Source organism: Acinonyx jubatus, chromosome D4 (assembly GCF_027475565.1).
Source record: "Acinonyx jubatus isolate Ajub_Pintada_27869175 chromosome D4, VMU_Ajub_asm_v1.0, whole genome shotgun sequence".
In the NCBI taxonomy this organism is placed as follows: Eukaryota; Metazoa; Chordata; class Mammalia; order Carnivora; family Felidae; genus Acinonyx; species Acinonyx jubatus.
In genome coordinates, this window is record NC_069391.1 from 68224477 (window position 1) to 68346372 (window position 121896).

Genomic DNA, 121896 nt, shown 5'->3' on the forward strand with positions numbered 1-121896 from the left:
ATTCTTAATTGCCAAAACTTGGAAGCAACCAAGACGTCCTTCAGTAGGTGAGTGGATAAATAAACTGGTACATCCAGACAGCAGAATATTACTCAGGACTAAAAGAAGTGAGCTACCAAGCCATGAAAAGACATGGAGGAATTTTAAATGCATATTCATAAGAGACAGAAGCCAGTCTGAGAAGGCTACACGTTGTATGATTCCAACTATTTGACATTCTAGAAAAGGCAAAACTGTGGAGGCAGTAAAAAGCTCAGTGGTTGCAAGGCATCAGGAGAGGTGGGATGACTAGGCAGAGCACAGAGAATTTTTAGGGCAGTGAAAATACTCTATGATAATAAAATGATGGATACATGTCATTACACATTTATCAAAACCCATAGAATGTACAACACCAAGAGTAAACCTTAATGTAAACCATGGACTTTGGGTGATAATGATGTGTCACTCATCATTGTGTAGGCTCATCAGTGTAATAAATGTACCACTTTGGTAATGGTGGAGACAATGCATGTATGGGGAGTAGGGGACTTATGGGAAACCTCTGTATCTTCCCCTCAGTTTTGCAGTTAATCTATAAATGCTCAAAAAACTAAAGACTTAAAGAAAAGGGAACAAATTCAAAATATATAATTTGCATACATATTTTTCAAGACAAAAAGCAGACTGGGGAAAATATTCATAACATAAATATTGAAAATGTGATTAATATTGTTCATATACAAAGAACTCTTAAACATCAATTTTAAAAAAAGGAAACCCAATAGAAAAATCAGTAATAGAATTAAAAACTCACAACAGGGGGTGTCTGGGTGGCTCAGTCAGTTAAGTGTCTGACTCTTGATCTTGGCTTGGCCATGATCTCACAGTTCATGAGTTTGAGCCCCACATGTGGCTTTTCATTGACAGCACGAAGCCTGCTTGGAATTCTCTCTCTCTCTCTCTCTCTCTCTCTGCCCCTACTCCACTCATGCTCTCACTCTCTAAATAAATAAATAAATAAATAAATAAACAAACAAACAAACTTTTTTTAAAAACTCACAAAAGGAAAAAATGTAAATGGAAAATAAGTACATTATATGAAAAAATACTCAGCCTCATAAGTGATAAGAATGACTTCCCAAGTTAAGTCTTCCCACATCAAATTGACTGCCTAAATGAAATTTAAGGGAATAAGAAGTCATCAAAGATCCCATAGGAGCAGATGGAAACTTGGGGCCACGAGGAAATGTTTAAAGAAATGGTCTCCCAAGAAATGAGGATTTATGAGACGGAGGTAAGAGAAAGCAGCCAGGAGCAGCTTCAGGAGGAAGGTGGCAGAGAGGGCAGGGGCTAACAAGATGAACTATGTTAATGTTTGTTAAGTATGTTACCTATATTCCTGGCTCTACTTTGTTGATTCTACCTTTATTTTCCTCTCTTATTTCACTCCTGGTTTGGGTAGGCCATTTTGTTGCATTTTATTCATCTTGTAAATTGCCTTCCCTGTCTGGAACATTTTTGAGAACAGATAATCAAACGAATGGGTGATTTATTCATCAAGTGGTAAAATGAATGGGTGGTTGAATAAATTGCAACTATTTTCAAGCAGAGAAAAGTCCTTAAAGTGATTTGGTGGGATGGGAATGCCAGACATTCTGAGAGAGAACTATTTTAGCATTTCTGGACAATAATCTAGACTTCACCTTCCCAAGAAAGGGGATGTGTGAGGACTAAGAGTTACGCCAGATGCTTAAGGAGTCGGTATAACAGTCATTCAGAGAACCCAAGCTGATGGAGACACTGCCATTCTGAACACATGGCTTCCAAGGTTGCCCTAGGAGTCACCTAGCTCTAACCAGCCAGTAGGAGAAAAGAGCAAAGACCCTGTGGGAAGCTTACGTGGACTAAATCTGGAAATAGGACATATCAGTTTTGGGTAATGTGACCACACCCAACTACAAGGCAGGCAGGGAAATGTAGTCCAGCTATGTGCCCAGAATGGAAAGGAAAACGTGGATTTGGGCGAGCCCCTAGTATTTCCTGCCACAGATCTAATAGTTGGGTCACACTTGAATAAGGGAACTCAATAAATTCCAAACTCCACACTTTAATTCCCTTCTTAGGAGCCTGGGAACATGTGCCAAACACCTGTTCAAGAGTTACTTTAGTAATAAGTTCCAGATGAGAATTCTACCTCCCAAACTCCATTACCAAAGTCTTTTTCAGGGAACACTCCCATCCCCGTTTAGAGGGAGGAAAGGCAGAGAAAGATTATCCCTGCAGTGCATTTTAAGAGAGTCACTGTGACATCAAGGAGAAATCAGGGAGGGAAGATTGACTGTACTTGTTAAATAGGGTAGATTTTTCTGTGCAGCCTTGTGCGTTTATGGAGAGAATGTCATGCTGATGTCAATTTTTGCTAAACCACTGATCAATCCCTTGCAGAAGCACATTTTAAAAAAATACTATTTCTATTGTTCACTCTGCCTTGCTCTGGTAAGGCTATTTCCACACTGAGTGGGAAAAATAAAAGAACAGCTGCACCACATCTCTTAACCATGAACCCTAGTAAGCACCCATTTTGCTAAAAAGAAGAAATCAATTTTTAGTTTTATAAGACAGAAATAAAGCCCATTTAAAAAGAAATATTAAGAATGCCTATTTAAATGCAAATTGAACTACAGCATTTACATGTGTCAATTAAAGTCCCTTGAAGGATTTCCTTGAAATAGGAGCATTTGCTTATGTGAATTTTTTGTTTTAAAGAAAGAGACAATTAAAAGTTATTCTGAATGTCATGGCAGTTGCTAAAAAAGTAGATCATTGTTAGTTCTGGTAACATTTGAATTAAGGGACTGATTTAGTTTCAACAGGAAAAACATGATGACTCCTTTGCCCATCCAAGAAAGGTAATGCTCATGATTTTGTCCCTGCTTGCCCCCATTAGACAGAACCAAGGTGAGCACTCTTTTGACACCCACAACACAATCTGAGAATAATAAAAAGCTAGCATTTGCTGTGTACCTACTGCCTGTACCAGGCATTTTTTTCCTTCAGATTACATCAGTTGGTCTCTACAATCACCCAGAAAAGGAAGTGAGTAAACATTATTATCCTATTTTACAGAGGAGGAAATTGAGGTTCAGAGAAGTAGCAGCTTAGTCTCAGCCTCACCTTTAGTGAGTTGTAAATCCAGGATTCAACGCCAAATGTGTGTTATGCCAAAGCTGTAGTTTAAACCACTCTTCTAAGCTGACTCACGTTTGTGCAGGTCAGGTAGGCCCTTCCCAGTCAGATGCTTTTACCCTGCCTCCACAAAGGCCAAGACTCCTTGGGCTGCATTTGCAAGTTGTGGGTTTTTTTTTAACGGAGTAACTTTTGGAGCAAGAAAGGAACAGGAGCCACTGATACTGCTAAGAAATAGCTAACACCGTTATCATTTGCCTGACCTGCCCTCTGAGCCTGTCCATCCCCTCTGCCAATCAGGGAAGGTTCCCATGCTATTACACACAGATGGACATGATTGGTCTTACTGGATATACGTGGAATCATGACAGGATTCAAGGGAAATCTGCCAACCAGGATGCACTAATGTCCTCTCCTCCAAAGTTGCCTACAACTGCTCACTGGTCCCGGAAATTCCTTAAACAGATGACCAGGCCTGAAGTTCACAATTAGCAGAATAATGGTAGAAAAGATGTGAGGTAAGGGAAGTAAATCATCCCAAATGTATACAAAAAAAAAAAAAACTGACAATAGCACATCTTTTTGCAGTTAAGACTTTTATGTGAGAAGAGGAAGAAGGTTGGCAAATAACACAGCAGAACGTCTGCTCCCACTGCCCTTTCAAAGACCATAACAGACATGACTAACAGAACCGGAACAATTACTCTCAACACAGCACACTACAAGAATTGATACATGTGTGATTGGACCTGATTTACCCATCCCAGAAATTTAAAAATGTAGGAACTCTTCTATAAAGAAGTGAGTGTCATGAGGCCACTGAGGTTGGCAAAGGCTGTGGAGAGGAGAGGCTGGAATGTATGTGACATCTTCAACCAACTTCCCAAGTTTACCCAGGATTAGTTACCCTAAGACTCATAACACTGCTCACCAAAGGCATCATTGGTAGTTGTCAAAGTACGAATATAGTGGAGGGAGAGTAAGTGTTGTCTCCTGAATTGCTTCTGGAAGAGCCCAGGCTTCTATTACCACTGGAATAGAACCTGTAGGTCAAATGTATTTCATATATTTACCACAAAGACTGCTGTGGTAGTAAATTACCTTCCCTGAGACCTTGTAGGTCAAACTGAAAAGTTGCAAGAGCTCCAGTTCTGAATAAAATGGAATAAGTTCACTCCGTCTCAGCCACAGAATGGACATATAAAACCTGGAGAGAATGCATGAAGCAGCCATTTCAGGACTCTGAAAAGTCAATAGTAGCAGGCAGATTGAGAAAGAAGAGCAGAATTTGAAGGACCACCAGCCCAGTAAGATGGGCGCTAGAGAATAAACAAGGACAACTCTAAGAAAAGCCCTCTAGTTTTGGCTCCAGGAATTAAATAGGGGACTCCTAATACTCAGGGAGTGGAAGAGAAATCCCCTATTTTTCTTTTTATCTTTTTTAATCTCAGCTCTATCATGTCCCAACCCCAGGCAATCCCAGACTGGTGGTGACAGGGGCAGCTGCAGGGCCCACAGGCACCTGCAACTCTGTAGAATGGAAATGTTCCTCTCCCATCAGAGGAGCTATGGACCCAAAAAGATGGATAAACCTTGTTGGGTTTTTCTCTCTGTCCTCCTGCCACTTGGCCCTAGATATGGGCGTGATTATGAGAATTATGTGGCAGACTGTGTGATAACTAAAGCCCCAGATTTTTGACTAGAAAAACAAAAAGGAAGCCAGAGAACTGGAAAGGACAAAGGAGACTGCAGGAAGGAAGGAGCTCAGGAAAATGATCATGTAGAGCTGTTTACAAACTCCTGGACTCACCTCCAAACAACACATGCAGCATATCATAGACTTTGGGATAGACCACTGCCCAGCTCCCAGATTGGCCACTGGATGGTGTATGCATAAAATTGATCCAATTAGCACTTCAAAGCCTTTGAAAACAGAACTGAGATTAAAACCATAACCCACAGAAGACAGAGCAGAACTTACAACCAGAACCCAAGTGTGTCAATAGCCAACCAAAACAAAAACACTCACATTCTCCATAAGATGTAAAGACCTAGAGTCTCACAATATAACATTCTAATCTTCCAAAATGCAATCCAAAATTACTTGACATACAAAGAATCAGGAAAGTCTCAACTCACATAAGAAAACATAATGGGGTACCTGGGTGGCTCAGTAGGTTAAGCATCTGACTTCGGCTCAGGTCATGATCTCGTGGTTTGTGGGTTTGAGCCCTGAGTCGGGCTCTGTGCTGAAAGCTCAGAACCTGGAGCCTGCTTCAGATTCTGTGTCTCTCTCTCTCTCTCTCCCCTCCCCTGCTTGAACTCTCTCTCTCTCTCTCTCTGTCTCTCTCTCTCTCTCTCAAAGATAAATAAACATTAAAAAAAATTTTTTAAAGGAAGACATAATCAACAAACAGCAATCTTAAGATGACACAGATATTGGAATTATCTGAGAAAGACTTAAAAGTAGCTATTACAAAAGTGTTTGATGAACTCCTGGGACCTCATCAAAATAAAAAGCTTCTGCACAGTGAAGGAAACAATCAGCAAAACTAAAAGGCAACCCACAGAATGGGAGAAGATTTTTTTTTTAATTTTTTTTTCAACATTTACTTATTTTTGGGACAGAGAGAGACAGAGCATGAACGGGGGAGGGGCAGAGAGAGAGGGAGACACAGAATTGGAAACAGGCTCCAGGCTCCGAGCCATCAGCCCAGAGCCCGACGCGGGGCTCGAACTCACGGACCGCGAGATCGTGACCTGGCTGAAGTCGGACGCTCAACCGACTGCGCCACCCAGGCGCCCCTGGGAGAAGATTTTTGTAAATGACATATCAGATAAAGGGTTAGTATCCAAAATCTATAAAGAACTTCTCAAACTCAACACTCAAAAAACAAATAATCCAGTGAAAAAATGGGCAAAAGACATGAATAGACACTTCTCCAAGGAAGACATCCAGATGGCCAACCGACACATGAAAAAATGCTCAACATCACTCATCATCAGGAAAATACAAATCAAAACCACAATGAGATACCACCTTACACCTGTCAGAATGGCTAACATTAACAACTCAGGCAACAACAGATGTTGGCGAGGATGCAGAGAAAGAGGATCTCCTTTGCATTGTTGGTGGGAATGCAAGCTGGTGCAGCCACTCTGGAAAACAGTATGGAGGTTCCTCAAAAAACTAAAAATAGAACTACCCTACGACCCAGCAATTGCACGACTAAGCATTTATCTACAGGGATACAGGTGTGCTGTTTTGAAGGGACACATGCACCCCCATGTTTATAGCAGCACTATCAACAATAGCCAAAGTATGGAAAGAGCCCAAATGTCCATCGATGGATGAATGGCTAAAGAAGATGTGGTATATATATACAATGGAGTATTACTCGGCAATCAAAAATAATGAGATCTTGCCATTTGCAACTACGTGGATAGAACTAGAGGGTATTATGCTAAGTGAAAGTAGTCAGTCAGGGAAAGACAAAAATCACATGACTTCACTCATGTGAGGACTTTAAGAGACAAAAGAGATGAACATAAGGGAAGGGAAACAAAAATGATATAAAAACAGGGAAGGGGACAAAACAGAAGAGACTCATAAATATGGAGAACAAACTGAGGGTTACTGGAGAGGTTGTAGGAGGGGGGATGGGCTAAATGGGGAAGGGGCATTAAGGAATCTACTCCTGAAATCATTGTTGCACTATATGCTAACTAATTTGGATGTAAATTTTAAAAAATAAAAAATTAAATTAAAAAAAAAAGAAAAAAGTGCTTGAAGAAATAACGGCAAATATTCTTTAAATGGAAAGATTAGGGGTGCCTGAGTGGTGCAGTGGTTAAGTGCTTGACTCTTGATTTCAGCTCAGGTCATGATCTCATGGTTCATGAGTCTGAGTCCCGTATCTGCCTCTGCATTTACAGTGAGGAGCCTGCTTGGGATTCTCTCTCTCTCCATCTGCCTCTCTCTGTCTCTGTCTCTCTCTATCTCTCTCTCTCTCAAAATAAATAAATAAACTTAAAAAAAAAGATGGAAAGAAAGTTCCAGCAAAGAAATTGAAAATATAAGAGAACCAAATAGAAATTTTAGAACTAAAAAATACAAAAACTAAAATTGAGAACACACTGAATGATCTAAATAGCAAAATGAAAATGACAGAACAAAGAGTTGGTAAACTTGAAAGTAGATCAGTAGAAATTATCCAACCTGCACAATAGAAAAAAATATTAAAAGTATAGTGAATAGAGCCTCCAGGACCTGTGGGACAATACCAAAACTTCTAACATTTATGTCATAAGAATCTCAAAAAGAAAAAACATGCAGAACTGGAAAAAAAAACATTTTTTAAATGTTTATTTATTTACTTGGGGGTGGAAGGGGCAGAGAGAGGGAGAGAGACCCCCAAGCAGGCTCTGCATCGTCAGCACAGAGCCCAACACAGGGCTTGGTCTCACAAACCATGAGATCATGACCAGAGCCCAAATCAACAGTTGGATAAGCTTAGCCGACTGAGCCACCCAAGTGCCCAAAAAAAACATTTTAAAAAATAGTAGCTAGGGGCACCTGCGTGGCTCAGTCAGTTGAGCATCTGACTCTTGGTTTCAACTCAGGTCATGATCTCACAGTTTGTGGGTTCAAGCCCCTTGTCAGGCTCTGCACTGACAGTTGGGAGCCTGCTTGGGATTCTATCTCTCCCTCTTTCTGCCTCTCTCTCTCTTTCTCTCAAAATAAATAAATAAACTTAAAAACATATAGTGGCTAACAACCTCCCAAATTTGGCAAACAACATATAATTTGTTTTTAAAAAGACACCTCATTACACTGTTTCAAAGGGACACATGCACCCCAATGTTTCTAGCAACACTATCAACAACAGCCAAAGTATGTTTATCGATGGGTGAATGGATAAAGAAGATGTGGTATATATATACACAATGGAGTATTACTCGGAAGGGGACAAAACATAAGAGATTCATAAATATGGAGAACAAACTGAGGGTTACTGGAGAGGTTGTAGGAGGGGGGATGGGCTAAATGGGTAAGGGGCACTAAGGAATCTACTCCTGAAATCATTGTTGCACTATATGCTAAGTAATTTGGATGTAAATTTAAAAAATAAAGTTAAACAAAAATAAAAATAAATAAAAAATAAATAAAAAGTACCTCAGATAAGAAAAATTATGAGAATTCGTTGTCAACAGACCTACTCTAAAAGAATTGCTAAAAGAAGTTCCCAGACAAAGGGAAATGATACCAGAAAAAAATTTTACATAATAAGAATGAAGAAAGAGCAAAGCAAATATAGATAATTCTTCTCTTGAGTTCTTTAAAATATGTATCACAGCCAGGGGCACCTGGGGGCTCAGTCAGTTAAGCATCCAGCTTCGGCTCAGGTCATGATCTTACAGTTCATGAGTTCAAGCCCTGTATCAGGCTCTCAGCTGTCAGCACAGAACCTGCTTCGGATTCTCTGTCTCCCTCTCTCTCTGCCCCTCCTCCACTCGTTTTCTGTCTCTCTCTCTCTCTCTCTCTCTCAAAAGTAAATTAAAACATTTTTAAAAAGATAAAAAAAATATGTATGACAGCCAAAATCAAAAACTATAATAATGTCTGATGTGGCAGGTTATGTACATGTTTTATTATTCTGAGATCAATTACATAAAATACATAGTGAGAAACACAATGTGTAAATTAAAAAGAATACCAAAATATGTTCGATTAACCCAAAAGAAAAAGGGAAGGGGAAACGGAGAAATAAAATCAGAGGGAAAACACAGAACACAAATAATAAAATGGCAGGCCCAAATCCAAATGTATCAATAATTACAATAAGCACAAATGTTCTAAGTATACCAATTAAAAGACAGAGATTTCTAGAAGGATATAAATGGATTTAGAAATAATCAAAACATGAGAGTACATGCTGTATACAACAAATTCACCTCAAATAAAATGATATAGACAGGATAAAGTAAAAGGATAGAAAGACTGTACCATGCAAACACTAATCAAAAGAAAGCTAGCATAGCTATATTAATAAAAAAGTAAACTTCAGAACAAAGAAAATTACCAGGGATAAAGAGAGACATTACACAATGATAAAAAGATCAATTCACCAAGAACACATAACAGTAATAAATATATATGTACCGAATAGTACTTCATGAAACAAAAACGAACGAATTGAAAGGAGAAATAGACAAATCCAAAATTATAGTTGGAGACTTCAATACTACTCTCTCAGTAATCAATAGAACTAGTAGACAGAAAATCAGCAAGGATATAAAAGAAGTGAGCAACAACATCAAACAACTAAATCTAACTGACATTTATAGAACACTCCATCCTAAACAGATTATAATTCCATGCACATACTTATTGAACATTTATCAAGATAGAGCATATCCTGGGTCATAAAACAAACCTTAATAAATTTCAAAGAATTGAATTATACAAAATATGTTCTCTGATCATAATGGAATTATGCCAGAAATCAATAACAAAGATAACAGTAAAATCTACAAACACTTGGAAATGAAACAATATGCTTCTAAATAATCCATAGGTGGAAGAGGAAGCCTCAAAGGAAATTTAAAAATATTTTCAACTGAATGAAAAGACATCAAACACTGTGAGATGAAGCCAAAGCAGTACTTAGAAATTTAAAGGGTTCCATACTCAAATTAGAAAAGAAGTCTCTAATTAGTAATCTAAGCTTCCCCCTGGAGAAAAATAAATCCAATGTAAGCACAGGGAAGGAAATAATAAATATAAGGGCAGTAATCAATGAAATAAAAAACAAAAACAATAAGGGAAATCAATGAAACAAAGGTGGTTCTTTTAAAAGATCAATAAAATTGATAAATCTCTAATAATATCAACAAAGAAAAAAGAATTTACAAATTACCAATATCAGGAATGAGAAAGGGGATATTACTACAAACTGGAGAAATCAGAAGTGTAATAAGAGACTACAAACAACTCTACACACATATATTCAATAATTTAGATGAAATGAGCACTTCTGCAAAAACCATAAACTACCAAAATCCATTCAAGTTAAAATAGATAACCTGAAAAATCCTATAACTATTAAAAGAAATTGAATTTGTAGTTAAAAACCTTCTGAAAAATAAATCTCCAAGCTCGGAGTATTTCACTGATGAATTCTACCAAACAATTAAAGAGGAAATAACAGAAATTCCACACAATTTTTTGCAGAAAAGAGGAGGGAATACTTCTCAGCTCATTTATGAGGTCAGTATTGCCCTGATATCAAAGCCAGACAAAAACATTACAAGAAAAGAAAACAATATTCCGTAATAAGTATTTTTTGAGAACTATAACACATTACAAAATAAAATCCAGCAATATATAAAAAGAATAATATACTACAACTAGTTCAGTATACAAAAATAAGGGTAATCATGATAACAGTCTAAAGTAAAAGAAAACACACACACACACACACACACACACACACACACACGAACCTATCAATCTATGTACAAAAAAATCACTTGATAAAATTCAGTACTCATTCATAACAAAAACTCTCCACAAACTGAAATAGAACTTCCTTAACCTGATGAAAGTTACTATTATGAGCTGAATTGTGTTCCCCCACAAATTCTTATGTTGATGCCTTAACTGTATTTGGAGATAGGGCCTTTTATAATGGTGATTAAATTGGGGCACCTTGGTGGCTCAGTCAGTTAAGTGACCAACTTTTGATTTCAGTTCAAGTCATGATCCCACAGTTTGTGGGATAGTCTTGCCGCACTATGACAGTGTGGAGCCTGCTGGTGATTCGCGCACGTTCTATCTCTCTCTGCCCCTCCCCTCTCTCTCTTTTTGGAGTGCACATTCTCTTTCTAAATAAATAAATACATACATACATACGTACATACATACATACATACATACATACATACATACATAAAATGAAGGTGATTAAATTAAAATGAGGCCATAAGCATGGACTCTAATCCAATTGTAATGGTGTCCTTATAGGAAGAGAAAATTCGGACATACAGAGAGACACTAGGGATATGCACACAGGGGAGAAAAAACACGTAAGGACATGGAGAAGAAGGTCAATGCGTACGAGCCAAAGGGTGAGGCTTCACAAGAAACCATCCAGGTGACACCTTCATCTCCCTCTTGCAGCTTCCAGAAGTGTGAGAAATAAATTTCTGTTGTTTAAGCCACAAAGTCTATGGTACTTTGTCATGGTGACCCTAGCAAACTGATACAAATACCTACAAAATAATATAGGCACCTACAGCTAACATCATCGTTAAGGGTGAAAGACTGAGTGCTTGACCACCCCATTCCAAGGTCAAAAACATGGCAAGAATGTCTGCTCTCTTATTCTAGTATGAAAAGGCATACAAAGAGGACAGTTCAGTAATTTATAAAGATAATCCATTCTGTAGATGTTATCTCATCCCCTCACCTCAGTACTCAGCACCAGACCAACTCCAACACGAACCTCACTTACACACACACACACACACACACACACACACACACACACACACACACAGGTCATACCTATTACCTAAATGTCTTCATTAAAACTAATTTTCATCCAAATTATCAAAATAGTTGCCTCAACTCTCTTTAAATGTAAAGAGAGTTTGGGCATAAGGTATTGGGAATAAAGTATTGGGCACAAGGAAGGAAGAAAGCAGGGAACCAAATTAACAGCAAGATTATGAGGTCTGCACAAAGGAAAATTCAAAAAAATATTTCCATGTGCCCATATATGAAAACTGCAACCCACACATCCCTGGCCATGTTGTGGAGGGTCAGGTTACACTTGATGGAACTTTCTAACACCATTACTCTGGTCATAATGTAATATTTATGTCTTAGCTAATGAGGAATAAAATGTGATTATTTAAAAAAGCATAAAGCTTCTTAGAAGCCTCAGTTGATGGCAGTTATTTGGAGGTTTATTTTCTCCCCACAAATAATGCATCTGAGTGGTTTAGAACTATATCTACCAAGCCCCACTTCATATCTACTCTTGCAAGACAAAGGTTTTGTGCACAACGTGAAAATTGTGACTGGAGGCATGATATGTAGGCTACTTAATCTATGATAGAAGAGGTGTACATGCATATGTTGGCCTAGATGGACAAGGGAAAAGGTAGTTGAAAAGAAATAAGGATTATGCTCTGAGGTTGTATTTTTCCTCCTGGGGCTCTTTAAACAATGCCTTTATCTGTTCCTCATTTTCCAGTTGTCTTCTCTAGCGATGTGGCAATAATTTAGCAGTATTATGTGCTGTCACTTCTGTATTAGTAAACACCAGGACTTGCTTAGTAATTACAGACTAACCTCATAATGAAATGCAGTGAACAGTTCTAATTAAATTTTAATGTTGCTTAACAACTATTCTACTTTAAAATGAGAATTTTCCAGCCATGTATCCTAATAAGTTATCAGAATGCATTCCAAAAACTGTACAAATGAGAAGGTAAACACATAATATTACCACCAGTGGGCATGTGTGTGGGAACATTTATAATCAAAATGAATATACTACATTGAAAAGTATTAAAATATAAAAGCACATCAAAATGCTATAACAACTGCAGGGCAGGATATTTTTGAAAACTTACATTTCACTTTAGACGGGGGGGAAAGGGTAAATTATTCTCCAATACAGAAGTTAAACCTATCTTCTTCTGAACATGGGACTGACACGTGTTAACCTAAGAACATCCACACCTTCGATAAAGTCACAAAGCTAAAAGAAAATTCACCATGCAATCTAGGAAACACGGCCTTCCATTTACCCTATTCTTTAAAAATCTGCCATGTTCTATTGTTGTACCGCCTTTACCCGTGCTAAGTCGTTCTGAGCATTTATGAAATCCCTTTGATACTGACCTAGTGAACATGGTAAAGTGGTAGAAATCTGTTACCCTCTCTTCATATCACAGGAATATAATATTAATATACACAATCCTCCCTTCTCCCACTCCATTGTCAGAATGAACAGGTCCAATCTATTACCTTTTTGGAAAAAACCTATCCCCTAACTCTCCCCTCACTGCTTGCTGCAATCTGCTATAGCTTCTCCTCACATTTCTACCCCAAGCCATTCTATTGCTTCTTCTACTCTATGCCTAATTAATGCCTTCAGGGATATAAAATCTTAAAACACAATCATGTGGAACCCCAAATGGTTCAGTCAGTTGTGCTGATAAAAGAAGTAAAGTTTGGAAATCTTCGAGTCCGGCACCTGTTCATGGTCATCATTAACCAGCTTTACCTGGAGTACACATCAGATGGGACATCAGTCTGGTTGTAAGTTCCAGCCAGCTGTTAGATGGGAACATGGAGTGTTGCTGTGCACCTGCAGATGTGTTGTTGCCTTTGTGGCATGTATAAACGTACCTGTGAGGAGCACTACACACACAAAAATACTACTGCCTCTAGAACGCTCTCTCTCCCCACAAGTAGCAACACCTCCTGGCTACAATAATCACAATGCCATTCTTCCCGAAACCAACTTGAAGGAGCTCAGTTGGTTGAGTGTCTGACTCTTGATTTCAGCTCAGGACGTGATCCCAGGGTTGTGGGATCAAGCCCCACCTCAGGCTCTACACTGAGCACGGAACCTGCTTAAGATTTTCTCTCTCTTCCTCTGCCCCTCTCCCCCACTCGCACTTTCTATCTCTAAAATAAATAAATACATACATACATACAAACTTCAAGATATTCTTGCCTCTTGCCCTCCCTCAGTCCCCACACCTATCCTCCCCTTTACATTTCCATTGTCACTTCTCTAGTTCATGCCCTCATTACCTCTCATATGGACACTCAGTGTTTGTTAAAGCAGCCACTATGTGCTGGGCATGGTGGAAAATACAGACATGTGTAATACTGCAAAACACTCCAAATATTTATCATCTGGTAGCAGGGTAGGGAAATACAGACATTTAGAAGGTAACTAGAATGCAATGAAATGACACAGAATAGAATATATAGGAAGGCTTCACACATATATGAGTCAACAAAAAAATAAGATATACAGGAAGGTTTCATGGAGGCATTGGCTCTTGAGGTGAAACTTAAACAAATTATTTATCTTCCCTGAGACTCGGTTTCCTCATTTGTAAGATATAGACAACAAAACATCTACTTCACACAGTTTTCATGAGGATTAAATGAAATAATACATGTAGAGACTTTGCACAACCTCCAATATAGCAGGCACTTCATGGACGGTAGTTATTGTTATCATAGGAGACTGTTATGGACTGAATATTTGTAAACCCCGAAGATTCATATGGTAAAGCTCTAACATGCAATGCTGCTATGTTTGGAGATGGGCTTTTAAAGAAGTAATTAAGATTAAATGCTGTCAAAAGTGTGGTCCTGGGGTGCCTGGGTGGCTCAGTTGGTTAAGCATCTGACTTCAGGTCAGGTCATGACCTCACAGTTCATGGGTTCGAGCCCCATGTTGGGCTCTGCACTGACAGCTCAGAGCCTATAGCCTGTTTCAGATTCTGTGTCTCCCTCTCTCTCTCTCTGCCCCTCCTCTACTCATGCTCTCTCTTGGTCTCTCAAAAATAAATAAAAACATTTTTAAAAAAGTGTGGGTCCCTAATCTGACAGAATGAGAGTCCTTATAAGAGGAGGCACTGAAGAACTTGCCCACTCCTCTGCACCAAGGAGTGGCCATGTTAGGACAAAGAGAGAAGGTGGCTATCTGCAAGCAAGCAGGAGAGCGCTTGCCAGAAACTGAACTGGCTACAACCTTGAACTTGGTCTTCCAGCCTTCAGAATTGTAAGAAAACAGATTTCTGTTATTTAAGACACCCTGTCGATTTTGTTACGGCAGCCTAAGCTGGCTAACACAGAGGACTTGAAGGCCACTTTTAGAGGTTTGTTCATTACTTTGTGGGCAGTGGAAAAGCAGTAAAGGTTTCTGAGGTGACAAGAATCACGTTTATATCTGATTACCTGAGAGCTGAAGACTGGTGGGAAGACCCCCTTCATCGACTTCCTGCCTTCAGTCTCTACCCTTTTCCATCTACTCACGGCAACCACTCTAAGACTAATGGAGTGCTGCCTGGATGAGCTGCTCAAAAAATATGACCTATGGAATAAAGCCTAAATCCCTTAGTTTGGTATTCAAGATCCTCTAAATCTGGATCAGGACCCCCAACTCCCTAGCCCACTACTTTCCTTAGCTGAGAGGATCAGACCTGGGGCTGGGCCACATTTGTGACTTTGTTCAAGTTGTTCTTCCAACAAGAAAATCCTTTTCCATTGCTCTCAGTCAAAATCCAATCCACCCTTTAAGGCCAGTGCCTACACCACTCCCCCAGGAGGCCATCCCCTGCCCCCCCCCCGAACCCCTGTTGTTCATACCTCTGGTATATCACAGTGACCGACCTCTTATAACCCAATGAATTTTTGTTTATATCTCCTCTGCTACACTGTAATGGGCTGAGGTGAATGTTTGTGGTCTTCACAGAAAGGAATTTAAAGAGGGCACAGGGGGAAAACCCTAAGCCAGGCGACAGCAAAGTTATGTTTGCAGAACAGAAATGGAGAGCCAGAGAGAGGCTGGAAGAGAAAGGGCTTTTGGAGAACACACTTGTCCACCGGGTAACTGGAGTCATTTGATGTGGGTGTGTGTTGCGAGCCTGACCACAATCCCCGCTTTGCTTCAGAGTCTCCACCACTCATTACCCTCCCACACTGGTTGAATTTTCTGCAGTGCAGGGTGAAACACTGCACGGGAAAGATGCCTATTGGAAGTGGCAATAATCATAATTGTCACTAACACCTATGAACTATGTGGCTTGTGCCAGACATTGGGCTATAGCACAGGTTTTTAGCATTATACACTATGTTCTTTTTTTTGGCCTGAAACACATTCTATTGCTATAAAGTTATTTTAGTGTTTTTTCCTAATCTGAAATCTCATTTGGAGATTTATCCAAAGAATTATATGCTGCATATAATGCCTCCAGTCTTGAAGCATTCATTTATAAAGTTTTCTAACCATATCCTTCCCCTACTTAAGGCCCCCAGTCAATTATCTATTGCTTCAATTCCCATGTTCTGCCTTATAATGAGGGCAAGCAACTTTTGTCATATCATTAGTCATTTATATTTGCCTCACCAGTCTGTCAAAGTCACTAGGACAATTGGCAGAGTGTGGGAGGGGGACTTGGGGAAAGTGACGCAAGGAGGGAGGCAGCCAGCCCCTCCCAACCCCTGGCTGGGGACCTGGCTGCCTGCTTCCCCCTCCCTGTTCCTCTCCATTCCTCCAGGGCCAGTCCTAGAATTTTTTTTTTAAGATTTTATTTTTAAGTAATCTCTACACCCAACATGGGGCTCAAACTCACAACCCCAAGACCAAGGGTCACACACACTACCAACTGAGCCAGCCAGGATCCCCAGGTAGTCCATTTTAACTAAAAGCTTCCCAAAATTCAACCTGGAGGTAGTTAAGCGAGGACAAAAGATCCACAGTCATAATTCTGCCCCAGTCACACGTGAAATAGCATCTGAGTGCCAGGTTTCTTTCTTGTTTGTTTTTTTTAATGTAACACAGAGATTTCTGGTTACCAGACATGTATCCACAAATTACCAGCGTTATCAATTTGCTTTGATGTTTGCGGTTATTAGCCAGACCCTTTGCTGAGAACTTGACCTGCATTACTGAAGGTCAAGTAAAGGTACTTCACAGGTGAAGGTACTGAGTAGTTACTATCTCTTTTACCAATGGGAAAAGGTAGGAAGTTCCTGAGGGAAAGGTAGGAAGTTCCAATTTCTAGATGGCCCAGGACACTGAGCATTGTTTTGATTTTGATACAAGAAAAAAATTCTTGCTGTTTGCCTTCAGCTAGCTTAAGTAAGAAAGGGAGAGTCTGACTGCTTATTTCAATCAGTATGTCACTGATTTAAAGGAACCATACAGAGACCATTAGCACCAACAAAGCTCAATTCCTAGGAATTCAGGAATGACAGCAAGGCTGGCACTGTGGCCTGATGATTGATGCCACGGGGCACTAAAAGCAGATGGTTCATGTTACATTTCACACCCTGCCTGGAGAAGGCAACTCTTCTCTCAAGGCCAGGTTCCAGACTCTGGACTTGGCACTCGCTTCATTATAATGTTAAAATTAAATACAACTTCTCCAACTCATACAACCACTTTCCTGTTTTTTAAATCTTGATTTTTATTGCAAAAGCAAATGAAGTGTGCACTCACTGCGCATGCCTGCAGCTTCCTGTTTCAAACTCCTCCAGACCTCTGCCTTGGGGCTTCTCTGCATTAGGCAGGCCAGAGCTGCCAGGGAGTCAGCCAACCACAGCCCCAAACAGGGAGCGAACAACCCAGATCCTGAGGCCTCCTTGGGGCACAATCTGAGGTATGTTCTCCACAGTCTTCAAGAGGCCTGCCGTGGAACTTAGCCCCACTTGTCCCCAGCAGCTCTGGATGGGTTTCCTTCCCTTTCTTCTCATGTCCTGTCTCCCATTCGAGGCTTCCTGCAATCACCTTGCAAATAAGCTACTGGTGTGTAAATCCCTCTATGCTTCTGGGGAAACCCAACCTAAGCTAATGCCCGTGTATTAGCTCAGACTGCCATAGCAAAGTACCACAAACTGGGGGGCCTGAACTACAGAAATTTGTCTTCTCACAGTTCTGGAGTCAAGAAGTCTGAGAACAAAGTGTCGGCAGCATTGGTTTCTTCTGAAGCCTCTCTCCTTGGCTTAGAGAGGGCCATCTCCTGTGTCTTCACATGGTCATTCTTCTCTGGGTCCTTATCGCTTCTTTTTTTTTTTCTTATCTCCGATTCTTAAAGGATATGGGATTAGGGTCTGCCCAAAGGACCCCATTTAACTTAATTACCTCTTTAAAGGCCTTATCTCCAACAGTCACATTCTGAGATTACCAGGGGTTGAGGCTTCAACATATGGGGGGGGGGGGGGGGATGGTGAGATACAATTTAGTCCATAACAATCCACTATTATCAGGCCAAAAAGATGAGTAAGTGTATGAAGTTAAAATGTATGAGCTCCTCCGATCCAACTCCAAACCTCTCCAAAGGAAAAAGCTAAGAGAGGGGCACCTGGTTGCTTCGGATTCTGTGTCTCCCACTCTCTCTCTGCCCCTCCCCTGCTCAAGCTCTGTCTGTCTCTCTCTCTCTTTCAAAAATAAGTAAACATTCAAAAAAAAAAATTTTTTTAGAAAGAAAAGAAAAAAATAAGAGAGAAAACAACAATCAAAAAAACCTATTGTGTATGCCTTTCAGGCTCTTTTTCTATGTGTAGTAGAAATGATGCTACAGTGACAAACTAAAGTATAAAGCAAACACCGATTTCCTTATTTTCTTTAACTCAATTTCAATGAGAACCCATGTGCTAGAAAATGCAATCTCCATCGATCCTAGACTCTTTTTCTTGGGTCACCCAAAGAACATAGAGACCTATGAGATGCCAAGAAAACATGAACAGGCCTCACCTTCAGTCCATTGTGGTCATTTGCTTATAGCTCCAGGTCCAGCTGCTCAAAGATGAACAGCTTGCATGCTAGTCTTGGGACACTATATTCTGGGGTCCTTACGAATGGATGAAGAAGCAGTGGTTTATATATACAATGGAATGCTACTTGGCAATGAGAAAGAATGAAACCTGGCCATTTGCAGCAATGTGGATGGAACTGGAAGGTGAAATAAGTGAAATAAGTCAGTCAGAGAAAGACAGATACCATATGTTTTCACCCAATGTGGATCTTGAAATATTTAACAGGAGACCATGGGGGAGGGGAAGGCAGAAAAAAAAGTTACAGAGAGGGAGGGAGGCAAACCATAAGAGATTCTTCAATACTGAGAACAAACTGAGTGTTGATGGGGTTGGGGGAGAGGGAAAAGTGGGTGATGGGCACTGAGGAGGGCACTTGGGATGAGCACTGGGTGTTGTACAGAAACCAATTTGTCAATAAATTATATTTTTAAAAATAATTTAAAAAATAAGCCGTTAAAAAAAAAAAAAAAAGATTCCAGGGTCCTTAGTACCCAGGATCCAATCTTGCAGATGTATGAAGCCATTGCCCTCTGAGGTCCTACCATCTCCCCAGACCACAGGTCCCCACTTCCAGGAGGCAATAGGGAGAGAGTCACAATTAAAAGCATGGATGGGGATGGACCACTGGGGAGCTCAGCCCTGGCTATGCTTGAACAAGGTGTTTCACCTCCCTCATGGTTCAGTTTCCTCATTTGAAAAGTTTTAAATAGAGGGTACCTGGGTGACTCTGTCAGTTAAGGGCCTGATTTTGGCTTAGGTCCTGATCTCACAGTTCATGAGTTCAAGCCCTGAATTGGGCTCTGTGCTGACAGCTCAGAGCCTGGAGCCTGCTTCGGATTCTGTGTCTCCCTCCCCTGCTCACACTCTGTCTCTCTATCTCTCAAAAATAAATAAACACGCAAAAAAAATTTTAATAAAAATTTTTAAATAAAAACAATAGTCTCTGTTTCATGATCTATGTGCTCATTTAAACATTACAGTAAGCCTTATCATGTTTCAGATGATAAAAACAAAGTCTTTATCTAAGGTCACATAGCTAGATTAGAAGACTCTTTAATAAAGACATTTAAGACTATGGCATCCCTGGGGCACCTGGGTGGCTCAGTCGGTTAAGCATCCGACTTCAGCTCAGGTCATGATCTTGCAGTGAGTTCGAGCCCCACGTCAGGCTCTGTGCTGACAGCTCAGAGCCTGGAACCTGCTCCAGATTCTATGTCTCCCTCTCTCTCTGCCTCTCCCCTGCTTGTGCTCTGTTTCTCTCTCTCTCTCAAAAGTAAATAAACATTTAAAAAAATTTGAATAAATAAATAAATAATAAAAATTAAATTAAAAAGTTACAAATGTCAAGTCTGAAGCATAGAATATAAAGGATATTATTTAGGACAAGGAGCCATCTGCATTGAAATAATAGTTGCTTCAGAAGCTATAGACGTTCCAAATTCTCCTCTTCTGTCTATAAAGTGAGTTGAACAGAACCATATATATAGCAATTCTAGCTTGGCCTGAATAATGATTCTATGACAGAATGCCTTTGACTCTCCAAAACCTGGTTCCCCTGTTAGTACAGCATTTGAGTGCTGGTTTATGGGTGTATCATTTAAAGGAATGCTGTGAAGTGGGGTCCAGGGCTGCTCTTCACTCCTTACTGACAGGAAAGACTGTTGGCTATACACAGCAATTCCCCCGTGTCAGCCAATGGAGAACATGACCTCAATCTTCCAGGGAGCTGCCAGTTTGCAGGCTGTGCTGACCCAGCAAAATTACCTGGAATCTAGAGTAGGGCTACCAGGGTCACTGACTGTCCTATCACCTTCAACATCAGGGCAGCATGTCCTTAGAACGAAAATAAATGTTTTTTTACCTTCACACCACTGGAGTTCAGAGGAAAAGGGAAGATGCTTGTGAGGACCAAAGTGGGAGAAGGCACGGGATTAGGCAACATTCATTCCAAATAGTAAAGAGAATGGTATTAAGAGTTTGCATTTTATTAAGCACTGGTCCTGTGCTCGGCGAGTGCCTTTCTTTCATGCCTTATCTCACTCAAAGCAAGCCATCTCCGTTCTGCTTCTATATTAACAGAATCACAAAGTGTTTAAAGAAAATTGTTAATCACTGAAGGTACCTTGGCACTTGTCAGTTTTTGTTTTGTTTTTGTTTTCCATCTTTTCTCAAAGGCCTAACTGAGGTCAGCTGCAACATTCTATGGATGCCTGTGACACTGTGATAATTCTCATGCAAGGCCGACAACGAGAACAAGTAGATCAGTCCTGCAGAAAACAGACAGGCCTGCCTGGAAAACTGAGAGGTCACATGTATGAAATAGATAAATCTGTAAACTGTCAATCACCAACTTTGAAAGGTTCATATTTATGGGGTCCTAAAAATGGAGCCAACCTAATGATCCCTGTCAGTCCTTCTAAATATTCTGCTGCATTGAAAAAAGACTGAAGGGGCGCCTGGGTGGCTCAGTCGGTTGAGCGTCCGACTTCGGCTCAGGTCATGATCTCACAGTCCGTGAGTTCGAGCCCTGCATCGGGCTCTGTGCTGACAGCTTGGAGCCTGGAGCCTGCTTCCGATTCTGTGTCTCCCTCTCTCTCTGACCCTCCCCCGTTCATGCTCTGTCTCTCTCTGTCTCAAAAATAAATAAATATTAAAAAAAATTTTTAATAAAAAAAAGAAAAATAAATTAAAAAAAAAGAAAAAAGACTGAAGAAGGGAATGAGGTCTATTACACAATTCAGGTATTGGTCAGAATGTTTTGTCCTTTCCTTGGTGATGAGCTTCAGTTAACCCAGTTCTGATCTGGACGTGCTGATCTTCATCACAAATCGTAGATGACATTGGAACAATTTCACTGCCGTTAAATGCTTAGATGATGTTACAATCACTTAAGCAACTAGAATACACACATTAAAGCTTTAATTTATAATCTTTCTGCCAAAGCATTTCTGTTAGAATTTAATTTAATATTTCTCTAGACTCACACTCCAAGTCCAGTCATTATAATTAATTCCAATCTCCTTAATCAAGGATGCATGTCTTTACTTATTCTCCCTAAAAGTAATGGAGGTAATAAACAGATGAATGTCATTACAGTTCATGATTGTGGTCAGTGGCTCTCAGGTCGTCGGTCTTGGACCATTTCCCTCTGAGAGACTATTTGAAAGCTAAACAACCCTATGTTTAGCTGCTAAAACAATAATAACAAAAAGAAGACTGAAAATAAACACACATCAAGTTTATTACAGAGATAAGGATGAGACAGGCTGAATCACTGTTGGAGTCAGGAGTCCAAGGCCACTCATGCCTCATGACTGGCAGCTGTGAAGGGTTCCCTCTGCCAAGCCTACTGGCCAGTGGTCAAGAGGTCACAATCGTGGCACACTGCCTTGGAGAAGTGGCTCGCCCAGCATTAGTGGCTAAATCCAGGCAGACCGGAATAACATTTGCACATGAGATCTGATCTAGTATCTAAAAGCACACAGACAGGAAAGTAGTCAGCAAGTCCTCTTACAATTCTGCAAAAGTTGGGTGTTTGGGGGGCAGTTTATTGTCCCAAAAGAGAACAAAGGAGAAGATAATTACTTCCTAGACATCAAACTCCTTGAGAATAAAGATATAATGGAATATTGGCATATAATAAAAGATCAATAAATGTATGTTGGAACTGAAATCAACTTACATGTCCCATCATTGAACGTGTATAACCACCTGACAAAGTAAGTACTCTTGTCCCCATTTTACTATGAAGAAACTGAGAAAGAAAAGTTTGGTAACATGTTAAGAAGGAATAAAGCCAGGACTCAAACTCAGGTCTTTCTGGCCACAAAATTAATGTTCTTTCCATTACATCATGCTGCTGCACACCACCTGCTTTGCTAATTTAAGAAGAACCCTCCTGTATCTATTCTAATTATAAAAATTTACAAGACTGTTCTATAAATGTAAAACCCCTTCCATTCCATTGTCTTATCCCCTACAGATGATCGCATTCTTTTATTAAATGAAGAGGTGATTCCTCATTAACATCACTTCTTTGTCTCTTCCCCATCCTCCCTTCCTTCACTATAGTCACACAGAGAGAAGTAACCCTCCGGTTCCAGGTGACAAATTTGCCATCCTGGAACCATGATCCAATTTGTCCATTACCTCATGGAGAAGCCTCCATCCCTGGGAAAAGCTGCTGTGACTCTCTTGAAGCCTACACTGGCCATATTTTGGCACTAGACTAGGGTTACGCTGGTTCCTCCAATTTCTACTGAGATCCTATGAATATTTAGACCTGTAAAAAATAGTCACTAGTGCTCAAACTGGCAGCTTCAAACAGTTCACAGTTAAGGAAGCTGTGCTGACTGGTTTGGTGGCCTCTGAGGTATGGCTGTGGTTTTATGTTGGCAAGATCATAGGCATTCTTGGCATCATTGGCTATAATGTTTGAAGCCCAATCATGAACATCTGATTATACATGATTTATTATTTGAGTGTTCTTGAACCGGGTGTGACCAGACCACTATTTGAATAAAATAAAATAATGGTTCAAAATCAATGTTTTCTTGGGTGCCTGAGTGGCTCAGTAGGTTGAGTATCCAACTTTGGCTTGGGTCATGATCTCACAGTTCATGAGTTTGAGCCCCATATTGGGCTTGCTGCTGTCAGCACAGAGCCCACTTCAGATTCTCTGTCCCCCTCTCTTTCTGCCCCTAACCCCTCTCAAAAATAAACTTTTTTAAAAAAATCTATGCTTTTTCTATCAAACATTACAATGGGGGTCACAATTTCTTTTGATATTAACTTGGGTTGTCCTTTCCTATGATACATTAATATAGCTCTAAATGCACGTCTTTGTTTAGCTTGAAATTGGAAAGGATATATGCAAATATATCAACCTAATACATGAATAAATAAAGATAACATTTTAGTTTGAAGGTTTAAAATATACGATATTTAAGCTTTATTTCCAGAAAAATTGAGGCAAAAGACTTGAGAAAACTAGAACTTGCCATAGCGGGAGAAATAGTAAGACTATGTGCTAAAGTGATATAGTTAAATCATGTCAGTAGTCATAAAAAATAAAATTTGGACTGTTTCTCTTTGCTAAAATCAGTGAAAGATCCTTTGGATAACAGTTATGTCTACAATTATTGAGGTACTTCTTATCTACTTGAATAGAGCTTTCTCAAGAGAGACTAGCAGGGTGGTGTTCTAAGTATGTATCTTTGTAACATCTCTAACAGTAGGACTGAGTGAATGAAAGCCAAGACCTACATTTAAGTCTGTTTGATATGTGTTATATTATTAATCTGTCCAGTTTTATGATTTTTAGAACTTATCTTTGAAAAATAAAATATCCTATAGATATTTACACAGGGTTATAATTTAATACCATCTATGAGTCTAAATAGTATCTTATGTCTTGAAATAGATAAAAGTGATTGGTATAAAAAAAAAAAAAGAGGTGACCCTTCTCTGTTTCCCTTTGTGGCCCTCATTCTCATCCATTCTCCAGGGCCTTACTCCATCAATAATTCCCCCAAACCTGATGACATTCCATTACATATTCATTCTTTCTTAGGTGACTGCTTCCTGCCAATGAAATAAATGTTGTGAGGTGCTTCTCATCTTAAAATACATCACATATGCCCCACCTCCACTCACCAGGCTACTCCTTGAACTACATTCCTGTTCCTCCCTCCTTCTCTTCACTATCGAGTTTCTTTCTCACAGCCTGCATGTCTAACAGCCTTTTCTCACTTTCCATCCCCCTCAGCCTTTCTGCAGCAAGCCACTATCAACAACTCCTATTGCTTCATATGACCTTCTCCCTTGATGTTTTACAATGTTGTTCACTCTCACATCCACCTCTCATTCTCTGGTTCTCTTTCTCCTTCTGACCCCAAATGTAAGGACTCGCTTTGGTTATGCCCACTGCTTACTTCTCTCTACCCTCTCTCCTTTGGGAATTTTACTAATCTTTTCTACCAATCTTCAGTCCTGACTTGCACCAGTCCACATTTCCAACTGCCTGGTGGACATTCCCATCTGAGTGTCCTACTGACATCCCAAACTCAGTATGCTCAAAATGTAATCATCTTTCCTTTTCATCCATATCCATTTACTATATTGTAATTACTATCCTCTCGATCATTGTGGGGAAAAAAGTCACAAGTTAAATTTGCAAAGGTCCAATGCTACAGAAACCAAATATTAATCATGGGAGGTGTAATATCTAATAGCACTTATTTTGTTTAAATTTTTTTTTCAAAATTAATTCATTTTTTCTAAAGTAATGCACACAGTAAAAAGAATCCAAAAATACAAAATAGTATATTATATACAGCAAAAGGTAGTTTGTCCTCCCATCCCTGATCACTACACCTACAGTTCCCTTTCTCAGAAGCTACAAGTGTTATCAGTTTGCTATATATCTATCCAGAAATATCCTATCCATTTGCAAGCATATATAAATACATGTTGTATGTTCTGATTCTGATTTCAGCTCAGGTCATGATCTCGCAGCCATGAGATCAAGCCCCACATTGGGCTCTGCATTGAGCTTGGAGTCTGCTTAAAATTCTCTCTCTCTCTCTCTCTCTCTCTCTCTCTCTCTCTCTCTCTCTCTCCCTTTACCCCTCTCCCCTGCTCACACACTCTCTCTCAAAAGAATAAATAAATAAAATAAATAAATAATAAAATAAATAAAATGTTAAAGCCCTTCATTTCCTTTCATTTTCATAATCATGCAGAATGTGTATACAGCATTTAGCACTGTACTCAACAAATGGGATCTAATTTTTATGGGCCTTCAACTCATCATTTGATTGTCCTGTGGGGGGGGGGGGCGGTTAAAAAATAGAGCAAGAGTAACAAGAGCATTGATTTGCTGAGCCAGATGGGGACCTAGCCACTTTACAAGGTCCCAGGCAATGTCAGCACAGCACCCAGCGGAAGTAGGAAGGCTGGAATTGTCACACTACCCTTATAATGCTGAAAATCCAGTTTGAATTATCTTCTCACTGAAGTGACTACATTATGGACACCATGTAATTTTAAATACATGCTGCTGCTAGGCCACGTGTCCCCCCATTATAAGCTCCTGCAATTGTGTCTTTTGGCTCCAAGTATAAGACTTTTAAGTTATTATTAAATTTATCTTACTGGTTTCTGTCACCTCAAGCTGTCAAAATCATCTCTGAGTTCCGATTTTGTCTTCCAATCTTCCAATATTGAAAAATGCCTCCCATATTTGAGAAAATTGTCCTCTCTACTAACCAAGTCACTGATTTTAAAGATATATATATACAGAACAAGAGTAGACCATGGGGAGAATCCTCTGACACACCACTAAAAACTACAATCTTATTAATCCATTTGGCTGCAATCAATCAATAAGAAATGGATCCCTTTAATTGTTTTTAACTCTAGACCATACCATTCTATGGGAGAACATGACAAATGCTGTGCTGAGTGCTATGTATGCTAAATGCATATTCCTGTTTTCTCCAGTAATCTGTAACATTCCATTCATTCACAGCACTGAGCTAGAATAAACAGCCAAATCCCTGAGCTCAGGGAATTTACGTTCTGCAGTAGAAATAGTCAGTGAACAATAGAGTTCACAATTAATTATCAAATAATAATTATAATACCAAAATACTAGTAATCAAATTATATGATGTCTAAGATTTCCATCAAAATAATCAGAGGAGAGACAGTATATAGTTCAATAAGACTGAAATTGAGTTCTTTGTTAAAATTGGGTGATAGAAATGCAGGGATTTAGGGGAGCCTGGGTGGCTCAGTCGATTGAGCATCCAACTTCAGCTTAGGTCATGATCTCACGATTCGTGAGTTCAAGCCCCATGTGCGGCTTTGTGCTGACAGCGTGGAGCCTGCTTTGGATTTTTCTGTCTCCCTCTCTCTCTGCCGCTCACTCTTCATGCTCTCTCTCTCAAAAATAAACATTAAAAAAAAGAAATGCAGGGATTTATTATACTATTCTCTCAACATTTTTCTAAGTTTGAAATTTTCCATTAAGACATTTAAATTATAATTATGATAAATACTGTGAGAAAGTATGAAATATTAAGAAAATTTATAGCAATGAATACCTAACCTAATCTGATGAGGCATCAAAAGTTCCTCTGAGAAAGTGACTTTTAAGTTTAAAACTGAAAAATAAGTAGAAATTATCTAACTTGAATGAGAGAGGAGAAAGCCTTCTAAACAAAGGGAACAGCATGTGAAAACATACTAATGTAGAAAGGAACAGAGAATTTTCAAGGAATTGAAAGAAGTCTTAAGTGGCTGCAGTTTACAGGGTAAAAGAGATTTGCTTGGTTTAAAATGAAATAGTCAAGGGCCGCCTGGGTGGCTTAGTCAGTTGAGCATTGGTCTCTTGATTTTGGTTCAGATCATGATCTCACGGTTCCTGGGTTCAAGCCCTGTATCAGGTTCTGATTTGGCAGTGTGGAGCCTGCTTAGGACTCTCTCTCCCTCTCTCTGCCCCTCCCCAGCTTGCTCACTCACTCTCTCTAAATAAATAAATAAATAAATAAATAAATAAATAAAGTTAAATAAATAAATAAACTAAAATAGACAAGTAGACAGAGGCCAGGCCACAAAGACCATTACAAGATTTTTTTTAATCCTAAGAACAATGGAAATTTATTGAAAAGTTCTAGACCAAGGACTATATCATGACTCTATTGACACTTTTAGAAGATCAATGTATGTGTATATATGTTACTACTTATCTAATAGATGAACCTAGAAATCTTATCTGTATACACACACACACACATGCATATATACATATATGTGTCAGTATACATATTATTGTGAAGCTAAATATATATAATACATATTTATTTTTTAAGGGAAGGATAAATTTTAAAAAATGGTTAACTACATGGAGAGGGAGAGAACAGGGTGATAGAGGAAACAAGTTTAGAAACTAATACTTTTTATTTATTTATTTATTTATTTTTAATTTTTTTAATGTTTATTTATTTTTGAGACAGAGAGAGACAGAGCATGAATGGGGGAGGGTCAGAGAGAGAGGGAGACACAGAATCCAAAGCAGGCTCCAGGCTCTGAGCTGTCAGCACAGAGCCCAACGCGGGGCTTGAACTCATGGACCGTGAGATCGTGACCTGAGCCGAAGTTGGACGCTTAACCAACTGAGCCACCCAGGTGCCCCGAAACTAAGACTTTTTAAATACAACTCATTTTATTAATTTAAACTAAATATTGTGTAAATGTATTTCATAACTATAAAGTAAAATTAATTTAAAAAAACAATCTCTAGGACGCCTGGGTGGCTCAGTCGGTTAAGTTTTTGGCTCTGGATTTCCATTCAGGTCATGATCTCATGGTTCATGAGATTGAGCCCCACATTGGGCTGTGTGCTGAGAGCATGGAGCCTGCTTGGATTCTCTCTCTCTCTTCCTCTCTCTCTCTCTCTCTGCCTCTCCCCCACTGGTGCTCTGTCTCTCAAAATAAACATTAAAAAAAAAAAAAAAACAGGGGCACCTGGGTGACTCAAGTGGTCAAGCATTCAACTTCGACTCAGGTCATGATGTCGCAGTTAGTAAGTTCGAAACCCGTGTTGGGCTCTGTGCTGACAGCTTGGAGCCTGCTTTGGATTCTTTGTCTTCCTCACTCTCTCTCACCCTCCCCCATTCACACTCTGTCTCTCTGTCTGTCTCTCTCTCTCTCTCAATCTCTAAAAATTGAAAGTAAAATAGGGGCACCTGGGTAGCTCAGTCGGTTGTGCGTCCGACTTCGGCTCAGGTCATGATCTCACAGTCTGTGAGTTAGAGCCCCACATCGGGCTCTGTGCTGATAACTCAGAGCCTGGAGCCTGCTTCCGATTCTGTGTCTCCCTCTCTCTCTGCCCCTTCCCTGCTCAAGCTCTGTCTCTCTCTGTCTCAAAAATAAATAAAAACATTAAGAAAAAGAAATTTTTTTAATAAAAAAAAAGAAAGCAAAGTAAAATAAATTCATCTGTGTGCTAAGTTTGGGGCATGACCACACAGAAAAGAATGTTTTCAAGTGCTTTTAAACATTACTTTGAGGGGCGCCTGGGTGGCGCAGTCGGTTAAGCATCCGACTTCAGCCAGGTCACGATCTCGTGGTCCGTGAGTTCGAGCCCCGCGTCAGGCTCTGGGCTGATGGCTCAGAGCCTGGAGCCTGTTTCCGATTCTGTGTCTCCCTCTCTTTCTGCCCCTCCCCCGTTCATGCTCTGTCTCTCTGTCCCAAAAATAAATAAACGTTGAAAAAAAAAAAATTTAAACATTACTTTGACTGTATATCATTAGTGTAATATACCCTAAGAAAAACAGAATTAAAATTAAAAGTCTTAAACTGTTTTCAGTAATCATTTCATTAGTGATAGTTTTGGTATTGTTACATTGATACTAATGTGTGTATGTTGTGGAATAAAGTAACTGAATTATTATGTTGGTGTGGTGCCAATGGGAACTGAGATTTTTTGGCATGGGAGAAAATATATACGAAAGTAAACCACATGAGATTAATTAAAAGCCTGTGTCCTAAATTTAAATTGGAAACATCAGCATAATCTCACAATGTATTTTATATTACAAAAAAAGATATTAAATGTTCTTGCTCTTGAATTTGAAAATACCTGTAAAAATAATAATCCCTATAGCAGAGTATCCCTGATGCCCAGATTATAGTCTCTAAATACCATTTTCCACTACAAGAAGCAAGGGCTTCTGGTAATAATGGTTATCCATGTCTAGAGCAATAAATGTACAAGACAAGCCTGGAATATCTTGTTTTCAAAGACTAACAGAGTCATATTAAAAGGGCTCAAGAACCATCGTGAAACGAAGGGTTTTGGTCAAAGATGGAACAATTTGAGTTTCAATAAGAATAACTACCATAGATTTAAATTACATTGCACATTTCAAATCCATAAGTTTATAATGATAACAAAAAATAATTTAAAAGTGAAAATAACCCACTGGCTACTGAAAGATGCTAGGAAGCTCATTATTTTGAAACTGATAGAAAAATAAAAGGGAAAAATCAATCATTTATCCTGTCTTTCCTATAAAATTTGTATCTCAGGTAACTAAATAGTTAATGAGCAAAATAAGTTCCTCTTACAGAAATCTCTGGCTAACAAATAAAGAGGAATTATAAAATTAATGTATCATTTTTGCAACTCCTAATTAATTAATGGATCTATGCAATTATCATTAAATACAGACATATTCTATAGGACACTCTACATAATAAATAACCTGGTTCATTCAATAAACAAACTGCAAAAAAATTGGGAAGGAGGGGATCCAGTCATATAGATTAAAGAAGAACAAAGGGACATACTGATCATTTGTTAAGTATGGCTCTTCTTTGGATCCTGATTTGAATACATTTTTTAAAATGAGACAATGAGAAAAATTTAACTACTAGCTGGATATCTTATTATATTGTTTTTAAATGTATTAATGGCATTCTGATTATGTTTTTCAAAACAGAAATATTTACAGATGAAATGATGTGATATCTGGGATTTGTTTCACAATAATCAGATGGGTAAGTAGGGAAGGTAAAGGTGAAAGAAAACTGTTCTGAGTTGATAACTGTTGAAACTGGATAATGGGATCATAGGGGTTGATTATACCATTCTCTCCACTTTTATGTGTTTGAAATTTTCCATAATAAAGAGTTTTTTCAAAGGCAGTTTAGCTGTTTTGTGGAGAATAGATTTGAGAAGGACATAAAGAGATTGAGAGAAACTAGTTAGAAGACTACATATTTATGATATTCTAACTAAGAGGAAATTCATGATGGCCTGAGTTAAAGAGATATGAGTCTTGAAACTGAAACTGACAAGTGCCCAACAAGATGATTTCTTTAAGACCCATATTCAAACTCATTATGGTGAAATTTTATAACACCAATGAAAAGAGGAAAAAAAATATTTCACTTACAAAGGAGGAAGAATCAGAATGAAGTCAGACCTCTCATTAGCAATCTGGATGCTAGAAATAGACTTCTTTAGATTTTTACTCTAAAATTATATATCCAACAAAATTAGCATTCAATATAAGGGGAAATAAGAACTATTTTCACATATTCAGGAACTTAGAAAGTTAACATCAGATTATTTCAGAATGAATTATAGATTTCATCTAACAAAATGAAAAATACAAAGATGTATATGTGAAACAATGGTGACCAAAAGAAAAAAAAAGTAAAATATTAAAAAGTATAAACTTACTGATTTATTATTAATTGCTTCTTAAATGACAATCTGGAACCAAAAATCTTAAGTGAATTCAATATCAGACCTAGCCAAAAGGGCAGGAAAAGCAAGATAGAGCTTGCTAAGACTATTATCTTATTAAAGGAGAAATGTAGATAATTATTAATCCTGGATTTCAAGAAAAAAATACTTCAGTATGTATGTTAAAGAATTAAGAGTAACTAACCATTATAAGAATAGAAATAGAATGTTCAATCTTCAAGTCACTAAAAAAAAATAAATAAATAAACAAAGAAAACACATTAACTTAATAAGAGACAAAAAAGAAAAAAAGCAGCGGGAGCTATCGGGGTGGCTCAGTCAGTTGAGCACCTGACTCTTGATTTCTTGATATTGGCTCAGGTCATGATCTTGCAGTTCTTGGAATCGAGCCCCACATTGGGCTCTGTGATGAGTGCGGAACCTGCTTGGGATTCCTCTCTCCCTCTCTTTGCCCCTTCCCTACTTGTTCTCTCTCTCTCTCTCTCTCTCTCTCAATAAATAGACATTTTTAAGAAGTGATTATTAAAAAAGAGAGAGAGGAAAAGAAACAATGAGATAACGTTAAATAAGCAGAAAATATAAACGATGACAGAGGAAACTCTAAATCAATTAGTAATAACAATAATATGAATGGGCTAGATTACCTTAATAAAATTCAAGGAATTTTAGGGTGAGTTAAAAAAAATCAATCCAGCTATACTCTACTCACAGGAGACACACCTAAAATAAAATCATATAAAAAGACAAAAAGGAATGGAAATGACAACTGACTATAGCATGTGATCTTAAACTAATCTGTCACCAGAGAAAACATTATTTTTCTTTGCTAAATAACATTAGTGGAAACACTGGCAAGACTTCAATAAAATCTGTAGATTAGAGAATAATTTTATCTCAATACTAATTTCCTAATTTTGATACTTTTTGCTTTTGTTTTTAAGAAATAAATATAGAATGGTTTAGGAATAAAAGGGCATCATGTCAGTTAAGTTGTGGAACTTAACTCTTTCAAATTTCAGGGGGGAAAAAAGTGTTTATCTTTATCCCACACATACAATGATTAAGCAATGGTAAAATGCTAACAGTTGAGGATGCTGGGTAAAGAGTATACAGTTGACTCTTGAACAACTCAGGGGTTAGGGTCACTGACCACCCCTGTGTAGTTGAAAATCCATGTATAACTTTTGACTCCCCAAAGACTTAACTACTAATAGCCTGTGTTGACCAGACCTCACCAATAACATAAGCAGTTGATTAACACATTATATGTGTTTTGTACATTATACGTGTTATATACTGTATTCTTATAATAAAGTAAGCTATAGAAAAGAAAATAATATTAAGAAAATCATAGAGAAGAGAAAATACATTTACAGTAGTGTACTGTATATATATATTTTTAAAAGTCACATGTAAGTGGGCCAATGCAGTTCAAACCCATTATTGTTCAAGGGACAACTGTATGGGAATTTTCTGCACTATTTTTACAACTTATCTGTAAGTCCAAAAATATTTCAAAATAAATGTTTTCAAGGGATTAGAGAATAAAATACTATCAAAGAGAAAGCAGATATAGCACTATTAATGTCAGACAAAATAAAATGCAAAGCAAGAAGCATTAAGCATAACAAAAAGAGCCATAGCATAATAATTTGAAAATACTATCTACCAAGAAATGATGTCATCAATCTTTTTGTACTTAATGATATAAGCGCCTTTAAAAAATTCAAAATTAAAAATTAAATTCAAAATTTAATTCAAAATTCAAAATTAATTCAAAATTAAAAATTAAAAAATAATTTTGAAATAAACAACAATGAAAAAACTAAATGAAATATTCAGAACATTATTGAACACTATATCTCATACAGAATATGGCCAAAACAATACTCAACATGTAGTTATAAGAAAATTAAAAAGCCTAAAAATAAGTGAATTTGGCATATAATTTTAAAAGCTAGGAAACAGGGGCACTTCGGTGGCTCAGTTGGTTAAGTGTCTGATTTTGGCTCAGATCATGATCTCACAGTTCATAAGTGGAGTCCTACACTGGGCTCTCTGATGTCAACACAGAACCCACTTTGGATCCTCTGTCCCCTCTCTTTCCCCTCCCCCACTCATGCTCTTTCTCTCTCTCTCTCTCTCTCTTTCTCAAAAATAAATAAACATTTAAAGAAAAAAAAGTACAAAACAAATAAGATGAGGGGCGCACCTGGGTGGCTCAGTCAGTTGAGGATCAAATTCTTGATTTTGGCTCAGGTAATGATCTCACAGTCCTGAGGTGGAGCCTGGTGTTGGCTCCAGAGTGGAGCCTGCTTGAGACTCTCTCTCTCTCCCTCTCTCTCTGCCCCTCCTCTGCTCACACATGCGTACTCTCTCTCTCTCAAAATAAATAAGCATTAAAAAAAAAATAGAACAAATCTAAACTACAAAAGATAACTAAATAAATATAAATGTAGAACTTCTAGAAGTGGAAAATAAAAAAACATAGAGCAGATCAATAAAATAAAAGCAAAACTCTGTCTTTTAAAGAAAAATAATTAAATAGACAACTTTTAAGAGGTTTAAGAAAAGGATAAAACAGAAAAACAAGAGAAAAACAGGGAGAAGTAGGATTAATATTAATGCTGTGATTATGATTATAAGATTAAATACAAGAAATGTGAAAATCTAGATGAAACGGATCTTCTTCTCTTTGGAAAATATAAACTATCAAAATTAATTTAAAAAGAGGTTGAAAATCCAGGGGCACCTGCGTGTCTCAGTCGGTTGAGCAATGGACTTGGGCTCAGGTCATGATTGCAGCTTGTGAGTTCAAGCCCCATGTCAGGTTCTGTGTTGACAATTCAGAGCCTGGAGCCTACTTCACATTCTGTGTCTCCCTCTCTCTCTGCCCCTCCCCCACTTGTGCGCTCGCTCTCTCTCTGTCTCTCAAAAATAAATAAATGTTAAAAAAAATTTTTTTTCCACGTTTATTTATTTTTGGGACAGAGAGAGACAGAGCATGAACGGGGGAGGGGCAGAGAGAGAGGGAGACACAGAATCGGAAACAGGCTCCAGGCTCTGAGCCATCAGCCCAGAGCCCGACACGGGGCTCGAACTCACGGACCGCGAGATCGTGACCTGGCTGAAGTCGGACGCTTAACCGACTGCGCCACCCAGGCGCCCCAAAAATTTTTAAAAATAAATAAAAATAAAAATCCAAATAACCCAAAATCTTAGAGAACTTGACGAGGTAATTAAAGTGTTACCAGTTTTAAAAGTCCTAAACAGGTTCATAATTTAGGCTGTTTCCAGTTTTTACTTATCACAAATAAAGGTGCTATGAACAGTTATCTACAATTCTTAGTATTCACATATGCTTTCATTTCTCTTGATTGAAATTTGGGACATCTTTTTCAAGTTGCTACTTGTTTGTCTTAACAGGTAATACTTATATATAAACTCCTAAATCTTAGCTTGTCAGGTATAGAAACCACCAGTGAAAACAATTTCAGAAACACTGCAGAACCTATACAGACTTTCAAAAACCTTAGTTTTTAAAGGAGAAAACGGATAATCTAAAAAGAAGAATTGACTAAGAACAGATTAAAATTCATTATAAACTTAATACAATGAGATTTAATACATACTGATTTTAAGTTACATAATAGACAATAAAATCTGTTAGTTAGTCCACGAGATTAAAAATCAGTGATTTTGATTTTTGATTCTGATTTTTATAATCAGTAGTGTCATTGTGTTCTTTCTGAAGCATTCCTTTACCTATCTGCACTAACTCTAGTAAAAAAATCAAAACAAAATATGTCAAAAACAAAACCCAGAGCTGAAAATTATATATTCAGTAAGTAATGTTTTTCTTTCTTTTTCCTTTTTTTAATTTTTTAACATTTATTCATTTTTGAGGGAGGGAGAGAGAGAGACAGATCAAGAGCAGGGGAGGGGCAGAGAAAGAGGGAGACACAGAATCCGAAGCGGGCTCCAGGCTGTGAGCTGTACGCACAGAGTCACACGTGGGGCTGGAAATCAGGCGAGACCATGACTTGAGCCAAAATCAGACGCTCAACTGACTGAGCCACCCAGGTGCCCCATGTTTTTCTCAAGTGAGTATGTCTTGCTCACAGACACACAGGGAGAACACCATGTGAAGATGGAGGTAGATATGGGAGTGACACTTCCATAAACCAAGGAATGTCTGGGTTTCTTCCAGAAGCTGGAAGAGGCAAGAGGCAAGGAAGCATCCTCCTCCAGAGGTTTTGAAAAGATCACAGCCCAGCAAACACCTTGATTTCAGAACTCTAGTTTCCAGAACTGTGTGAGAACAAATTTGTATTGTTTTAAACCAAAATAATGATAATAATAATAATAATAATAATAATGTCCTGCTCAATGCAAGAACAATACTAGCTCACTGTGGAAAATTAGATAAAACTGCACAAAGACAATAAATGTTAAAATAGCTGTAATCAGTGAAATCAACAAAAATGGCAGAGTAAGGACCTTGAAAATTCTCTCCTCCGTAAAAGCAGTGAAAACACCAGCAAAAAAGAGCCAGAATCAACTTTTTCATAACTCTGGAAAGCAATCAAATGCTTGTAGCCATCCACAGAGCATTTATTCCAGAAAAATGGCTTGATCTTGGTAAGAACAGCAAGTTTTGGGGCATTTTCACTTGCCCTGTTCCCATCCCCCTTTCTCTATCTCCACAGTAAACCTCGAAAATCAATGTCCCACATTCACAGTGAAAACCAACAGTCTGGCAGCCACTTGAAGTAAAAGAGAGGTTAAAACTCCAAAGCCCTACTCACAGATATCTGTCTCACCAGACAGTTCCCTGGAAATCGCCACTCAGAAGGCTGTCTTTGTTTGACCTAACTCAGAAGTCATCCGGTGCTAACAACCTTTCCCTATGGGCATTTATCAAAAAAATCAGAAACAATTTTTAAATTAAAAAAAAATTTTTTTGGCTGCCTGAGGTGGTAGATAACAGTTACGTTAAGAGAAACCAGACACAAAAGGCCACATATTATATGACTCCATTTATATGAAATACCATAATAGGTGAATCCATAAAGATAGCAAGGAGACAAACTAATTGCCAGGGCCTGGGGAGAAGAGAAAATGAGGAGTAACTGATTCTTGATTATAGGACTTCTTTTTGGGGTGATGAAAATTTTCTAGAATTAGTGATGATGGTCATGCAACTCTGTGAACATATAAAAACCACTGAATTGTACACTCTATGCAGGTAAATTTTATGGTACATGATTTCCATCTCAATTTAAAATAGCAAGTTAAAAATTTATATGTACCCATGATTCCAATCTTTTTAACTTATATAAAAGGGAATTCACAAAAATAGTACTCATAATCACACAACCCAGATATAATCACTATTAATATTTAGGTTAAATTTTTTTTTTTTTTTTAGAGAGAGAGAGAGAGAGAAAGAGCACAAGTGCACAATGGGGGAGGGACATAGGGAGAGAGAGAATCTTAAGCAGACTCCACACTCAGCGCGAAGCCAAATGTGGGGCTTGATCCCCATGACTGTGAGATCATGACCTGAGCTGAAATCAAGTCAGATGCTTAACCAACTAAGCCACCCAGGCACGCCTAGGTCTAACTATTTCTAATCTTTCTCTACTATATCACTGCTATTACTCATTGGTTAAGAACACTCACTCTGGATGCTCCGCCTGAGTCAGAATCTTACCACTTACTAACCATCCAATCATAAGCAAGCTGCTTAATCTCTCTGGATCTATTTCCTCCTCTACAAAATGGGAATAATAATATCTACTTCAAATGGTTGTTGTGACAATTGAGTTTAAAAATACAGAGCACGTAAAAAAATGCCTGGCACATAAAAACTGTTCAATATATGCTAGCTATCATTATTACTAAAAATAAAGCTGTGTGAATATCCTTAAGTATATATATCTTATTATTTGTCCAATTATATGTTTTTATTAATTCCACAAAGTGAAAACACTATTTTAAAATGTATGCAAATGAAACAAAATGTTATTTTAAGTTTGCCTGAATAGTTTTCTATTGCTGGAAATCAATATACTACAGAGTATTCACAAGTTTGGAAACATGAGGAAAAAATCAAAATAAAGAAGAAAAATGACCCTGGAAAATACAATCGAGGAAGAAAAAAAAGCTCTTAAAGTTATAATCATATCCTCAGGAAGATTTAAGAAAACACTGGGTCCATAAAACAAAAGGATACTGTGAGAAGAAAACAATTTGTGAATAAGAAATCGCTTTTGATCAGATTGACAAAGACTTTTTTTAATGTTTATTTATTTTTGAGAGAGAAACAGAGGGAGAGAGAGCACAAGCTGGGGAGGGGCAGAGAGAGAGAGGGAAACACAGAATCCAAAGCAGGTTCCAGGCAAAAGACTTTTTTAAAATTTATTTATTTATTTAAACAATCTTTTTAATGTTTATTTATTTTTGAGAGACAGAGAGAGAGCATGAGTGGTTAGAGGGGCAGAGAGAGAGGGAGAGAGAGAATCTGAAGCAGGCTCCAGGCTCCGAGCTGTCAGCACAGACCTGGACACCGGGCTTGAACCCACGAACCACGAGATCATGACCTGAGCTGAAGTCAGACACAACTGAGCCACCCAGGTGCCCCTAGTTATTTATATTTGAGAGAGAAAGAGAAAGAGAGCACAAGCTAGGGAGAGACAGGGACACAGAGGGAGTCACACCAGGCTCCGAGCTGTCAGCAAGGAGCCCAAGGCAGGGATCAAACCCACGAACTGTGAGATCAAGACCTGACCCAAAGTCAGATGCTTAACTGACTGAGCCACCCAGGCACCCTGGCAAAGGACTTTTTTTAATATAAGTATTTGAGAGGCTGAGAAGCCACAAACTCTTAAACACTCCAGGCAGGAATACTAACTGGAAAAACTTTTTTTTTTTTTAAGTTAATAATAGCTACCACTGAGTCATTACCATGTGTTGTTAGGCACTGTACTAAATGCTTTAAGATAATATATTTGGGGGGCACCTGAGTGGCTCAGTCAGTTCAGCGTCCAACTTCGGCTCTGATCATGATCTCAGGGTTTGTGGGTTTGAGCCCCATATCGGGCTCTGCGCTGACAGCTCAGGGCCTGGAGCCTGCTTCAGATTCTGTGTCTCCCTCTCCCTCTGACCTTCCCCCACTTGCACTCTGTCTCTCAAAAGTGAATAAACATTAAAAAAAAATTTTAATAATATATTTTCACATTATCTCCATTTAATGAATGAGGAAACTGAGACTCAAAAAGGTTAAGTAACATGCCCAAGGACACAAAGCTAGTAAAACAAACAAACAAAAAACAAAGCTAGAATGCAATTTGGCAACAAATATCAGAAGTCTTTAAAATTTATTTTTTTGAGCCAGCAATTATCCCTAGAGTTTATCACAAATAAATAAATATATAATTATATCTGTACAATGATGTCCACTGTAATATTAATTAATCATAAAAAGGACAAGTGGAAACAAACTAAAGGTTCAAAAACAGCAAAATGGCTAGTTTCGGTGCACTGTGCACCTAGGCAACAGAACACTATTCAGCTATTTTAAATGACAGTATAACTCTATACTTATTAAAATAAAAAGCTAGTCCCATGTTAAGCGGGAAAAGCAAGATATACAGTAGTGTATATAGTATAACTTTTGTTAAAAACCATAGAGGTATTTAAAAAGACAAGAAGAATATACTCCAAAATGGCTCTGTCTCTCTCACTCTCTCTCAAAATAAATAAATAAACATTTTCTTTTTTTTTTAAAGGGAGTACCTGGGTGGCTCAGTTGGTTAAGCATCTGACTCTTGATTTCAGCTCAGGTCATGATCTCACAGTTCATGAGATTTTTGAGATGGAGCCCCACGTCAGGTTCTACACTGACAGCGTGGAGCCTGCTTGGGAGTCCGTCTCCCTCTCTCTCTGCCCCACCTCCACTTGTGCTCATTTTAAGTAAACATTTTAAAAAATGCATTAATAAGGAGTCCGGAGTGGCCCAGTAGGTTAAGCGTCCAACTCTTGATTTTGGCTCAGGTCATGATCTCAGGGTAATGAGATCAAGTTCCTCAGTGGGCTCTGTGCTGAGTGTGGAACCTGCTTAAGATTCTCTCTCCCTCTCCCTGCCCCTCCCCTCAGCTGGTGTGCACTCTCTCTCTCAAATAAATAAATAAATAAATAATAAAAATACAATAAGTGTTATTAGCAAAGAAGTAGAGAACTGTAAACCCTCATACATTGCTCATGGAAATGCAAAATACTACAACTACTTTGGAAAATAGTTTGACAATGCCTCAAAATGTTAAACAAACCTACCATTATGACCCTACAATTTTTAGGTATCTACCCAAGAAAAATATAAACACGTCTTCATAAATTTTCATGGCAGCATTATTCATAATAACTAAAAATGGAATCAGCCTAAATGCCCATCAACTAATGAATGGGTTAAAAAATAAAAAATATATGGAATACTATTTGGCAACAAAAAGGAATAAAGTATTGAATAAAGTGTTGGCACTTTCTATAACATGTCTGAACCTCAAAAACATTGTACTAAATGAAAAAAGCCAGTCACAAAAGACTACATATTGTGAGATTCCATTTATATAAAACATCCAGAATAAACAAATACATAAGGATAGAAAGTAGACTAGTGGTTGTCAAGGGCTGAGAGGGAAGGAGGGAGGAAGAGAACGGGGAGTGGCTGCTAATAGATATAAGGTTTCTTTTGGGGGGAGGATGGAGATTTTCTAAAACTGGATTATGGTTAACAGTTACAAAATCTGTAAATAGACAAGAAACACTGAATTATACACATTAACAGGTGAATTTCATGGTATGATAATTATATCTCAAAAAAGCTGGGTTGTCATAAGCAATATATTTAAAATTTGTGTCTTTAACCATATGTAAGTTACATAGCAATAAAATATTGATTAAAAGGCATATTAAGAACTACTAAAAAAAAAAATAAGAAGGGCTGGATGATAAACCAAAATTTCATGGAAGGATAAGCTGTTTGAGATCATCTGGTCCAGCCTCTTCACCATATAAAATAAGGAAACTGAGGTTCTGAGAAACATGACTTGCTCGTTTTCAGTGGCAAAACTGAAGAGAAAATCAAGGAGTTTACTCAGTGGTCATTTGCCGGGATATATACTGAATATTCAAAATCAGGTTTCTGGTATTCAATATATAGATTACTATATTCAAACATACAGATCTCTGCTAGAGTTTACAAAGAAGTATTTGCCAGAAAGTGTTAATCAGCTCTCAGCATTGCCATCTGACGCATTCTGTTTTATAGAAGTCCCTTAAGAATAATCCTGCCAGGGGAAAGGATATAAGAACAAACTTATATTTTATGATGGCACTTAGAATCACCTCACTTTCCTGTTATTGTTTTTTTCTCCAAATGATATTCTGTTCTTTTCCATTACACTTCCATGATTAAAAACATTTTTAAAACAGATAAAAAACAGTTCCTAAATAAAACAAGTAATATGTAGCAATTAATCAAAGTGGAATAATCCAGAGCAAAGATAACCTGATTCATTTTAGAATTATCTGCCAAACTTAATTAATTAGGAGTCATATACTTAACCAGATATCTTCTGGGTCTTTGAAAATGAAACAGTCCAAAATACAATATTTCTGTTATTTCCTAGGATATTACCAAATGCCTTAGGATTTCACTGTAGTAAATTTCAAGAGAAAACAAGAACAGGAAGTTTTGGGGTGGATCTCCTGGGATTTAATCCCCAATCCATCACTAAACAGCTTATTTGGTTGAGAGAAATGTATTTAACCTCCTGTACCAATGTTTCCAAATCTGTAAAATAGAAGGGTATAGGATTGTTCTAAGAATTCGATAATTTGTTCCTTTCCAAGATGAACTATATGCTTACTAGTCCCTCCTAAGACCGTATTTAAATAATAGAAAAGGTTAGGTTTGGGATATAAATCCACAACATTGAAGAGAGAGGAAGGAAAGCCATCAGCAAACTGATTTTAACAAATTTCTGGGAAACAGAAAGAGGATGGAGAAGTAATGACTGATGAGGAGGGCAGGAGGAGCCACTACTTAGAGTACATTCTGAGTAGAGAAGATGGCCATGGGGGAGGGCAGCAATCTTATCCAGAGAATGCCAAACTCCTTAGAACTAGGAAACTCCAGTTAGGAGGGACAACACAAGTGAGAGCTGGGTCTGAAAGCAGCAGTATTATTTAAAGCCTGCATATAGAAAGCACTCACTCTCCTCTCAAAATCCAGAGAGCAAAATATTTATCAGGCAGGTGACTATCTTCTAGGGGAAAAAAAGATAATAAATTAACAAGCAGTTTCTATAAAGAAATGTATCAGACCATCTAAGAAGAATTAGGGCAACTAAACTGGGCATTGTTGCCCTAGAAGTCCACCCAGGTATACAAAGTTCAAAGTCTTTCCACTGCCTCATTCTTTTTTTTTTTTAAGCTTTTTTTTTAAGTTTATTTATTTATTTACAGAGAGAGAGAAGCAGGGAGGCACAGAGAGAGAGGGAGAAAGAAAGAATCACAAGCAGGCTCAGCACTGTCAGCACATAGTTGGATTCAGGGTTTAAACCCACGAACCATGAGTCATAACCTGAGCCAAAACCAAGAGTTGGATGCTTAGCCGACTGAGCCACCCAGGTGCCCCTCTACTGCCTCTCATTCTTAAAAGTAAATGGGCTCAAGGATTGCTAGACTTTTGAAGAAAATCTGTAACGTGAATGAGAAATATAAAGGTAAACAGGGAAATGAATTAAGAGAAACAAAGACATAAGACAATTCAGAAAATATAAGAAAACTATTTTTAAAATACTAGTAGATATTACCAGTGATACATGGGAGACACCACATTTATAAAACAACAATAGACTGCTAGGAAATAAAGTAAAAATTCACTTAAACAGCAAGAAAGAGTTTTGTAGATAAACAATTAGACCACCAAAAAAAAAAAAAACCACATGCATAAAGTTATAAGTTCAAGAATATTTTTCAGAAGGAACCAAAAGACAAAAAGAAAAAAAAAAAGAAAAAAGAAAAACAGACAATCTCAAGAGAAAGTTAATAGGCACTAACTAAGGCCAATCTAGGACGTTAATATTCAACTAGTAGGCTGTTTTAAGAAAAAGGAAAGGAAAAAATCTTTAAATACATTATACCAGAGAAATTTCCAGAACTGAATGAGTCTTCAGAATGAAAACAACTGCTAATGAATGAAAAGACTAGCTTAATGAATGAAGAAATAACTACACCTAGATTCAACAAAGTGAAATACCAGAACGCCAAGGATAAAGATAAAACTCTAAAACCTTCCAGAGAGAAAAATGCAGGTCATTTACAAAGACAGCGTGTTTCTCATCAATCACACTAAATGCTAGAAGTCAGAGCAGCACCAAAGGTCTGAGGGAAAATTATTTCAACCTAGGCAGCCATACTTTGCATCAATTGTAAGTGTAGAATAAAGAAGTTTTAAAACATGCCAGACTTAGAAAATTTACCTCCAATGCCCCATTTTTAGAAAGTTACTTGAGGATTCACTCCCACAAAAATTAGAGCATATAAAACCAAATCTCAGAAACTACAGATCCAAGTCAGAAGAAAAAAGGCCAATAATCTAGGATGAAAGCTGAAAGGCAGGCTTAGAAAATACTGAGTAAATTGAAGTAATGACTCTCAAAAGAGGTATCTAACACCTAGTATCTAGATCTTTGTTTCTAATACCATTCTCTAATAAAAGGAAACTGGGCTTTTTGAGAAATGGCTGACCCTATGCTCTAGCAGGAACTATAGAGCATCTCACAGCACCAGAAAGTAAAGAAGTGTTTAAAAAAAAAAAAAAAAAAGGATGTGTCAAAATGTCACAGGAGTCAAGACAAAGAGTTCCTAATAGCCAAAGCTGGAACAATTTGAACAACAAAATAATGTTGAATTATAACCCACAGTATAAAATGAATATCCATGAGTTCATATTGATATGATTGAATAAATTAATGAACGAGAGAGAAGAGATAAATCTTCATGCAGAAGAATTCTGAATAATTTATGCAGAGTAGGGTCATAAATTCCCACTCCTTAAGTGTAGGTTACACATAGTGGACTTCTCTCCAAAGCATACAGTATGGAAAGTTGTGGGGAGAGTGGAAGAGTACCTTTACAGTGGAGAAGCAGACAAATTTTATCTCAGCCAGATGATCAAGGTGAATGTGAGCAGTGATGAATCATGCTGATAGTGTGTATCCTTAATATGATGTGTTGAAAATTTCATTTACCTCTATGGTCTTTCTCCCCAACACCCAGAGGCTCAGTATAATCAGGCAAAAAAAAAAAAAAATTACAAAAACTCCAACAGAAGATCATCCTACAAAACACTTGAGCAACACTCAGCAAAACTGTCAAAGTCATCAAAAACACGGAAAGTATGAGAAACTTACAATCAAGGAAAGCCTAGGGGCACCTGGGTGGTTCAGGTCATGATCTCATGGGTTATGGGTTTGAGCCCCCTGTCAGGCTCTGTGATGACAGCTCAGAGCCTGGAACCTGCTTCGGATTCTGTGTCTCCCTCTCTCTCTGACCCTCCCCCACTCGTGCTCTTGTCTCTCCCTCTCTCTCAAAAATAAAAAAAAACATTTTTAAAAAGTTTTAATAAAAAAGAAAGAAAGAAAGAAAGAAAGAAAGAAAGAAAGAAAGAAAGAAAGAAAGGAAGAAAGGAAGGAAGGAAGAAATCAAGGAACGCCTAAGGAGACATGACAACTAAATGTAATGTGGCATTCTGGAGGAGGAAAGACATAAGGTAAAGCTAAAAAGTCTGAATAAAATATGGATTTTAGTTAATAAAATGTAATAATATTGTTTCATTAATTGTAACAAATTTATCATACTAATAATGTAAGAGGTTAATAATAGGGGACACTGAGTGTAAGATGTTTAAGAACTCTGTACTATCTTCTCAATTCTTCTGTAAATCTAAAATGTTTATTATTAAAAAAAAAAGAGGTATCTAGGAAAGGGGGAGATTCAAAAGATTAGACAGTGTCCCTAATAAGTTGGAAGAAGTTAATAATGAAATAAAGGTGGAAAACTTCCCTAAAAGTGAAAAGACAATTAAAACTCTCCTAAACACACACACACACACACACACACACACACACACACACACACACTCTATAAAAAGATTGGCAATCCCAATATACTACATATACTCATGAAATGACAATACTTAAATAGTTGTAACAATGTGATCACTGCTCATTTTCAAGTTTTATAGTAAGCTTATAGAAAAAAACAGATGTCATAAATCTGATTAACAGAATGCAAATGGTAATGGTATGATAATGTTAAGTAAAAGTATAACTGCCCAAAGCTGAGAGGTGCAATGGGGAGATATGAATGGAAGGGAAAGTTATGACTACTAATGATCCTCCTGCATAATGGGCAGTTAGAAGAAATGGTCTATAGTTGAAAGAAGAGGGGCGCCTGGGTGGCTCAGTCGGTTGAACGTCCAACTGATCTGAGGCTTGTGGTTGGAGCGCCGCATTGGGCTCTGTGTTGACAGCTCAGAGCCTGGGGCCTGCTTTGGATTCTGTGTCTCCCTCTCTCTCTGCCCCTCCCCAACTCATTCTCTCTCTCTCTCTCTCTCTCTCTCTCTCTCAAAAATGAATAAACATTAAAAAAATTCTATAGTTGATAGAAGAAATCAAGGAGTAAGTTCATCATTTCTTTTTTTTTTTTTTAATTTATTTATTTATTTGAGAGAGACAGAGACAGTACAAGTGGGGAAAGGGCAGGGAGGGAGGGAGAGAGAATCCCAAGCAGGCTCTGCGCTGCCAGCACAGAGCCTGACACGGGGGCTCAAATTCACGAAACTGTGAGATCATGACCTGAGCCAAAAGCAAGAGTCCAACGCTTAACCAACTGAGCCACCCAAGCACCACACTGTTTCACGTTTTAAGGATAACAAAGGGATTCAGAACATGTCACCCCGAAATATGCCACTTTGGTATATTATTTTGACCTGAAAGCATTTGAGAAACAGGAGATGCAGGAAAGATTCCCTAACTCCCCTTTTCTACCTAAAAGCAAGTCTTGAAATTTCCCACAAGAAAGGTGCCCTCCCTGTACCAGGAAGAGTACTTTGTTAACACCATGACAGTCAACTCCAAAATGGACCTGCACAAACAAACCTACTAAAATAACCCTTACTTTCCATTACTTTCTCCCATATATTTCCTAGTCACTGTTCCACAATTTACTAGCCCCTAGCCCAAGTCCCTGTCTTGTCACCTCCTCACAATTCATTAATCTTTGTTTTAAAAGTCTTCCTTTTGAAGACTCCTGTGTGCAACCTAAAAAATTTATACAAAATTTGTATGCTTTTCTCCTGTTTATCTGTCTTACATCAGTTTAATTCTGCGGCCCAACCACATAACCTAGGAGGGGAGAAGTTTTTCCTCTCCTCCTATGACAAATAGAGAAACTAAAAAGAGTGATATAATTACCCAGAGCGTAGGGAGAGCAAGAGAGATGGGGAAATCAAATAAGCTAAAAAACTTTATCAGGGCTGGAACTTCATAGACAGGTATCTAAATAATGGAAATTCTCAAATTAATTAGACAGTAGGGAAAAATCAACAGATACACTAAAAACAAAGTGTAGGAGTTAGGAGTTAGGGAGTAGAAGGGAGCAGGGTTGGAAAAGAATGGAAAAAGGACTGCTACTTTTCATTATGGGTCGTTCCATACCATGCAATTTTGTTATATATTTATGTGCTACCTTGATAAAAGATTTGGTAATGTTCTGAAAAGCTTTTAACGTAATAATCTTTGTAAAGCATTTTAGCACAGTGCCTGGCATTCAGCAAGGAGCTTACACTTAGGCAAAGATTCTTGTATGTACATATTATTCATCTATGTATGGCACAAAATCTTCAAAGCCTACCTACTTCCAGGTCGGGACAATAGAGTGTACTAGTTGACCAGATGTCCAATTAGTCTGCTCAAAGTAAGACTTCTCAGGACCTTTCACTGGGGCTTAGTAAGAAATGAAAATGCAGGAGAAAAGGTGCTGTTCACTTTTAAATACTGTTAAAGTTACTAAGCACTACTTAAATGCTTTTAAATACTGTTAAAGGTACTAAAATACAAAGCTGTTTCCTATCTCTAAACTTGTCATGGTATTTTTTACTTGTCCTTCTTTTTAAGTTTATTTACTTATTTATTTTGAGAAAGAGAAAGTGTGCACAAGCAGGGAAGAGGCGGAGAGAGAGAGAGAGAAAGAGAATCTCAAGCAGGCTCTGTGCTGTCAGCACAGAGCCCAAGTCAGGGCTCGATCTCACAAACCTCAAGATCGTGACCTGAGCTGAAATCAAGAGTCGAACACTCAACCACCTGAGCCACTTAATGTCATTGCAAGTAAAGAAAAAATTTAAACTATTAGCATGGATTTTACCATTCACCTTTATATTGTGCAATGACGGGTTTTTTTTTTCAACGTTTATTTATTTTTTTTTTGGGGGGGGGACAGAGAGAGACAGAGCATGAACGGGGGAGGGGCAGAGAGAGAGGGAGACACAGAATCGGAAACAGGCTCCAGGCTCTGAGCCATCAGCCCAGAGCCTGACGCGGGGCTCAAACTCACGGACCGCGAGATCGTGACCTGGCTGAAGTCGGACGCTTAACCGACTACGCCACCCAGGCGCCCCGCAATGACGGTTTTAAATGCAAATATAAGAACATGTAGCTTTATGTGGAATCAACAAAATTACCTAATTCTTATTTTGTAGCTCATACATGTTTATGTATCTTATTCTTACCAGAACAGTGAAAACACTGTGCAAAAGCCAACTGTTTTTATTTCACTTAATATGCACACATTCTATTAATACTCTACCTTTAGCTTACTGATGAATAAGGAAGAAAGGATGGAAAAAAGATCTATGGGTTGCACTATCATTGCCTCTCCATCTGTGTCACCATTTTCAGGGTAAGTGGTTGGCTAACACAGGGAAGTAACACAAGTAAGAAAGAATATGATAGCATTCCTTGGTTGTTTAATAGGTCATTGCCTTCTTTCTGCAAAGGAAGTTCTGGTTCAAAAAGAAAGCATGGCTCCACCTTACCTCTTACTCAGTGATAGACTTAACACTCTAACTTTGTACTCCTTTGAGACTTGCTGACTCATGCATTGTGTGTCCACTGGAATTCTGAAATCACAGGGAACCTCAAATGCTACGTGCCAGCAGGGTAGGAAGAAACAGCATCAGATACACATATGGTACCTTTTCCCTGTGTTCAAGTGCATACTCTGCAGTCCTATTGGACTTCAATTACAAACACAAGTCCAAACAAAGATAAAATTATCAAGAATTTCAAGACAGCAACATAGAGCATTGAACCAAGTGAAGGGAGCCCTGCTGGGTATGCAGCCAAGACGACACAGGTCACACACCCATATAGGTGACTTTGCTAGGTTCATAGTCAAATTTAATTTGATTTTAAGAACACACAAAAAAAGTAACATTTCTCACACCTTCAAGTGTGTGAACTAAGATTCATACCTGCAACAAGTAGGAGTTTTGTCCGAAATTATATTAATACAAAACTAGAATTTGGGTTGTCACTTAAATGACAAATTGGTCTTCGGAATCAGGTTTGAACTTATTTATAACCTACCAAGAGAGCAGAGATTCTGTGATACAAACTGACTTTGTAATGTTGTAATTACACTTTTTAACTCTTAAAGAGCTAAATTTCCTTACGATGATCTTGCTCTGTTTATTTTAAAATATTGTGCTGTCATTTTGATTACTCCTTTGACTATCTCCCTGACTATAAGATCCTGGAGATGAAGAATTTGTTATAATTCCAGCTCCTAATACCAGAAATCCTGAATAAATGTTAAATGTTTGAGAGAATGAATGAGGAAATACAGTAGCAAGAACATTTAATGAAACATTAATTTGTTTACAGTGTAAAAGAACAAAAAATAAATGACATAAGCATTTTTTGTTCTCTGGATTTTTCCCCTTTTAAATCCCCTAAGTACCCAGGAAAGCTTTCCCTTGCTTCAGCTTCCCTTCCTAGTTTTTGTTAAGAGTGTGCCTGAAATCATTCAAGGAATTAAGCTAGAGGGAGGTAGAGGAGAAAAATAAGAAACCGGAAAGGGGAGGAGGAGAATTCCCCCAAGCAAACGGTGGGGTATGGGACCCCACAGAATGAGACCCATGTCCCCCTTCCTGCCAGTGCCCCAAGAGGTGACAGGACTCAAAAGGAATGGCTGCCGGATGCACCCAGGAAACTTAGGCTTGACACTGCAGTCAGGGATCAAACACCTAAAGAAACCAGAGTAAAGGGAGTCAAACAGCCTTACGGCCAATTTATGGGAAAGCTGAAAAGAAGCAAGTCTTTGAAAATTCCAGTGAGAACAAAAAAACACTACATTATTCTTCATCTTCCTGCACCATTTATACTCCCTAGGCTATTTCTAAAGCTTCTATCCTTGGCAAACCTGGATGTACCTCGCATAGCACAAAAAGAATCATTTGGGGCTAATGCCATAAATATATCAGCAGGTAAACAGTGTGAGGGATCAGTGGGGCCTCACCAAGCGTTCAACTCTTTCCAAAGCCCTCTGGGAATGTCACATGAATTTAAGGAATGGAAAGCAAACTATTATCTGTGGTTTTCTATCAGTCCAGTCAAATTAAAAATATAGGAGAAAATGTGTGCTGCAACAGAAAATTGTCTTGTCTAGAGAACACCCCTCCTGGTTATAATGATCATATGGGAGCTGTTTTACAAGTCTGTAAATTGTAGATAACTGATAGTGCAAAATAATTCTTGTCTACAGACATGCAAATTCTGCCCTATCTAACAGATGCATTCACCCATCCCGCCACTGTGCAAAGACCAGTTTTGCCTCCATTTATACATTAATTTCAACATTCCTTTACTACATAAACATTTGTGGGTTTAAGTATTTCCTCTCAACCAGTTATAACATCTGCCTGTTCCTTCGTTGCTTAAGTTAAATAACATCTATAAAGTTTGTTCAATTTTATACCTGAGAGCCTGAATTTACTTTTTTATTTTTTATTTTAAAATTTTTCTTTAATGTGTATTTATTTTTGAGAGAGCGAGAGAGAGACAGAGCACAAGCAGGGGAGGGGCAGAGAGAGAGGGAGACACAGAATCCAAAGCAGGCTCTAGGCTCCAAGCTGTCAGCACAGAGCCCGACACGGGGCTCGAACCCACGAACTGCGAGATCACGACCTGAGCCAAAGTCAGAGGCTAAACCAACTGAGCCATTCAGGTACCCATGAATTTACTTTTTTTAAAAGTATCTTTTCACAGAAGGTAATAAATGTAAGATTTCTCATATCTGTGAGTTTATAAAGATTCATATCCACAACAAACATGTAACTAAATAAGCCTTAGAAAGAGCTAACTGAAAATGACTTAAGGTAATCAACACTGGAGAATAGAATCACAGGTTGTCCGTTCTCATTCTTTTACCTCTTTAGGATACAGTTCAGTCTGTATCCTACTTTAATTTCTTCTCTGAGCTACAATTGATCTTGGAAATCAATTGATATTATAGTTCATACTCACTAGATAATTGAAATGCACTGTTCAGCAACAAAGTCAAAAAGTATTTTAACCTATTATAGAAAGATAGGTCTATACCAGTAACTCTGCATTAAATGAAGCATATCCAACACAGAATATTTAAAATTCTGCATCTATCTCTCCAACTACTTCCATGCTACTATCAAGAGGCACAAAGGGCAAGGGAAAATGAAAATCTGTTAGAAAACCTATTACCTGAGCATCCTTAATCAAGAGATAAAGGTGGCTCATGGTTAGAATGATCCCAACATGGAGGCACCTGGGTGGCTCAGTTGGTTAAGCACCCAACTCTGGATTTTGGCTCAGATCATGATCTCAGTTTGTGGTTTTGAGCCTCGCTTCAGGCTCCATGCTGACAGCAGGGAGTGTGCTTGGGATCCTCTCTTTCCCTTTCTCTTTGCCCCTCCCCTGCTCATGCTCACTCTCTCTCTCTCTCTCAAAACAATAAACTTAAAAATAAAAATTCCAATGTGATGGGGAAGAGTAAATATATTGGAGCTATGTTGGAGGTAATACTTAAAGAATATTGCCTATTATCAAACCACTGCTATAGATATATAGATAATAGCTATTCTTCCCTCCCCTCCCGCTTTAAAAATTTTTTAATGTGGTAAGAGAATAGCAATTCTTTTTTTAAATTTTTTAACGTTTTTTTTTTTAATTTATTTTTGAGACAGAGAGAGACAGAGCATGAACGGGGTAGGATCAAAGAGAGAGGGAGACACAGAATCTGAAACAGGGTCCAGGCTCTGAGCGGTCAGCACAGAGCCCCAGCGGGGCTCGAACTCAGGGACCGCGAGATCATGACTTGAGCCGAAGTCGGACGCTTAACTGACTGAACCAACCAGGCGCCCCGAGAATAGCAATTCTTAACCACATGTATTAATATAATTAATAAGGAGAACTAGTTACAAAGGAGTTGAAAATACTGACAAGCCTGAGGGAATCATGAGACAATGCAGAGATGAGCAAAGAAAGCAGGAAGCTGCTAACCCCTAGGGCTAGAGGGATCAAGACAGGAGGTAACAACACAACTAAAATCAGAGTGCCCAGCTGGCTCCGTTGGAAGGGCACGCAACTCTTGATCTCAGGGTTATGAGTTTGAACCAGATGTTGGGTGTAGGAGATACATACATACATACACTTAAAAAGAAATAACCCAACTAAAAGCAATTGGAAAGGGATGAGTATTAATTTTCTATTGTGTAACAAATTAACCCAAACTTAGTAGCTTAAAACAACACACATTTATTATGCCACAATTTCTGCGGGTGAAGAGTCAGGCGCAGATTAGGGGGTTCCATACTTGGGGTGGCAAGACTGCAATCAAGGTGCTAGCCAGGGCTTGTCTCTGGGCTTAAATAGTGATGGATCCATTTGCTATATAAAAAAAATTATTGAAACATCTGGAAAAACTGGAATGAAGTCTAAGAGTTAGATGGTAGTAACATAATATTTCCTGAATTTGATGGTGCTACTCTGATTATATTCATTTATTATAACTGTTTATGGGAAGTGTTGCTCAACTATTTGGAGGTAATATGACTTGAATTTGCATTCCCATATAAATTTTAGAATCAGCTTGATGCACACTAAAATAATCCTGCTGAGGATGATATTGCATTGAATCCATAGATCAATTTGAAGAGAGTGGATATCTTTAAAATATTAAGTACTCCAATTGAGTATTCAGTTAATAACTGAATTTGCTTTGATCTTCTTTAGTGTTTTTCAGTATTTTGTAGTTTTTAGTGGACAAGTCTTGCATAGCTCTCCCTATATCTATTCCAAAGATTCAGATTTTTATGCTGCTATAAATAACAATTTCTCGTTTCTTTTTTATGTTGGCAAATGAAAATAGAACTTTTTTAAAACATTTTTTTAATATTGCTCTATATGTAATAGGAACCTTGCCAAGTACACTTATTACTTCTAATAGTTTATAGATTCTGGATTTTCTCCATACACACTCTGTCAATTACAAATAATGAGGCTTATTTCTTCCTCTCCAACACGTTTTTTGTTTTTGTTTTTTCTTGCCTTATTACTATGACTACGACCTTCAGAACAATGTTGAATAACAGACATCCTGATCTTATTCCCAATCTCAAGTATGATGTCTGCTGTAGATTTTACAGAGATCTTTTTTTTAATGTTTATTTATTTTGAGAGAGCAAGCATGTGCACGTGAGCAGGAGAGGGGCAGAGAGACAGGGAGAGAATCCCAAGCAGGCTCCACTTGTCAGCACGGAGCCTGAGGCAGGGCTTCATGTCACAAACCATAAGATCATGACTTGAGCCAAAATCAAGAGTCAGAAGTTTAAGCAACTGAGCCACCTAGGTGCCTCAATATTTTTTATCAAAATAAGAAAGTTCCCTCTTGGGACACCTGGGTGTCTCAGTTGGTTAAGTGTCTTACTCAATTTCAGCTCAGGTCATGATCTCACTGTTCTTAAGATCAAGCCCCAGGTTGGGCTCTGGGCAGACAGGTGGAGCCTGCTTGGGATTCTCTCTCCCTGTCTCGCCCTCTGCCCCTCCCCCACTCATGCTAACTCTCAAAATAAACAAACATTAAAAAAAGAAGGTTCCCTCTTCCTAGTTTGGTGAGTTTTTAATATGAATATCAAATGCTTTTTCTGCACCTATTGAAATGACCTTATAGTTTTTTTTCAATGTGAAGTACATTGGTTAAATTATCTCTGCATTCCTGAAAAAAAAGAAACCCACTTTGTCATGTATTCTCTTTTTCATATTTTAATATTTAATTTGCTAATATTGTACTTAGGTTGAACTTGTATTTTCGAATTATATTCATGAAAGAGTTGTCTGTAATTCTTTCTTTTAATCTCCTATGTATATTCAAAGTTATGTCAGCTTGGTAAAAAGAGTTCGGAAATGTTCTCTCATTGTCTAATCCCTAGAATTTATGTAGACTTGATATAATATTTGAAAGAATTCAGTGGGGATGCCATCAAGGCCTGGAATTGGTGGGAAGATTTTAAGTAACAGATTTGATTACTTTTTTATTTAGATATATATTTACATACCATAAAACTCACCCTTTTAAAGTATAAAATTGAGTGGCACTTAGTGTATTCATTAAATTGTGCAATCATCACCACTAAGTCCAGAGCAGTTAAATCATCCCAAAAAGAAACTCCACATCCATTAGCAGTCACTCACCAATCATCCTCCCTCCTGCTGGAGTGAACTATTATGAATTATTTCATATAAGTGGGACCATACTCTACGAAGTCTTTTACATTGCTTCTACTTAGAATAATGTTTTTCAAGATTCATCCATGTTGTTGGATGGATGAATACCATTCCATCATACATACATACATTTTGTTTATCCATTCATCAGTTGATATACATATGGCTTGTTTCAATTTGGGGGTTATTACTAATGCTGTTATGAACGCTGACATGTTTTTGTGTGAGGATATGCTTTCAATTTTCTTGGGTAAGAACGGAAGAATGCTAAGTCATATGGCAACTATGTTTAACTTTCTGAAGAACTGCCAGACTGTTTTACAAAGTGACTGTACCATTTTATAGCCCATCAGCAACATAGGAGGGTTCCAGTTTCCCCACATCCTTGCCAACAACTGCCGTTGCCTGTCTTTTCAATTATAGCTATCCTAGTAGGTATGAAATAGTGTCTCATTGTGGTTTCATTTAGATCTCCCTAATGACTAATGATGTTGAGCATCATCTCACGTATTTATTGGCAATTTATTATCTTCTTTGGAAAGATATCTATTCATATACTTAGCCCATTTTTACCGAGTTGTCTTTTTACTGTTGAGTTGCAGAATTGTTCATATATTCTAGATATTAGTCTCTTACAAATATGTGATTTGCTCCCATTGCTCCATTCTTTCATTCTCACATTCTAGGAGTTGTCTTTTGACTTTCTTGAGTGTCTTTTAAAGCACAGTGTTCTTAATTTTGATGAAGTCCAATTTATCTATTTTTCATTTGGTTGCTTGTGCTTCACATATGTAAGAAATGACTGCCTCATGCAAGGTCACAGAGACAACTATGTTTTCTACCAAAGAGTTTTATAGTTATAGCATTTAAATTTAGGTATCTGATGCATTTTGAGTTAATTTTGGGATAGTGTGAGGGAGAGATTCAACTTCATTCCCTGGCATAAGGCTATGCAGTTGTCTCAACATCATTTGTTGAAAAGACTATTAGTTCTGTTCATCAAATAGATTCAACTATTTTAACAAATACAGAGCTATTCAGATTTTTATTTTTTTAGAAATGTCTACACACAGGGGCACCTGGGTGGCTCGGTTAACTGTCCGACTCCTGGTTTTGGCGCAGGTCATGATCTCACGGTTCGTGAGTTTGAGCCCCACATTGGACTCTGTGCTGATGGTGCAGAGCCTGCTTGGGATTCTCTCTCTCCCTCTCCTGCTCACGTGTTCTCTCTCAAAATAAATACATAAAACTTTTTTTTAATTTTTTTAAAAAAAGGAAGAAAGAAATCTCCATACAGAGTGGGATTTGAACTCACAACCCTGAGATCAAGTCACATGCTCTTCTGACTGAACCAGCCAGGCACCCCCTAGATTTTCTTATCTGTATTTTTTCAGGTACTTGACCACTTCATCTAAAATTTTAAATGCAGCAACATGCATTTATTCATACCTTCTTGAAAGATTTTTAATGAATGCAGAAGCAGTGAGTGATGTCTCCATTTCATTCTTTTTTAAGTTTTATTTAAGTAATCTCTATACTCAACACAACCCCAAGATCAAGAGTCGCATGTTCTTGAGTCAGCCAGCAACCCTCCATTTCATTTCTGATATTTGTTCCTTCACACTTTTTTCATTTGTCTTGCTGTGGATGTCTTCTCAACATGACTCAACTTTGTTAATTCTAATATGTTCACTTTCTATTCCAATAAATTAAGCTCCTTCTTCCCTCTTTGTGCTTTAGTTTTTAATAACTTGAAGCCATTCATTGACTTTTAGCTTTTATTCCCTTGTAATAAATACTCCCCTCTAAGCACAGCTTCATCTATACATCATGAATTTTGATGTTTTATTTTTATAGTAAAAATTTTTCTAACTTCTGTGATTTTTTCCTTAACTCAAGATGATTTTGGAGTATGTTTTGTAGTTTCTAAATATGGTATTTTCTAGCCTTTTTTCCCCCTAGCTCATTTTCCTTTTTTAAGTAATCCTTATGACCACATGAGGCTCACGACCCTGAGATCAGGAGTTGCATGTTTCACGGAGTCAGCCAGGTGTCTCCTCCTTATTTTATTTATGGTCAGAGAATGTACTAAGATTGATAATTTTTTGATTCTTTAGACTTCCCTTCTGCTAAGCAGGTGGTCAACTTTTGTAAATGTCCCACATGTACATGAAAAAAACATGTATTATACATTTGTCAAATACAGTAGCCTACACATGGTGGTTAGGGCTCCTGTATTTTCTATAACCATGCCAACCTTTTTTCTATGACTGTGTAATCTATGACTGTGGATTTCTCTTATTTCTTGTGATAAATTTAGAAGCTATTGAATTCTATAAATTTAAAATTGCTAAACCATTCTGGCGAATTAGTCCTTGCATGATCAACTGTTTCTCTACTATGAGTTTTTTGCCTGAAATTATGATATTAATATAGCCACAGCAGCTTCCATTTAGTGTTTATATGTCTACATCCTTTCACTTTTCACCTTTCTGTAGACATTTTGGGTCTCTTTTGTATATAACTGGGTTGTATCATTACCTGAAAATGTCTGTAACTGGAGGATTTTACTCCATTTACACTTACTGAAATTTCTGATATATTGGGATTTAAACATACCACCTTAACAATTGTTTTCCTTGTCACTTTTCCCGGGTTTTCAGTCTTGCTTTCTTTTTAGGTTGAGTACTTTTTTTTCCCGTTGTTCTATTTTATCCCACTAGTATATAGTAATATACCTTTACAAATCTTTTAATGTGGTTACCCTAAATATTACAACATGCAATTCTGAATATTCAAGTCTAATATAAAATGATGGCTTAAACCTTTCCTCAGATATAATGACTTTAAAACTTTTCCATTTATCCTCCTCTCAATTTACATAACATTGTTTTCATGTACTTTAGTCCTATTTTCTTTTTAATGCTAAAGATACTACTTTAGGTTTAATATCACTATATATATATATATATATATATATATATATATATTTTTTTTTTTTTTTTTAAGAGAAAAAGAGAATGCATGAAAGTTGGGGAGGGGCAGAGGGAAAACGAATTTTAAGCTCCATGCTCTGCATGGATCAACACCTGAGCCACCCAGGTGCCCCTGTTTTAAAATCACTATTAACTTAAACCCCCATATTTACCCTGTTATTCCTCATTCCTTTTTTCATCTCCAATCTTCTATCTGGCATAATTTTCCTTCTACTTAATGACATCATTTTTGTGGTTAGGAAAAATTTCTTTTTGTGTGATATATGTTATTTTTTTAATTTTAGAGAAAAAGAGCATGCATGCAAGCAGGAGACGGGGGGAGGGAGACAGAGAGAGAGAGAGAGAGAGAGAGAGAGAGAGAGAATCTCAAGTGAGCTCCATGCTCAGCGCGGAGAGTAGGAATATTAATTTTACCTTTCACACTCTTATTATTAACATTTTTGCTTGGTATAGAAATCTACATTTGCAGTTATTTTAATTCCATCACTTTGAAGATGCCATTCCATTGTCTTCTGATTGCCACTGGTTTTACAGTCTGTTATCATATATTTGCTCCTTTGGAACATGCCTCATTTCTTCCACTGCTCTAGACTTTTTTCCCTAGTTCTTAAAAATGGTAATATTTACATAATTATGACTTTCTCTGAATGTATCTTGCTTGAGGTTTGTGGCACTTCCAGAACCTACAGTGTGGGAGGCCAGACCCCGGTGCCAGGCTGAGACCGGGTGGAGCAACAGCTCCCTGTTGACTCAGCCAACCCGGTGGTTCTCCCTCCCATTCCCCCATTTGCAAAGGCATACGAAAGCCTTGTCAAGGCTGAGAAAGTTAATTCCTGAAGCCTGTGGTCTGTGGGTGTTGGCAGTAATGTTACCCCCTTTTCGACCGTGGGTCAAATAGAAACAAACATGGGAACTGTGTTTTGCTAGCAATCTATCAACAAGGTCTTGTTGTGACCTGTTTAGAAAGTTCACAAGGTACACAGAACTAAATGGTTTGGCTGGCAACGATCATGTGAAACCTGTTCTTAGAATGACCTGATCCATAAGAGTCTTATAAAAGATTGTGTACAGCAACAATAAAGCCGTCACTTGGGCCATCAGCCCAGGGGACCCTCCTATTCCCAAACTGGCTTCTCTTTTCTTTTTTTTTTCTTACATTCCCCTACCCTCAGGACCCTGATCTCGGTGTTTGTTGCGCTGGTCGCAACACTACAGCTTGATGATTTTCATAAAATTTAAAGGTTTCTTAAGAATTAACTTCAAATATTCTTTCTTGTCTTTCTGGAACTGCAATTACATTAATGTTGGCCCATCTCTGTGTTATATTCTTTTCTGGTTCCTCCCATCCTTTGGACTCTCTATACATTATTCTGAATTTTTTCTCTTCTGACCAAACTTAATTCACAATTCCTTCAGCTATATTTCATCTGGTGTTAAACTCGCTCACTAAATTCTTAATTTTAGCTTTGTTTTTATTTTTTAAATTCCTAATTCTATACTGAATTTTATCCAGAATTTAACAGAATAAGAGAGAAGCAATAAGTACAGTAAAACATACATAATATTAGTCTGTACAATGTACAGGATGGCATGAAAGTAGGCAGGGGAATTTAACACTTCAATGGACACCTAAAGCTTAAGTTAAGTTGGAAATCGTATAAAACAGTTTGAGAAGGGAGATCACTATGAGCTTGAGTATGAAAACATGAAGTATATTCCCCCACATGTTTGGGGAATTACAAATTGATATGACTAAAATTTAGGGGCAGACTAGGTAGGTAATAATGGAGGAAGACTAAAAAGAAGGCAAGGGCCAGATCACAGAAGACCTTACATACTAGATGAAGAGTTTATACCTCACCCTATAAGAAGGTTAACAAAGAAAAAAATGGTAAATTTATTCTAGAAAGGTCATTCAGGCAGAATTATGGGAAAAGGTATGAGGACAAAATAAGGCACAAATCAATTAGTAAATCTACTGGAATATCAAAGCCAGAGAAGACCAGAGCCAGAATCACAGCACCAATACAGAAGGATGGACTAATATGGTAAAGTACTGTACCCAGTCTTCAGGGACTGAATATGAAAACGAAATAAGGTCTAATCCCAGCTTTCAAGCACTAGTCAGAGATAAGAGTACCACAGAACATTTAGAAGAAAGATAGTGTAGGATAATGCCATCTCATTTAGATCTCTTCTAGTAAAAAGGCTATGCAAGTATACAGAAGAGGTTACTATTAGAGCACATATCAGTAAAATCTGTGTTGTACCTTGAACTCTGATTATCATCCTTCAAATATAATGGCAAAGGTTTTTAAAATATTTTTTATTACATCTACACCATATTTACATATAAGTATTTACTTTAACTTCTAGATATTCTATTATGTTATTTTAATTAAAACAAAACCATGTTTTCTCTTACTTATTAAGTATTTGATTAAGGTTTTAAAACTCAAGACACTTTAGGGGCACTTATTTGGCTCAGTTGGTAAAGCATGCAATTCTTGATCTCAAGGTAGGGAGCCCAAGCCCTACACTGGGTGTAGATGTTATTTAAAACAAAACAAAACAAAACAAAACAAAACAAAACAAAAACTGGGGCACCTGGGTGGCTCAGTTGATTAAGAATCTGACTTTGGCTCAGGTCATGATCTTGTGGTTCATGAGTTCTAACCCCATATCAGGCTCTAGTGTCAACATGGAGCCTGCTTCCGATCCTCTGTCTGTGCCCCTGACCAGCTCATGCTCTCTCTCTCTCAGAAAAAACATTTAAAAGAAAAAAACTGAGAATGTTTTAAGTTTGCAAAGACATAAGATTAATAAAAGTAACTTTACCTTTCAAATGTGACTTTAAAAATTTTTTTTTAATGTTTATTCATTTTTGAGAGACAGAGAGAGACAGAGCATGATGAGCAGGAAGGGGCAGAGAGAAGGAGACACAGAATCCGAAGCAGGCTCCCAGGCTCCGAGCCGTCAGCACAGAGCCCGACGAGGGGCTTGAACTCACGAACTGCGAGATCATGACCTGAGCCGAAGTCGGACGCTCAATCGACTGAGCCACCCAGGCACCCCTCAAATGTGACTTTTTAACAGCAAAATAGAAAAGTGGTAAACCGTCTCCATTAAAAAAACAAAACAAAACAAACAAAAAAAACAATACTCCCAACAAAACTAAAGGTAAGCTTACATGTTGAGCTAATTCAGATAGTACATAAAGACATGGACAACCACCTTATTTTAACCCCCCCCCCAAAAAAGTATTTACTGAATCTTATATTCAAGTTTTCCATATACAATTCAAAATAAATTATCCTTGAAAATAAGATGTTTAAACCATGCAACATAATCTCTGCAATTGTACCTAGTTAATATAATATTTGCCTTAAGTATACCAGACAAATATTTACAAAATAAAAACCAGCAGAAGTATTTTTGTATCTGAGAGCCTGACATTCTAATCCACTGGATTAACATTGTTTCCTAAGTATAGTAATATAAAAAAATCTCTTTGGGTACTCAATACATTAGAAGTACAACTATCTATTTATAATTGCCAACTTCCAACAATATGACACATCAGTAAACACCAACACAATACTTTAGCAATCATTATGTGAAATGACAAGTGAGAAACAAAACTCTCAATAACGATGGGTCACCAAATTCTTTCGTCTAACAGTTATTATAAAAAAAATTTATTTAAGAAACCTAAATACACATTCATGATTAAACATTTTAAAATTAAACTAAAATGTTATAAAATTTCCTTTTTCTCTTTTACAAAACAAAGTCTCAAACATAAAAGGTTAAATTTAATGTTAAATATTTCTTTTTTTTTTTTTGGAATTGTTTTCTGATACTATCTTAGTAAATTATTTATTCAGCCGCTTTTTTAAGTTCTCAAGGTGTTCCATTTCAACATCCTGTAATGCCAGTACTATTGCTTTAGACAAGGAGGGATTAAATGAAATCGTCATTAGACAACACAAATCTATTAAATCTCTCTGACACTTCTGCAAACCTTCCAGGAACTTTTGGTATTGAAGAGGATCCTTTTTTAACTGTTTCATTTCTGGTACTGAAAACCCTATCAGACTAGTAAGTATCTCATCCACAAAGTCTACATCTAGATATCCAGTACCATCAGAAATCTTTGCTGTTATACTCCAAATGCCACCAGAACTTGAAAGATTTCCAGTTAAGGTTACAATAAATGCTTTGACCTTCACTGTTGTAACTTCCTTTGGTTTGCTGGCCATTAGGACAGACAAATAGATAAAGGGCGGAGAATACAAATCCATGGCAATAGAAAGATTAGTGTTGTTCTCTGATGGTCTTAAAGAACAAGACTGTAAATGATGATTATTTTCACTAGAAATGTGTGAACTCCTTTTTGGTACATAATTTACCAGCTCTCCCTTTGATATTTTATTTAAGGAATGTCCATCTGCACTGCTGAAGGTTTGTTTTACTTTATTACCTGTCTCTGAGTCCTTATCTTTATTTGTAAAATCATGGGGTAGGGGTACATTACTATGAACTGAAAAAACGCTACTGTTTTTGTCTTCAACAGATGGACAACTAAATAATTTGTCTTCATTAGTCACTTGTTCGGATACATTTTTTTCATTCCAATTACGGTTTCCACTTTTGCAAATCAAAGAAAAATTATTTGGAGTATTAGGTTTATGTAAAAATCTCTCTATGCTTTCATCTGGGGTTCTGTTCAAAGTCAATAGCTGTAATTCTTTAGTCTTCATTTGTTCTTTCTGGACAGTTTCTTCTAAAAGCAAGGCCTCCTCCAATGAAAAGTCATCTAATTCCCCATCAGTGAAATGCATAGGTTGATTTGGTTGTTTCTCCTTTGGTTTTGGAGAAATAATATGTCGTGATTCAAAACTTGACTGTCTTGTGGGAACAGTATTTGAGGAACTACCTGTGCTGAAGCATCTTCTTTCTAAGGAGGTGTCATTATTTGCTGCAAGCTCATTTTCATCAAGACTTGCCAAGAGTTCTTCATCAGAAGGTCCTAATGCAGGATCCAGAACATCTGTAATTCCAGGGATGGTCTGGTTACAATTATTTGGTATGACTGAAACTACAGGATCAGGTTCCCCAATTAATCTTGCAAGTACTTTTTCTTGGGCATATTCCTCTGAAAGGGCATCTACTTCTCCTCCCAAAATCTTCACATTTTCTGGTTTCAATAAAAGAACACCAAGACGGAAAGAAATGTTTCCATAAATCAAAATTTTTGTACCTGGGGCAAGATCACTATGAAGAGCTGGAATAGACTGATATTCCATTCCCTGCATTTGTACAACTCCATCAGTTAGTTGTAACATCAACATTCGTGAAGGCTTTGCTTCCCAAGGTTTTAGGGTTACTTGTGTTTCAGCTGTAACTAAGTCATTCGTTGTATTCTTTCCTCTCAACTTTTGTATCTGGGAATATGCAGGTTGACTTACATCAACCAATGAATTAATCTGCAAAGCAAAAAATCCATTCAGTTCTCCTTTTGGAACTTCTAAAATGCCGTCAGGTAAAACAGGATGTTCCAAATCTCTCAGGTCAGTAAGGAGCCACTGCTCAAACACTTGTTTATTCATTTGTGCCTGACTCAAATTAACATTATCATTTTCTTCTTGGATCCAGTTAATACAAGCTTCCAACCACATTAGAGGTACTTTAACATGCCACGTAGCTAAAAGCCAGGTTTCAACTCTTAATGCAATATTAGTTACACTCATTTCTTTTAAAATAAAAGAAATATTATGCAAGTATTACCTGAAAACAAAAAACAAAAAAAAATTATGATAATTCAGTATATTTAAATACAGTTTCTACAATTCTCTACAATGCACAGGTATAACCACACCCTTTAGATTTTTCTCTCTTCAACATCTTAAAATTCTTTGACTTTCTACATGGCCAAATTCAAATACCACAAGTAATCCGATTATATAATGAGAAAAGCAAAAGGTTTGAGACAGATATATTCCTATTTGAAAGCTAGTTCTGTCAAGTTACAAGTTCTGTGGCCTAATACAAATTTCTTAACTTCTCTAACCCAGTTTTTTCATTTGTAAAATGTCAATACCACCATTTATCTTCCAGGGTTGTTGTCAAGATTATACAATTAACATTTGTAAAGCATAATGTCAGACCTATGAAAGACACTCAGTAAATGGTAGTTATTATATTAATAACCAGATTCTAATCATTTAAAATTTAGTCAAGAAACAATAGTCGCTAAGGTTGTTTTCCTATGTATAATTCATGTTCTATTAAAATGTTTACCATTAGGGTGCCTGGGTGGCTCAGTCAGTTCAGCACCCAACTTCGGTTCAGAACATGATCTCAGAGTTTGTGAGTTCAATCAAGACTGCATCAGGCTCTGTAATAACAGCTCAGAGCCTGCTTCAGATTCTGTGTCTCCCTCTCTCTCTGCCCCTCCCCTGCTCACAATCTCTCTCTCTCTCTCTCTCAAAAATAAATAAACATTTTTTAAAAATTAAAAAAAAAACACTTTACCATTCTGTTTGCCCATTTAGCACTTAAATATGTGGTCTATGCATAAAAATATAGTAACAATAGACTCTGTGCTGATGTAAAGTATCTCATTTGTTTCACTAAATAAAACTCAACGGTCCTTCCTACGAGATACGAGATAAATGTACTTCTGATTTCCCAATATAAAAGCAGTAGCAAAACACTATTAAACACCAATTAACCCTGTGTTCACAAAAGTATATTTTTTCTCCCACAGATCAAAATATCTAAGAGTTAAAATTTATAAAAGTTTTAACATGTCCACAAGAAAACTTACCATTTGGAACAGGAGCATATAGGATTTGATGATAGGATTTGGAACTGGTTGTTCAGTGGAGTAATTGTAACCTCTACTGTTCAGAAATGGCCCTGGGACAAGAAGTGGTAAGGGTTATAAGGCAAAGCCACAGAAAGAATCACTGGTCTATCTGTATGAGTGTTAAGAGTTTGGTGGTATGGTTTTGGGGGTTCCTATTATCAATCAGGGCAGAGTAGAGGTAAAATAATAAAAACATGAGGTTTTGAATGAGCTAAATAGAAGCAAGTGACCATGAGAAATTTACACACTCCCTCTTAGTGTATTTCTTTATCTATATGCTTAACCTCACAGGGCTACTGTAAAAATTAAAGATAGGAGAGGATGGCCCACAGGGCACTGGCACAGGCACGTATCTTAGGCAGCTGGGTCAACTGGCCCAAAGGGAAGATCCAGCTGAACTCCGCATCCCTACCACCATGACCTGTCAGTCACAGGGTTTACAGCAGCTTCTGTAGGCTGAGAAGTGGGTGCCCAGAAAGTGTCCAAGGTCCACATGCAAAAGAAATGAAAGCTGAAGCAGGCAAAACCAACTCAAGCTGAAACAGAACAGTACAGCCTACAGAGAGAGAAAAGTGTCCAAGGCCGAGGACACTGTGGCTCTGGGATCCCATGGTAGTTGCAGCAGTGGAGACAGCCCAGGAGATGATGACCATCCTCTAGACCTAATTCCAGCAAAACAGGGATGAAGTCCTAGATAACCTCTTAGACTTTAAGACATCAAGCAGAAATCCATGAAAACTACCACATAAATGGACAGGAGAATAAGAAAGAAGTGCCTATTCAAAGGATTGGAATTTTACATGCCTTCATGGAATATGAAATTTTAGCAAAGCTTGAATTATATTCTCATGAAAAGGCATTAAATTATTTCTGTACATTATACAGTAGGTCCTTTCAGTTTTTGGAGAATAACAAATCTAGCTTCTTTATGTGAACTTAAAGCTTACCCTAATGTACAACATGGTGACTATAGCTAATAATACTATCTGTATTCGAAAGCTGCTGAGAGTAAATCTTTTTTTTTTTATTTTTTTAATGTTTATTTATTTTTGAGACAGAGAGTTAGAGCATGAACAGGGAAGGGTCAGAGAGAGGGAGACACAGAATCTGAAGCAGGCTCCAGGCTCCGAGCTGTCAGCACAGAGCCCAACGCGGGGCTCAAACTCACAAACTGTGAGATCATGACCTGAGCCGAAGTTGGAAGCTCAACCGACTGAGCCACCTAGGCACCCCAAGAAAGTAAATCTTAAAAGTTCTCATGACAAGAAAAAAAAAAAATCTGTAACTATATAAGGTGATGAATGCTAACTATTAACTAGACTTACTATGGTGATCATTTTGCAATGTACACAAATATCAAATCATTGTTGAACCATTGAAACTAACATAATGTTTGTATCAATTACACTTCAATTTTTAAAAGACACCAAAAAAGCTTACTGAAAGACTTCACTTTTTTACCTCATGTCTCTTAGAAATTTAATGAGTATACATTGTCTGGTCCCCTGTGTCTTTTAGCTTAAGCAACATATATCAATACTGACTTTTTCTTTATTAGATGTAGTTTAAAAAAAAATGTTTTTAAAAAAGAAAAGGGTTTAATGTTTTTTCCCCCAAAAGTTTTTCTTGAGGGTCAGGGGCTTTATCTATGAGAAAGTAGTAAATAGTTATTTGTAACCTGTGTTAAGCAGCAGACAGCCTTAAAATAGTCTTTTCCACCTAAGAGTTAGAACAATAAATACTAGCATAATTGTCTGGCCTGCTTTTAGTTTCTCTTAATCAAAATTACTAGACGACAGAATTCAAGAACTGGCTACCCGTTATTACTTGGTATGCTGATAATCATTTAAAAGTAAAGACTATTGTGCAAATAAACAAAACAAAACAGATGGAAGAGCCACTATATAATCTAGTGTTCAGAATACAACTCTGGAGCCAAATTACACTTATAAACTCTGACCCTAAACAAGTGGTCATGTTATTAACAAATGGTTAAAATTTAAAGGAGTTATAGTTGTGAGGATTACATAAATAACATTTTAGAGGAGGAGCTAAAAAAGGTCATTACCATTACAGAACTAGTGAATCTTTACAGTGAAGAAAATGAGAATATATACATATTTTTTAATTATTATGATAAAAATAGACCATGTAAAGACTGATTAGAAGACTCTTTAATAAAGACATTTAAGACTATGGCATCCCCGGGGTTCCTGGGTGGCTCAGTCAGTTAAGCATCCGACTTCGGCTCAGGTCATGATTTCGCAGTGAGTTCGAGCCCCTCGTCAGGCTCTGTGCTGACAGCTCAGAGCCTGGAGCCTGCTTCAGATTCTGTGTCTCCCTCTCTCTCTGCCCCTCCCCTGCTCATGCTCTGTCTCTCTCTCTCTCCCAAAAATAAACATTTAAATATATATATATAATATATATATATATAAAATATATATATATATAAAAATATATATATATATATAATATATATATATATAAATATATATATATATATATATAAAAGAAAAAAGAAAAGACTATGGTATCCTTATCACAAGTCACAGAGACTGCTTCTGGGCTGAGGGACACCAGAGTACCTCTGGTGGAGGAACCATGAGTACCTCTGGGCTGAGGGACACCAGAGTACCTCTGAAGTGGAGGAACCATGCTGAAAATAAGGGGGACAAATAAATTCTTAAATCCTAAATACTGAACACACACTACTCTCTACCCTACAAAGCACCCAGAAATACCAGCGACTGTACTCTCCTAGAAAGACTAGAAAATCTTTCTCTGAACAATCTTACTACCCTAAAAGAAAAGACCTAAAGATACTAACACAAGAGGTTCTCCAATTAAACAGCCCATTTTGAGAATGCATCTACAGACTCAGAGTTTCTTTTCTTTTTTTTAGTGTTTATTTATTTTTGAGAGAGAGGGAGAGAGTGCAAGCAGGGAAAGGGGGCAAAGAGAGAGAGAATCTCAAGCAGGCACCCCACTGTCATCACAGAGGCCAATGTGGGGCTCAAACCCACAAACCATGAGATCATGACCTAAGCCGAAATCAAGAGTTGGACGCTTAACAAACTGAGCCACCCAGGTACCCCCAGACTCAGATTTCCAACCAGCCTTCTAGTTCCCTTCCCTTAACTGCAACAAGACATCTGAGACAATCTTTTTTAAGCATTTCTTTTTTTTTTTTAATATTTGTTTTTTTTTTGAGAGAGAGAGAGAGACAGAGTGTGAGTGGGGGATGGGCAGAGAGAGAGAGAGAGAGAGAGGGCACAAAATTTGAAGCAGGCTCCAGGCTCTGAGCCTCAGCACAGAGCCTGACACAGGGCTCGAACTCAGCAGCTGTGAGATCATGACCTGAGCCAAAGTGGGACACTTAACAGACTGAGCCATTGAGGCGCTCCTCTAAGACAATCTTGTAACAATAGGCACATTAAATAAAAAATGCAATGAAATGACTATGAAAAGAGCCAAAAACTCCAAAAAAGCTATTTTTAATATCATCAGAAAGATAATAATATCCAGGTAATAAGAATCGGATTCTGTAACAAGAAATATTCATAGGACAAAAACAACTCTTAGAAATTTAAAATGATAGCAGAAATGAAACACAGTACACTGAATGGAAGATAAAGTTAATAAAATCTCTTCCAAAAGTAAAACACTGATTTCCAAAGAAATCAATGAAACACAAGGAAAAAGAAAAAAAAAAGCCCCATAAGTCTAACAGACTAGGAGTTCCAGAAAGACAAAAAAGAGAAAACAAAGGAGGGAGAAGGAAGGATTAATCAAAGAAATAAATTTACAATTTCCAGGACTTAAAGAAAAGAGCTTCCAGATGGAAAGAACCCAATACAGTGAATAAAACAGACATGTAACAAGGCATTATCTTTATGAAATTTTAGACAGGGACAAAGATGCTGCAAGCATCCAGAAAAGGATAACAAATATCAATGAATGCAAATGGTTTTAGATTTCTCAATAGAAGCTAGAAGGTAAATGAGCAATTCCTTCAAATTTCTTAATGAAAATTATTTCCAACCTTCTACCTAGGCAGACTATCAATCAAGTATGACAGTGAAATTAAACATTTTCAGATCAGCATTGTCTAAAACAATTTTTGTAAAGGAGGATGCGCACTGCACTATTATAACAGAAATAAACCAAGAAAGAGGAAGAAATGAGAGGAAAAGCATTATAGCAAAAAGTATGTGCGCGATGTAAAGGCAAACAGCCCAGAAGGTCCAAAGAGAAATTATTTTTCAAGAAGATAAATCCTGTAAGACCACTATTTCCAGGATCTCATGTCTTTTTCTTGGTTTACACTTCTCTTAGAGCATCAATATATCTCAATATAGGGGAGAGATAAAAGTAACTGTAGGAGTTAGGGGTTAAACTGATAAAAATATAGAGAAAACAAAACAAGGCCATTCAAGAGAAAAGAACATGTTGTACTGGAAAGATAAAGCAGTACTAGTATACTACTAAGCTTAGTTATAAATAACGTATGTGTTCATAACAGACCCTCTGAATACTAACCTGACAAAAATTTTAACTTAGCTATGCAGATTTTTTTAATTTTTTAAAAAAGTTTATTTATTTATTTATTTTGAGAGAGCGAGCAAGTATAAGCAGAAGAGGGGCAGAGAGAGGTGTTGTACACCTGAAACTAATGTAATATTGTGTGTCAACTATACTCAAAAAAGAAAAAAAAACTAATGGTATGAAAGACAAAATACTGTCCCCCTGAGATCAAGAATAAAGCAGATGGGGGCACCTGGGTGGCTCAGTCAGTTAAGCGTCCGACTCTTGATTCCAGCTCAGGTCACAATCTCACGGTTCATAGGATCAAGCCCTACACCAGGCTCTGCGTTAACAGCACAGAGCCTGCTTTCTCCCTCTCTCTCTGACCCTGCTTGCACACTCTCTCTCAAAATAAATAAATAAACATTAAAAAAAGAAGAAGAAGAAGGCAGACATCGAACTCACTTCAGCACATATAATAAAACTGGAATGATACAGAATATTAGCAGGGGCCTCTGTGCAAGTATGACATGTAAATTTGTGAAGCGTTCCATACTTTTATGAAATAAAAACTAAACAATACTCTCAACATTTTAACATTTACAGGAGGCCCATGTGAGTGCAATAAAGAAATAAAAGGTTTATAAGTTAAAACAGAAAAAAAAAAAAATAGCATGCAGAAAGACATACAGACCAATAGAACAGAATACAGAACCCAGAAATAAACTCTCATAAATACAGTCAAATAATCTTCAACAAGGGTGCCAAGATTACACAACAAAGAAAGGATAAGGTCCTCAGTAAATGGTGCTGGAAAAACTGAATATCTACATGCAAAAGAATAAAAATGGACCCTTATACCATATTCAAAAATTAAAATGGAGATCTAGTGTTTATTTTTGAAAGAGACAGAGTATGAATAGGGGAGGGGCAGACAGACAGCAAAACACAATTCACAGCAGGCTCCAGGCTCTGAACTATCAGCACAGAGGTAAAATGGAGATCTAAACATAAGACCTAAAATTATAAAACTATTAGAGAAAATATTGGAGGAAAAACTTCAAGACACTGGAACAGGCAATGATTTCTTGGATATATCACTAAAAGAACAAGTAAAATCAAAAACAGACAAATAGGACTACATCAAACTCAAAAACTGTGCAGCAAGAGAAACAATAGAATAAAAAAGCAAGCTACAGAATAGGAGAAACATTTGGAAACCATTATCTGATAAGGGGTTAATACCCAGAATATATAAAGAAGCCAATAACAATAACAAAAAAAAATTTTAATGGGCAAAAAACACATTTTCCCAAAGATATACAAATAGCCAACAAGCATATAAAAAGATACACACCATCATCACAAGGGAAATGCAAATCAAAACTGCAATGAGATATCACATCACACACCTCAGAATGGCAACTAGCCAAAATAAAACCACAGAAAATAACAAGCGTTGGTGAAGATGTGGACAAATTGGAACACTTACCCACTATTGGTGGGATTGAAAAATGGCACAGCAGCTATGGAAAACAGTATGGAGGTACCTCAAAAAACAGAACTACCATATGTCCAGCAATCCCACTTCCAGGTATATATCCAAAAGAATCAAAGATAATCTTAAATAGGTATTTGCATACTCACATTCACCGTGGCATTATTCACAACTGACAAGGTATAGAAGCAATCTAATTGTTCAACAACGGATGAATGGGTAAATAAAACGTGGTATATAGATAAGAAGGAATATTATCTAGCCTTTAAGAAAAAGGAAGAAAATCATGTCATATTGAATAACGTACATTAACCTTAAGGGAATTATGCTAAGTGAAATAATCTAATCACAAGGGACAAATACTGCAAGACTCCACTTACATGAAGTATCTAAAGTAATCAAACTCATAAAAATAAAGAGTAGAACTGTGGCTGCCAGAGACAGGGGAAGGAAAAATGGATACGGGATCTCATTCACGCAAGATGAAAAAGTTACAGAGATCTGTTGTACAACAACGTGTATATAGTTAACAATATCATAATTGTTAAAATAAAAATTGCTTAGAGGATGGGGCGCCTGGGTGGCTCAGTCAGTTAAGCGCCCAACTTTGGCTCAAGTCATGATCTCACAGTTCATGAGTTCGAGCCCCACGTCAGGCTCTGTGCTGACAGCTCGGACCTGGAGCCTGCTTTGGATTCTGTGTCTCCCTCTCTCTCCGCCCCTCCCCCCACTCTCTCTCTCTCAAAAATAAATGTTAAAAAAATTTTTTTAATTGCTTAGAGGGTAGGTGTTTTCCACAATAAGAAAAAGAGAGGGAAATCAAGAAGGAAGAGGAAAAAAAGAAAATTACTCCTAAAATAAAGATAATATGAATATTTATCAAGAAAGCACCAAAGAATCTACAAAAAGGCTACATCGCCTAATAAATGAGTTAGCAAGATACATCTTTTTCCTGCTCCATTTTTCACACTTTTGTGCTTTTTGTTGACGATTTCACTGTTTAAAATGGTCCCCAGCATAGTGCTGAAGTGCTGTCTAGTGTTCCTAAATGCATCAAAGCTGCAATGTGTCATATGGAAAAAAATGAATCTAACAAAAATACATGTAGGATATTTACCCTGAAAACTACAAATTACTGATGAAAGAAATCAAAGACGACCAAAACAAATGAAGAGACCAGCTGTGTTGAAGACTCTATCTTAAGGTTTCAGTTCTCCCCAAATGATCTAGAGATTGATTCAGTGCAATTCCATTCAAAATCCCAACATCTGTTTTTTCTAAAAAATGACAAGCTAAGTCTAAAATTCCTAAGGAAAGGCAAAGGAACTGGAATAGTCAAGATAATTTTGAAAACAAAAAACGAAGTTGAAGGACTCACACTATCTGATCTCAAGACTTGGTATAAAACTTCATAATCAAGACAGGAAGGTATTGGCAAAAGGATTAACACAGAAATTAATGGAAAGACAAGACAGTCTAGATATAGACCCACACATAATATGGTCAATTGGTTTTCTACAAAGTTGCAGTGACAATTCAATGGAAACAGTCTTTTGAACAACTGGTGATGAAACAACTGGACAATTCATATGCAAAAATACGAACCTCAACCAATACCTCACACTATATATAAAAATTAACTCTAAATGAATCATTGACCTAAATATGAAAACTAAAACTATAGAAAAGCTATGAGAAAAGTTAAGACAAAATCTTTGTGACCTTGGTTTCTTAGAAGTTTTCTTAGGGAGGGGTGGCTGGGTGGCTCAGTCAGTTAAGCAAGTGTCTTCTGCACAGGTCATGACCTCACGACTTGTGAGTGCAAGCCCCGCATTGGGCTTTGCACTGTCAGTGCAGAGCCTGCTTGGGATTCTCTCTCTTTACCTCTCTTTCTGCCCCTTCCCCACTTGTGCTCTCTTTCTTAGAGTAAATAAACTTTTAAAAAAGTTTTCTTGGGGACAACAACAAAACTATAATTCATAAAAGAAATTAATGAATTGGGCTTTATCAAAATTTTAAAATTCTGCTCTGTGAAAAACACCGTAAGGAATATAAAGCCTTATCGGGGTACCTGGGTGGCTCAGCCGGTTGAGCATCTGACTTCAGCTCAGGTCATGATCTCATGGTTCATGAGTTCAAGCCCCGCATCGGGCTCTGTGCTGACAGCTCAGAGCCTGGAGCCTGCTTTGGATTCTGTGTCTCCCTCTCTCTCTACTCCTCCCCCACTCATGCTCTATCTCTCTCTCTTTCAAAAATAAATAAAAACATTTAAAAAAAATTTTTTAATAAAAAAAGGAATAAAAAGCCTTATCAAACTCAACACCCAAAAAACAAATAATCCAGTGAAGAAATGGGCAAAAGACATGAATAGACACTTCTCCAAAGACATCCAGATGGCCAAGCGACACATGAAAAAATGCTCAACATCACTCATCATCAGGAAAATACAAATCAAAACTACAATGAGATGCCACCTCACACCTGTCAGAATGGCTAACATTAACAACTCAGGCAACAACAGATGTTGGCGAGGATGCGGAGAAAGAGGATCTCTTTTGCATTGCTGGTGGGTTTGCAAGCTGGTGCAGCCACTCTGGAAAACAGTATGGAGGTTCCTCAAAAAACTAAAAATAGAACTACCCTACGACCCAGCAATTGCACTACTAGGCATTTATCCACAGGGATACAGGCGTGCTGTTTCGAAGGGACACATGCACCCCCATGTTTATAGCAGCACTATCAACAATAGCCGAAGTATGGGAAGAGCCCAAATGTCCATCGATGGATGAATGGATAAAGAAGATATGGTATATATATGTATATATATACAATAGAGTATTACTCTGCGTTCAAAAAGAACGAAATCTTGCCATTTGCAACTACATGGATGGAACTGGAGGGTATTATGGTAAGTGAAAGTAATCAGTCAGAAAAAGACAAAAATCATATGAATTCACTCATATGAGGACTTTAAGAGACAAAACAGTTGAACAAAAAGGAAGGGAAACAAAAATAATATAAAAACAGGGAGGGGGACAAAACAGAAGAGACTCATAAATATGGAGAACTGAGGGTTACTGGAAGGGCTGTGGGAGGGGGTATGGGCTAAATGGGGAAGGGGCATTAAGGAATCTACTCCTGAAATCACTGTTGCACTATATGCTAACTAATTTGGATGTAAATTTTAAAAAATAAAAAATAAAATTAAAAAAAAAAAAGAATATAAAGCCACACACATGCGACAAACCACAGACTGAGCGAAATAACTGACAAAAGACTTGTACCCAGAATACAGAAGAATCTATACTTAAAATTTAGTAAGAAAACAAACTTATTTGGGGCATCTGGGTGGCTCAGTCAGTTACATTTCCAACTTTGGCTCAGGTCATGATCTCATGGTTTGTTAGTTCGAGCCCTGCAGCAGGCTCTCTGCTGAGTCAGCACAGAGCCCACTTCAGAAACTCTGTCCCCCACTCTCTCTGTCCCTCCCCTGCTCATGTGTATGCACTCATGCACTCTCTCTCTCTCAAAATTAAACATTAAAAAAAAGAATAAAAAGAAAACAAACATGAATAAAACATCTGAATAGACACTTCACCAAAGAAAATATGCAGATAGCAAATAAACACATTAAAAGATGCTCAATATTATTAGACATTAGGGAAATGGAAAAGTAAAATCACAGCTGATACTACATATCTATTAGCAATGCTAAAGTAAAAAATAACTGAGCATACCAAAAATTAGAAATTTCCATACATTGCCAGTGGGAATACAAAATAGCACAGCCACTTTGGGAAACAGATAAGCAATTTCTTAGAAAAACACACACCATATAACCCAACAATCACATTATTAGGTATCTACTCAAGAGCAATGAAAACTTACATTAATTAAAAATCTCTATGTGAATGTTCACAGTAGCTTTTATGGCCTCATGGCCCAACGGTAGCATGTGTGACTGCATAGTAGCTTTAAAACCCACATGTCCTTCAACTGGTGAATGGATCAATAAATTACGGTACATCATTGCAATGGAATACTATTCAGTAATAAAAACGAATAAGCTACTAATAGATGCACTATCATGGACAAATGTTGCTATTTATAGACTGTGTCCCCACCAAAATTCATATGCTGAAACTCTAATGCCCAATGTGAAGGTATTAGGCATAGGGCCTTTGAGATGCGTTTAGGTGATAGGGTAGAACACTCATGAAAGAGATTATGGCTTTCATAAGAGCTCCCCACCCTACCACCACCACAGAGCTACCTTGCCCCTTTCACCATGGGAAGTTACAGTGAAAAGATGGCTGTCCATGAACACAGAAGTGTGTCCTCACCAGACACCAAAACTGCTGACACCTTGATCTTGGACTTACTTCCCAGCCTCCACAGAAGTAAATTTCTGTTGTTTCCAAGCCACCCAGTTTATGGTATTTTTGTTAGAGCAGCCTGAACAGACTAGGACAAATGTCAAATGCAGTATGTGAAGTGAAAGAAGCCAGACAAAGACTATACAATTCCATTTATATGGCATTCTGGAAAAAGCAACACTAGCAATAAAAAACAGTTCAATGGTTGCCCAAGACTGACTACAAGGGCATAAAGAAATGTGGGCGGTGATGAAGCTGTTCTATATCATGATCTTGGTAGTGATGGTGATATGTCTATGTTTGTTGAAACACACAGAGATACACACCAAGAAAAACATAAATGTTACTGTACGTAAATTATCTCAGGGTGCCTGGGTGGCTCAGTCGGTTAAGCGTCTGACTTCAGCTCGGGTCATGATCTCGCAGTTCCGTAAGTTTGAACCCCATATTGGGCTCTGTGCTGATAGCTCGGAGCCTGAAACCTGCTTCAGATTCTGTGCGTGTCTCTGTCTGTCTGTCTGTCTGTCTCTCTCTGCCCCTCCCCCACTCACGTTCTCTTTCTCTAAGAATAAACATTAAAAAAAATTTTTTTAACTTACCTCAATAAGAAAAACTGAAGGTAAATACCAAAAAACTAGAAATATAACTTTCAAACAAGCTGAGGAAAACAAAGAAAACTATCTAACAGAAGGCACAAACAGCCAACAACCATAAATAGAAACAATAAAATGGTAGAAACATGTCTAAATATACCAGCAATCGTATCGAATATAGATGAACTCACCTGTTAAAAGATACTCTCAAAATGAATAAGCCAAATCCAGTTGTATGCTTAAAAGACAGACCTAAAACAAAATAACATCGAATATAAAATTAATTAAAATAAAGGCATGTTAAAACCAAGCATGATTTCATGAAGCCATAGCTTAGGGACATCTTCAAGACAGAGAGATCTGTACAGCTGACCCTTGAACACAGGTTCCAACTACGCAGGCCCATTTTTATGCAGATTTCTTCCAATAATTATAGAACTGTAAATGTATTTTCTCTTAAACTTTCTTAATATTTTCTCCAGCTTCCTTTACTGTAAAAATACAGTATATACAGTACACAAAATATGTGCTAATTGACTACTTCTGTTATTGGCAAAGCTTGTGGTCAGCAGTAAGTTAATGGTAGCTAATTATAGGGGAGTCAAAAGTTACAAGTAGATTTTCAACTAGGTGGGGGTCAGCATCCCTAATCCCAGCTCTGTTCAGGAGTCAATTGTACTTACATAACCTGATTCCAAAGTGCCATTTGATTGCATCTGTTGTCATATTTTTTAACCTCAAAAATTAAGCCAGATCCATGGGTCTTAGGTATGCTCATTCAGTAAGTTACCTATTTCCTCCACTAAAATTTAAACACGACAGCCCTGGCAGATGGGCCTAGTATAATTTGCAAAGGTGTTGTATTAATGTAATGATAGTCATTAAGTAAACGGAAATCAGGACAAAGAGTACTTTCAGTTGAGTTATAAATTAAGTGAATTATCAAGCATAAATGCCACAATTACAATTAAGTTGTTTGCAGAATGTTTTGTACTATAAATCACTCTGGGTACAGTATACATCCCTAAAATTATTACAGTACATGCAGCCATATAACACAAATGGCACGTTCTAGCTGAACCTGTTAAATAACAGGAGATAATTTTATGGCTACTTCTAGGAGAAGGAAGGAAAAAATGGGAAAGGAAGAAAGATGGCCTGGCTGTGAATTGAAAAGGTCAAGGCTGGACAGGAAATGAAATGAACAAGAATGAATTTCAGAGACATCAATCCTGGATCCCAGTAGGTACAACTATATAAACAGAGATAAAGATAAAGGTTTGCTGAAAATAAAAGTTAAAACCTATCTGTAAGAGGTTTAGCTTTTTTCAAAATACTTTTACATCTGTAGTATTACCTAAACCTCAAAATAACATGATAGAGTAAGTTCTGTCATCTAGTTAAGTGAATAAAACTGAAGCTTGAAGATTAAGACATATCAAGATCATGTATCAAAGCAGGCCCAGAACTAGAACATAAGTTCTTCTAATTTCCGTTCTTATGCCTTTTGCTAGACCCTGTTGATTTATGTGAAAAGGGAAAGTATAGCCAGTCCCTCATTTATATATAAAATCCCACTTACAAATAAAACACATAAAAAAGTCATTCTATAAGAGCACTATACTGCTGTTATAATGAACAGACTTTTTTCAGATCGCATTTAAGTAATAAGTTCCTCTAGTGCATTATAAATTATTTCACGTACAAAGTCAAGTGAAAGAAAAACTTAACATCACCCACTGCATCTATCTTTATGACAGCTTTAAAACAACAGTGCCATGGTTAAGTAATACTTTTCCTTTGCTATAACTACTAAAATACCACATAAAACAATTTCAAAATTTTTAAAATTACAAACTGATATTTTAAGTCTTATGTATCCATTTATTTTTTTCATTTTTTTCCTTATTTCAAACATGTACCTCCTTGTTAGTGTTGTTGAACATGGCAAGCGACAAACTCCTTTTAAATGACAGTTGGGACAAATTCTGAGAAACACAGCTCAGTGAACCACAACTAAATTGTTCTATTAATGTGTGACAGTCCTAATTAATAATTCTCTCCAAGTACTATCCTCTAGGATTTAAATCTCCACTTCTCAAGCTAATTGACATACTATAATTTTATAATAATGTTACCATACTAGGCAAAGAAAAAAATTCTGATTAAAACCCTAAAAGATAACCAAGACATATATAAAACGCAAGTAAATGTGATGAGATACTTAACCCTGTGCAAGCATTCAAACATAGCTAAATTCCAATATTTTACCAAAAAGTCAAGAACTTTGGGGAAAAACTGACTGCTAAATAAACATTTGTTACACAGAATTCATTTAAAAGCAAAGTAAGTGTACGGTATACTAATCAGAAACATGGATGTAGTTCCCCCCCCCACTGCATATTATCATAATTGTAATAAGAAGAGGATTCTATATATAATAGGATTTTTTCCTACATGTTAGAAAGAAATTTTTATTTAAAAATTTAATTAAATGGAAAAAGTATTATCATGTGGAATCTACATGATGAAGTTTACACTGGGTTTCAATAACTGAGCCTCTTCATAATTTAATAAATTGTATTACTTGCATCTACTTCTTTAGAGAATTCTTAAGGTTTTCCTTCCTCTCTTTCTGGAGAAATTAAGTAATCACAGTCACTGCAGGTAGAAACAACTTAGAGGGGAGGTGTGAGCTAGGGAGCACAATTTCCCAACCACTCAGACACAAAAGAACAGCCCGTGATCCTCATGAACATCACTGTCCAAGAAAAGAAAAACATGGAAAGGTATGTTTCTTAAATTGTACATTAAGAATGTGCATACCATATGATCACTTCTTTTTCTCTCCAAAATGAATCTTAAGAAAGCAATCAGAAAGGACAGACTTAAGTGCTAGAGTGTTTATCATTCATTGTATTTGTATAGGGTGGAAAAAAACAGAAATAATCTAAATGTTCAACAATGGGGGGGGGGAGAAGCAGGGATTGAATACACTACACTGGATCCATGAAATAGGTTATAGTCTTTAAAAAAATTTCTACAGGTCTGTTTAATAACATGAAAATATGTTCATATTTTATTAAGAAAAAGGCCAGGTATAAAACTATATATATATATATATATATATATATATATATATATATATATATATATATATATACACACACATACATATATGTATATATATATCTTAATCCCTGTTAATTTTATAATCATGAAAAAATGTTTTCTAAAAAGCTGACTTTATACTCTCTGAACTTGACTAAACACAATAATCTACATTCAAGTTCTTGACTGCAGGAACTGACCAGGAAAGAACAGAGTAGGAAAATCCTATTGTACATCACAAAGACTTAAGCATCTTTGATGTATAAGTTAATTTTCAGTCAGCCTCACCTATTCCCCTTTTTTAAAAAAATATAACAAACGGCAGAAGTACCATCCTTTTGGACACATGTGGCATTTAACCAACAGCTGAGACTTACAAGCACTAACAAATGTTGAAATCATAACTACTCCATGTTTACACTAGCTTCATCTAAAAAATAAAAGTGTCTTAAAACTCATTAAGGGTAACTTTAAAATTCTGAGAAGGTATTCTCTGAAAATTAGGGGGGGAAATTATATTTAATGACTGAAATCAGAAGAAGTTATCAGTGGAGCTGTTCGTGGATCTTCCATAACCTACTGTAAGGAAAAGAGAATAGGAAAAGAGAATTCCACCTCTGCTATGTGACCTCAGACATATTCCTTAACTTCTCAGTCTTAAGTTTTCTTATCCATAAAATAGATAACCACAACTTACTCGCAGGACTGTAGTAAGCTTTCAACTGCCAGCACAAGGTAGGGCACATAGCTGGGAACCTTAGGAAATAGTACTTATATTTTAAATAATCATCCAGCTGGCTAGTGTACAATCTGAATTATATGAGTTCATCTAAAGTAAACCCCAAGGCTAAGTAATACTAGCTCTGAATTCACTGGGAGTTCAAAATGACCATAAAATTATACAAGATAGGAGCCAGTGATGTATCCAACTTGATGGGTAGTTTGGCAAGGACTTGCTAAAGTCCTTGAATGAGCAAAAGTACAACACAGTAGTTTGGTTGAAAACAATAGAGGATGAAAAACTGGTGGAAAGAGACTTTCCTGTTCAAGAGCAAACTAATAGTTAAAACAGATAAAGAGGAAACACATGGAAAAAGAAGAAAAAAACTCCATTCGGGCAATACTATCTAGGAAAGGTAAGTAACAGCTTTCACCAGTTAAGGTCCAGTCAGAAGACAGTGAAACTGGGAGAAGGAAGTTCTTAGATAGGGCTGTTTAATTTGCATTCCTGCTCACCACTCTTCGAGTTATCAGGGTAGAAACTGATAATTACACCAGAAATACTAGCTTGAAAGAAAGTTAGTACAGTACCCCTATATGTCCCTTTAAGTGTTAGTGAAATGTCCCAGGTTTTAAGGCAGTCAATTAAATACTGCAAATTCTGACTGGCAGATGAAATCTCTATAAAACAACTGTTCTCAACCCCTACATACATGCATCAATTCATGGTTGAATATTTAATAAAGATCTGAACCATATAATATAAAACCAAAATGTGAACTAAGTTTTACCCTCCCAACAAGGCTCTTCGTGAAGATACATTCATCATGGAGGAAGGCGTTTAAAAAAATTACATGGCCACTGAAAGAGACCTTCTCTATAAACTCCACAATCGCAGACACTATGCTTTTAACAGTATTTAACTATCCTCCTAGCCAGTAAATGTTCATGCTTCATGAAGTCCTTGGCTCCTCCAGCAAGAGTTTCTTCCTCATTAGGCGAGTGAAAGATCATGGATGAATGCAATCATACCAAAAAAGGTGCTGGTTACATCCATTCTGCAAATTATTCAAGAGGGAAATCAAGTTACAGTAAGATGGAACGGCACATTTCATCACGACAAAATACACATATATGTATTCTGCAAATGGTGGAGTTAAAATTATATGTAAATCACAACATCTTTATGCTTCGACGCCTATTTGGGGTTGTGGGTGAAGGCTGGAGAGTAGAAGAGTGAGGATGTGGCGACTGGCTACTACCAGGCCAGGCGATTTCCCAGGGTCGTCACCGATTCGAAATGACCTTAAGAGCCTTAACAAAAGCAGTCATCAAAGCTTGGCACAAGGGCCTTAGAAGTAACCGAACACAAAGCAAGCGCAAACTTGAATACGCCAGATCTGTGACATATTTGAGGAGGAGGTTTTGGGGGTTTTAATACTGCGGAACACCGCCACTCACTCGGTCGAAGCTTTAAACAGCTGCAAGAAACAGAACGCGGACGTCTACAACTTATTGTACGAATCGCATTCATTTTAGGGGATACAATGTAATACTTCCAGCAAATTTTCCACAAACTGCAGCGACGACACTACCGAATACTTTTCTCACAGGTCCCATTTAACAAAAATGGGGGGAAAGGAAGAACAGAGCGGGGAAAAAAGAATGGTCTCGTCAGAAAGCCTGTGAAGACGCCTGGGATCTCCGGGAGCGCTGGCGGGGAGTCGGAAGCAAAGAGAACCAGTTCTCCGGGACTCCGAGGCCGCCCGGCCGCAGGCAAGCGGACCGGCACGCGTTTCCTGGGTTCCCGTCCGAGCCGACAGCGGGCCGCGAACCGCCAGCAGGCACCCGACCCGGGCCGCTCCGGACGGGCGCTGCGGCCCGTTACAAACAGCGGGTTTCCGCCGCGGGGGCTGGCGGCGGGCGGGCTGCACTCACCGCCGCGCAGCCCGCCCGGCAGCCCGGGCGAGAACGGGAGTGCTGGGTGGGAGGGAGACGCGAGTGTGGACTGTGGAAACGGGGGCATTCGTCTGGGCCTAGCACCGACCTGGGCGTCCGCCTTCCTCTCGCTCAACAGCGGTCCCTGGGCCGCGCGACTGTGAGAACAGGAACCGCTACGGTGCGCGCCCTAATCCTTTTTTGCCTCTTCCCGCCCGATTTGCCGCGCGCTCACACCCCTCCTCCAAACCTAAAAGACTCCGTAGGCCCCGAAAACGCCCCTTCCCCGCCCCCTCCCTGTGCGCGTGAACGAGGTAGCCTTCAGTTCTCGCGAGAGGTTTTCCCCCCCTCCCTCTCCTCTGCCTCTAGTGAGTGCGCGAACGAGAAAGGAGGAGGGCGCTCCAGGCGAAAGCACTGCAGACGCCATTATTCCCTGTTTCTCTGCTGCTGCAACCTCGACGTCTTGCCTACGTCCCGCTTTTTTGCGGCCTATAGGTAATTGGGGTTTTCGGCGCTAGGGTATTATAGATTCAGGCAGGGGTTTGGCCTCCCTAAAGATTGCGTTGACTTCTCTCAAGCCCGGCTTTCCTCGGGCCCTTAGCGGCCTCACAACCTGAAGGGAGGCGCCGGCGCGAGGCGTGGCGTCGCCTCCTTCGGCGCCTTGATTGACGCGGCCTTGAGCCAATCGCTTTGCCCTCGCGCCACCGCTGGAGCCCGGGCAACCAATTGGGCTCGGCGGCGGGGTAGGAGAGCGCGGGGAGGCGGGGGAAGGCGGCGGGGGCCTGCGCTTGTTCTCTGTCTAGCTGTGACCGGCTGAGGCGGCGCGGCGGCACAGGGACGGCGGCCTCGCGCGGTGAGGAACGGGGCAGGGCGAACGGTGCGTGGGGGCGAGGATCGGAGACCAAGTTTGCCGCTTGAGGGAGGCGTTTGGGGGCTGCTTGGTGGTTGGCCGCTTCTCAGAAGGGAACGTTGCCCGTTTTCCCCTCCCCCCCACCTCCGCCATTTCCCTGAGCGCGTATCCGCAGTCCGCGTCGTGGTGCTAGAGGCTGCGGGGGGGAATTGCGAGGCAACTGCCTGTAGGATGATCTGTAGTTTTGCAGGCTTGAAATCAGGCATCTTGTGTAGGAAGAGGCGGCCGGCGGGCGGGACCCGAGGGCGGTGGAGAATGCCGCCGCTCTCTTTGTGTGGGCCCCCCGCACTTCGGCCCTCCCGGCCCCAGGCTCGGAGCTGGAGCGGGGGAGATGGAACGGTCGAGGCTGCCTCCGTTGCTTTGTCTCTCCCGCGGTGGGGGGAGGGTGCGGGGGATGAGATCTCGGGACCGCGTGGTGGGTGGGGGAGGGGGTCCGCGCTCGGCTCCGCCTAGTAGCACGTAGTCGCCATTACGCGGGCCGCCATTTCCTGTCGGGTCCGGGTGAGGAGCGGCGCGGCGCTTCTGGTCTCGCCTTCGGCTTATTCAACTCCTGTTACTCGGCCGTTGCGGATCCCCGGTATCGTGCGGGGCGGCGGCGGGGGGGGGGGGGGAGCATGTTTGCGTTCGGCTAGTCGCGCCCGTAATTAGTGGTTTTCACGGTCTGAGGAACGGTGACTGAAAGACTTGAACGATGAACCGCGGCAACGTTTTTATCTAAATTTTCCAGCATACTCCAACGCTTAGCTGAAGGATGGGCCGTAAGGATAGCGTTTCAGTTAGTCGTTAAAAGAGAAGCTTATCGACAAATGTTATGAAAGAATGAAAGGCACAAAACGTATCCTCGAGTTTTAGCTTTAGGCTGTCTGGCAGAAGCCACTTGACTCTTTTCTGGCAGTCCTGTGAGGGCTGGTGAAAGGCGACTTGCGGTCCTATCACGCTGACATTAAAGAAATAATTGTTACGATGCAGAGTTTTAACCTAACTTCAATTATTTCTATGGGGCCAGTATCAGCGTTCTGGGGTTCCATTAGCTGTATTTGAGTAATAGAGCAGTGCTGGCGGTTTGGGTCTGCTCCCTATAAGGTTTTTTTTTTAAGATTTAATTTTCCGGTACTTTGACCTGATTGTTGGATATAGCTTGAATTTGCCTTCGCTTGTAAACTTTAGAGAGTTCAGAGAATGGCCTTTCAAGTCAGCAATGGGAAGAGATCCACGAGCAATTTAAAATTGCAGTATAATCAATTTTGGGTACCTATAAATTTATACCTTTGGGGACAAAATTGAGATTCTGAGCTTATTACAGGTCTTTGTCGTTTCTGTATTTATTGTATAAAACCATTAGTTGCCGTGGTGGGACTCAGTCCAATGGCTAAAAATTCGTGGTTTCCCTTTTGCAAAAAAATCAGAGTCCTTTGGTTACTTTTTTTTCCTAAGGCTTACACTCACTTGAGAGTGTAAGACCCTAAAACGAGTTATAGAAAGAGCTCTTTAGTTTATTTGTATTCAGATCACTGTTCATTAGTATTTAGTAATGAGCAACCAAAAAGCAAAACTGATTTATGTTGGTTTTTATAGGCTACTGCAGCACTAGGGTGTCAGTTGGTCCCGCCCAGAACACTTCAGTTCTGCTCTGCAAGGATATATAATACCTGGTACGTTCTAGAAGCAGAGTCATTTCTTTGCGTTTTCTTTTATTTAGCGAGACACAAAGCTTACTTTCCAATAAACCAAATGTACTAGCCTCTTTATTTTTCAACAGATTGGTGTGTCCATTTAATTCAAGAAAATGGAAACTGAACAACCAGAGGAAACCTTCCCCAACACTGAAACCAATGGTGAATTTGGTGAGAACACATTTTTAGCAATTTTTGTGTTTTCTATTCTGTTTCATTATTTAGAACGGTTTAGTGTGACATCCCTGTCAGTTTTCTTCTACTTAGGAACTATATGCAACTGTCTTTTGTGTTGTTGACGGTAAACTTAAGATAAAGACAACAAAAAATATTTTTCTTTGCGTTTTACAACTTTTAATCCCTTGAATTATTTTGTCCCTTTCATTGTTTTGTGTTTAGAAAGAGTTTTTTGGAAGGGAACGTGCTTTGATTCATAATTAAAAGTTAGAATCTGAGCGGCTTTGGCCTTTTCAGTTAGCAACAAATCTGCAAACAGAACGGAGTTGCTTTCTCTGTCCTGTGGGTTAAAACTAAAATGTACTTGGATTAAAGGGGCTTTTTCTTGTTGATAACTGGTGCTTTCTTTGACATCTGAACTGTTAATTTCTAGGTAAACGCCCTGCAGAAGATATGGAAGAGGAGCAAGCTTTTAAAAGATCTAGAAACACTGATGAGATGGTTGAACTACGTATTCTGCTTCAGAGCAAGGTATAAATTTTACTCTTGAAAATCTTAAAGTAGTTCTTACTAAAGTAGAAATTAAAATAAGTTCTGGTTTGGCCCTCTGGGAAGCATCCTGAGCCTTACATATTAAGGAATGTAAAAGATGTGTGTGGCTCTTTTTAAACAGATTGGTAAACCGTGTTATTTGGATGACAATTAAAATGAAAGCCCTTAATACAGTGACGCTATGAGTAAAAGTAGGAGAAAGGGTATAGGTGATGATTAAAGCATTAATGGATTAAAGATTATACCTTGATTGCATTGTGGGGAAAATATCCTAGCTGGCAGTTGACTTGATGGGCATTATCACATCACAATGTGAAGGTACCTAGTGTATTTAAATTACCTTTTTCGGAATGATACCATAAAGTTAATCAGTACATAATTTTCACGCTCTGTATTTTTGGCATGCTTAATATTGCAAAGCTGTCTTGGTGTTTTCATCCCCAAAACTCAGTAGACTCTCGATTTTTTTTTTTTTTCTTCATGATTTTGATTTTGATACCCAGATAGATTTTCAGCTCTATAACCAAAAAGGGGAGGTTAGAGTTTTGTTAGGGTTTTTGTTTTTTGGGGGGGTGGAAGGGTTTGGTTGCAGTTTTAAAAGCATAGGAAGACCTGTTGATATAAGGGAAAGTAAATTTCTTGTGTTTATGTCTTCTCCAGAATGCTGGGGCAGTGATTGGAAAAGGAGGCAAGAATATTAAGGCTCTCCGTACAGACGTAAGTATTAAAGAGTTTAAACTACACAAGCAGCTTCAATTTATGTGTTTGTAGGAATTTAAAGATTTGCATCATAGAAATCATTCAATAGTCTAGATACAAGCCATTTGTAATAATTGAATACATAGTTGATTTCAAGGTTTGCCATTCCTGATATAACAAAGCACAGATTGAGTTTGGGGCGGGGGGATCTGTATTAAACCTCTTCCCTTTCTGATAACTTTACACCAAATTATTCACTTCAAGATAACATTTTAATTAGAAATAACGACAGTGTAAAAACCCTTAATTGCACTAGTTACCGTGTGTGAATCAATTACAGTATTACAAAAACCATTGCAGGTGGCTGATTAAACTCCGAAATTTTTATTTTTTAATCGTCCATCTGTTTAACAGCTTGCACATGGAGCACAAAGAGATTAATGTTGAGGTTGCATGATTTAAATATGGGTAAAGAATAGACGCTTAATCTTATAATTGGGAAACCATTTGTCAATGCCAATGATTTGTTTGAGTCTTCATATTTTATAGTGGGTTGACTCTTGTGATTAGACACATTAAATGTTGGTATCACCAGAAGCGAGCATATTTATAGGACTTGGCTACACCAAAATTTCTAAATTTTTTTCTCATAGTGTACACACTCTTAATGTTTCTTTGCTAAAGTTGAGGCAAATAATAACTTTGTGTTGAATACTTATTTGATAGTATTTCATTTCTCTCTTGGTCGCAGATCTTTGTATGTTCCTCCTGTAAACTGAACTTGAAAATTTGTTTTAAATTTTACAAACTTGCCTGCTAGGATCTAGGAATGCGTTTTAAACCTCCAGGAAACCAAACTGGTCTTTTAAGAGATAGGGTTTTTGGTGGTGTGGGAATTTTTGTTTTGTCTTTTACAAACCTCTCTCCTCTTAATCCAGATGTTCTATATAATTATCTGGGTTATCAATTTCCCCATTTCCTCAAGAATTTTAGTAAACTGAGTCATGACAGGTTTTGTGTCTACCCTCATGAGCCAGCCTGCTACTGAAACATCGTTTGTTAAAAAGAAAAAAAAAATAGCTAGTACCATCATTTAAGGTCCTTAAATGTTAAGCCACAGTCAGATTTAGAGAAGTCCATTATTGTGTTAGTCTTCAGAACAACTTAAGCTTGTTTCATTAATTGAGAGTATGAGTATAGTTTGTATTAAATTAAAATTTATTGCTTTTCCCCCTTTTCCCTCTCCTTGTTTTTTTGGCCATATATCTCCGTTGCCCATGTACTGGATCGACTTACCCCTGCGTTGCCCACCATGACGTTGGCCCATCCGCCCCTGAACGCCCATGTGAAAACCCTGGTTGGCTATGCCCAAAAATGTGCTCGTTGCCAAACGGGTACCATACTTGACAACTTCTGATTGAATGCCCATGCCCAATGCCAACATCCACGAACGCCAATGACCAATGCAGTACAATGCCAGTGTTTCAGTCCCAGACAGCAGTGGCCCCGAGCGGTATGTCCCAACAGTTTATGCCTCACTGCCTGATTAGAAAGAGAGAAATGTATTTTATTACCTGCCTTTTATATAATTAAATAGTATCCCCTTTAGACGGTGTATTGTTTTTCAAGTTTCTGTCTTATTTTCCCCATTAAGTCTTTTTGTCACTGAACTTTTACCGTGAGTTGCCCACCCAAACGATCCACTAATTTTATTTCGATGGAAGGAGCACAGCTTCAAGTGTTGCATATTTGCTGCATTGTAAATCAAATTGTTACCAAAATAGTCTCTCGCTCTGTCTTTGTGGCCCACCTTGCTTCCCAACATTGCCTGTTCATAATTTTTTCTGATGAAATGCTAACTCTGGTTCACTTTCCTTCACTTCTCATTTGTGTTGTCTTTGTTTTGTCTCGCATTTGTATTTGTTTTCTTGCAGAGCCCATTAGTGATCTAATTTCTAACTGGTATCCATAACCTTACTCCAGATATAATGTTCACCACTTGCATATTCCCCCACTTTTGCCTAAGAGAAGGTGTGCCAGTTTTACCAATGTAACAGCGAGGGTATCCTTAATTAACTTAGTGGTGGCGGGGAACATAAATATTCAACTCTGCTTCAGTTCTGGTCAATTTATTGCCCACTTAATCTGAGCCCTTCCAAGAGCCCATTCTCTCTGTCTCTCTGCAAGTCTCCTAATATTGTTATCATGTCTGTATTGGGCATAAAACAAAATGCATGTGAAAAACCTATAAATAGGCTACTTTAAATGGGGAGATTAAATAATTGTATGTTACTTCTCTGTGAAAGTTTGTATGACTACTGATGATGAACACAAAACTCATTTTTTCTTTTCCACCTTTTTTGTACTATCTGGTATTTGTGATGTTTGACAGCATATTGAGTATCAGTGCTGATATTGAAACAATTGGAGAAATTCTGAAGAAAATCATCCCTACCTTGGAAGAGGTAGGCTCTCTTTTTTTTAATGTATTTGGCAATTGAGGGGGGAATATTTAAAATGTTTTGGGGCTTAATAGGGGAGGTGGAGAGACAGTGGCTGTGACAGTTTGTAGCAGCGACATATAAACTGCTACATAATGTGCATGGTTACTACGTGTGTGTGTTTTAAAATGTAATCTGGAAAAAAAAATGTAGTCTGGCCACTCCAGAGTAAATACGAACTACCTGTGGTCTTGCATATGGGTGTAGCATATATTTTATGGGCTCTAGTCCTAGAAGAGGTGTTTTTTAAGGTAGAATATTGATTGTGGGGGCTGTGTTGGAATGGACTGTGTTAGATTTTTTTAATTTTATAAATTCATGTGTTTATTGGATATATAGAAAAAAAGTTACTCTTTGATTCTTAAGAATTTAATGGTATAGATATGAAATATGTTGTAGTAGCTTTACCAATATATGCGACAATAGCCTGATCACACTAGACACTTAACCTATTACTCTTATTTTTCTACTTTCAGGGCCTGCAGTTGCCATCACCCACTGCAACCAGCCAGCTCCCGCTCGAATCTGATGCTGTGGAATGCTTAAATGTATGTCATAGTGCCATTGAACCCCACTGAAGTATGGAGCCTGGCCCATAGGATCAATTTTATTTTTAACATAGTGTACTTATCCCGTCTCTATAGAAAAAGGCTTAAAAACAAGAGAAATGAATGGTCTTACAACTCACTGTTGACCCTGCTCCATGCTGCAGTGGGAATTAACTACATTTGCAAAGTGCTTTGCAGTCATTTTTATTATGGTGTTATTTGAATGTTAATAATAATTTTGTGGTAACAGCGACATGCTAAATGGCTGCAGTGTGGGTATGGTGTTGCAGGACCTGAAAATAAAATAGTTTTTTAAGGTGGTGCAGAATGTCCTTTTTGGGCCTGGCTATTGAGGATAATAAGCACATAACTGGTAAAGTTATTGAAATATAAATTCAGGTTGCTCACTGCAACAGTATATTGTCATGCTTATAGCAGATAAGTGTGTATTGGGGATTCTTTGATTTGGGACTAAAATCTTATAACTCTCCCTCTGCAGTACCAACACTATAAAGGAAGCGACTTTGACTGCGAGTTGAGACTGTTGATTCATCAGAGTCTGGCAGGAGGCATTATTGGGGTCAAAGGTGCTAAAATCAAAGAACTTCGAGAGGTAAAGGCACTGTTTGTTTTCTTCTCCTACTGTATACTAGAGAATAGTTGTTCATACACAGTTGGATCAGTGGACTTCTCTCCTTCCCCCATTTGACCTCCCTCCCTAAGATTCCTTATCACTTCTTTGTTCATGTAGTTTGCTTTTAAAATACAATGGCCTGGACATGCTTGGGCGAGTTTTTTGCCAAAATTTTTATACACTGGCAAGGTCCTAGAGCTATTTAACAGGGTTTTTACATGGTCGGGGGGGGGGGGGTACTGAATATGAATGTAAATTTCTCTGAACCTAGGATATTTTTTTTTTTTTTTGGTGTATTTCATGTATTTTTAAATGTCTTCTAATTAATGCTTCCCTTTACTATATACTTACTCCAGAACACACAGACAACAATCAAGCTTTTCCAGGAATGCTGTCCTCATTCCACTGACAGAGTCGTTCTTATTGGAGGAAAACCAGATAGGGTTGTAGAGTGCATCAAGATCATCCTTGATCTTATTTCGGAGGTACTTCATTTACGTTCAATTCTGTGCAACAAATCTTTATTCTAAAGTAGTGTCACAATGTTTAGACAAATGGCTTTTGTCTTATGCCTTTACCCATTGGGGTTTTCTTGTTTTTTGGATATTTTAATTTAAAAGTTTTTTGAGATGGTGGTTATTTGATTATTGGTGAGAATTTTAATAATTTTTGGTCCTTCGAGTAGTTTTTATAGTACTAGTACTACGTTGCATAGCTTCCCAACTGACGTCCTTCAGCGTGAGTTAGAGGCTTACCCAGGATACTGATCCCTTTAGCCCTTGAGATGTTTTTTTTTTTTTTTTCCTTTAAAGACCTCATTGTGAAATGTGTGGGTGGGGTTTTGTGTTCTCTTCCTTGAGATCTGAGGGTAAAAGGCTGCTGCTTCTTCCCCCACAAGCCAGTAAAATTTTCAGACTCACCAAAAATACTGCTTTTTTTTTAAAATACTTTCTTTCCTCCTATTAATCTTTTGCCTGATTGCTTTCTCCTGTCCCAAGTACCTCCCCGGAGAAATAAGGGACTTGAAATGTTTGGCTTGTTAACATTTAGTATGAAACAAGTCTCTTTTCCTTGTTCTTTTCTCTAACGTTGCTACATTTTTGTTTTAGTCTCCCATCAAAGGACGTGCACAGCCTTACGATCCCAATTTTTACGATGAAACCTACGATTATGGTGGTTTTACAATGATGTTTGATGACCGCCGTGGACGTCCTGTGGGATTTCCCATGCGGGGGAGAGGCGGTTTTGATAGAATGCCTCCTGGTCGGGGTGGGCGTCCTATGCCTCCATCTAGAAGAGATTATGACGACATGAGCCCTCGTCGAGGACCTCCTCCACCGCCTCCTGGACGAGGTGGCCGGGGTGGTAGCAGAGCTCGGAATCTTCCTCTTCCTCCTCCGCCACCACCTAGAGGGGGGTAAGTTTATTACATCCACAGTTAACTTACAACCGGCTACATTTGATGGGTAGATAGATTTTTGTTGTGTGTGACATGTACTGAGATTACAACACGTACTGTGCTTGCAGAGATCTGATGGCCTATGACAGAAGAGGAAGACCTGGAGACCGCTATGACGGCATGGTAAGAACTCTTCATTTATCATCAATGTATATGTGAGGGCCTGTAAAGGGTTTTAAAGTCAAGTAGTTGACGGTTTGTTGAAGATGATTGTTAATTGAAAAGCTTGCTTTACCAGTGGACTTGGTAGATAACTAGTTAAATCATTGTCAGTTGTTTGTTGAAATATTAAGACTTTTTTGAGCCATTTTTGTTTCCCCACAATGTATGATTGGTGCTAATAAATATTTGAGTGAAGTGAAATAGAAATGAACCTTATAAAATGGCTGAAATATATAGTCCAGGTTATGTTAACAAGTTCTATCTCTGACACAGGTTGGTTTCAGTGCTGATGAAACTTGGGACTCTGCGATAGATACATGGAGCCCATCAGAATGGCAAATGGCATATGAACCACAGGTTGAGTATCATGGGTGTTTGCATTCATGTCAATAATAACTTAATGTTTACCTCCTTGCCAGTAAGTGTTTTTCCCTCCCGTAATGTGTTTGTTTTTGTGCTATGTACCTGAAGTGTTTTCTTCCCCAAGGATTGTCTTCTAAAACCTAGGGAGAATATGGGAGGACTCTAGTTTCCTAAACTAAGATTTTAGGAATATTAAAATACCTGAAGGGTAGTTTTGAAGGCAAAGTAATTTTTTATTTTTTCTTTCCATTTTTAGGGTGGCTCCGGATATGGTAAGTTTTTTCCTTTGTGAAATCAAAACATTATTTCATGCTTTCTAAATGAACTTAATGCTCATTATTTAAATCAGATTATTCCTATGCAGGGGGTCGTGGCTCATATGGTGATCTTGGTGGACCTATTATTACTACACAAGTAACTATTCCCAAAGATGTGAGTATTCTTTGAATTCTTACATTCTTGTAATGTTAACAAGGAATGTTTAATGAGTCTTTTTCTTTAGTGTCCTGACTTTTAATAAAAGGTCTTAATAAAAATACTGTATTTTAGGATTAAAATTGTGTTTTACAGACTTTAGTGAGGTGTCTTTCTCCGGCTTGAGTCTTGCACTGTTTTTAAAAGCTGAGGGTTTTGAAGCCCTTGATTTGTTTATTAAAGGAAGTGTTGATGTGTGCTGTGTAAATAACATTATAATTCAAACCTTGATTGGTTAGAGGGCCTTAAGTAATCTTAGAATAAACTGTGCAAAGCTAGTACTCTTGATATTCATTGAAAATACAGGTAATATGGTTACTTTGAAAGTATATCATAAACACTTGTTTTTAAAATCTTTGCAGTTGGCTGGATCTATTATTGGCAAAGGTGGTCAGCGGATTAAACAAATCCGTCATGAGTCAGGAGCTTCGATCAAAATTGATGAACCTTTAGAAGGGTCCGAAGATCGGATCATTACCATTACAGGAACACAGGACCAGATACAGAATGCACAGTATTTGCTGCAGAACAGGTCAGTTTGAGTTTAGCTTTGTGCTAGCCTAGTACATACTAAAACTTTAAAAAGCCTTCTTCTCAATTGATTTTTCTTTTAGAAGCCATGGTGTCTCAACCTTTTGGGGACCTAACTTCTAAACATTCTAATAGCTTTGCTTTAATTTTCTTCTGCTTTCTTACTAAAAATGAAGACATTCAATACTAATCTTGCTGGAAGAAGCCTTAACCAAGCAAACTTCTCATTTCTCTGGTGAAAACTGCTGCCAAAACCACTTGTTATAAATTATACAGAGCCTGTAGAAAATGTAGAAGATTCAGTGGATGTTGGTCTAGTTCTGTGTGGAAGACTAGTGATTTTGTTGTTTTTAGATAACTAAATCGACAACAAATCACAGTCTGCCATATGGCACAGGCCATGCCTCTACAGGACAAATGATTGGTGCTGTAAAACGCAGCATTTCACACCTTACTGGCATTTCTTTGTCTTCTCTACCAAATATTAACAACTTTTAATTTCATTTTCCTGATTCTGCTCTACTAATGTCTGATTTACTATTAATCATTTTTCTTGAATTTTACATTGCTCTAATTTTGTAATTGCTAATGTTTTAATTCTTCTAATTGTAATGGACATGTTTATCATTTTAATTTAGCATTGAAATTGTCTTAATGTTGATTAAGATGTTACGAACAAAAATTCTAATTCGTACTTTTTTTTCTTTTCTTTTATAGTGTGAAGCAGTATGCAGATGTTGAAGGATTCTAATGCAAGATATTTTTTCTTTTTTATAGTGTGAAGCAGTATTCTGGAAAGTTTTTCTAAGACTAGTGAAGAACTGAAGGAGTCCTGCATCTTTTTTTTTTTATCTGCTTCTGTTTAAAAAGCCAACATTCCTCTGCTTCATAGGTGTTCTGCATTTGAGGTGTAGTGAAATCTTTGCTGTTCACCAGATGTAATGTTTTAGTTCCTTACAAACAGGGTGGGGGGGGGAAGGGCGTGCAAAAACTAACATTGAAATTTTGAAACAGCAGCAGAGTGAGTGAATTTTAATTTTTGTTCATTGTTGGTGGTTTAAAGGAAAAATATTCCCCCCATGTAATTATTGTGAACACTTTGCTTTGTGGTCACTGTAACATTTTGGGGGGTGGGACAGGGAGGAAAAGTAACAATAATAGTCCATATGTCCCTGGCATCTATTCAGAGCAGTGTGCAGAATGTAATGCTCTTTTGTAAGAAACGTTTTATGATTTTTAAAATAAATTTAGTGAACCTATTTTTGGTGGTCATTTTTTTTAAGACAGTCATTTTTCAAATGGCTGGATTCCCAAACCCACCCCAAACTAAACACTAAGTTTGATTTTCAGCTCCTCTGTTGGATATAAATAAATGCATCTCTTCTTGGACTTAGGCATAATATCTTGGCAAATTCCATTCTGGTGATTTCTTGATGATTTGAAAGTCCATTGCTTGGAAAGAAATTTTGTCATACACATTCATGCTTATAATAAGCTGGGGATTTTTTGTTTGTTTTTGCAAATGCTTGCCCCTACTCTGCAACAGTTCTCTATGTTAGTAATTGTGAAGGAGAACCGAGGTGGGGAACAATACTACAAATTCAGTAATGGTTTAAATATATGCCAGAAGCCTAATGGCAACAAGTTTTATTAATCAGAATAATATTTGGTTATGGAAGTGACTGATGCTAAATAAATTCTTATTATTTTTTATTAGATAATTTCTCACCTATAGACAAACTGTCAGCCTGCTAGTGTCTATTAGTTAAACTTTGTAAAATATATATATATTCTTGTTTTTCCATTGTATGCAAACTGAAGGAAAAAGATGTACCATTTCTCTGTTGTATGTTGGATTATGTAGGAAATGTTTGTGAACAATTCAAAAAAAAAAAAAAAACGATGAAAAAAGTTCCTGTGGATGTTTTGTGTAGTATCTTGGCATTTGTATTGATAGTTAAAAGTTCACTTCCAAATAAATAAAACTCCCATAATGCTAGATTTGATGTGTGCCCAATTTGAACAAGGGTTGATTGACTACCTGTAAAATTTGTTCAAACGTTCCTCTTGTAAGGAAATACAGTAATCTTAAATTATATTTTTTTTTGTGTGAAGTGTGTTTCTAGCATTTATAAATGAAGTCTGGCAGGGGTGGTAAATATAAAATCCCAGTGATTAAGCTCTTAATTTGTTAAAAGGGGGAGTCTAGCATAATGAGAGCTGAGTCATGATTATCCAGTTGTACAGATCTTCCTATTCTCAACACTGCCTACGAGAAATTTTAGATTTCTTAGGTTTTTATCTTTAAAATAGCTCTAGTTTGATGATTGAAAATGCTGACAGATAATGTAACAACTGCCTTACTATGTATGGTTCCTGGCTCATAAATTCCTAAAAATTTCTATTAACCTCCGACTGTCTAGAAAGCATGAGAACAGTTCAAGTCTACAGAGAACAATCAAGGATGCAATTCTGCTTTTACAGGTTTAGGAAAAAAGACTTGGACATATAGATGAAGTAGGGGGGTTTTCTGGAGTATACATTAAGTAGTACGTGCATGCAAGCATCATTTAAAGGCAGAATTTCATTCCTTTTTTAGTTTGGAGAGGAATTGAGTATTCCCTTGATAACTGAAATAAGTGTCAAAACATCATTTAAAACTACTGAATGCTACATGTGTAGTTTCCCAAAAGGAGAAATTAGGCTGTATTGCCACATGGGTGTTACTTAAGCATCCCCCTTGGGTATTTTAAGTATGGGTGATTGATGCGGAGTTGTTTAGGGTAGTACAACCTTGTGTTGAAATGAGCCCTTCCCCTACAGAAAAATTAACAGGTGCTACTTAGTCAAATTGTTAGTCTTACTGGAGGAGGACATCCCTGGAGAACACTGGCTTTCAGAGCACTCCTTGGTCATTCAAAAGTTACTCCTGGATTATTAGTGTGAAAGGGTTTTAACTTTTGCCTTTTACAAAGAATTCTGACCTTGAACCTATAAACCTACCAAAAAATTAAATAGATGAGAGAATATCTGCCATTGGAAAGTTGGATGTACCACTTGGGAAGGGAGAGGTCTTTTGTGTTGCCACATATTTGTAAATGGTGTTGGAATATGGGCTAGAAATTGAGTTAGGTTGAGAAATTTATCAGAAGTAAACATGAAGCTTAAAATTCCCTTAAATGGAACGTTGAACCAATTTTATAAGAAGTGACTAGTACATACGCTGATTTGTTAAAGCTTTAAAAATTTAAACAGGAGATTCCTAAAATGTTTTCAACTTAACATTTTGAAAGTTACTACCAAAATGCCAACAAACGTTGGAAATCATGTAGCTTGCACCAAAGTTTTTCAGGAATGAAGGTTTTAAAACCTTGCCCTGCCATTCAAATTTTGCCTTTAAAATGAGACTGTAATGTAAAATATTTCAATTTTGTTGAACGATCTAGTAGTTAACTTCTAAATCTTTGATCACTGATAACTACTGGAATGCTTAGAGACTGAAGAGGGAAATGAACATAGCAATATTTCTCTTAATCATTTTAGTGGTTTGTTTACAGTGTCTTCTGTTTGTGCTCAAAATGGAATCACTGTTCGACAAACAAATCGAATGTGAAGCTTGCTACTAAAGGGACATTTTGAATTTTCTCTCACAGGCCAATGAAAATGTTTTTGTTGACAAAGGATTTTAAGTGTCTAATGCTTTTTTTGGATTTTGGATTTTTTTTGGAAAGGGATTCATTCAGTCTTGATGATGGCTAAATGTAAATTAAATCCATTATAAATATTTTGCATCTCCTATTAACAAGGTTTGCCTGTTGCTGGCAAGTTAGAGATGACCTGAACTGTTTCTTCATGGAGGCACTGAACTTACAAAAAGCTTAATCAGTATTTCTCAAACTGTTCCTAGGACTACCTTTAAAATCGCCAATGGTGCTGGTTAAAAATATTTAGACCCCCACACCTCAGTTCCACTGAGTCACAATCTCCAGAGAGAGGTACCAGGAATCTGCATATTTAACAAACTGAACAGTTTAAGGACCAGTGTAATACAGCAATATATAGTAATGTTTCCATACCTTTTCATTAACTGTATTTAGTTTCCAACGTATACAGATACAGCGGTGGGCCCTAAGGATGCAGTGGTTAGAAACCCTTTTTTTGGAGACAGTTCAGTAACCATCTACTAGGGGAAAAAAAAAATGTGCTTAGGAAAGCAGAAACTAATGTGTGTTTGTACATATAGGTGTACACATTCACAAGCAGATTGGACACACTGTAGAGTTAAAACTAGAGAAATCCCATCGTGTTAGCCCAAAATTCTATCCCTTTCACCTCTTAGCAGATGCCGCTTGTGTACACAGCTGGCCATCATTTGCCCAAACCAGGCTTCAGCACTTCCAGTCAAGGAAGAAATCCGACCTCAGGGAAAAAAAGAATACCTAGAAAATTAAACATTTCACATCTGTCTGTATTTAAAATGGGGAGCTAATTTGAGTCAAGGACGTTGGAAAATCTAAGATGTAAATGCTTTGTAGGCTTGGGTTCCCATTTGCCAAATGAGTAACAGGCACTAGCAGCAAGCTTGTGGTTAACTGATAGACCAGCTCTCCTGTGACCTCAAACTTTCCTAGTCTTCACCTCATTTTCTGCCCAGAATCCGTGCTCCTCCCACTGCCCCCTGCTCCCCCAAACTCAGACCTGTAACCCCCACACCTCTAGTTATGAGAGAAAAAGTATGTCACCAAAACTATAAACCTTCCAGAATCCTTTCAGAAATATTTTCTTTCAGTCATCCTATCTCCCTTTTCCCTCTTCTTCCTTGAAGTCCTCCTATCATTAAGGAATAGGCCTCCTGGAAGGGAAGGGCCAGTTCACTTAGAACAAAAGTGTCTGTGGGGTCGGGCCAAGGCCGGGGGGGTTTGGGGGAGGGGGGTGGGGAGCGTGGCATATGACAGCTGTTCATCAGAGCAAAAGTCATTTAGATAGTAAAGAGAGATTAGGCAGGAACAGAATAGAAAGTACCAGCTAGGTCCTTCAGAAACCTCCCTAGGGTTCATCCAGTAGAGGATGATTAGTGGAAGCAGGAACTCCAGGTAGGTTGACTAGGAAGCTGAAAGAGAAGGCTTAACCTCACTATTTGGAGCCCTGCAAAGTGTCCCCATGACTACATGGGCGTGTAAAGCAGAGCAGAAATTGAGGCAATCATGTTTTGGGACAGAGAAACCCTGAGATTTGCACACACACTCCACAGTATTCCCTTTGATGCCCATATGGCATAAGAGGGACGCCAGTTGAGTGCAAATGGGCTTGCCATGGGGTCATCACAGTGAAGAGGAAGGTTACTGCATATCAGAGGCTGTAAGGAAGATAGCCTAGTCGGGGGGTGGATGGAGACAGCAGAATTTCAAAGGTTTGTCAATATTCATGATGAAAGCCAAAATGAGATCAAGTTAGTCAAGAAGAAAGCTAGGCCGAGTGCTGAGAAACCAGCTAAGACTAGCTTCGGTCCATTCAGTGGTAACTGAAGTCAGACACCAGAAGATCCCAAACAAACCTACACCTCAGCTTGAGCAGAGACCACTTGATGCTAAAGGCTCTTTACTCCTATTATCAGAACACCTTATACCCTTGGCACCCAGAAGACCTCTGGGAGGTCTTGGAAAGGTAGAGGTAAAAGACTTTAGAAAAAAAAAAAAATCCCTAATAAGGGGTCTGACCTTTAACTGAATAATTATTTCCCTTAAATTAGACCATATAAAACTGGAAAAGACCTCAACTTGCATTTAATTTGGCAAGTTTATGTGGTTTTTTTCTACCATCAATGGGAATGGGCACGTATAGAGAAAGAGGGCATATGGGAATTTGAGAGCCCTAGAAGTCAAGAGGTAAAAGGCAAGAAAAGTAAGGCAAATACAATCAAACCATAAGTTCTAGGTGGAGGTAGCCTCAGTTGGGTTGGAGCCTTCATCTGGTAGATCAGGTAGCTTTATCTAGATTATTGATTCATACCTGTGTTTCAAACTGGCACCAATTTTGTGTACAATTCAGCCTCCAGAACTCTGTGGGATCAAGCTGACACTAATCTCCAGTTGCGACCAAATCATGGCTTCACTCATGATTCCTTTGCTTGCTTCCCTGGCTTCCTTTCACCTGAGAACATTCCTCCAGTGAGTCACTGGCACAAGAATTCCTGACCAGGGCTCTGCTTCTAGGGACTTGATCTAAGACAGTTGAGCTGGAGCAAGAGCAGAAATTTACACGACCGAGACATCCCTGACTTAGATTTTGATGCAGTAAGTAATGAGACATTGAGTTCTCTCCTTCTCTGGAAGGGATGAGAATTTTTTATAAAGAGTAACTGCATTTTGCTAGCAGTGTTTTTGAAAGTATACATATGCAAACAATTATTTGGATACTGAATAGCCATAGGAATGAATTATAATGTACCTTTTTGTTAAACAACACAGCTTCACTTTGACCTTTCTAATAGGACCCAGCTTTGCTTTTGGAGGTTTCTCTCTCAGCCGTTTATATCCTGGTCCTTGGGAGAGTCCTTATCACACCAAGAGAGTAGGCATTTTACCAAGGCTTGCCTGACCTGGGAATTTAAATCTTGAGCAGAATGATTGATTGCAAGCCAAGTTACAATGATCATGGTGAGTTTTCTCAGCAGCACTAGTAGAAGAAAACTTTGGGCAGTTTCTCACACTGGTTCCCCAGCCTCCCCTTCTTCTATCTTTCACTTCTTCTTTCTCATAACTTTTCAAAACATTCTTTTTGCTTAAATTAATTAGACAGTTGCTGTTACATGCAGCCCATCAGTCAAAGAGGCTTATCTTGTGCAGGCAGCACTGCTAATTTCGGGGGGGGGGGGGTGGCAATAAAAAGCACAGGTCTCAGCTGCCACTGCTGCCAACCAATGTCACTTGGGTCTTCACAGTTATGCCATCTGGGGCATAAATCAATCATTGCCAGGCTCTCTCAAGGCTGCCACTGAACATTCAGTGCAATAACTTGCCTCAAGTTTCTGGCTTTTTCCTCCCCTTTCAGACTTGAATCAAATGCCATATGTCACAGAGAAGGGAACTGACTTCTGGAGCAGCTACCAAAGGGGCTGGATGATGTGATCTGGAATGAAAGAGGAGTCAACTCTGGAGGAGAGAACTCTGACCAAAGGGAAATAAGAGCAAGGAGAGAGACGCACCGCCGGGTGATCTGTGGCCTCCAGCCGACTCGCCCAGTGGATCAGATGCCTAGTGGACTGCCCCAGGCATGTGGTCAGTTTTGCCCCAGCCACTAAGCTGCTGTACTCAGTGTTTTTAGAGATACAAGAAGAATTATTAGAGTACAATTGGAATTGGCACTAGTGTTCTTGAAATGAGCCACAGGCCATCAGCCTCTGCTAAGATTAATAACAACACAGAAAATCTTGTGTGGAAATTGTCAGTTGTTCCAGACAACTACAAAATTATTTCTGTGCAAAGAGGCATGTCAAGGCCAGTTCACTGCTGTCCTCTTAAACCTGATTGGTCAGAGAGGTGTGCTACCTACGAGATGACAGGAGCTTGGTTAGCTAAGGCAGCAAAAGAAGCCTAAAAGTTTAGGAATGTGAATATTGCCTATCCTAAGCTTGGGAATTATGCAAACATTCCAGATCCAAGCCCATGGAACCTCCTATGTACATCGCTGCCCCAACGAGACCATGCACAGAGTAGAGTTTGCCTTGATTTCTGATGTCCAGGGAGCAGTGCTGGTTTGCTACGTGCCCTCAAACTTCCTATCCAGGCTGGTGGATGTTTCCTAGTTTGGTGTGATTTCCACATCCAACACCCTTGTGTGTTTCAGCATCTGTGTCATAGGCTTGGTCCTGGAGTGATTAAGAACAGCCGTGGAGAAGTTCAGCTCCATCAAAGCACAAATGATTTATGATATTATTGATAAGTCTCAAGGATTCTATGTATATCCAGTGGATCCCAGAATAGAAGCAAGATGAATATTCCATTCTGCATTGGCAATGCCAAAGGAGACGATGCTTTAGGAAAAAAGATTACTCACTAAAGCTCTTGAACTCAATGTGATCTCCTTGAAAGGGTGTGGGTCTGTGGGAGGCATCCAGCCTCTCTGTATAATGCTGACAGGAAAGAAGATGTTCAGAACCTGGCAGCCTTCATGAAAAATTCTTTGGAGATGCATCAACTATGAACACATTTTTTTTTTCACTATTAACAGTTAATAGGTTTAATTACTTAATAAGTTTATCTCAGATATACATTTCTAACCACATGATAGTAATGTAATTGTGAGGACAGCTTCAACAGTAAGTTCATATTCCAACATAAATTTTTGTTGAAAATGATAATCAAAAGGAAAATGACTTATATCAAGGCAATCATCACTTCCCCCAGAGTCTCTAGAGAAATAAAGAATAACTTTACAAACAGAATCTTGTGTCAATTTTAAACACAATCATAGAAATACTAAAGCTGATAATATTAAAAACTCCACAGGATTGTACCTCTTAGCTTTCACTTCCCCACCCCACCCCCCGTTTATGTACATTCCTATGGAGGCAATATCCTAATTTCCTGCAGTCTAGGGATTGAACCTGTGGCAAAGTCCATATTTACAAAGCCTCCAAATACTGCAGCTAATTTAGGACATAGCTTTCAAGTGTGAACATTCCCTACCCTGAACCCTTAGCCATAGACTCTGGAAATGGTGCTTCCTTACTTTATTTCTACTATAGCTATGAACACAACTTAACCGATATATACTCTGCCCTTGAAGAAGCTACAAAATTTAAAGCTACTTGGGAATGGCTACAATAAGTTAACAAACATGGTATTTTTCTTGAATGAAAATTTTATTATGGATTCTTTTTTTCAAAGAACAGCAAAACATTCACAGCTCTGCAAAGCTGGTGGGACTTAACACACCTTAATTCTGACTTGAACTGGAAACATTTAAGAGAATCTTCCTCTTGCTTTGCTAACAAAATCTAGTTTATGTTGTCTTTCCCTTTTGTGTGTGTGTGTGTGTGTGTGTGTGTGTGTGTGTGTGTTGTTTATGGTATCTTTGTTGCTACTTTTTCTAACTGGATCCCAGTATTCAAATTTGTCTGTGGACTTAATTATGCAAATTGAAGTTAATTGCTTCTGGAGACACACAAAGACACAGCAGGGTGAATGGGGTCCTCTGGGTACCGAATCTTGATCCTTTCCAAAATGACATAGTGGGGTCTCCTGGGTTCTACATCTGTTAATTCAAGTTTACATTGACTGTGTGGTGAGTAGTTTAGGGGTTCTAAGCTAAAGGGCAAACTGGGGATCTTTCTTTATCCTGTTATTCTCATAAAGAGATAAAAGTGACATATGTTTATATAGCAAAATCTGTTTTAATACCAAATAGTTTATATCTTTATGCATTTATATTTCTAAGAATACAGTTCTCAGAGTCCCTGACATTGTGCATTATAACATTACATTAGTAACAGTTGTGGCCCTCACCCTGCCCTGCACCTTTTAAGCTGCTTCACAGAAATGATTTAGAAGTTCTACAATTCACTCTTGCTTTCCTTCCAATGGGTAGAAGAGAAGGTTGGATAGTTGGTTCTTTATGTTTTAGGTAAGCCATTGAGGGGCTCCTGGGTGACCCAGTCAGTTGAGTGTCTGACTTTGGCTCAGGTCATGATCTCACAGCTCGTGAGTTTGAGCCCCGTGTCAGGCTCTGTGCTGACAGCTTGGAGCCTGGAGCCTGCTTCGGATTCTGTGTCTCCCTCTCTCTCTGCGCCTCTCCCACTCGTGCTCTGTCTCTCTCTGTCTCTCTCTCAAGAATAAATTAAAAAAAATTTTTTTTAATTAGGTAAGCCATTGAACTAAAATTCTCTGTTAAACTTCCTTATCCTTTGTTCTCTTTATACTGTCTGACCAGAATGATGCTGTGAGTTCTGGAAGATCTTTCCTTAGGAGTCTTTCCCCCTACTGTTTATCCATGGTCAGTATTTTATGTTGAATATGTGAAGGACATTAAAATCCTAAAATATCCAAAAAGAGGGAGAGACACAGAAACAGACAGATGGGAAATTCCTCTCTCTTCCTCTCACAAACGGCTCTGAGGCAGTTTCTCCCTATAGTTTTTCCCATATAACATAGACTGTGTCCACGCTCCTACACCAAGACTAGCTGTGTCTCTCCAAGGCTCGCCACAAAGTAGTGGCTAGCACAATACCACATCCCCTTATATTACTTTCCATCTGAAACTTCCTTTCTCCTTTCCTTCACTGTCGATATCCTCAGATTGCACCTCAGAAATAAAACATCGGCACTTAATCCCTGCCCCAGGTAAATCCTGCCCCATTTCAAAATAAACATTCCTTTGTATCTGTTTACTTTTTTGTACTTTTTTTAAAAGCAGGCTTTTACATTTATTATTGTTGAGTGTCCTCTCCTCCCCTCGACCCCGCCCTGCTCTGCTCACTATTTTTGCCCTACAGTCTAGCTGAGTGATTTATTACCAACTGGCACCAAGTCTCCAAATCAAAGTATGCAAGGGAAACACATTTGCGTGATCCCCCTTAACAGAAGATACACCAGGCAATCTGTCTACTTCTGTTTCCCAGAAATAAAATAACTAGAAGGCCTGCTGCTTCTCTTCCACATATTTGAATTTGGGTTCTGGAAATTTCTCCAACTGTCTGTGCAACAACCTCTTGCTTGACAATTTCCAGAACCCATTCCACTGACAGCTCAGCTTCAGCTTCTAGCAACCCTGAGCTAGAGAAGGTGATTATTTGATCAATATTTTACATTGTATCCTGAAGTGGTGAGTTCAAGATTATTCAAAGAGATATTGTAATTGTAAAGCAGTGCACACACCAAGTTTGGGTTGTGCAAGACAATCTGTCCGGCAGGAACTGATGATGACCGACATCACTCAAGTCTACCTCTTTGATGACATTTAAGTCTTGTGCATAACCTTGTAAAGGAGCATTAATGGAACTCAGAGAACCTCTCAAGGACTGTGTGATTTGTTCCACAACTTTTTTGTGTTGTTTAGACAGCAAGGGAAACAAATAGATTACTGGTTTGTTAAAAAGGATATAGCTCTGGAACAACCAGATAGAAGAGACATATAAGGCAAGTTATGTGGGAAGGGGCACAGAGCTTGAATCTCTGAAAAAAAATTTTTTTACATATATTTATTTTTGAAAGAGAGTGAGAGCACGACCAGGGGAGGAGTAGAGAGAGAAGGAGACACAGAATCTGAAGCAGGCTCCAGGCTCTGAGCAAGCATTCAGCACAGAGCCTGACCCAGGGCTCAAACCCACGAACCGTGAGATCATGACCTGAGCCAAAGTCAGATGCTCAACTGATGGAGCCACCCAGGTGCCCCATCTCCCTGAATCTCTAAATGTTCATCAGCTGGAAGCTCTGCACTGGTACTTATGATGTTTAGTGATTTCTCCTAAGTAGGAAATATACATTTCACTTGTTAAAAGCAACCCATGGTTCAAAAATTTCTAAATTGGTTTTGAACTGTAATGATAATGATATATCATGAAGATGATATATTTATTCCATTATAACTAAATATTTTTTAATGTTTATTTATTTAGAGAGAGAGAGAGAGCAGGGGAGGGGTAGAAAGAGAGGGAAAGAGAGAATCCCAAGCAGACAGAGAATCTGACTGTCAGCGCAGAACCCCACGCAGGGCTCGATTTCATCTCATGACCATGAGATCATGACCTGGGCCAAAATTAAGACACTCAACTGACTGAGTCACCCAGGTGCCCCAATAACTAAATATTTTAAAACAGAAATTGAATTATTTAAGACTCATAGTGTTCACCAGAAAGAGTCCACTCTGTTCCTAAGCCAAAGCCTATAGATGGAACACTTTACACACAATAAGAAGAGAAAGAACTTCAAATGGTACTAAGAAAACCAGGATAATATAATGCCCCAGAAGCCAAGGGTGAATTTCAAGGAAGTGGTCAATTTTATCTTATTTTTTTTAATGTTTTTTAATGTTTATTCATTTTTGAGAGACAGAGACAGAGCACAAGCAGGGGAGGAGCAGAGAGAAAGAGAGGGAGACACAGAATCCGAAGCAGGCTCCAGGCTCTGAACTGTCAGCACAGAGCCCAATGTGGGGCTCGAATTCACTGACGGCAAGATCATGACCTGAGCTGAAGTCAGATGCTTAACCGACTGAGCTACCCAGGTGCCCTGGAAGTGGTCAATTTTAAATGCTATAAATGGATTAATCAAAAAGAAAAGAAACAGAGGAAACTTACACAGTAGTGAACCATCTCTTTTCTGTTAACCTTTCTTGGGGCTTTAGTCTATTGATCACTTCAATAGAGTCAGGGGAAATGAAAATAATACAGATGTCCTATCTTCAAAAATCCATTTTACATTCCTCCTTCTGTATGTATGAAAAACTACAGCCTCCTCTCTAGCAATGTCTACGGTCTATACGGTGCTCTAGCCAACTTTTGCAACTTTTCCTCCAGAGTACCTCTTAACCCGCTGTTTTCTTTTCTTTTCTTTTCTTTTTTTCATGCTCATTTATTTATTTTGAGAGAGAGAGAGGGAGGGAGGGAGAGAGAGAGAGAGAATGAGAGAATGAGCTGGGGAGGAGCAAAGGGGAGGAGTAGAGACAGGAAGAGAGAGATTCCCAAACAAGCTCCGTGATTCCAGCTCAGAGAGAGCCTATCATGGGGTTTGATCTCACGAACCCTGACAATACAACCTAAGCCTGATACTTAACCAATTGAGCCAACCAAGTGCCCCATTAACTCACTATTGCTGTAAGTTTCTGCCATACCTTATCATGACAGAAAACAGAAGATGAGGCAGTGATTGTTGCCAAAGCTTGACATTTAATGTAGCTATTCAGAATGATGGCCTTCTTGATGACCAGAACAGTTTAGCTTGGATACTGTTTAGGAGTAGAGGGAAAGGTGATGGGGACAGAACATCATTGATCAAGGCTCTGTTAACCTTGAAAATGCAAGCTTAGGGAGTATTTAGAGGTCATCTTGATGTCTTCAAAAGCCTATGCCTGTGCGTAGAGCTGCTGGCAAAGATTTTCAAAAGAAATAAACTCAGCCAGCCTGTTCCTTTGGCTCTTTGCCCTTTTATTTTCATCATCCTTTCTGTGGACACAATGCCCATCCTACAACCATAAAGACAAAAGTCATATACGAGGGAGAGTAAGACCAAAAGCAAGGAGCCTAGTTCCTTGCTGACATTCTCAAATGGCTGCATCAGCCCTGGAGTGCCTACCTCTGGATTTATTATATAGGAAAATCCCCTTTTTATTTAGTCACGATAGCCTGGTTTTCTGTTGAAGTACAATACTACCCAACCATTTGATTGTCCGCCTTCCTCACCAGATCATGAGACGTCAGCAACCACGTCTATATTTGCTACCTGTAAGATAGGAAGCTTTCATAGGAAGTTCTAGAAAACTCAAAATTGCCTTAAACTATAAGGAAGTTTAACTCACATAACGAGATCCAAAAGTGAGAAAGACTTAAACGTTGACATAATTCAGGGGTACCTGGCTGGCTCAGTCAGTTAAGTGTCCACCTCTTGATTTTGGCTCAGGTCATGGTCTCACAGTTCATGGGATTGAGCCCTGCATCTGGCTCTGCACTGAAAGCACAAAGTCTGATTGGGATTCTCTCTCTGCCTCTCTCTCTGCCCCCCACCTCAAAATAAGTAAACATTTTTTAAAAATCTTAAAAAAACCAAGTTGACATAATCCCATCACTCCAGCTCCATTACTCTGCTATTCTTTTTGCCTCCTCCGTGTGTTAACCTCACACACAGGTTGCCCGTCAAAAGGACGGCAGCAATTTCACACCTCATATCCAAGCTCAATCACGTCCAGAGGGAGCATGAATCACTTTCTAAGTTCTCCTGGAAAAGCTTTTCTGGAAGCATCCTACACACCTATCTTTGCAATTCACTGAGGTGAACTGGGAAACATATATGACCCTAACCCAGTCCCCTGCAAGAGGGTGAAATTGTCCTTAGACCAGTCCAGACCACTCCTGGAGCTCAGGATGCTGAGCTAAGTGAGCTGTAAGAGGGATTCCTGAACAACATCAGGATTCTGTTGGGAAGGAAGGAGGGAAAGAATGCTGAGTAGGTAAGGACTCCCTTTTTGTATTCCCAACAACTTGTATATTTTTGGGGAGCGGGGGAAGGCAAAAAAAATTTTTTTTAATGTTTATTTATTTTTGAGAGAGACAGAGCGTAAGCAGGGGAGGGCAGAGAGAGAGGGAGACACAGAATGTGAAACAGGGTCCAGGCTCTGAGCCATCAGCACAGAGCCCGACGCGTGGCTTGAACCCATGAACCGTGACATTGTGACCTGAGCCGAGGTCGGACGCTCAGGTGCCATCCAGGTGCCCCTCAACACCTTGTATATTAAAAAAAAAAAACCCACCTACTGTGCAAAACGTATAATTTATCTCAACAAGAAGTTGAGAGAAGGAAGCATGTTTTACTCATGTATATTACTCCTAGTGTTTAACTCAATATCCTGAACATAGTAGGAATTTAAATTGTTGGGTTTTTTCTGTCAATGAGAGAAAACAGCCTAAATTATATAACCGTCCTGGATTCTTTTGAGATTGCTAGATTTTTCTTGCTAATCAATTTCTTTGACTCCCATGACTTAGAGCTGCTGGGGTAGACAGGAAAAATCCCAAGTCAACAGATTTACATTTATTCAACAACAATATTAATGTGCTGGTGACTTTGTCTGGAAAAGCAAATCATAGTGAAGTCCTTAAAGTTTTTTTCTTACCAAAATGAAGAAACTGGAGGGATGATGTTCTGCTTCTCTGGGGGCACAGTTGTCAAACTTAAAAATTCCAAATCCTCCCCAAATTTTCCAATTCCAAGATTCCTTACTGTCAATAACTAGAGATGACTACTGTTGATTATTTTTAATGGTTGAGTTTCAAGGTGTGAACATTTCATATTATCCATGGAGATTTAAGTCTCTGAAGAAGAACAAAAATACATTTTTTTGTTCTATATGAAAATACATATACTAAATTTTCATCACTAGGCAAATTTGGATCATCACTAAACTGACTTGGGTACCTCTCTCCTCATCCTATTAAAAAATATTTTTTTTACGTTTGGGTCTGTAAGGCGATACTTCCTGTAAAAATGTCTCCTCAGCAGGGCCACTAATACTTGACCTGAATGGTTGGCATTGGTGAGTTTGGTTCACAGAAAGTGCCCCAGAGCTGGGGATTGATGAACAAAGGTTTGAATCTCAACCCAGAACACTGCTGTCACCAGGGACTAACCACTGAACCATACAGCTCTCTCAAAACAAGGAACACAACCGCCGCTTTTGTCACAGCCAGGACTAAAAGAGTCAGTAAATAAGCACAATTCCAGGCACATAATGTTAACCTAACAATTTAATACACTTGTTTTCTCATCCATTTCTCCAAATTTCCCAACTAATCCTAAACGTCCACATGGCCTCCAAATGGGCCAGGAATTTAGCACAAGAGGCGTGCCTGGGAAATGGGGTTGTGGGGGACCCGCCAATCCGTGTCGCAGCCTGGGGGCGATTCAGCCCCCTGCAACGACTGGCGCCGTCACGCTCGTCGCGGCCCAGGAACCCGGATGCTGGGGGTCGCCGAGGGCGTCTTGCCCCCACGTCACCCACCCGGAGGGGCGAGGGGCCGTAGCCGAAGGCAACGCTGCGCACCGCTCGCAGTCATCGCGACTCAGGCCACCGCGCCAAGCCGCAGTACCACGTGCCCGAAGAGAGGGTGCAAACGTGCACAAAATGGCGGAGCAGTACGCCAGGGCAGGAGGGAGGAAAACTGCCTGCCAGCTCCCGCCGGACCCCTCCGGGCAGTTTCCGGGTCTTCGGAACCGGAAACGGGTCCCAGGCGCGCGCCTGGGCGAGAGTGGGCGGGTCAGCCTTCCCGGAAGTGCCTCCGGTCCCGGCCGGGGGCGCGGCCCCGTGGCCTCCGCTGTTCAGCCTGGGAGTGCGGTGGAGGGAGGGGCCCCAGAACACGGCCGCCCTGTCCGGTTTCAGTGCGGCTGGGCGAGGGCGGTACCCCGTTAGGGCAGCGATCCCACGGTGGGTAGGAAAGGAGAGCTGCAGAGGGACCCGCGCCCTTCCCCCGCTCAGAGAGGGAAGCGAGTTTGGCCAGCCGGCGGGTGAAAGCGACGTTCCCCAGTCCCAAAGGGAGGGGCGGAATGGACGGGCCCCTTCCTCCCAGGGAGTCTGCAAAATTCATTGCAGAGAACAGTCGGGATGTGTTCATCGACGGCGGAGGCGTGCGGAGGGTGGCCAAGCTGCTGCTCGCCAAGGCCTCGGGGCCCGAGCTGCGCCTGGGGGGCTGGAAGGCCCTTCACGAGCTGAATCCCAGGGCGGCCGACGAGGCCGCGGTCAACTGGGTGTTCGTGACAGACACGCTCAACTTCTCCTTCTGGTCGGAGCATGAGGAGCACAAATGTCTGGTGGGGTACAGGGGGAAAACGTACAGCGGGTATTGGTCCCTGTGCGCCGCGGTCAACAGAGCCCTCGACGAAGGTTGGTGCCCCCTGTCAGACCTGAGGCAGGGTTCGGTTCAGCGGGAGGGTCCCACGGAGGGGGTCCGGCGTCTGGGTTAATACGGCGAACTTGAAGTTCTTCATTGCTTAAAGTGAAGCAGTTCTTCTCTGTTTAAAATAGAAGTGTGAGAGGAGGCTGGCTATAAGTCCATTCTCAGTGAGAAATGATCCTAATGTTTATCATCAGCACAGCTAAGAATAAAAAAGTCAGTTTTCTAAAGAATGTCACTTTGATGACATCTGAAGAACAAAGGGACACCTATAACATTGTATGCAGTCAAAATACATCTGATGTAATATGACAGTTGTTAGAAACGGATGAATAAATACAGATGAGTAAATAAAAAATGCTTCTGATTTTTAAATTCTTCATCCACTTTTCGTGCATTCCTGTAACACTCATTTGCTCTCCTATTGTATGTTGTAAAAGCTAGGGTCTAATGAATATAAAAGTATGACATTGTTCCTCTGCATTTTCTTTTCTCCCTAAGGGATCCCGATAACTAGTGCTTCCTACTATGCCACAGTGACCCTGGATCAGGTTCAGCACATATTCCGTTCTGACACGGACGTTCCCATGCCTTTGATAGAAGAGAGGCATCGGATTCTTAATGAAACCGGGAAAATTCTGCTTGAGAAGTTTGAAGGCTCTTTTCTTAATTGTGTCCGAAAAAGTGAAAAAAGCGCTCAGAAGTTAATGCACCTGGTAGTCGAAAGCTTTCCTTCTTACAGAGATGTGACTCAGTATGAGGTGAGTTGCTTCTGTTGGAGATTTTAGAATTCTTAATTATCTTCTCCTAGTTAACTCTTTTACTTCCAGAACTACTTTTGAGAATAAACACTTAAAATTTGAAGTTCCTTGTGGACAAGGAACAGGAACAAAATTGTTAAGTAGTGTTTCAAAGAGGTTACTTCTTTTATGTTTTCTAGTTAGTGTGTTTCCTTTATTCTTTTGTTCCTTTTTCTTTGTCCTTTTAAGATGTTTCAAACATAAAAAACACTGGACCTTCAATATGATGTTGCTACTGAGGAATAATGAGGACCTTCTGGAACTTCCAAAAATTTAGTTCATTGGATGAAAATCAGAAAATATTTCTAAATTCTCTCTAATAAAAAGTAATTTTTGGCAGATCTAATGTATATATACATATTGTGTGTTTTCTTTTTCACACAGAGTACTTTAACAGTGTTATTTTCTTTATTTACTTTAAATAGATGATGTACTTTTAAAATGGCTAACATTTGGTATACCCTCCCAATATACACCCAGAGTCTGTTTTTGTAAAAATTTTTTTAAGGTTCATTTATTTTTAATAGAGAGAGAGAGAGAGCATGCACACACACAAGTGGGGGAGGGGCAGACACACACACACACACACACACACACACACACACACACACACACACACAATCTGAAGCAGGCTCCAGGCTCTGAGCTGTCAGCACAGAGCCCGACATGGGGCTCAAACTCATGAACTGTGAGATCATGAACCGAGGTGAAGTCGGACACTCAACTGACTGAGCCACCAAGGTGCCCCTGTTTTTGTAAAATTCTTTTAGAATTTGTTATCATTGTATATTTTATGTCACTGTGACATAGAAGTGAAAGCAACTTGAGAGGAATCGCATAATATAAATCTATTGAATAAGTTAAAGAATGCTTAAGTCACATTGACATTTTTAAGCTACCCTTTTGAAATCACAATTCAACAACTAACAACAATTACCAATAATATTGTTTAAATTGCTCTTTATGATTTACAGGGTGTTTGCCTGTACACTCTCATTTGATCCATAGAAGAGCTCTGTGGGCCTAAGGACAAGGATCATTATTGTCCTGTTTGCAGACCAGGAACCAAAGTCTAAACAGAAAGGTTAACTGGTTTATTTTATTTCACTTAGTCAGGAAATAAATAGCTAGCATTTCAATTCTCCTGTAAAGTGAGAGATGCTTGGTTATATATGTTAAGATTCCTTTGTTGGTGGTGGTGGTGGTGGTGTTGTTAAGATTCTTTTAATTGCAAGAGACAGACACAAAACTATAAAAAGCTTAAGCAAAATGAAGAATTTGGGATGGGTATTAGGGATAGGAACACCTAGGGTCAGGGACTCAGTGCCATCAGGATTCAGTCTCTCTGTTTCTTTTGGCTCCATATTTCTCTGACTGCAGGCTGGCTTTCTCCATGAAGTAGAAAAGGTTCATGAATTTGTATCCTATTGCTTCAGCCACCAGAGAGAGAGGGAGAAGTAGACACCCTCTCTCAGGTACCTTCTAAAATTCCTGGTCAGGGGCGCCTGGGTGGCGCAGTCGGTTGAGCCTCCGACTTCAGCCAGGTCACGATCTCGCGGTCCATGAGTTCGAGCCCCGCATCAGGCTCTGGGCTGATGGCTCAGAGCCTGGAGCCTGTTTCCGATTCTGTGTCTCCCTCTCTCTCTGCCCCTCCCCCGTTCATGCTCTGTCTCTCTCTGTCCCAAAAATAAATAAACGTTGAAAAAAAAATTAAAAAAAAAATTAAATTCCTGGTCAAACGCTGATTGAATTGGCATGGATTATGACCAATTATGTGCGGCTGCAGGGGCTTTGAGTGGGGCAGAGGCAGTTCCTAGAAAAGAAGCCCTAGGCCACTGCTGAATTTCATTTTGTTCTAAGCATTTTGCTAATGCAGAGGTTACTTTGAGATTTATCTTTGTCTTTAAAGTGTGTCATTTCAGCCTTTTTTAAAGAAATTGTGGATCAAGTTCCTTGGTGCATCCTTCAGGCCATCTAAATGTATTAGTGTATAAACGAAATCAAAGGTGGCTAAGAATCCATGTATTCCAGAATCGACATGGTTGTAGAAAGGGCTAAGAGTAAATTTAACATGATTTCAGAATGGAATAAACTCATGATAGCATATAGTTTGCTTTGAAGTTGTCGGGAGTTTTTGTTTTTGTGGAAGAAAGAGTAAACTTTTTTTGTAGCTTATAATTCCAAGTTAGTAAGCAAATGTGCTGAGTTTCTATTTTATTTGAAACATGGTTTGCTTTGCTGAAAAGCTCAAAATGTTTTTAAAGGTTTATTTATTTTGAGAGAGACAGAGTACAAGTGAACAAGCACTTGTGCACGTGTGTCAGCAGGGGCAGGAGCAGAGAGAGAGAGGGAGACAATCTGAAGCAGGCTCCCTGCTGTCGGCGCAGAGCCGCACGTGAACTGTGAGATCATGACCTGAGCTGAAATGAAGAGTCCGACGGTCAACCGACCGAACCACCCAGGTGCCCCTCAATTTTTAAAAATTGTACCAGAGTATAGATTAATTTTAAGGCTGACATATTTTAAAATGAATATTAGTACCTGAACCATTTCCCATCAGTACTTATTTTTAGAATACATTCTTATAGGGGCGCCTGGGTGGCTGAGTCAGTTAAGCGTCCAACTTCGGTTGGCTCAGGTCATGATCTTGAGGTTCATGAGTTCGAGCCCCTCATTGGGCTCTGTGCTGACAGGTCAGAGCCTGGAGCCTGCTTTGGATTCTGTCTCCCTCTCTCTTCTCTCCTGCTCGTGCTCTGTCTCTCTCTCCATCTAAAAAATAAATAAACACTTAAAAAATTATAAAAAAGTAAAAAGAAAACATTCTTATAAAAAAAATCCCCCAAAAGTAACAAAAATCATACTTAAGGATTCTGATACTTTCTTAAAGGAGTATTACACTTTTTCATTTTTTTCCAAAAGATTGTCATTAGTGTTACCCAAAAGCAGCATATTTCCAATGATTTCTAACATGATGCTGAGCACGTAGTGGGTACTCACTAAATGCTTCAATTTGTCCATTTTATAGTTATCTTTACATATTCATTGAAAAGATACATAAATAGGGTCGCCTGAGTGTCTCAATCAGTTGAGCCCTGACTCTTTTTCCTTTTTTAATTTTTTCTTTTAATGTTTATTTTTGAGAGAGAGAGAGACAGACAGACAGAGCGTGAGTGGGGGAGGGACAGAGAGAAGAGTGAGACAGAGAATCCGAAGCAGGCTCCAGGCTCCAAGCTGTTGGCACAGAGCCTGACGTGGGCTCAAACTCATGACCCATGAAATCATGACCTGAGCTGAAGTTGGACACTTAACCGACTGAGCCACCCAGGCATCCTGATCGTTGGACTCTTGATTTCTGCTCAGGTCATGATCCCAGGATTGTGGGCTGGAGAGCCCCGTGTTGTGCTTGGTGCTGGGCATGGAGCCTACTTAAGATTCTTTCTCTCTCCTTTCTGCCCCTCTTGTCCACTTGTACTCGCTCTCTCTCTAAAGTAAAAATGGATAAATAAGTAACATAAAAAATTTAAAAAAAGATATGTAAATAATAAGGGGCACCTGGGGTGTGTAATTCTTGATCTTGGGGTTGTAAGTTTGAGCCCCTCATTGGGTATGGAGATTGCTTAAAAGTGAAATCTTCAAAAGTTAATTAAATAAAAGATACATAAATAATTGAAGTACTTTGAGAAGTTAACTCCAAATTTGGAGGAATTCTGGACCTTTTGGGACTACTTTTGAATTTCAGAAAGTGTTAAAATCAAATGTATGTTTTTATTCATGTTTTAGAATTTTCTAATTGCAAGAGTATAACATGTTTATTATAGCATTTGAAAAGTACAGAGAAGCAGTCTCTATTCTACCAGGAGGTAATCACTGTTCATAATTTGGTCTTTCTACATGTGTGTGTTTGTGTGAATGTCTATACCATGGGCTGGGGACAGTTAGGATCATGCTGTATAAACTTTTAAAAGTCAACATATGAACATCTTTTCTATGTCAGTTCTTTCACAGCACAATTTTTTTCCATTAAAAAAATATTTTTAAAGCTTATTTTTACGAGAGAGAAGAGAGAGAGAGAGAGAGAGAGAAAGCGTGAGTGGGGGAGGGGCAGAGAGAGAGGGAAAGAGAGAATCCCAAGCAGACTCCATGCTGTCAATGCAGAGCCCAATGTGGGTCTTGAACCCACAAACCATGAGATCATGACCTGAGCCAAAGTTAGATGCTTAACCAACTGAGCCACCCACACACCTCGCATAGTACCATTTTTAATGACTTCACAGTATTCCACTGTATGGCTATCTAATCCCATATTTATTTGCCTAACTATTTTACCACAGTAATTCTATTTGATACACAGTTTTATTTTTTATTTAAAAAAAAATTTTTTTTTTAACGTTTATTTATTTTTGAGACAGAGAGAGATAGAGCATGAACGGGAGAGGGTCAGAGAGAGAGGGAGACACAGAATCTGAAGCAGGCTCCAGGCTCTGAGCTGTCAGCACAGAGCCCGACGCGGGGCTCGAACCCACGAACTGCGAGATCGTGACCTGAGCTGAAGTCGGAAGCTTAGCCGACTGAGCCAACCCAGGCGCCCCCACAGTTTTATTTTTTAAATTGAATTTTATGTCTTGTTGTTTTCAGTTGTATGTGATAATAAGCAATACTGCACAATAATTTAACACTTGTAATTATTTTCTTAGAATGGAATCCTAGTAGTGGAATTGCTGAGTCAGAGCATGGCCTGGATTTTCAGACTTGTAATACATAAAATTGCTAACGGTTCTCCAAAAAGATAATAACAAAGATGATCAGCAGCAGCATATGAGAATGCCCTTTTCCCGGCCCCTTCATAACATGGTTATGGTATTGGTTGCTATGGTTTTAAATCTTTAAAAAGTTGCATAAAATAGTCATAATTGTTTTTCATCGATATTTATTTCTGAGATTATCATTTGTGTTTTTAAACATTATAAATAAACTGATAAAATTAGAAAGTTTAAATGCAGACAGATTTAGATTAGGGATTTCCTAACCCGGCTGTATTCTAGAGTCAGTCAAGAAGCTTTAGAATTCAGATACTGTATATGTACTTCCAAAGCAGCTCTGAATTAGATTATTTGGTAACCATGTTAAAAGTCCTAATAAATTGCTTTCCTTAGGTGATAGTCTTTACTCTGACATACTGATAAAATACATGAAAACAAGAACTTTTTTGATACTTTAATCAATAACATTTTATGTTTCTTTTAAACATTTGTAATTTTTGGCCTTTCTAATTTGTTCATGATAAATTTGTTGAAGAAAATCAACTCATGGTCATGGATTTTTTTCATTGATAATTTTTTATGAAGTTACTATTTTGAAAATATTCACAAAGAAATATTATAGAACACATAGAGAATTGTCATTTTGGATTTGCTGGTATTTTCAGTGAGATCAATTAATATTTTAGAGATGAAGACTCTGATTACTAAAATCATTTGATTACTCAAACCGTATCAGCTTGTTAAGAAAATGTTTTATTGATGACTTGAATTTGTTTTTAGATTCCTCACTTGAATCTTTTGTTTTGTTTTTTTATTTTAAGGTATTATAATCTAATCTTTGTGATATCCTAGTTGGCTACCATGGCAACAGTGGTCATGATGTGACAATTTATGTTTTGTTCCATGCTAGCACTGATTTTGTTACATAAGTCTGGTTCTTATATTTTTCTAGTTTGATCTGTGAATCTTGTTAAAAACAGGAGACAATAGCTTTTATCTATTACAGAAAGCATGATGTATTAATTGTGTCTGATATCCAATTTTATTCTGGGTTTTCTTCTATTTTGTTTTTTAAAAAAATGTTAATGTTTTTTATTTAATTTGAGAAAGAGCACGTGTGCGAGTGAGGGAGGGGCAGAGAGTGAGAGTCAGAATCCCAAGCAGGCTCTGCACTGTCGGCGCAGACCCTGACACAGGGTTAGATCTCATAAACTGTGAAATCGTGACCTGAGATAAAATCAAGAGTCAGACGCTTAACCGACTGAACCACCCAGGTGCCCCCACAATTTTGTTTTGTATATTAACTTTTATGTCTTGCTCGTCAATATACTAGACTTGAATATAAACCTAGTTCCCAAATGTAAGTCCAGTCCAACAATTGCCAGCCTGTCATATTTTGATAGGTTTGGGAATGTTATTCCCAAACGATGTAGGGATACTTCTTAATGGTGATTTGTTCCACTCCCCCCCCCCCCCCCCGCAGCATTCAATTTAATTTACAGACTTTACATCATGTCAGAAAATGAGCATATGTGTTTGCCTTGGAAAACAAAATACTGAATTTCTTAAAGGTGGCCTTAAACAATTTACTTAGTAAAAGTAGGTCTGGATTGATTGCAGTGGGTATACCTTAAGGTCAGGCAATGTTAAGTTATTTCTCACTGGGACAAAGTATCATTGGAAGTGTTTTTTGGTTTTGTTTTGTTTTGTTTTGCTTGTAAGTAAAGGAATCTGTATTATCATCCTAAGGAATTTTCACATGGAGCCTTTCCTTGAAGAATTTAATTTCATTTTTTACTTACTTCCATTCTCTTACTTAACACATTCTCCAAGGTGGTCAGGACAAATTTTGGGAGCCAGTAATACTGATTATTTTCCTTTAGCAGACAAGCAGTTATAAAAGATGATTTGAGATTATTACCTTTGGTATTAGGACTAGGAGTAGATTCTAATTATCTATGTTTTTCCATAGTTTATGCTGATCTATATTTGTACTTTTATGGAGAACTTTTTAGTTAAATTATAACCCGATATCCTATAATGCATGGCTAAATTTGTTTCTTCCTTGTGTAAATATAATTGGAAGGTAGTTTTGTTCTGTGGGTTTACAAATTGATATTGACTCTTTCCAGAAAGGTAGGCTTGATAAATTCTGGCTGTTCAGCAGTTATGTCTTTATCTCTGAAGTAAGTTAATCTGAAAGATAATAGTTAAAAAAATGAATGTCGTGATTCTCTTCAGAGGTGAGTTTAAGGATGATTGTTTTCCTCTTTATACTCTTCTGTATTTTACACAATTAATGGGAATTATGTTCTAATCAGAAAAATTTAAGAAACTGTCTAAATAAATACTGTCTAGCCATTAAAAAGAATAAGCAGGTAGGTTATAGTGGTGCAGAAATATGTATGTGAAGTAATGTCATTGAAAAGGAACACTAAATAATACCACAATTACCACAATTATATTTTATGTGCCTTGAAAAATCTAGGAAGTAAATTTGGAGTGAAAGATAATTTAATATTTATTAGACTCCCTTTTTCTTCTAGTCAAGGTCTATAAATTCTCACCAACAGTAAAATTATTGCACCCTTGAAAAATGTTTTCAATGTGTGCCTTTCTTTTTATAGCATGCATAAAGCTTTCAGATACCCAGGTAGCATTTATATTTTTTTCATTCATCAGGGGAAGAAAATTTCTTTCTACAAACGGGCCCAAATCCTCGTGGCAGATACGTGGAGTGTGTTAGAGGGAGAAGGAGACGGCTGCTTTAAGGACATCTCCAGTATCACCATGTTTGCTGACTATAGATTACCTCAGGTTCTTGTGCACCTGGGAGCCCTGAAATACTCAAAGGAACTACTGGAGAAGCTTCTCAAAGGTTTGCCAACTTAATTAAGACGGTCTTTCTTATCTAGTTTCTTTCATAGAAGTTCTCCTTTCCTTTAAAAAAATAAAAATAAAAAAGCACTGTTTAGTGTTAAAAGCACACGTAAAGAAAAATGCCAGGGTAATTGAAATACAGAGAAAATTGCTTTTGGTTGTTGTTTACACTGCCATGGAATATGGATATTGTAGGAAATTGTGCCGTTTGGACATTATAATTTCAAGGCCTCACAATAAAATGAAACCCAAATTTCTTTGACATGAAGGTGTGCAACACTGAAGTCCTGAAGGTGCAGTATCTGAAGAGTGTTAGTTAAGCACTGAAGAGCACACTATATTGTGAAATATGAGGTGGGCTGAGAGACAGGGAATATGCAGTGGGTTTCAAGTCAGGAGTCCCCAGGGTCTGCCGCTGGGTTACCTTGCTTAAGTGACTGACTTTTCTAGGCTTATTTATTTACCATTATTGGATTTGAGGAATCATTCTCAAGAGTGGGAGCCTTATTATAATAGATGAGTATAGATAATTGTGTGAAAATTAGCTTTTGGGTGTTTTTTTTTTTTTTAATTTTTAAAATATTTATTTATTTTTTGAGAGAGAGAGAGAGAGAGAGCGCGCAAATGGAGGAAGGGCAGAAAGAGAAGGAGACAGAGGATCTGAAGCAGGCTCTACACTGACAGCAGAGAGCCCAATGCGGGGCTCGAACTCATGAACCGTGAGATCATGACTTGAGCTGAAGCTGAATGCTTAACTGACTAAGCCACCCACGTGCCCCAGCTTTTTGTGTTTTAAACATTTCTGTGTATAAGAAAAATAATTACATAATTTTCACATTAATTTATCTCTTTGGGATGCAATCTTTTCAGCTACTCTTTATTTTTAAAAGCAAGTAGTTTTTATGCCTAACTTTCTCTTGTGAAATAAATTTCAATCACCCAAAACAGGAATAACACAGAATATAAAGGTACCATTGTTGCTGTGGTTGTTTCTACCAGTTTTTTATGCTGCCTTGGGCCATCCATTTTGTCCCTCTGTTTCTTCATTTGAAACATCACAAGCTATTTTATGTCATAATGCTCACATCCTGGATCATTAATCGCTGGATACCTTAAACATTTAAGCATTCAGGGCTTCTTTTCCATGTAGCCATATGCAGCTGATCTTTTTTTGGTGTATACACTGCTCGCCCCTATCCATAAACATGCTCTTGCCTGGTTTCCCTCACCCAAATTCTCTTTTTTCCAATTCAAATCCTACACACCCGCAGGGGCTTAGCTCAAATGCTGCCTCCTCCGCCTAGCTTTTTCCAGCTCTTCATAATTTGTCCGTCTCCTTCTGAATGTATGTAGCACCCAGTTGTCTCTGCTACCGTGAGGAAGACCCTGCTGAGGAGGGATCACCGGTATAGCTGAACAAAGTTGTCTGACCATTCTTGTGCCGTCCACTTCAATTCCCAAGGCCATTTCCCAGGCATCCAGCTGCAACTGTCCAGCTTCTGAAAGGCTTGTTTCTTTCATCCTTAGCCAGTCTGACGTAGCGCGAACTAATTTCTCTGCCTCTTAGTTTATTTAAGCAAAGTTGGATTTTTTTCCAAAAGTACTTTCCTAGCAAACTAGAGAAACAAACTATAAACATAAAGGAGTACACACTAGTATAGTACACTAAGTTTTAAAAACTAAAGTGAAATCTAGAACCAGGTAGCTTGACTAGATGAGGTAGAACCTTCCTTAACTGGCCTTCAATGATACTTCTTCCAGATTTGAGTTGTGCTACACACTTACATTGTTTTTCCTCTCTTTTCTTCTGAATATCCCCAGGGCAGCCCTTGGAAGACCTACCCAGATTTCTGTCCATTTTATCTTTTTTTTTTTTTCTTAAATAAATGTGGTCTCTTCACTGTAGTATGAATTTAGATGTTTTTTCTGTCCATTTTATCTTTAACCCCTCTTCATCAAAGGCATATTTTTTTAACCATTTATAAATACTGTGCAATTTGGCTAAATTTATACTCTTCACTGTGATTCTAGGGCTGACACCAGTCATGGCATTTAAGGCCCACCCTAATCCCTTATGACCTTATTTTAACTTGATCACATCTGCAAAGATCCTGTTTACAAGTAAGGACACATTCACATGTACCAGGAGTTAAGACTTGAATGTGACTTTTTGGGGGACACAGTTCAACATAGTTATTTACTGGATGGAGTGGATATAAGTAACACCATTTTGTTTTTTAATGTTTACTCATTTATGAGAGAGAGACAGAATGCAAGCAGAGGTGGGGTAGAGAGAGAGGGAGACACAGAATCCGAAGCAGGCTCCAGGCTCTGAGCTGTCAGCACAGAGCCAGACATGGGGCTCAAACTCACGAACCGTGAGATCATGACCAGAGCCAAAGTCAGATGCTTAACTGACTGAGCCACCCAGGCGTCCCTAAGCAATACCATTTAAGACTGGAGGTGACAGAGTGGAACCTAGTGGGGCTGGGGCATTGCCCTACTTTTCAGTGGATCACAGGGCCTCTTAGGTACTCTGAAGCTCTGTGCTAGGGTGCAGATTGGTGGCCAGAGGCCAAATGTAACCTGCAGGTGTGTTTTGTTTGTCCTCAACCATGTTTTGTTTTGTTTCTAAATGTTTATTTATTTATTTTTGACAGAGAGAGAGAGAGAGAGAGAGAGAGAGAGAGAGAGAGAGAGAGAGCGCGCGCCAGCAAGCATGAGCAGGGTGGGGCAGAGAGAGAGAGGGAGAGAGAGTCCAAGCAGGCTCTCTGCCATCAGCTCAGAGCCCTAAGCAGGGCTTGAATTCACGAACTGTGACATCATGACCTGAGACGAAATCAAGAGTTGGCTGCTTAACGGACTGAGCCACCCAGGTGCCCTGGACTCGACAGTGTTTTGAGCACTTGTAATTAGTTACTAACACTTGACAGGTTTCACATGAAAATCAAGCTTTCTGACTTTTGTAAAAGTAGAGAAATGTGGACTTACCTTTAGATATGGCAGCACACATTCTCTACCTCACCAGTTTGCATCTAGCTGCTGCCTTCACTTACTCTGTCTCTCTGATCCTTACAGGCAGTTCAGTTGTTGAGCCCAGTTCTAGTCTCAGTGGCAAAACATAGTCAATGCCCATCTTGCAGGATCAGATACACCCCGGAGTGGGGCACTGGAGAGACTGCAAGTCCTATGGGAGCTCTTGGCTACATATTAAGGCAGGGCTGGTGGAATGATCCTGAATCCAAAGAACAATGGTGGTTTTCCTTGCTCGGGTTAACAACTTTGATTTCCTGGGTTCTCCTTGATGCATTTAGGATGTACCTAAGACAATGTTCAATTTGTTTTTAAATGTTTATTTACTTTTGAGAGAGAGAGAGACAGAGCGTGAGTGGGGTGGGTGGGGGGGAGGTGTGCAGAGAGAGAGGGAGATACAGAATCCAAATCAGGTTCCAGGCTCTGAGCTGTCAGCACAGAGACCGATTCGGGGCTCAAACTCAGAAGCTGTGAGATCATGACCTGAACTGAAGTCGGACACAGCCTTCTGAGCCACCCAGGTGCGCCAACAATGTTCAATTTTCAAGTGGGGAAGGGAGGTATTGTTTTTTTGGTCCCCTTGGAGTCCTCCAAATTTTGTAATTTTTTTCCTGGCTATCAAATCCAATTTTAAATCCTTTGTTTTCAAGAATTTAATAATCTTGTCATCATATTTTTAAATTTATGGTTACCCCAAATTCATGTAGCAAATATTTATTGGGGAGCTAGTATGTACAAGGTGCTATGCTAGGTCCCAGGAATATAAGGACAAGCCAGACATGGTCCCTGCTCTTGTGGAACTTGTAATTTAGAATTAATGCCTATTTTAGAAGTGGTTTAAAGTCTAAGTAGATTTTATATCACTGACTTAGTACTTCCTGCTCTGTTTTTCCCCCCTTGCAGGAGAAATGCTCTCATATGGGAATAGGCAAGAGGTGGAAATCAGAGGGTGCTCACTGTGGTGTGTTGAACTGATCCGGGATTGTCTTCTGGAGCTTATTGAAAACAAGGGTGAAAAAACCAGTGGCGAGATCAATTCCATTCTTCTGGATTATTACTTGTGGGACTATGCCCGTGACCACAGGGAAGATATGAAGGGAATTCCGTTTCATCACACGCGTTGTATTTATTACTGATCCAAAGTGTAAACTGACCCAAAGAAAACTCCTTGCATTTTTATATCCCATAATCACTTGTACAGTTGTGCCTTGGTACTAAGAGAAGGTGGCAGAGGTTATAGCAACAAGAAAATTGATTACCAAGTCTCACTTAAAAAAAAAAATGTTTCCTGACGTATCACTCTGTATTCCCAAGTTTGCCTTCTTGTTAAGTTTTGGTCATATTTTCTCTTTCTGTGGACATATGACAGGAGTGTGAAGGAACTGTAATGCTTTCTTTAAATCTCAGATTTCTTAAAATGAATCATGCTTTATAATGTGATTACTCTTCAGTGATAATATTTCATCCATTCAACTGGTATTTTTCCTCAAGATGTAGTAATTTCCTACATACCTTAATCATGTGATATGATGGGGGGTGGGGGGGTAGGGTCTTTGCTGTCTGAATGCTGCTGCTCTCATACAAATCAATCTTGACAGCTAATTTTAAACGTTTTATTGGTATTGACAGTGGGTTTTGCAGCTTAGGATATCTGTCTAGAATTCTTTTTTTTTTTTTTCCAGAGCCATTATACTGAAATTGAATAAAGATTTTAAAATTTTTTCGTAAGCCTGGAATGGATTATTTCATTAAAATAGAATTTACTACATATAATTTTAAAAGGTTTACAGATTTGATTATTTACTTTATGTTACAGAAATCTCAGTATCTACTAAGCACTCATTTCCCACCTTTACCCCCCCCACCTTCCTTCCAACGTAATCTTGGTTTTTGTTAGTTACCAACCTTGTCAGCTCACCCTGACTTTGTGTGAATGAGAAAAAAGACATCCTTTCCCCAAGCACTTTACTGCCATCTGCTGAAAATTGATCATAATAATCCTACAAGTGGCAATGAGTGAAGGTGAACGCCCTTCCCAGCCCCCTTTGTTGTGCACTGCACAACTTGCACCACCGTCCTTCTGTTTCCACCCCTCCCCTACCGTGACTCGGGGAAGGTGATCCCATCCCCATTTCCAAAGGTGGACCCTACTGAATATGAATGGTTTACTCGTGATAATCCTATCCTCTGCCTGTGATTGCTTTAATAGTGGGTATCTAATCTCATTCTGGCCAGAGACATCAAAGGGGAAGTCTGCAGGGCAGCTCTTGTGCCACTGAGCATAGCTTGGACTCATGACCCAAAATGACTGCATTCTAATCTAGGCAGCAGGACTTAAGAAGCAATGAAGCTGAAGAGTGCAAGTGTTGCCAGGAAGGTTCTAGCAGCTACCACATGCGTTTTTGCTTTCGTGTCACCGACTAGAACTTAGTCATATGACCACAACTCACTGCCAGAGAGGGCAGGAAAGTAGTCCGTATTCTAGGCGTTGTGTACCAGCTAAGCTCTGGAAGAAGTATGGATGGATATCGGCAAATAGCAAGTTTTCACCACCATGCCTGGATTTTGGAACTTTCATACCTGATACAGGCTAAGAATTTAAATAACATTTCACCTGATGTGTTTAACAGCTACTGATCAATTTGCAGACCTATTATTTCACTGGGGATTGCAAAATAGTAATGTTCTAACATTCTTGGTTTTGTGGGTCTGGTGCAAGGATAACCACTCTTGATGGATTTGAGGGTAGTCTGGGGAACATAATGAATGTGGAGCTGGCCACTGGCATTCTGGAAGATAAGAATATCGAAATAGGATCTGGAATTTTTTTATTTTTTTTTATTTTTGTCTCTTGTTTTGGTTGTGTTGATTCATTCTACACACCCTCTGAAAGATAGTTAATGTGCATGTGCACAGCCCTGGGAGTCCCCTCATCAGAGCCCTCCATCTAGAGACCACTTGGTTTACTGTCACTAGCATAGCTGGAGCATTAGTTCTTATTCTTTGATGACTCGGTTTCCTTTAATAGCTTTTGCTTTGTAACAAGTTCAAAAACATTTTGGCCTTTTTTTTTTTCTTTCATATTTCACTAATTCGTCAGTGGCCGCCAGATGATTTGCCTGTATAAACTCAAGTACGTTAGCCAAAGTTAACCAAGTCAGTGGTCCAAGGGACCAAGTCAGTGTCCTCCAGCCAAAGCAAGGGGGAGGATTTAAGAAGCCACGTTCTCTCTAGATTGGGCGCTGTCAGAAAACGGGTAATTCGACCCCTGGCTATCTCAATAAATCTTGTCTATAAGGAGGGCAGGCTAGAGCGAGGAAAAAGTTGAAATTGGTAAGACAGATGTCATTCACTTTAGCCAAGATAGAAGGACGTTTGGTACTACGTGCATGGCACCATGGCCTTGTTTTTGTCTGTGCTTGGACACATTTATCAAGGGGCCTTATTTCACCTCACTTTATCATAGTCTTGGGTAGTAACCTTGTCCGATGTGGGTGTTCTGGGGGATTGTGTTCAGCAGGAGCACACCACGTGGAGCTGTACCAGGCCAGCCTTCGTCAGGGGCTGTTTTTGTCCCTTCTGCAGCCTTTAG

At 38.6% G+C, this 121896-nt stretch overlaps 3 protein-coding genes, 1 non-coding gene and 3 pseudogenes across 15 annotated transcripts; 6 read left to right on the forward strand and 1 right to left on the reverse strand.

The window, feature by feature from the left end:
* The first annotated feature begins 22876 nt into the window (after positions 1–22876).
* LOC106978594 (ATP synthase subunit g, mitochondrial-like) lies at positions 22877–23186 on the forward strand (annotated as a pseudogene).
* A 35299-nt stretch (positions 23187–58485) lies between these two features.
* On the reverse strand, positions 58486–79842 carry RMI1 (RecQ mediated genome instability 1). 2 transcript variants are annotated; one of them, XM_027048110.2, is made up of 4 exons: positions 79661–79842; positions 73974–74034; positions 62750–62841; positions 58486–61707 (listed from the first exon to the last, which is right to left on the reverse strand). In XM_027048110.2, exon 4 carries the CDS (start codon positions 61668–61670, stop codon positions 59793–59795), a length of 1878 nt encoding a protein of 625 aa, XP_026903911.1. In that variant the 5' UTR covers positions 61671–61707; positions 62750–62841; positions 73974–74034; positions 79661–79842; the 3' UTR covers positions 58486–59792. The 2 variants fall into 2 exon arrangements, with proteins under 2 accessions (XP_026903911.1, XP_053061179.1); XM_053205204.1 differs by lacking the exon at positions 62750–62841.
* LOC106978588 (V-type proton ATPase subunit G 1-like) lies at positions 63105–63725 on the forward strand (annotated as a pseudogene).
* On the forward strand, positions 67773–67875 carry LOC113596160 (U6 spliceosomal RNA). Its single transcript, XR_003416901.1, has one exon. It is a non-coding gene; the product is annotated as a U6 spliceosomal RNA (small nuclear RNA).
* A 63-nt stretch (positions 79843–79905) lies between the features above and the next one.
* Positions 79906–91493, forward strand: HNRNPK (heterogeneous nuclear ribonucleoprotein K). Of its 10 annotated transcripts, none has more exons than XM_015076270.3 (17): positions 79907–80046; positions 82037–82113; positions 82221–82305; positions 82745–82842; positions 83524–83580; positions 85032–85075; positions 85955–86027; positions 86540–86611; positions 87111–87224; positions 87602–87730; positions 88355–88662; positions 88773–88827; positions 89140–89223; positions 89486–89501; positions 89579–89661; positions 90066–90235; positions 90952–91493. In XM_015076270.3, exons 3-17 carry the CDS (start codon positions 82248–82250, stop codon positions 90983–90985), a joined length of 1395 nt encoding a protein of 464 aa, XP_014931756.1. In that variant the 5' UTR covers positions 79907–80046; positions 82037–82113; positions 82221–82247; the 3' UTR covers positions 90986–91493. The 10 variants fall into 10 exon arrangements, with proteins under 10 accessions (XP_014931757.1, XP_014931756.1, XP_053061183.1 ...); XM_027048111.2 differs by lacking the exon at positions 79907–80046 and adding an exon at positions 80295–80404; XM_053205207.1 differs by lacking the exon at positions 79907–80046 and adding an exon at positions 80295–80404 and having other exon boundaries at positions 91012–91493.
* Positions 91494–95301: 3808 nt separating this feature from the next.
* LOC106978589 (phosphoserine aminotransferase-like) lies at positions 95302–98987 on the forward strand (annotated as a pseudogene).
* A 7218-nt stretch (positions 98988–106205) lies between these two features.
* On the forward strand, positions 106206–120025 carry QNG1 (Q-nucleotide N-glycosylase 1). Of its 2 annotated transcripts, none has more exons than XM_053205210.1 (4): positions 106206–106365; positions 107333–107592; positions 115074–115269; positions 119208–120025. In XM_053205210.1, exons 2-4 carry the CDS (start codon positions 107419–107421, stop codon positions 119438–119440), a joined length of 603 nt encoding a protein of 200 aa, XP_053061185.1. In that variant the 5' UTR covers positions 106206–106365; positions 107333–107418; the 3' UTR covers positions 119441–120025. The 2 variants fall into 2 exon arrangements, with proteins under 2 accessions (XP_053061185.1, XP_014931760.1); XM_015076274.3 differs by having other exon boundaries at positions 106222–106821.
* Positions 120026–121896: the final 1871 nt, after the last annotated feature.

Coding starts and splice junctions, on each gene's coding strand:
- RMI1 (XM_053205204.1), bottom strand. CDS start 61,670: ATGAGTGTAACTAATATTGCATTAAGAGTTGAAACCTGGCTTTTAGCT.
- HNRNPK (XM_015076271.3), top strand. CDS start 82,248: ATGGAAACTGAACAACCAGAGGAAACCTTCCCCAACACTGAAACCAAT. Junction 85,076..85,954: donor GACAGCAGTGGCCCCGAGCG/GTATGTCCCAAC, acceptor GATGTTTGACAG/CATATTGAGTATCAGTGCTG. Junction 87,225..87,601: donor AAATCAAAGAACTTCGAGAG/GTAAAGGCACTG, acceptor TACTTACTCCAG/AACACACAGACAACAATCAA.
- QNG1 (XM_015076274.3), top strand. CDS start 106,485: ATGGACGGGCCCCTTCCTCCCAGGGAGTCTGCAAAATTCATTGCAGAG. Junction 106,822..107,332: donor CAACAGAGCCCTCGACGAAG/GTTGGTGCCCCC, acceptor TTTCTCCCTAAG/GGATCCCGATAACTAGTGCT. Junction 107,593..115,073: donor GAGATGTGACTCAGTATGAG/GTGAGTTGCTTC, acceptor TTCATTCATCAG/GGGAAGAAAATTTCTTTCTA.